The following is a 144,179-nucleotide window of genomic DNA, read 5'->3' on the forward strand; positions in this document are numbered from 1 at the left end:
TCTGCGTGAGTGCTTCACGAGTAGAATAAAATTCCATTACAAGGTCAATGAAAAAATTAACACCTATGAGTGTTCCCAGACTTTACTAGGTGTTATGCTTCGAGGGGAAAATTGAGTCATGGCATATTTGAGGAGATGCAATGATGAATAGGTCTGACTGTTCTCTTTAAATCTCTATGATTCTCCCAGTACCTCAAAAGAGACTCCCATTCCCCAGACACTGTCACTTTTCTGCAAGACCACCCAAGAATGGCGATGTGGCATGCCAGTCTGCCAGTCTACGGCTGGGGATTACAGACCCTACAATCCATTCCGGCCAGTCAGTCTCCCTATGAACCTGTCCCCAGAATTCTTAGGCAGCCCATAAATGAGGTGAGTTTGATTGCCATTCAGTTGGTAAAGAGGATATTTTCAACTATCCTTTTCATTCCTGCTAAAAAAATTTTTTGTAAATTAGAAAATAAAACATAAAACTACAAAGAAAAAGCATCATAACGATTAGATTTCCTTTTAGCCAGCTAATTAACCCCTATTAGTATGCATGCTGGCTTCTAATTTAGGGGGCTTTTAAAATAAAACTACCATTTTAAATATAAAAAATGGTACAAACCTACTAACAAAAAGTAAAGAATGGAGAAAATCACAAAGCCAAGACAAAATCCCACATTTTGGAGCCCGGGCTATAGCTAAGTGGTTAGACCACTTGTTTTGCAAGTGTGAGGCCCTGGGTCAATCCCCACAGTCTGGAAATACTCTTCATATAAAGTTAACATAATCATAATATTCTGTGCACTGAAACAAAAATACAGAATGAGAGATAGATGGAGAAAGAGAGAGGGCAAAATGCAATTATTCAAATTTTATATTTTTCTTTTAAAAGTGTTTGCTTCAGGTTTGCATTGATTTCATGAAAATAAAATTTATTTCACTTTTGATTTAATAAAAATAAAAGAAACTACAGTGAAGTCAAAGGAACTGTGGAACATCAAGTGCTTTTTCACTCTATAAAGCTGTATTTTGAAGCTATCACTGAGGTTAAGAAATGAGCTTATGAGAGACATCAGAGGACTACAAAATTTTAAAGCTTCTTATTTAGTATAGATGGTTCTCCTCAATCTGCTATTTTCTGTGAGATGAAGGTTTTCACATTCCCACCTTCTTTCTTTTTCTCTCCCCCATCTATCAGATATTAGATATATTCTCATTTTTGCATTGCCCATGTTTATAATATTCAGAGTTCTTTACCAATAATTCTCTAGTTGTTTAATATTTAATCTTCATTTCTATGAGTTAGTATTCACCACCAGTATTTACTTACCAAGACTTCTTTCTACATACCATAGTCTGCATTTTGAATCATTTGTCTTAAATTTACACATTATTTCTTTTTCTAGTTCTTCCAGGTGCTGCATTGCTGAAGATCTCTTGTGTTTCAAAATTCCTTTGTGCCTGAATGTTACTTGACATAAAAAGAGTCCAAATCACTATATAATTGCTCGAAGGCCACAAATTTGATCCCTGGCACCACATGGCACTCCAGCACAGCCAAGTTCAGTGTAGGTGGTACCTACACTTCTTGGCCTCAGCTGCACCACACCACCAGCCCAACCACTAAATCATCAGACCCAGCAGTATTGCCAAGTATTGCAAGGAGTGAATGTCCTGGTGCTGCCAGATTGCCCTCCCCCAAAAAGAGCCCTAGGTCAACTACTTCCCCTTGAAGAGTTTAGAATTCTAAATTTTTTTTTTATTGAACCACCGTAAGACAGTTACAAAGCTTTCATGTTTGAGTTTCAGTCCTACAAGGATCAAACACCCATCCCTCCACCAGTGCACATTCTCCACCATCAATGTCCCTAGTATACCCCTCCTTCCAACCCTCCCCCTGCCTCTATGGCAGACCATTTCCCGAATACTCTCTCTCTACTTTGGGGCATTATGGTTTGCAATACAGATACTGAAAGGCTATCACGTTTGGTCCTTTATCAACTTTCAGCTCACATCTCTCATCCCCGAACGATTCCTCCAAACGTCACTGATTTAGTGATCCCCTCTCTTTTCCAGCTGCCTTCTCCCCCAGCTCATGAGACAGGCTTCCAACTATGAAGCAATACTCCTGGTCTTGTTAGAACTCTAGTTTTATTGTCACCTGTCATTAAGCATTGTTATTGCAGGAAATCTAGATATGCTTGCTTTTTTCCCTTCTATATGATTTTTTTTATTGTCTCTAGATACCTAAAGAATTATTTCTAGGGCTGGGAAGAGAATATAAGGATTAGGATGTGTGTTTTGCTTATTCCCTACCCTGGTTCGGTCCCTAGCACCACATGGTATCCCAAGAAGCTCTGAGTATGACCCTGGAACTCCCCAGTCAATGCAGGGCTGTCCCTGGTGGCACCTTATGTGGTAGGGTCTGAGCATCACTACACTCTTAGGCTTCAGCACTGAGTCACCAGCCAACTGGCTGAATATTGCTGAGAGTGGACCCTGGGCCCCTGAGCACCAGTTGGCAAGCCCTCTCTTCCAAAAAAATAATTATTTCTTTATTAATAGTTCTTTATTATAAGGAAAAAATAATTATTCCTTTATTAACATTTCTTAATTAAGTTGTCTTTAACTAAAAGATTTTTTAGTGTTGATTATGCATCTAATCTTGCTAGAACAAAGTACGTTTTTAGATTGAAGACTCGGTTTTGTTTTCAACTCAAGATAATTTCTTTGCAATTTATTTCCTTGAAACTTCTTCTCAGATACCCAATACTTTGTTGAATTATTATCTTTATTTTTATTTTTTATTTTATTTTTTTATATTTTTTAAATTTTATTTTTAAATTGTACACCTTCGAACTTGGTTATTTCTGTTGATTTTTGTCCTTTTAGGTGCATTTATTAAGATTGTCTCAAGACTTCTATGTTAAATAATCCAAATTTCTGAATAATTTTTATTCTGTTTCCAGTATTTAATTCCAAAGTGAAATTCTTTTCTTCTTGTATTTAGTTCTAAAAAACTTCCATAACTCTAATTTTACTCTTTCATTGTGCTATCTTTGAATTCCTGACTTGTGATATTTTTTTCAACTGCAAAGTCACATTGTTCTATAGCATAAAGCAATAGAATAGCAAAGAATTTTTTTTTGCCTCCATTTTTGTGTCCTTCTAAAGCAGTGTCTGTGTAACATACTTCTGGCTCATTTTGGCTGTGGTCACTTTGTTGTTTCTTGTGGCCACTGTGTTGTAGTGGGTTTGCATTTCTGCCATACTATTTAAATTTCGCTCAGGCAGGGGTGCAGGGGAGACATAGCAAAAAAAAAAAAAAAAAAAAAAAAAAAGCACCTGCCTGACAGGTGTGAGACCATGAGTTCAATCCCTGGCGGGCGACACACGTGCAAAGCCCCAGCACAGCAGCTTCGCCATCTGGACCCCTCTGGATCCTCCAGTGCTCAGCCAGCTGTGAGCCAGCAGCCCAGGAAAAGTGCAACCACTGGTGAAGCCCACAGCTCAAGATAAGCAAGCCCTGGAACCAGGAGTGAGAGCCCCTCTGGAAATGGGTGTGAGCACTGCAGTGAACCAATCCCCAGAGAGCACCGTCATGCAAGTGTCAATGAGCACCACAACTTAAAAAGTGAGCGCTTGGGCTAGAGCAATAGCACAGCGGGTGGGGCATTTGCCTTGCACGCTGCCGACCCAGGTTCAATTCCCAGCATCCCATATGGCTCCCCAAGCACCGCCAGGACTAATTCCTGAGTGCGGAGCCAGGAGTAATCCCTGAGCATCGCTGGGTCTGACCCAAAAAGAAAACAAAAAAGTGAGCGCTTGTGCAAACACCACCCCTACCATGTGTGACCTCCTGGGAGCACCATGGACATGTGCGTGAGCACCACACACCACTTGTGTATGATTCCTGGTCATATACAACAGTGATACACGAGGGATAGGGAATGGGAACAATCACAATAACATGAGTCTTTCAAAAGAACAGTTACCCACGCTCATCAGCCCTGACTGACTTCAATCTGGTCTGATACAACAGACTGACTTCCTGTCTCTATTCCCTGGGTGTCTCCACCATATCCTGCTCTCTGGTCCACTCTCTTGATATCTGCACTGTGCAAGTCCCCCTCCTGACCGCAGATGATGACTCAGAAAGCCCCCCCACCCAGTGCGCAATGATCATTGGTAGGTTTCCCTAACTTCATGCCCAACCATAGAGCTATGGCCACTCACCTCTTGCTCAAAATATCCATCCCTACTATTCCTCACTCAACTCAAGTGAAGAAAAAAACATATTAGCTTCCCTTGTTTATTTGAAATCTTGGTGTTGTGAGTGAGAATTCTCAGAATTCAATTACCTCTCCATTCTGGCTTCTGTAAAGCCCAGGCCAGACTAAAAGTCCACTTTGTTCCAGAATCTTCTGAGCCTTTCCATAATGGAGAGGTTGGATGGTTAGTATGTGGTCTTTAAGACTCAAACCCAGGTCCTCTACCAGTAAGTCACAGCTTCAGTCCACGAGTGAGGGTTGTTTTTCCACACTTAATGTACTGCATTGATGTTTCTTTCCTCCTTTAATTACGATTTGGGGAGAACTTTGATTCTTTCCCTATTTCATTAAGTTGGAGGAGGGACAGTTTGAATAGACTCCAATATTGCCAAGTCCTCAATTTTTATAGATGTTGTTAAATTGTACAGCCATAGGCCCATGCTCACCCAGGGTAGGAAACACCGTACCTTTTCCTTTCTTGCCTCCTCTAGAAAGTACACAAGGAAAGCAAGTGAGAGCCACCTATTGATTAAGCAAATACTGGCTGAGTGACACTCTGTGGTCTAAAGACCCTTGCCAAGCACTCTAACACAGCAACAAGGAACACAGGCTCAGTCTGAGTCCTCATGGCACTCGGAGCCCCAAGGAGCAGGCTGACATCAATCCAAGAATCACACAAGTCACATAAAATTAAAATGACCTCAGTTCCATAGAATGAGAAGAATTGCGTGGCTGGAAGGCAGTGGTGGAAATGCAAGGCAGCTAATGCACTGAGAGCCACTGCACGATAGACTTAAAATGTTCTCAAGATGACACATTTTCTGTTGGCCTCAATTTTGTCACATTTTTTTTCAATGAGAGTAAGTACCACGAGAGGGAGATAAATAGTGCAACAAAAGCATAGATGAGTGTAGGTCAAGAAACCCTTCCCTGAGGAAGAAATGATTGAGCTGAAATCCAAAGAAACAGTAGGATGAAAGTTATTACAGGGCTAACCTTGAAACCACTCTAATTTATAAAAGAGATAAATCATTCACACACGTTGGTGCTTTATTACAGGGATGGCAGAATAATGTATTTGAAATATTAGCCATGATTCCCCCCTGTATTTCCTTTCACCTTGTCCCCCTTCCCCTTCTGCTCACCCCCCGAGAAGACAGGTGAATTTGGTGTCTGTTCTAGAGACAGAAGCAGAGGCACCGCAAGGAAAGCGTCACGTAGACTTTCAGGGGCATTCTGAGTTAGGCTTCTGCTGGAGATGAAAAATTTAGGGGACACAAGAAGATTCTTGGGTTTAGGCTCTTGGAGAGCAATCATAAATTAAAGAATAGGGTTCCCTCCTATTCACTAGATTCCAAATAATTGCTCATTCATGAGCTACAGAGTCAAAAGAAAAGCAATGGGATCAAGGTGGAGATAGTACATAGGGTGGAGTATTTGCCTTGCATGTGGCCCACGTGGGTTCAACTCCTGGTACCCCATATAATCCCCTAAGCCCTACAAGGAGAGATCGCACAGAGCCAGTCCTAAGACCTTAGTACCACAGGGTGTGGGAAGGAAAGAAAGAAAGAAAGAAAGAAAGAAAGAAAGAAAGAAAGAAAGAAAGAAAGAAAGAAAGAAAGAAAGAAAGAAAGAAAGAAAGAAGGAAGGAAGGAAGGAAGGAAGGAAGGAAGGAAGGAAGGAAGGAAGGAAGGAAGGAAGGAAGGAAGGAAGGAAGGAAGGAAGGAAGGAAGAAGGGAGGGAGGAGGAAGGAAGGAAGGAAGGAAGGAAGGAAGGAAGGAAGGAAGGAAGGAAGGAAGGAAGGAAGGAAGGAAGGAAGGGAGGGAGGGAGGGAGGAAGGGAGGAAAGAAGGGAGGAAGGAAGGAAGGAAGGAAGGAAGGAAGGAAGGAAGGAAGGAAGGAAGGAAGGAAGGAAGGAAGGAAGGAAGGAAGGAAGGAAGGGAGGGAGGGAGGAAGGGAGGGAGGAAGGGAGGAAGGAAGGGAGGGAAGGAGGGAAGAAGGAAGGAGGGAGGGAGGGAGGGAAGAGTGAGATGAGGTAAGGTGTAAGATGAGGCATCGGAGTCCAGGAGAGGGGCACTTGTTTCTCAGGGAAGAACCCTGGAGAAGCAGCAGATATGGTAAGAAAATGGTTTCCTGAAATTTTGTGACGGGTCCCAGTGGAATTCCCTGAAGCACCGGAGGCAGTACAATGAGGTCATCAATCTGAAATGTGTTTCCCCATCCTTTAGTTGCAGTGATGCTCTCGGGTCACACACCCAGTTAGCTGTGGTGCTCACACGTCTTCGGGTGCAGTGTCCACACACACCTGAGGATGCATGTTCTGTCATGTCACAGGGAGCATCCTAAACAGCACAGTTGTTCCTACCAGGCTGGGCACAGGTGAGTGGCAGAGAAAATCAAACTCTCAGCCTCACACTTGCAAGTCAGTCACTTTCCCCACACAGCCACCCCCAGGCCTCTGAGCACGAAACTTGTAGGGTGGAAGAGGATGTGTCCTGATCAACCTCATGAACCAATCCCCAGAACAGGATGGGGAACGGCCTCCTCCATGGATGCTATGACCCGGATGACACACACGACACACAAGGACACCCATACCCATGCTACCACACCCCCCGCCTGCTGTAGCAGTCCCCACATCCCCCGCCACTCCAGATTTAGAGACATGAGCTGGTGAAAATAAAGTTGGTACCATCCTAGCAGAAGGAGAAAACAAAATAAAACTAGGACAACTCTTAGGAAGATAAAGAGTTCTGTTCCCTGGTTTCCAGGCTCAGATGCTTAGTAACAGCAAGTTTCCCCTCATGCATCTCCTCATGGCTCTGAGTAATACACTTGCGTCATTCAATGATGGTTTAGTCACGGTACAGTAGTCCCTGCTGGGACCTCATGTCAGCCAAGTCCAGGCCATCAGGCCTGGGTAGGGCCCACGTGGGCTACACGAACAAAGGCGGGTACCACCACTGCCGGCCTTGCCTCGCTCTTCCAGCTCACTGGGCTGTTTCTTTTTCTTTCTTTCTTTTTTTTTTCTTAATTTTTATTATATCACCATGTGGAAAGTTACAAAGTTTTCAGGTTTATGTCTCATTTATACAATATTCAAACACCATCCCTTCACCAGTGCCCATATTCCACCACCAAAATCCCCAGTATACCCCCCGCCCCCGCCCCCCACCCCCAACTGTATAACTGATGAATTTCACTTCATTTTCTCTTTACCTTGATTACGTTCCATATTTCAACACAAAACTCACTATTGTTGTGGGAGTTTCCCCCAAAAAAAGACAGCCCTACTAAGGAAGCATTTGATAATTAATTTTCCATTAAAAGATTGTATGTTTTCCGTTTTTAGACAAGGTCGCGCATTAGCGGCCACGCGGTTCGGATGTGTCCCAGTCCCACATCCCGGAGCCGTGTTAGTTGCTGCTCAGTGTCGCCAAGGCTCCATCTGGAGAAGGTGTGGTGGCTGTACCTCCTCCGTCCGGATCCCCGGTGTTGCTGGCCCCGATTCGGGTCCGGAGCATTGTCCGGCTGCGTTGCTCACCAGAATGCCTGGCTGCTTCTCTGTTGAATGTGGCAAGATGGCGCCGAGGGTGGGTCGAGGGCATGACTTCCAGCGGCCGGCACCACTTGGAGGCTGGGCTGGCGCAGCCCCACTCCAGTGCCCCCCCCGAGGCTTGGATGTGTCCCAGTCTCGCATCCCGGAGCCGTGTTAGTTGCTGCTCAGTGTCACCAGGGCTCCATCTGGAGAAGGTGTCTTTCTTTTTTGATTACTTTCCTCTTTGATGAATTTGATGGGAATATAATCCATAGCTTTAGGATGGTGATGATGTACCAAATTTGGCTATTCTTTTTTAAATTCCTGAGTACATTGAGGATCCTCTCTAAGCATTAACCGTGTGAAATATTGCACCTTTATACCACTTCCTTTTATAATGTCTCATACAGTGTAAAGAATTTCTATGGACTCAAAGGCTGCCAGGAAGCCTGCGTTTACCAGCTTGGCCAACCGTCCGAGAAATTCTGAATAGACCCAAAGACAGACTGATGCTTTTTGATAACGTGGCCTAATTTTTAAGACTCAAGAAATCAGATCCAACCGAGTCCTAAATGTATTTTCAACATCTGGAATGTAGAATACTTAATGGAATCACTCCCATCGATACCCCAGTTGAATAAAAGCCTGAAGGTTAGAACTTGCCACTTTTAAAATATTACGCAAAGCTGTTGAGGCCTCTAAATGTTGTTTTAACACTGCTCGGTGCTGAGAGCCATCTGGAGGCGAGAAAGGCAGGTCCCAACAGCGTGGCGATGCTGCTCTCTGGTGGTAAAATGCAACCGCGTCTGAAACATTTCCTCAGAAGAAATGCCTATAGCGCTACCAAAGCACTTCAGGGAATTTCCTACAGAGCTACTAAAATTTCCTGTAGTTTCCTATAATTTTAATTATAATTTTAATTAAAATTCCTATAATTTCCTATAGTGCTACCGAAGTATGTGTGCTGACCACATTCTGTGAGTTTGTACAGTTTGCAGGTGTTATTTACTGAGTATTATTTCCTCAGTATTCATAGCCCTAGCTACGTTCCCAGGATGCTACTGATCACCCGCCATTACAAATGGGAAGAGTAAAACTCAAAGAAATTAACATGCCCAGATCACTCTAGAGACAGTGGAAGAGCCGCCATTCAAAGCCAGGCACGCCTGATTAGAAAGCGCACAGGCTTCCCACTAATAATGACATAAATTATTATTAGCAGTAATTTGTTCCTAGATGTATCACCAGTGTCCTACTGAATGGATACTCACTATTTGTTGAGTAAACAAATGACAATGTTTTTCTAGATGAAGTCATAACTCTGAAAATATGTAAATATGTGGGAATATATGTGTACATATATATACATACTATCATAGGTTACATAAGCATGAATACATAAGCACTGTTAGATAATTCCGTCATGCAAATGTCATCAGTGCAACATACAATCCAAACAATAGAGCCCACCACATACCTAGCCTATATGATAGAACCAGTTGGGACCACCATAGTAGTTGTGATCATTACTAACCAAAACTCATTAAGCTATACATAACGGAATCAAGGGGTGAGTACTTTCCTTGCATGTCAATCATTTGATTACACTCATGCTGAACTAATTTAAGACTTTATCGGAGATTATTTAGCTCCTTGTTTAAAACCATTTAAGCTCACTCTTTTTGTAGACATCATTCAACAAGCATTTATTAGGAACGGACGACAATGCTAAATACTGTTCAAAGTTCTTTGAGGTTTTAATGGTTTGAGTGATACACCTAAAGGCTTATAGCAAGTCAGTGAACTTCTTCACTTCTAAAAGCTGGAACTAGAACACAATCCGGCATCTGCTTGTAGTGTAGTGCTTTGGAGAGCAGTTCTTTTTTATTTTTAATTTATTTTTTTATTAGTGAATCACCCTGAGGGTACAATTACAGATTTACATATTTTCGGCTTGTGTTTCAGTCATACAATGCTCGAGTACCCATCCCTCCACCAGTGCCTGTTCTCTACCACCTATGATCCCAGTATCCCTCCCACCCGCCATTTTATCCCACCCCCACCCCACCCGCCTCTGTGGCAGGTGATTCCCTTTTGTTCTTTCTCTCCTTTTGGGTGTTGTGGTTTGCAATAGAGGTATTGAGTGGCCATCATGTTCAATCTATAGTCTACTTTCAGCACGCATCGCCCATCCCGAGCGGGTCCTCCAAGCACCCTTTACTTGGTGTTCCCTTCTCCATCTGAGCTGCCTTTTCCCCCAGCATGTGAGGCCGGCTTCCAAGCTGTGGAGCAAACCTTCTGGTACTTATTTCTACTATTCTTGGGTGTTAGTCTCCCATTGTGTTATTTTATATTCCACAGATGAGTGCAATCTTTCTATGTCTGTCTCTCTCTCTCTGGCTCATTTCACTTAGCATGATACTTTCCATGTTGATCCACTTATATGCAAAGTTCATGACTTTATTTTTTCTAACAGCTGCATAGTATTCCATTGTGTAGATGTACCAAAGTTTCTTCAACCAGTCATCTGGAGAACAGTTCTTGACCATTACTGTTATCCTGAATTATTTAAATCACTAGTTAGAAACATGAGGCAGAGGGAAAGCTCGGGTTGTGTTTTCGAACTGCATACATTAAAACAGTCCTGACAACAAGCAAAAAATATATATATACCCCAAAGATAAACAAATGGGACTACATCAAGTTTAGAAGTTCCTGCAATGCAAAGGAAATGCTGACCAGAATAAAGACACCCCACAGAGTAGGAGAAAATATTTTCCCACCACTCATCTCACAAAGCAGTAATATCCAATATACACAAAGAACATGTAATGTCTAGCCACAAGACAACAAACAACCCCATCAAAACCGGGGAGAAAAGATGAACATATGTTTTCTTAAAGAAGACATACAGATGGCAAATAGGTCATCATCATCATCATCATCATCATCATCATCATCATCCCGTTGATCATCAATTTTCTTGAGCGGTCTCTGTAACGTCTCCATTCGTCCTAACCCTGAGATTTTAGAAGACTCTCTTTACTCGTCCCTCCCAATGATGCCGCATTGGAGGCTCTTTCAGGGTCAGAGGAATGAGACCCAGCATTGTTACTCGTTTTGGCATATGAATACGTCACAGCGAACTTGCCAGGCTCTCCCATGTGGGCAGGAAACTCTCGGTAGCCTGCTGGTTCTCCCAGAGGGAGAAGTAGGCTATAAAATGTCTTCCAGGAGTTTGCTTTTAAGTCTCTGGATGTTGGCCATTGATGGAATTACAGGGCACCGGGGAAAGTCCCTGGGTATGACCACTTAGCTACTGGAAAATGGGAAAACTGGGCGGAAGAGGCCCAGTCCCAATCCGAGCAGGCTTGGAGGTCTCAGCCCCGGGTCCCACACACCTGGGTTCCTCTGCTGGTACCTTCATACGTGAGGCTCTTCCAAACATGTGGAGAAGGGCCTTGAGCATGGCTGTGGCTAAGGCTCCAGAGGTCTTTGGCTATGGGAGCTCTGCTCGGGGCAGGGAGGGAAGCTGGAGCTCATCCCTCCCGAGCAGCCCTGAGCAGAGCTCCGAAGTCTTAGCCACAGCCATGCTCAAGGCCCCTCTCCACACTTTCGGACAAACCTCACACATGAAGGGACCGGCAGTGGAACCCAGGTGTGTGAGTCCTGGGGCTGAGACCTCCAAGCCTGCTTGGATCGGGACTGGGCCTCTTCTGCCCAGTTTTCCCATTTTCCAGTAGCTAGGCGGTCACACCCAGGGACTGCTCCCTTCCCTTCCCCCCCTCCGCACCCTGTAATCCCATCAATGGCCAACATCCAGAGACTTAAAAGTAAGCTCCTGGAAGAGAACAACGCAGAGAGTCTCTGCCCGCGCCCCTGGCTGTCTTCCCTGGGGCCCCTTGGAGGGGATGGGCTCCAGCTTCCCTCCCCGCTCCAAGCAGAGCTCCTGAGGCCAAAGACCTCCAGAGCCTAGCCACAGCCAATGGCAAATAGGTATGTGAAAAAGTGCTCTCCTGGCTGATCATCAGGGAAATGCAAATTGAAAAAAAAACATGATAGATCTACACAATGGAATATTACGCAACTGTTAGGAAAGATGAAGTCATTAAATTTGCTGATAAGTGGACCATCATGGAGAGTATCATACTAAGTGAAATGAGTCAGAAAGAAAGGGACAGACATAGAATGACTGCACTCATTTGTAGAATACAAAATAACCTAATATGAGACTGATACCCAAGGACAGTAGACACAAGTCCAGGAATATTGCCCCATAGTTGGAAGCCTGGCTCATGAGCTGGGGGAGAAGGCCGCTGGGATAAAGAAGGGATCACTAAGTCAATGATGGTGGGAGAGATCGTTCTGGATGGGAGATGTGTGCTGAAAGTAGATAAAGGGCCAAACATAATAACCTATCAGTATCAATATTTAAAACCATAATGCCCAAAAGTAGAGAAAGAGTATGGGGGAAATTGTCTGCCAGAGAGGTAGGGGGACGGTTGGGATTGGGGACAGGGAAAATATTGGGGACATTGGTGGTGGAAAATGTGCACTGGTAGAGGGGTGAGTGTTTGATCATTGTATGTCTGAAACTCAAACATGAAAGCTTTGGAACTGTATCTCACAGTGATTTAAAAAAAAAAAACCTGAGCTATTTCTACACACCAGTGAAAGCAGCACACATTACAAAGAACAAAAACAGTCAGTAATGGTAGAGATGGATGTAGGTGAAAAGGAGCCTTCATCCACTGCTGATGGGAATGTCGACTGGTCATCCTCTTTGGAAAATAATATGGCACTTCTCAAACACCTAAGAATTGAGCTTCCATATGACCCAGAAATTTCATTTTTCAGCATCTATCCCAATGGCCCCAAAATACTATTTCTAAAAGATATTTATTTCATTTTAGCACTATTTACAATAGCCAAAATCTGGATACAACCAAAGTATCTAACAAAAGGTGACTGGGTAAAGAAATTGTTATATATATATATATACATATATATATATATATATGGGCTGGAGAGATAGCACAGCAGGTAAGGCATTTGCCTTGCATGTGGCCGACCCAGGTTCGATTCCTCTGTCCCTCTTGGAGAGCCCGGCAAGCTACTGAGAGTACCCTGCCCGCATGGCAGAGTCTGGCAAGCTACCCGCGGTGTATTCAATATGCCAAAAACAGTAACAAGTCTCACAATGGAGACGTTACTGGTGCCCACTTAAGCAAATCGATGAGCAACAGGGTAACAGTGACAGTGATACAGTGATATATATATGTATATGTATATATATGTATATATGTGTATACATACACACATAATCTTTTCTCACTCCACTATAAAAAGTGATGAAATCATGCAATTTTCTGTCACCTGGATAGAACTAGTGGATATCATGTTTTGTAAAGCCAGCAAGTCAACAGCTAAATAGGAAACTTGTTCTATAGAACTGAGCTTACCTGGGGGTAAGGATTAGTGTGAAGTTAGTCACAAGACACTGGTAGAGGGAGGGGGCACTCTGATGGTGGGAATGGTGTTTGGAATAATATATGAATGAGACTATCATTGACCGTATGTTTAATCACAGTTCACCAATAAAACTGGGATGGTGGAGGCAGTCCATGAAAAATTATCAGTATTTTTGAATCTTTGGGCATTTTGTGTGAGCCCTTGAAGAGCCCACAGACATCATGAACCCATGGAAGAACGCAGGATTGAAGCAAAAAGACCCCAAAGCCACTGTCTGATCTGCTTACTGAGCCATCCTACCGCCAACACATTAGAAACAAAAACAAGGAAGGGAAATTTTAGGGATGATTCATTTGCATACCTGCCCAAGAGATATTCTATCAATTCAAAAATGAAAATATTTGAGTTGTATTATGGTATACAGATTCAATGAGAAGTACAAGTCATCAATTTCCTATTTGTAAAACAAGCAATATATGGAAAAATCACTGAGAACTCTTTCATCTTCAAAATATGCTGATTGAAATTAGAGAAAACTTGCCTTTATGCATCCTTCTCTTTGAGATCAGAGAACCAATGTTAAATACACCCAATCTGATCTAAAATCTCAATCTTCTTCTGCTACTGCAAATGTATTCATTCGATGAACAAATATATGTTGACTAGAACCAATGTGTACAGTTTTTGCCTAGTTTTGAGGTTGACTTTGAAATGGAAGGAAAACTGACATCGTGACTTATACATTCCTCCCTTCAGCACCTGTCCTTTGCCGACATTTCTGGAGGTTCCTTATCTGAGACACAGGAGGTACCTCGAAGTGGGGAAGAGACACATGGGGCAAGCAAGCACTCAGAATATGGCAGACAGGAAATGAGGAGGTAGCGTGGTATGACATTCCCTTTAAGTTAGACCCTTAAAGGGAATGTCCCTGCCTGAGAAATGGCCATGAAAAGGAGACCAAGGCTAGGCAGACCAAACACTCAGGCAAGCAAGTGCCTCATGTATTGACTTTCCTTATCCAAGCTCACAGTCCCAGCTGATTTGTCCCCTTCCCCTCTTGTCCCTGTGGACAGTGGGAGGTCCAGGAGAAGCACATTCATGCAGGACTCATCCATCACCCCAGGGCTCCTTGAGGTCACCCTTACTGGTGGAAGAGGAGCAGGAAATTCACACAAGACCTAGGAGGAGAAGTGGATGAGGGAGTTGAGGTTTCCAGCTGCCCAGCACGTCGCACAGGCAAGTCTTCTGCCATTTGCACTAGAATAACGATGTCTGAGAAGCCCATCAGAAGCTGAAAATATCCTAAGTCAAAGTGCATTTAATATGCATAACCTTCCAAACACCATAGCTGAGACTCAACCACCTTAAACACGCTCAGAACACTTACATTAGTCCACAATTAGGCAAAATTATCTAACACAGAATATACTTTATAAGAAATAGTTTATAATAGGACTGGAGCGATAGCACAGCGGGTAGGGCCTTGCATGCAGCCAACCTAGGTTTGATTCCTCCGCCTCTCTCAGAGAGCCGGCAAGCTACGGAGAGTATCCTGCCCATATGGCAGAGCCTGGCAGGCTACCTGTGGTGTATTTGATATGCCAAAAACACTAACAACAAGTCTCACAATGGAGACGTTACTGGTGCCTGCTCAAGCTGCCACATTACCAGGGCCCAGTATCACTAAGGACATCACAATGCACATTGGCTGGCAGAAAAACAAAAATCAAAGTTTGAAGTGCAGTTACGTACTATATCCTCAATCATAAATTTCCCATATCCCAAGATTTCTCTGATCAGAACACACCTCTGAGTCGCCAGAAACTAGATTCATTGTTCCTCTTAGAACTTGGACATATCTCTGACCCTCGGCTGGCCTTTCACCTTTTCTTAAAAAGGAAGCGGTAGGGGCTGGAGTGATAGCACAGTGGGTAGGGTGTTTGCCTTGCACATGGCCGAACCGGGTTCGATTCCCAGCATCCCATATGGTCCCCTGAGCACGGCCAGAGGTAATTCCTGAGTGCAGAGCCAGAAGTGACCCCTGAGCATCGCTGGGTGTGACCCAAAAAGCAAAAAAAAAAAAAAAAAAGGAAGCGGTAATATGGCATAGAAGAACCATTCTAACCCTAAACTTCCTTTAACAAAAAAATTAAACGTGATAGAAGGAAAAGGACAGATAAATATAGAATGATATGTCTCATATGTGGCATATAAAGAAACATAGAAATGACCAAAGGCAACTGATCCTAAGAACTGGTCCAGAGAAGGTAATTTCCCAGCTGTTGGGAGTGGTGGTGTTGAGGAGTGAACAATGAGATAATGATGGGGAGACCTGGATGCTCTAGTGGATGGTGTGGTGTAGGAATGCTGTATGCACGAAACCCCACAATTAGAGCAGCATTGCCAATTGTGGTGCTGAATTTTTTTTAATTTAAAAAGTGAACACGAACGTAACTAGGTGAAGGACTTCCCTTCATCTTCAACAGCCAGTATTGCAGGAGCTGCAAGTTTCCAAAAGCATCACCAGCTTCCTTCCTACCTACCTGCCCACAAAGTTGCATGAGACACACACGTTTTGCATGGCTGCTATCTACACCTTTAAGATCTTTAGGGCAGGTTTCTAATGCATCACCTACTTATGGAAATGAAGATTGAAGTAAAGCTTGGAAAGTAAATCAGGATTGGCTGGGTGCCCAGTGTGGACAAAGCAGCCCTTAGTTACTGTCTGGGCCTCCCGTTCCTGCTTTGTATGCCTTTTGGTTTGTGTTCAGTAGCATCTTCTTTTTTTTTTTTTTTTTTTTTTTTTTTTTTTTTTTTGCAGTGCACACCGTTTATTCAGCAACTGTAACAGCATGAGACACGGGGCGGGCTCGGGGTAACAAGCAGTCAGAGGGGCCACGGCCCGGGACAGGCGTGAGTGGACCGACACACCAGCCAGTGGCTCCCGCGCCTCTGTGCCCCCCACCCCCCACCTCTGCCGGGTCACCCAGCTTCCTCCCTGCATCGGAACTTTCTAACAAGACGCTGGAAGCGATCGGAGCAGCATCTTCTTATGAAGTAAATCTGACTGGGCATTCATTCAAAATAACACAAACCCTGGGATTCAGGTTTCTTAAGACTCAAACAAATGAAACACAGTTCTGCAGGTGGTTATCTCCGGACCTCGCCACTGAAGTCTTGCTTCTCTAGTCTTTCTGGTGGCAGCTTTTTTCACTCCACTCCTGCTGGAATTCCAGCTGTGACTTTTCCACTACAAAAGCCTTCAGGTGCATTGCAGGATCCCGAGTTTCCCTAATAGAGGTAAGAGGGCAGATTTATGTTTTTTGCCTCTCTCCCTGGATCTTCCTCCACCTCATCCATCTAATTTATCTCCCACTAACAAGACAGGCAGGCAGGGACAGATCCACCCCGATGCCTCCTGGGCCCAGTGAGGTACAATCCTTCTGCGCCCACAGGCTCTCTATAAGCCTTGTTCAGACTTTGCTTATTTCCCTTCAATGAATATATAATGTCTCCACCCCATCTGATGGAGGTAGTCTCATTTACTTCAAATCCACTCCCTTCTTTGTTCCCTATTCCAGTTCAATGCCACTGGCAATCTCACGCAACTCGCTCAATCTCCAGCTACCCTTTTAAAAATGAAAATGAGGATGGATCTCTCCTATGAGCCAGACTCAAGATTTCTGGAACCCTAAACAAGTTCTTACCAACAAGCTGAGAACAATATGATGTTATTTTTCACCCAGGCTGCACAGGGCACAAACTATGGGCACCGCCTGAACTGTTTGTACAGCACTTCAAATCTACTCCCAACCTGGGGCTGGAGTGATAGCACAGTGGGTAGGGCGTTTGCCTTGCACGTGGCTGATGCGGGTTCAATTCCCAGCATCCCATATGATCCCCTGAGCATGGCCAGGGGTAATTCCTGAGAGCAGAGCCAGGAGTGACCCCTGAGCATTGCTGGTACAAAAATAAAAACAAGAATACATTGCAATTTTTTTTCCCAATCTCTAGAAGTGTTCTCAGTATCTCCTGAAAGAAATAGGACATGTGGAATTGGTTTCACTTTGTTTTTGTTTGTTTGTTTGGGTTTGGGCTTTTGGGCCACCTGGCAGTGCTCAGAGCTTAGTCCTGGCTCTGCGCTCAGGTTTCACTCTTGGCGGTGCTAGGAGAACTGTACAGGTGTACGGGGTGCCAGAGATTGAAATCAGGGCAGCCATTTGTGGGGCACGTCCTGAGATAGTACACCTCCTGTATTATCTCAGGACATGAGTGATTAGGAGTATTCCTTGTATGCTGCAGTGATATGACTGAACTTGGTAACAAGAAGTTCATAAATGAGTCATAAACACCAGTATAATTGTCAGAGCGGCATCATGGGTAATAATGTTGATGTTTTTATCTCTGACTCCTGTGTCTTACATCTTAATCGATTCTGATGCACAGAAAAAAAAGAAGGTGGAACTTATCTTCCTCCCTCAAACCCCAGAAAAGAAAGCAATTGCTAAGCAGACAATACATAAAACAAAAACTAACTACAAACTGGGGTCAGTGGCATAGAGTATATAAAGAAGAAAAGTACCTATTGGTTTTATGTATACACTCTTTTTCATTTGTGAATAAATTTTAAGGGAATGCTACCTGTGCATCTTGGTTATAAAATACATTGAATGGCCTGGGGAAAAAATGTATATATGATTAGTTCTCCTCTGCAAAAAAAATCACATAATGTTTCAGAAGCTAGTATTTCCTGGAGATTTTTTTTTAACTTACTTCATTTTGATCGTTAGTTTGATTAATACCTTTAAAAAATTAAAACTAGGCTAACAATGGTTTTTTAAAAAGAGAAAAAATGAAGTCTTACTTCAGATTCCTTCTATCCTGGTAACACCACATTACCCTGGTGTCAGGTGACACCTGGTGACAAAACTCTTTTGATCTGAGTCAAAGATTAGCCCTGGTTGCTCTTGGAGTAGGCCAGGCTACCTCCCTCCCAAAGAAAGCCCTGACAGCTGTTTCCACACCCCAAAGCCTCCTCCATGCCTCGGGCCAGACTCCATCACCTCAGGATTGAGCCTCACAGAGAACCGAATCTTCAGAAAACTTCAGGTACCCAGATCCTTGTGGCTAAAAACTCCAGGCCTCCTCAGAGTGGGGATAGGCAACCTACCCCCAACTCGCTCTACTTCCGGACGTCCCAACAGCCATGCCACACCCCATTCTGCTTCCATGTAAGCTCATCTATCAGCCTTGTACTAGAGACTCATCTAAATTTCAAAAACGATCACCTAACTGCAGAAATTTCTCAGACACCATTCCTGCTTAGACCTGGGGGTGCTCTCTGAGGTGGACAGGCCACTCCCACACAAACAAAGCCCGAGCAGCCAGTCCCACACCCCAAGGCCACTGTCCAGTTAAAAATTTAACTCTAGCTGAACTGACCTGTTAAGAACTCTAAATTTTCTGGAGTGTGTGGCCGTATTCACAACCATGTGGCATCTCCAATATCTACCACACTAACAACCCAGCAGTAGTAGATGGACGGGATAGAACGTAGAGACCAACCCATCTCTGCTAACAGAAACATCAGCACAGAAGCTTTAACTTGCAACAACCGCTTAGTAAACCCTCAGAAAAGGACTTAGTGTCCCCATGGTGAAATGGTGAAAGGCAACAATTTTCACAAATTTTCTACCACTGAAATATTTTTCCATCATTCTTGTAAAGAACTACCCCGTGCATGAGGGATGTGTATTCACGGACTCCCCGGGGAGCGCTCTCTCACTGCCCGTGTTTGGTGCTCTCAAGCCACTGTGAATGGACAGGATCAGGACAGCTGTAGGCGATGGGCAGGCGAAGGAAGGAGGACCAGGCTGGTTGCTGATTCGTTACCTTTTATTCAATCTCTCCTCTCTCCCATCTCACGCCTTCTTCCTTCCTTGCCCCTCATTCCTCGATCCCAGCTCTCTGGATTCAGCCTCTCTGGATTCAGCCTCTTACTACTTCTCTTGGATTCTGCCTCCCCTGGCTGCTTCTCTTGGATTCTGACTGGATCCCCTGACAGCTCTCTTCACCCCTATTTATATCTCTCCACTTGCCCTCCATGCCCAAGCTCCACCTGGTCTGGAAGCAAAAGCAACATAAGAAAGCCCTTCCTGACGGCCCACTGGCAAAATACCACTTACGTGTTTTTCTCTTTAGTTATTTTTGCATGGACACAGTAAGAGATACATTGCGACTTGTATAGGACAGCTCTCCTGGGAACATCTTGCCACAGACTCAGACTACAGGGCTCAAGCCAGATTAATTATTCCTAACCCTAGCAGGGTCCAAATCTTATTACTTAAGACTTATTATTACTTTTTGGATCATGATAGCATTTGTCCATGACCAAGTTCTTAACTTATAGTTAAGCATGGCACTTTGGCCAGGCTCGTCTCGATGCCAGGGTAGCACATAACTCACCGCTTGCCCTGAGTCCACCCCATCCCTCGTCGGGATTCTGCTTTTGGGGGTGCTAGGTAGTAAGGGCAGCTGAGGCTTAAGTCAAAGAGAACAGATGCTCAGGAGGAAAGTATCATTTAGAGTCAAATGAATCCCACATACTACTGTCTTCCTGTGCCCATACAAAAGGGACATTGCTCTGAATATACTACACAAAGAATTTAAGAAGAGAAAAACAATATTTACAAATCAACCGAGCACAAAGAAAAAAGTTACAAATAAGCACAGAGAAAAGGGAGCACAACCCTATAAACCTAAACTACCTGAGGCTATGTTATCCGACACATTCTACTAGCCATTTAGAGGTAACGAGCAACATAAAATAAATTACTGTTGGCCTCCTATGGCGGGTGGGGGCAGGCTTGAGGGAAGGAGGAGCTGGAGCAACAGCACATTGGGTAGGGTGTTTGCCTTGCACACGGCCGACCAGGGTTCAATTCCCAGCATCCCATATAGTCCCCTGAGCACCGCCAGAAGTAATTCCTGAGTGCAGAGCCAGGAGTAACCCCTGTGCATCGCCGGGTGTGACCCCCCAAAAAAAAGAAAGAAAGAAAAGAAAGACAATGGTGGAGGGAAGGTGATGGTGGTGGTGGGATTAGGATTGGAACATTGAATGCATGTAACAAATTACCATGAACAACTTTGTAACCATGGTATTTAAATAAAGGGGTGGGGGGAGTTGCTTGCCTTGCATGCAACCAAACTCAGTTCAACCCCAAGCACTGCACACAGTCCCCTGAGCACTGCCAGACTTGCCGCCCATTACCTGCAAATGGTTTTATTTAAGCACTGTGATTTGAACACTGTTAATATTAACACTGTTAACGTATTCATATTAATTCACCACACTCACCACTGATGTACTATATCAGCATCCCTCTACCACTGTTTCTAGTCTTCCTTCCTGGCCTTCCCCCACTGCTTAGCAAACAGTGCCCTAGGCAAACTTTTAGAGTGTATTCTCACTGAATGTAGAATGTCCCATGGCCAGACTGGACAGATGGCCACCAGCCATCTTAACCCCCTGCCTGCCTCTGTCTCAAACATCAAGGTTAGTGACACCCTAAGATAGGAGAACAGCTGCGTCTAGGCCTCAGGAGAAAATTTAAATGTGCTGGTTCAGCTCTCTAGGTACAGAAAAATAAAAAGAAGAATAAAAAGAATAAAAAAGAATGACTATTGTTTATTGCCTTAGTCTATTGTCATATTCCCTCTTCCCCTTAAAAAAAAATATTAGGGGCTGGAGCAATAGCACAGCGGGTAGGGCGTTTGCCTTGCACGCGGCCAACCCGGGTTCGATTTCCAGCATCCCATATGGTCCCCTGAGCACCGCCAGGAGTAACTCCCGAGTGCAAAGCCAGGAGGTAACCCCTGTGCATTGCCAGGTGTGACCCAAAAAGCAATATATATATATTATATATTATATATATATATAATATATATAATAATAATATATATATATATATATATATATATATATATATAATAATATATATATATATTAGCCCTGGACCCTCTATCTCAGAGTGTATATGCATGTACTGAGGTCATGGTCGCGATGAGACACAGGAAGGTGGAGCTCCAATAGGAAATAAGTCGGGGTCAATGAGAGAGTGCAAAGGATGGAGCACAGGTCTTGCACTCAGAGGCCCCAGGGTCTATCCCCGGAGTCATGTTTACTGAAGAATCAATGGGGTAACCCCGGGCCCCCACACCACTAGGCCAACCAGCGCTACATCACCCGCAGAGCGTCAAACCCCCAAGATTGCACAGCCTCCGAAGAGAAAATAAACAGTTCTAAAAAGGTACCTTGCTTAAGTGTGCTTAAACTGAAAACAAAGAGAGTGAACGCATTCTGGTCAAGCATAGCACTGCACTGTCGTCCCATTCTTCTTCAATTTGCTCGAGCGGGCGCCAGTAACGTCTCCACTGTCAGATTTGTTCTTAGTGTTTTTGGCATATCAAATATGCCATGGGTAGCTTGCCAGGCTCTGCCATGCGGGTGAGATACTCTCCGTAGCTTGCTGGGCTCTCTGAGAAGGACGGAGGAATCGAACCTGGGTTGGCCTCGTGCAAGGCAAATGCCCTACTGCTGTGCTATTGCTCCAGTCCGTGGTCAACTGGTCAAGCATAACACACATATTCCTGACCAAGACAGCATATATTTTCTTTTTGGGGGGTGGGGAGGTCACACCCAGCGATGCACAGGGGTTACTCCTGACTCTGCACTCGGGAATTACTCCTGGCGGTGCTCGGGGGACCATATGGGATGCTGAGAATCGAACTCGGGTCAGCCACATGCAAGGCAAACACTCTACTCGCCGTACTATTGCCCCAGCCCCGACAGTATATATTTTCTATTGTGTGATTTCAAAGCTATGTAAAACTTAAAAACTATTCTCACGATCCACCATCTGGCTAGGCTAGATGAAAGCCTACAATCTCATCTTCCGCACCACATGAAAATAGAATTTCACATTGCCAGACCTAATTTGTGCACGGGGAAAAAACACAAATGCCATTACCAGCACTGAAAAACAGGATTAACAGAGAGCAATCAATAATAGTCAATAAAGAAAGATAAGTAAACGCAAACTGAAAACCTAACTGTGACTTATCTCATTTTGGAGCAGAGCTTAGGGGACCTGGATCCAGCAGTATTTAGGGCCACCAGGGCCACCCCACTGGTGCTCAGGGTATCCAGGGCTATCCCAAAAAGTGCTCAGGATGTCAGGTAAGAACAGAAATTGAACCTGAGGCCCCATGTGTCTAAGTCATATGATCCAGTCCTTTGAGCCACCTCCTTGGTCCTACCTGTGACATTCTTAAGAGGCTAATCTGTCACTGTCACTGTCACTGTCATCCCGTTGCTTTGTTCAAGCGTTCAAGCGTTGATTTGTTCAAGCGGGCACCAGTAATGTCTCTCATTGAGAGACTTACTGTTACTGTTTTTGGCATATCCAATACGCCACGGGTAGCTTGCCAGGCTCTGCCGTGCGGGCGGGATACTCTCGGTAGCTTGCCGGGCTCTCCGAGGGGGCGGAGGAATCGAACTCGGGTCTGCGGCGTGAAAGGCAAACACACAACCGCTGTGCTATCGCTCCTCAAAATAGACAAACACAAGGTAGCTCAACAGGCTGGAACATAAGTTTTGCACATGGGAGCTCTGGGCCCAATCCCTTACATTTTGGTCATCAAACACCCCCAGGACATGGCCCAAATGTCAGACAAAAAAAGATACAATAATATTTACTTTTGTAGCACTGAAAGTATTTTCAAAGAACAATGACAAACAATGTCTAGCTTTAGCACATGTAGTTTCAACTTTTGATACTGAAAAGAACAAAAACTTAATGAAGATTAAAAAAATGAAGCAAATAAGCACTCTAGACATTAGAAAAGTCTGTGTAGCCACTAATTTGATGAATAATAAGATGAAGAAAGAAGACACAAAAATTTATTATTACTCCATTCAATCAGCTTTACAAAGGTCGAAATTCATGTTGAAAAGTTCAGAGTCATCGTAGCATTGCTGAACTATCAGCACAGAAAAAGCAAAATTCGCAGTATTTCACTGACTTGACATCCTTATGAAAATAGGTTTAAACTTCAGTGAAGCCTCCCCACTTAAGGTTTAGCCTTAAAAGACTGATCAGAAAAAGTTCATGGCTTATTTAATCTCATTAACTGTTGATATATAGATGAATAAGTCATAAAATTTACCACAAATCCAGAATATTACAAGGTCAATATTGCCTGGTATATTGACCTCGTAATATACCAGTATAGGGCAAGGTATCCTTGGCAGTAAATTTCAGGGAGTTATAAAACCAAGGAATGTTGAGAGAGAGAAAAAGCTGTGACATTGCTGCCGGTGATGTAGGAAATCAACTAGGAACAGGAAAAAGAAGAGGCAAAATTAAGAAAAGAAAAAACATTTGCCCTGAAAATAAAAGGAGTAGAATGTACCATGGCCAGACTGGGCAGATGGCCACCAGCCATCTTAACCTCCTGCCTGCCTCTGTCTCAACATCCAGGTTAGTGACACCCTAAGATAGACCAGCTACATCTAGGTCTAAGGGAAAAATTTAAACGTGCTGGTTCAATTCTCTAGGGACAGAAGAAAAAAAAGAAGCAAGTAGTGGCCCCTGCTCCCCTCATGCTGCTATCTACCTCTTGGAACCCATTCCCATGCTGTGGGAGCTCCCCTCCCGCTCCCCTCCCTTCACCCCTCCCCTCTCCCCACCTTTCTTCCTCCCCTCTCCTCCCCTCTCCCTTCCCTTCCTCCTTCCTTCTCCCTTCCCAAATCTGCTTGTTTAATCATTTTCATTTTTTCTCTTCCTTCCTTTCTTGTTTCCTTTCTTCCTTCTTCCTTCTGTCCTTCCTTCCTCCCTCCTTCCCCCCCTTTCCTTCCTCCCTCCCTCACCCCCTTTCCTCCCTCCCTCCCTTCCTTCCTTCTTTTATCAAAAAATATATATATAGGCTTAGGTTCAAGACCTTTCATTCTGTCTCTGTTTCCAACCTTTAGTAGCCAGACACAAGAAATGAAGTACCAGTAACCATAACCAAGAGTGCTGCCCTGTGGAAGGTAAGCGTGTGTGTGTGTGTGTGTGTGTGTGTGTGTGTGTGTGTGTGTGTGTGTGTGAAGGGGGGTGGGACGGGGGAGCGTCCCATGGGTGGAGGGAAATGATGGGTGGAAGGAAATGGACACCGGTGAAGATATCTGTGTTGAAACATTATGTGCCTGAAACCCAATCACAAACAACTTTGTAACTTCACAGTGACTAAATTAAAAATATTTTTAAGAGTGCTGCCTTGATGGTGCTGGGCCCACCAGGATGGTGCTGGGGAAGTGAGTGTTTCCAGAGAAGAGTCTGTGGAAGCAACAGCACAGCATAGACACAGGGGTCCTGCCAGCCTCACAGGCAGCTGTCAAGCTGCACCTGAGACCCACCTGATCTGTGTGGTGTGGGAGCTGGTCCACACAGAGAGGAGGGCTAGGTCGTGTTCCTCACAGAGAGGAGGGCTAGGTCGTGTTCCTCACAGAGAGGAGGGCTAGGTCGTGTTCCTCACAGAGAGGAGGGCTAGGTCGTGTTCCTCACAGAGAGGAGGGCTAGGTCGTGTACCTCACAGAGAGGAGGGCTAGGTCGTGTTCCTCACAGAGAGGAGGGCTAGGTCGTGTTCCTCACAGAGAGGAGGGCTAGGTCGTGTTCCTCACAGAGAGGAGGGCTAGGTCGTGTTCCTCACAGAGAGGAGGGCTAGGTCGTGTTCCTCACAGAGAGGAGGGCCAGGTCAAGCTCCTCACAGAGATGAGTGTCAGGTCATGTTCCTCAGAGAGGAAGACTACCATGAAGAAGAAAGCTAGGTTATGTTCCTCACAGAGAGAAAAGCTAGGTCCTGTTCCTCAGAGAAGGCTAGGCTGTGCTCCTCACAAAGAGGAAGACTATCCTGGAAAGGAAGGTTAGGTCATGTTCCTCAGACAGGAATTTCCTCACAAAGAGGAGGATAGGTTGTGTTCCTCACAGAGACGACAGGTAGGTCACATTCCTCAGAAAAGATGGCTAGGTTGTGTTCCTCCATGAAGAGAAAGGCTAGGTTGTGTTTCTTACAGGAAGAGAAAGTCCCCACTCTACATCCAGATTTTCAAGGCTCATCTCTCTTGCAGAAAGGAATTTCAGGGAAAGACAAAGAGGAACTAGAAATCTTTTACTAAAGAAAGGGAAGGAAAAACGAATCCAATGGAGAAGACAAGTTTCTCTGGAGAGAAGAGAAAGCTCCACAGAAGACATTAATTGCTACACCAGCAGAAATAGGGAATGTGAAAGGGAGTGCTGACCGGGAAAGTGAACTTTCCAGGCCTCATCCCAGCTGCTGTCGCTGGAGCCTTTCTGTGAAGTTGAAAGTCATTGTTCAGAAAATCTCCTTCCTTGATGCTTCATTCGAGTTCCATGCAGTTTTCTCTTTACAAGGCAATATCCTTCAAGGAGTATTTATAACAGATGCAAATATTCATGAAATATTCGTGTACATAAAAATAGGATCCCTGGGGCTGGAGCAATAGCACAGGGGCTAGGATGTTTGCCTTGCACGCGGCCGAACCAACCCGGGTTCTATTCTCAGCATCCCACATGGTCCCCTGAGCACTGCCAGGGGTAATTCCTGAGTGCTGAGCCAGGAGTAACCCCTGTGCATTGCTGGGTGTAACCCAAAAAACAAAAAATAATAATAATAATAATAGGATCCCCAAATTTGGGGGTTTTATTAAATAATGATTCATGAATCGGGAAACATCCACCTAGCGAATAGAAAGGTGTTGTTGCAAGGTGGTGTTAAAAAAAAAAAGTGGAAGGTTTTTCTAGCCAAAAAAGAGGGTGGAGTAAGAAAGATTATTTCAGACAAAGCCACCTTCCATTAGAAGAAGTCATGCATATCAGCTCACTAATGACTGGAAGCTCCAGTTCGATTAACTTGAAATTCCACTTTGAGAGAGGTTTAATTAGCTGCAGTGAGGTTAAGTACTAAGCCTTAGCAAGGCCTGGCATGAATGAGGCCATTTGGGGCCTATTGTTCATTTTTAACACACTTGCCTGTTTTTAAACACATACTTGGCTCAACTAAGAGAGTGGCTCAAGCAAACATTAGTTTTTAAAGAGCTTTGTGCCACAAATTAAAAAAAAAAAAATAAAACACTTATGGAATGACTGAGAAAACAAACTTTTTTTCACTTTGATTCTTAAGAGATCGAACTGGGTTTCAGACAGAGAACTAATTCCTTCCTGAGAGTAACAACTCAGAATGGGGGAGAAAGAGAACTTTTGAGAGGAAAACCTTGGAAAACATTATCTCTGCCAGACAACCAAAAGCAACTCATAGTGGTATGCCAGATAGATGTACGTGACCTGGATACGGTGGAATGAAATCAGCCTTCCACCTCTATAGTCTTCCTCACGGAACCCACAACCCCAGCCTCATCGTGAGAAAAATGCCACACAAGCTCCACATGTGGGACAGTCCTTCCATTGTCTTGCCAGCACGCCTCAGGCTGCCCGTGTCATTAACAATAAGGAGCGTCTAAAAAACTGTCGGAGCCCAGAGGAGCCTGTGGAGGTCTAATGAAACATAGTGTGGTAGGTACCCCAGATGAGATGCCGAGACAGGAAAGGGACATCAGGTAAAATAAGGGGACGCTGTATAAAGAGTGGACTTGAATTCATCCTAATGCATCACTTGCGGTCCACTCATCGTGACACATGCACTATGCTGCTAGAAGGATGACAGCCACAGGAAAAAGCTTGGGTGGAAAATAGGGGAATGAAGGACAATCTTTGCAACGTCTTTATAAATCTAAAACAATTGTGTGATAAAAGTTTACTTTTTAGGGACTGAAGCAATAGCACAGCAGGTAGGGCGTTTGCCTTGCACTCGGCCGACCGGGGTTTGATTCCCAGCGTCCCATATGGTCCCCTGAGCACCACCAGGAGTAATTCCTGAGTGCAGAGCCAGGAGTAACCCCTGTGCATTGCCTGGTGTGACCCAAAAGGGAAAAAAAAGTTTGCTTTTTAAATGATAGAAAACATAACTCTTACACACACACACACACACACACACACACACACACACACACACACAAAGAATGAGACCTCCTAGCAGAAAGGAAGAAGCTCAGAAGACACTCAGCCCAGAGAGAGAGGGTGACACAGAACATAGACAAACCTCACAGTTCAGAGAGTCCTAGAAGAGGCCCGGTATCGGCTCAGCAGGACACTGATTCTGGAACCTTCTTACTTGCACCATCCTGACACCATGGATATGCTTTCTAGGAAACTGTCCTGCGTTTGTCGCCAAGAGGCATGACTCAGCCTCAGAATCCTTGCCCTAAGATGGTACCAGTTGCTGAGAGATTTTCCTCTCGCAACCTGTACGGGGCCATACCAAGTGAGGGCCACCAGGGGGCGCGCGGCGCCAACCTGAACAGCTGTAGAACCATTTGCAGTTTTTGCTACTATAACGGCAGTATTTCTGAGTTTCTGTTCCTCGAGAAGGCAGCCGGCATCAGGAAAAACGTAAGTCTGATTTTTAAGGTCACGGTAAGTATCTGTCCATGATTGAGGATATACTAGTTGTGTGCTTTCATAGTCAAGGTAGTGAATCAAGTGCAATACAAAACTTTTAATTTCTGAACTTCATACCATCTCACTGATGGAAGACACCTGAATTTAGTCTAGCAGAAGTGTCAATTTTCTTTGGTTTAGAAAAGAATATTTTTGCTATTATCATTGCTTGGGTTTTGTTTTTGTCATCTCTGATTTAAAATAACTAATTTAGGGGCTGGAGCAATAGCACAGTGGGTAGGGCGTTTGCCTTGCACGCTGCCAACCAGGGTTCGATTCCCAGCATCCCATATGGTCCCCTGAGCACCGCCAGGGGTAATCCTGAGTGCAGAACCAGGAGTAAACCCTGTGCATAGCTGGGTGTGACCTAAAAAGCAAAACAAAACGAAACAAATATAGTTCCCCTAAGTCTTTAAAATAAAAAAAGAAAAAGAACTAATTTAAAAACGGACTGGAACAATAGCACAGAGCATAGGGAGATTGCCTTGCATGTGGCCAACCCGGGTTCGATTCCTCCGTTTCTCTCGGAGAGCCTGGCAAGCTATTGAGAGTTTCCCGCCCGCACGGCAGAGCCTGGCAAGCTCCCCGTGGCGTATTCGATATGCCAAAAACAGTAACAACAAGTCTCACCATGGAGACGTTACTGGTGCAAATCGATGAGCAACGAGAAGACAGTGCTACAGTGCTAATTTTAAAACAGTTGGTTCCTGGATTGGTTCGAGATCAATTAACCCCCTCCATCCAGTGGGGCAACTTACAGTCAGAGACAGTTTAAAACACAAAAGTGGCCTCCGGAGCAATGTAGAAGAAAACTTTGTGACATCAGTCATAGACTTCATGACTGTCCACCCTCCCTGTTCCCAGCAATCAGCCTGAATGTCCTCCTACCCGCTTTCTCCCGCCACAGATACAGAATGTTCCCGTTCACAGCCCAGCTCCCACTCTGGAATCACTGTGAGTAGATACATCAGGCTTCCCATTTCACATCTGCCCCATGCTTGATGATAAGGAGAACAAATGGGAGCTAATGTTTATCATAGACAATCCCCCAAATCACATGTTTTATCCATATCCCCCTCCAGGTAAAAGTATTAGAAAGTGGAGGCACTGGCATTTATCTGAAGGATTTGAAAACAGAAATTCTGTAAAACTTTGTGTTCATAGCGCAGTACCCAAGACACAGTATTAACTTAAGCACCCATCAACAGGTGATAAGATAAAGCGACTGTAGTACATATACTCAATGAAATACTCATTGTACATACTCGATGTCAACTACTCGGACATTTTAGAGATAAAGTGTGGTCTTTGGGGTGGAATGGATGGATCTGGAAGAGATTATGCTAAGTGAAAGAGTGAAGAATTGGAAGACAATTTCAGTTGGCTTTACTTACATGGAATATGAATAACTAAAGCACATGAATTGGCTTTATTTGAAACACCAGAACTAAGTCCTAGATGCAGTGAATATGATGGTGGTTAGCAGAGAGAAATGGGGATGGGGAGTGGGAAGAAAGAAGAGAAGAGTTTTTTGACAGTAGGACTGCACTTTGGTGGTGAGAGTAAAACTTCGGTAGTGAGAGTGAGAACAGTTACACATGTATAAAGAGAGAGAGGGAACATGAAGGGCACTCTATACCTCTATTGCAAACCACAACATCGAAAAGGAGAGAGAGAAAAAGGGAATGCCCTGCCACAGAGGTGGGACCGGGAGGGGAGGTGGAGGGGAGGGATACTGGGAGCATTGGTGGTGGAGAATGGGCATTGTTGGAGGGATAGGTACTCAATCATTGTATGACTGAAACGTAAGCACATAAGTTTGCAAGTCTGTAACTGCACCCCACAGTGATTCGATTAAAAAAAATTTTTTTTAAATAATAGAATGAGGGTGGAGTCTCTAGCCTCCAGAATCATAAAAAAAAAAAAAAGTTGTGTGGTTAGTAAGCAGCCTAGTTTATGCTATTTTGTACACAGCAACCTTAACAGATTAAAACAATGTCTTAAGAGGCCTAGGCAAAAAATGAGCCCCCTAATTTCTATATTCTCAACCCCTCCGATTCAAAGAGTTTTCCTTGCTTAAGACATCTGCCATAAGCATCTGGCAAGAGAGTCTCTTGCCCGCACGCCTGGCTGTCTTCCCCGGGGCCCCTCGGAGGGATTGGGCTTCAGCTTCCCTCCGCACCCCAAGAAGAGCTCCCGGTGGCTGAAGACCACTGGAACCTAGCCACAGCCATGCTCGAGGCCCCTCTCCACACATTCGGACAGGCCTCACACATGAAGGTACCAGCAGAGGAACCCAGGTGTGTGTAATCCCATCAACGGCCAACATCCAGAGACTTAAAAGCGAGCTCCCAAAAGCGATATCTTGTAGCCTACTTCTCCCTCTGGGAGAAACTGGCAATCTTCTGAGAGTTTCCTGCCCACATGGGACAGCCTTGCAAGCTTCCCATGGTGTATTCATATGCTAAATCCAGTAACAAGCTGGATCTCATTCCCCTGACCTGAAGAGCTTCCAGTGCGACATTCTTGGGAGGGCCGAGTCAAGAGAGACTTCCAAGATCTCAGGGAAAGGACGAATGGACAGGTTACTCAGCCCACTTGAGAAATCAACGATTAACGGGATTTCGTGATTCGTGATTCATGATGACATCTGCAACACACACACACACACACATATGCATGCACGCACACACACATGCACGCACACATGCACGCATGCCGCATTTGGGAAAAGGGGAGCAGGGCCATGCAAATTACTCTTCTCTACACTCCCCACTCCTCCACTCACGTCACCAACTCTGCTCCCAGTGAGACTCCTTTTGCACATCTCTCCCTTCCTGTTCCCGGAATAGGAAAGCCTTTTTTTCCTTTGTACCACAATCAGACTCTACCCTGCCCCACATGACAGCGATGTAAATTAAGAACCTAGTGCCTTTGTTTCACGCAGTAAATTGTTCCCATGGCTACAGTGGCTCTTTCCTTTTGCTGTGGGGTGAGGGTGAATAACAGCTGTTTGAGTCTATAAACAATCACCGCACCACCTTGATTTGGAAGAGTACTAGAAGAAGAAAGTGACCTTATGTATTGAGGCAGGTAAGAGCTTAGAGTCTCTGTACCTTAAACATTTAAGCAAATGCCCTTATTTTCTATTCAAGGGGTTGAAGTCAGACTCCCTGGCTTTATGCAGAAGTGATAGGGTTGGGGGCTACTCTGCCACCCAGGAGGTCGACCTGTACCTGTGCATCAGCGAGTGCATCAGCAGCCTGATGGTGACTTCAGGCTTCCTGAGACACCAAAACTGCCGCTGTGCGTCTGGCTGGAGACCCCAACAACTTGGAACCAAGTTTCCCGGGAAATTAAAGGGCCGAAAGTGGAGTAAAATGTGGGACTAACACCCACACACCATCTCCGGCTCAGCTATACAAGCTCATTTGTTGGCCTTGTTTCAGAAACCCATGAATAAGTCCTTTTTTTTTTCTTTTTGGGTCACACCTGGCGATGCACAGGGGTTACTCCTGGCTCTGCACTCAGGAATTACCCCTGGCGCTGCTCAGGGGACCATATGGGATGCTGGGAATCGAACCCGGGTCGGCCACGTGCAAGGCGAACACCCTACCCGCAGTGCTATCTCTCCAGCCCCATGTCTTGAAAGAGGTCAAAATTGGGCCACATAAGTGCATTAATGGCCAAGATTCAGGGACTCAAAAATGAATCTCGGAGGAGTGCAGCACGCTGTGGTTATGTCTCCCCACCCCATGCAACGTAAATTTCACTGGGGCACCTCAGAGGGAGGCGGGAGTGTTCCTCTGCCTACCCCAAACGAACCCCAGCAGCCACAAACCTCCAGAACTCAATCTCCGCCACCCTCACAGCCGACCTTCACAGGCTCGTCCTGAGCTCCCTGCACATGAGAATGAATTTGCTGAAAAACCCAGGTATGCAGGACTAGTGACTGAAAACTCCAGGCTTCTATGGCATTGGGGATGGGCGACCTCCCCCAATCTCTCCGCCCTTCTGGTTTCCTGGCAGTCACGCCCAAGAACTGCCTGTGGGCATCATTTAGACGCATTAATGCTCATGATGCCAGAGACCCACAAATGAATCTCAAAGGAGAGCAGCACACCATAGATACGCCTCTGGACCCCAAATATTTAAAAATTTTTGAATTCCATTTTCATGGCTGCGTGACACCTCATACTATTCATGGCAAGCAATACAAAATAAATTATTTAGCATCTGCTTAAGGATCAGGGTGGAGTGGTGGTGGGAAGATTCAAAGTAATGATGGTGGGACGGTACAATGGCGGTGGGATTGGTGTTGAAGTATTGAATGTAAACAATTATTGTGAACACATTTATGAAAAATTTAAAAGGTTTTTTTAGCTTTAAAAAAAGTAATGCTGAGTTCACGACTGCCTCAATCAGCTTAACAGTGGCTGAATAAAAAGCAGGAGCATTGCAGTAGTGATGTTGGTTGACCCCACAAGTGACTTATGTGAAGCAGGGAGGAGAAAGACAGTCACTTTCTCCCCAACCGCCTCTGCCCCCCGGGACCCAGGGTTACTGGGTTCTTGTCTCAGCTCGCAGAAAGGAATTTCAGGAGTATATAAGCGGTGAAGTAAATAGATTTTATTTGGAGGTTTTTTTAAGGTGTGGAGAGAGAGAGAATAAGAGAGAGAGAGAAATGCACTCAAGAGAGAATGCGGATTTCTCCAGGGCTGGAGAGAGCCCCTACACACATCCTAGCACTAGACGTGAAAACATGAAAGCACACATCTCAAGAGGGGAGATGCGGCCGACACGTGCTCAGGCGACACATGTGTTTGGCAACGTGGGCACAAGCACATGGGCTCAGGCAGCATATGCGTGCCCTTCCTTTGTTCAAGGGGGCCTTTATAGGGTTTTTCCAACCTGCCCCCACGTGGGGCTTCTTCCCAGGTAAAACTCCGTTGCTAAGGAGGTTACCAGGGAGGTTGGGAGTGGTGATGGACTTCTTTGGGCTGAATTACTCAGATTGAGGGAGAGGTCCGAGGGAATTCGAGGAATTTCCTTCATGGGGAGGATTCAATCTCCTCAGGGTCCAGTGCTCAAGCTCTTATCTGTATCCACAAAGTGGATCAGCCTTGGAATTTTCCTCCCAGAACATTTGGTGACCTGTTTCATTGTCCAGGGCCTTTCCCTATCTACTGCCTACATCAGTAGCACAGCTGTCCTGTTGTTCATCAATTTGCTTGAGCGGGCACCAGTAACATCTCCAGTGTGAGACTTGTTGCTACTGTTTTGGGCATATTGAATACACCATGGGTAGCTTGCCACGCTCTGCTGTGTGACGGGATCCTCTCGGTAGCTTGCCGGGCTCTCTGAGAGGGACAGAGGAATCGAACCCAGGTAGGCCATGTGCAAGGCAAACACCCTACCCACTGTGCTAAAAGAAAATGACAGGGCTGCACTGTATTTTGTCCAATCTGGGTCTGGTACCCTGACTGTCATGAATTGTGAGTCGCAGAGTAGGTAGGGCTCAGAGCATGAAGTAGAACAAGGTGAGCCCCTGCAGCAAATGGTGCTGGGGAAACTGGATAGCCACATGCCAAAAAGTATTATGAAATAGACCCCGAACTCACAGTGTTCACAAAGAGTCCCTCACCACGTGTTAAAGACCTTGATATCCAACAGTTTCTGTCAACTACATTGAGGGACATAAGTAGTACTCAAAGGGCTCCTGACCTCAGCGGAGTCTCCAATGATACAACCCCACTGACAAGAAAACAAAAGCAGAAATAAATAAATGGGACTACTCAAATCAAACGAAGAATGTGCCTGTACTGTGGAAGGAATGAGGCAGAACATTGAAAAAAGAAAAAAGAGCCACCTCAGGGGGCTGGAGAGAAAAATAGAGTGGGAAGGTACTTACCTTGCCCATGGCCAACTGGGGTTCAATTGCTGGCACAGAATTTGGTTACTTGAGCACTGTTTGTATGATCCCTGAGCACTGCCAAATGTGGGCCAAAAAATAACCCAACACCCACTTCCAGCCAAAAAAAAAAACCTCCACTGGTTGGGAGAAAATAATCATACATTAAACAAAGACCTAATATTCAAAATAGGTAAATAACTCTCTCAAATTCAACATAATAACAGCAACAACCACCAACATCAAAAATTGGGGAGTAAGAGGCTGGAGTAATAGCACAGCAGGTAGGGCGTTTGCCTTGCACACGACCGACCCGGATTCGAATCCCAGCATCCGATATGGTCCCCTGAGCATTGCCAGGGGTAATTCCTGAGTATATGAGCCAGGAGTGACCGCTGTGCATCACCGGGTGTGACCCAAAAAAAGCAAAAATAAAAAATAAAAAATTGGGGAGTGAAATGAATAGACAGCTCCTCAAAGATAACTTTAAGACAGCCAACAAGCATACGGAAAGACCTGTAACATTGCTGATCATCAGGGAAAGGCAAATAAAACAGACAATGAGGCGTCACCTCACACCCGCACGAATGTCTATAATAAAAAGTCTAGACACAGTCAGTGCTGGCTGTGATGGGTTTCAATGGGAAGTGCTCTTCCCTGCTAGTGAAGACTTTGGTCCAGCCTCTATAAAAACTGCTTTGCGACTTCCTCAAAAATTAAGAATAGAGCTTCCTTTGACTCTACAACTCTAGAACTGGGTATACACACTCACAAATACAAAAAAAATAAAAACATTCATCTGAAAAGACATGTGCATGTGATGCTCATCACATGACGCAGGATACATGATACAATATCCAAGATGTGATAACCAGTGTCAATGAGCAGATAAGGTGTAGCATATATACACAATTGGAATTCCACTCAGTTATGAGAAAATATAAAATCATGTCATTTGCTGCGATTTAAATAGAATTGGACGGTATCATGCAGAGCAATGGGAGTAAGAGAGAAAAAGATAAACACTAATTTTTGAAGAGTAAGGAAACAAGGAATTAGACAATTCCCATGGAAACAACCCTGAGGTATAAGCAGTGAACAGTGACCTGAGGGGGTTGCAGAAGGGGAGGGGGAGATACCTAGGGAGAAGGGTGGAGAGATCAAGCACTCTGAGAGTGGGCATGGTTACAAATAAAACCATAGTGATTCTATTGTTAAAAATAAATCCTAAAAAGACTTCAATTTTTTTAAAGATTATATAACAGAATTCAGAGAAAAGTAAAATATTAGCATGATATAATATTCTAAACAAACCCATCTATACCTAAGGGACAAAGTCAAAATATACCTAGAACTATTTCATCTTAAATAATTTTAAGGGGGGGCTGGAGCGATAGCACAGTGGGTAGGGCGTCTGCCTTGCACGCAGCCGACCTGGGTTCGATTCCCAGCATCCCATATGGTCCCCCGAGCACCGCCAGGAGTAATTCCTGAGTGCATGAGCCAGGAGTAACCCCTGTGCATCACCGAGTGTGACCCAAACACCAAAAAAAAAATTTTTTTAAGGACTATATTTCCACTCCTGTATAATAAAATGAATGCTATGTTTTTCTTAAAAAAAATAATAATAAAATTAGGTCATTAGTGTAAACAGTCATCTAACAAATCTAACAAGTCTAATATCCTCATAGGAAGAAGAAATTAGAATACCTTCTCTCTCTCTCTCTCTCTCTCTCTCTCTCACACACACACACACACACACACACACAAACACACACACGAATATATAGCGAGAAGATGCCATCTTCACGCTAAAAAAGGGAAGCCTCAGAAGAAGGCTGCCAAGCCCTTGAGCTCAGAACTCTGAACTTTCGAACTGTAAGAATGTTCGCATTGTTTCAGGCCCCCAGTCTGTGTGATTTCCTAATGGCAGCCTGAGAAGATGCACAAAATGAAAGTAGTGTGCATAATCTCGGGAGGGGGGGGGGCACGGGGCTAAGGGAAGAGCCCCAACAGCTCTCCCCCTCGCCGCCCGAGTTCTGTGGTCTCATGCTGCTCCCCCAGCCGTCTCCCATGTCACGGGCAGACGGAGGAGGAAACGAGGGCCAAGCTGGTTGGTGGTCAGTTGCCGTTTTTTCCGTTCTCCCCATACGCCTGTTCCAGTCTCTCTGAGCCCCCTGTTCTAGTCTCACACTGCCCCTCATTCCCGTCTCCTCCTGTCTCTCCTGCTCATCTCTCGGCCGGGGCTCTCTCTCTCCACGTGCCTGCTCCTGTATTCTTCTACATTCTTCTCCCTCTGTCCCCCTTGCTAGACTCTCCGCGCTCCATCTTGGCTGCCTTGGTCTCTCTCTCTCTCTCTCTCTCTCTCTCTCTCTCTCTCTCTCTCTCTCTCTCTCTCTCTCTCTCTCTCTCTCTCTCTCTCATCTTTCCAACTCCCTCACACTGGGAGTAGATGCTACACCCAGTCTGGCAGCAAAATCAACATAAGAAAGTCCTTCCTGGGTGCCCATCAGGCTCAAGGCTGGAAACACCACCTAAGGGTGTTCCTCTTCTCCTTAGTCCAATAACTTAATTAACATCTTGATTAACATCTTAATTCTACTTCTTAATATTAGTTCTTTTGTATGGACACAATAAAAGATAGATTGAGCTTGCAGGGTAGCTCTCCTGGGAACATCTCACCACAAACTCAGACTACAGTGCTCAGGCCGCATTAATCATTCCTAACCCTAGCAGGGTCCGAATCTAGTTATTGCTTTTTTGGATTATGACAGCATTTGTCTATGATCAAGCTCTTAACTTATAGTTAAGCATGATGGCACTTTGGCCAGGCTCATTGCAATGCCAGGGTAGCACATAGCTCACAGCTTGCCCTGGGTCCATCCAGTCCCTCGTTGGACCCCTGCTTTAGGAGTGCTAGGAAGTAAGGACAACTGAAGCTTAAGTCGAGAGAACAGATGTCCAGGAGGTAAATATCATTCAGAGTCAATTAACTCCCAAGTTACATAAACATACATAAGCGTAACTGCCTTCTTGTGGCCGTACAAAAAGGACATTCTTCTGAATTAACTATGCAAAGGATTTAACTATGCAAAGAGAAGAAAAAACAATATTTACAAGTCAACAGAGCAAAAAAAAAGAAGTTAGGAGTAAACACAGAGAAAATGGGAGCACTGTGATGGGAGTAACCCAATAAAACTAAGCTCCCTGCAGCAAGGCAGAAAGGACAAACCAATGTTATCCCACAGTAATGTTCTACAGAAACCCGAAGCCCTTCCCCATCACTCTACATGCTCCGAGCTGGAGATGGTGAAGGAGGACTCAGGAAGGTAGAGCAGTTGTACAGCTGCTGCTTCATACCAGTGGGGTGAATCCGGAAGATTGTATGTGGGCCACAACAGGTATGTGTTTGCTCCTTCCCCTCCATCCTCCCAAAATTATCATTATCATTATCATCATTATCATCATTATCATCATCATCATCATCATCATCATCATCATCATCCCGTTGATTGTCAAATTTCTAGAGCGGTCTCAGTAATGTCTCCATTCATCCTAACCCTGAGATTTTAGAAGCTTCTCTCTACTCATCCTTCCCAACGATGCTGCATTGGAGGCTCTGCTAGTGTCAGGGGAATGAGACCCAGCTTGTTACTGGTTTTGGCATATGAATACACCATGGGGAGTTTGCGAGGCTCTTCCATGTGGGCAGGAAACTCTCTGTAGCTAGCCAGTTTCTCACAGAGGGAAAACTAAGCTATAAGTTGTTGCACTTCCAGGAGCTTGCTTTTAAGTCTCTGGATGTTGGCCATTGATGGGATTGCACAGCATAGGGGGCAGTCCCTGGGTGTGACTGCCTAGCTACTGGAAAATGGGAAATCTGGACAGAAGAGGCCCAGTCCCTATCTGAGCAGGCTTGGAGGTCTCAGCCCTGGGTCCCACACACCTGGGTTCCTCTACCACTTCCTCCCAAAATCACCCTCAAATATTTCATTACCTACCTTAGTTAGATCTGGAATCTGCACCAGGTTGATTTTACTTGGGGCACCCCACCCTCCCCGGCCCAAGGGACCCAGCCCCGGCAGCCGACCTCCACTACCCAACTGCCACCATACTCCAGGCCACTCTCCGGACACTTGATAAGGTACATATAAGACATTTCCTACCCATTTTCCATAATTATCACACCATATTTGATGGAGTTTAGGCAGTAGGCAACAAAATATATATATATACATATATATATACATATATATATATATACATATATATAAAGGCTGGAGCAATAGCACAGCTGTAGGGCATTCACCTTTCACAGGTGGCCGACTGGTGTTCGCCTCTCGGAAAGCCGGCAAGCTACATAGAGTATCTCGTCTGCATGACAGAGCCTGGCAAGCTACCCGTGGCGTATTGGATATGCCAAAAACAGTAACAACGTCTCACAATGAGAGACATTACTGGTGCCCGCTCAAACAAATCAATGAGCAATGGGATATGTATAAATATATAAGATTATATATATACATACCTCTGGGAGAGCCCAGCAAACTACTGAGAGTATGCTGCCCGCACAAGCAGAGCCTAGCAAGCTACCCATGGAATAATTGATATGCCAAAAACAGTAATGATAGGTCTCATTCCCCTGACCCTGGAAGAGCCTCCAATCGTTGGGAAAGATGAGTAAGGAGAGGCTGCTAAAACCTCAGGGCTGGGAGGAATAGAGACGTTACTGGTGCCCACTTGAGCAAATCGACAAACAATGGGATGACAGTGATACAGTGATATCCTAGTCAGATAAAAATCAGAAAAGAGAATTTTAAGGAAGTGTGAGAAAGTTGGCATCATACAGAGATGGCATAATTACCCAACAGAAAACTATATCCTTTCTACCCATTCCCATTACAACAGCAGTCATTAACTAGAGCCAAGTTTGTCCCTTGTGAGATATTTTGACACATCTTGAGAGTCTTGTCATTGTCACCCTCTAGAAGGAATAGAAGAAATCATTGTCATATAGGGGGTAGAGGTCAAGAATGCCACTAAACACTCTTCAGTGCAACAAGAACTGTCTAGCAACCCCGAATGTCCATAGTCCCAAGTGTTAGAAACCCTGTGATACAGCCACAAATCCCTTCACAAAAAAAGATTCGAAATGTTAGCAGCTGCGCCAGAAACCTAGTAAAGGTAGCACAGACTGAACAACACGGAAAGCATGAGATCCAAACTACAACCACCAAACATTTTTTGTTAATTTTCAACTTTTATTTCCATAAAGTTGTTCACAGTAATTGATGACATTCAATATTTCCACTCAAATCCCACCCACCAAACTTTAAAATGTGTCTGTCCAGGTGGTAAGGCAGCTGTGGGGGTGCGGAAGGGAACATGGGAACGAACACTGGTGGAGGGAAGTTGAGACTGGTGATGAGATTGGTGCTAGCCCATTAGCCTAAAACCCATCGATCAATAACTTCGTAAATAGTGGTTCTTTAATTTTTTTAAATAAAACTGTTGCTGTTTTCCTCATTTTCATAAATTATCACAATGTACATTGCCCGGAATACTCCCTTGGCCCATAGGATGGGAATAATGACCCAATAGGATAGATGCCATGCCCGTGGTTAGGTTATGTTGCAAATGAATATGAAGAGATTTTTACAAATCTAAAGTCTATAAATAAGAAAGCCTTGAAGTCATCAGGAGGAAGTTTATTCTGGGTAATCTATATTAGCCAGACTAGTCCTTTAAAAGAAGGTTTAAAGAATATATCCCAAGGGTGCAAAAAAAGCACAGTAGAAATGACATCTGCACCTATATGTTCATTGCAGCACTGTTCACAACAGCCAGAATCTGGAAACAATCTGAGTGCCCAAGAACAGACGACTGCTTAAAGAAACTTTTGTACATCTATACAATGGAATAGCATGCAGCTGATAGGGATGAAGTTATGAAATTTGCTTAATAAGTGGATGGTCATGGAGAGTATCATGCTAAGTGAAATGAGTTAGAAAGAGAGGGTCAGACATAGAATGACGGCATTCATTTGTGGAATATAAAATAACATAATATGTGACTGATACCAAAGGACAGTAGATATAAGGGCCAGGAATGTTTCTCCATAGTTGGAAGCCTGCATCATGAGCTGGGAGAGAAGGCAGCTGGAATAGAGAAGGGATCACTAGGCCAATGATGGTTGGAGGGATCGTTCGGGATGGGAGATGTGAGCTGAAAGTTGATAAAGGACCAAACGTGATAGCCTCTCAGTATCTATATTGCAAACCATAGTGCCCCAAAGTAGAGAGAGAGTATGGGGGAAATTGTCTGCCGTAGAGGCAAGGGAAGGTTGTAAAGGGGAGGGAAGGGGGTATACTGGGGACTTTGATGGTGGAGAATGTGCCCTGGTGGAGGAATGGGCGTTCGATTATTGTATGACTGAAATTCAAACATGATAGTTTTGTCACTCTATCTCAGGTAGTTCAATAAAAAAAAAAAAGTTTATGGTCCAAAGATTTGAAACAAGTGAATCTCTCTACTGCTGGGCTCCTGTAAGTAAGTGAGTTCTGGCAATATTCATGTATGTACACAAATGGACATTTTGATTGCAGCCCGTGAGAACGTGAGTAGAAGACCAAACCCAGCCCTGTCAGGATTCCTGAAGCATGAAAACTAGAGAAGCAAATGTTTCTGAAGCTGATACAGTTGTAATAATTTGTTTAGCAGCAATAGAAAATAAATACTGTTTACTAGATTTCTAACAAATAGTGCATTTTAATAAATGCCAGCTTCTCTAAGAGACCTGGATCCATATTGTCCCATTTAATGAACTTTATGGGATGGAGCGATAGCACAGTGGTTAGGCGTTTGACTTTCATGTGGCCAACCCAAGTTCAATTCCTCCGCCCTTCTTGGATAGCCCAGCAAGCTACCGAGAGTATCGAGCCCGCACGGCAGAGCCTGGCAAGCTACCCATGCGTATTGGATATGCCAAAAACAGTAACAATAAGTCTCTCAATGAGAGACATTACTGGTGCCCGCTCGAACAAATCGATGAGCAACGGGATGACAGTGACAATGAACTTTATGAGTTTGGACAAGTCATTTCTTGGAGGTGGAGAGATAGTTTTGCAGGTAAGTCTCTTGTCTTGCCCACAGTCAACTGGGGTGACCCTGAGCCTCAAGGAAGAAGTCAGCCCTGAGCATAATCAGGTGTTCATAGACTCTCCAAAAGGGAATTAACTTACTACAATATATAAGAAAAGATTGAAACTTCACCAATTCTAAATCTTGCCACAGTAAGTTCTTGGTTATTGTGCTTTCCCCACCTCTCCTTTTTTTTAATGGGGTTTTTAATGTTAAAGATAAATAGCACAATAGTTAGGTTGTCAATTTTTTTATAATAGATTTTCTTTATAGCAGTATTTATCCCTCAAGACATGACACTTGCCTCACTACAATCCAATTTTAATTATGAAATAAAACATGTAGCAAAATGCCTAAGATCAAGTACATACAAATTAAGACAGCACAGGGGAATATTTTATGAAAAGGGAAAAAGTCCAATAGGAAAAGGATTAAGCTGGTGTCTGCTTCTTAGAATTTAGAATTGGGTTTTAAAAAGAAAGTAACAGGAAATACAGGCAAGCAGTCCAGCTGGAGAAAAGACCTAGGAAAGTGCATGAACATGTGCAGAAATAATTTCTTCTGAAGTAGAAGGTATGGATCTGCATTGGATTGTGACCCTCCCCCCTCCCCAAATTCATATGCTGAAGCCTCACCCCCCAACGTGTTTAGAGAAGAAATTACCAGAAGGTGATCAGGTTTAGATGAGATCACAAACGTGGGGCCTGATGTTGGTCTGAGAATCAGAGAGCCTGTTCATGTGCTCCCCCTGTCACGTGAGGCAGTTGTCTGCCAGGGAACCCCCTCGACCCCCGCCATGCTGGTCCCCTGATCTGTCTGACTTCCGCCTTCTTAACTGTTGAAAGTGAAGTTCTGGGGGCTGGAGCAATAGCACAGCGGGTAGGGCATTTGCCTTGCACGCGGCCGACCCGGGTTCAAATCCCAGCATCCCATATGGTCCCCTGAGCACTGCCAGGAGTAATTCCTGAGTGCAGAGCCAGGAGTAACCCCTGTGCATCGCCGGGTGTGACCCAAAAACCAAAAAAAAAAAAAAAAAAGAAAGTGAAGTAGTTCTGTTGCTTCTGCCATCTGGGCTCTAGTATCTTGTCATGGCAGCCTGAGCTGACTAACAGATATATGGATTAAAGGAAAAGGAAAAATAGGATTAGAGTTGTTTAGGGGGAAAGGAGATGTTTGGTGTGTATGCAAAAATATTTGAATTCTTCACATAGGGTCCTGTCTTCCTGCTCTCTTCAAGCCTTCAAGGTTTTCTGGAGAATTCATAAAAAAAACTAAGTAGTTTTTGGTAACTTTAGAAAGATTGCTCATAGACAGAATATGCAGACTGGACACTTCCTTAGTCACCAACTAATCAGCACTTACAAATTTCTAAAAATACTTAGCTTCCATATTGTTCCAGCTTCTCTCTTCACGTTTCCCCCTATTTGTCATTCTCTCTCTCTCTCTCTTTTTTTTTTTGTCACTAAGTCATGCTCCATTAAAGTAATATACCACAATTCTTTCTTCATTCATTTGAAAATGGACACCGGAAGTTGTCCCAAAATCTTCACTACTAATATTTTTGTACAGGATATTGTGAGAGTACTATATTTCATGTTGTTACTGTTTTTGGCATACCGAATATGCCACAGGAAGCTTGCTAGGCTCTGCCATGGGGGCGGATACTCTTGGTAGCTTGCCGGTCTCTCTGAGAAGGAAGAAAGAATCGAACCCAGGTTGGCTGCATGCAAGGCAAATGCCCTACCCGCTGTGCTATCGCTCCAGTGCTACAGTGCTATATTTCATAGCACAGAGGGTAGGGCATTTGCCTTGCACACGGCCAGCCTGGGTTCGGTTCTTCTGCCCCTCTTGGAGAGCCCGGCAAGCTACCAAGAGTATCCCGCCCGCACAGCAGAGCCTGGCAAGCTACCTGTGGTGTATTGGATATGCCAAAAACAGTAACAACAAGTCTCACAATGGAGACATTACTGGTGCCTGTTCAAGGAAATCGATGAGCAACGGGATGACAGTGACAGTGATATTTCATGATTGTATATATTTAAGTGTTGGCATATAAGGTAAAATAAATAATTAAATATGTAAAATTAGTTTCAAATAATTTTAGTCATTGATTCCTATCAGTTGTAGATGAGTTTTAGATGTACCGGATCTTTATCAACATTTGATACTAATATGTTTTTATATTTTATCCATTCCTGTAAAACTAAATGATATTTTTCTATAATTTCCATTTATGTTTTATCATTAGTAATGTTAAAAACTTTTCACAGACTTTTTCCCTACCCACATATTTCATTTGTGAAATCTATATTAAATCTTTTTAATGCTATTTTTTGGTATATTATTGATTTATTGTAGATCTGTAATATATTAAGCCACTGTTACAATAATTATGTTATTTACAGCTAATTAGAGAGAGAGAACAGAAGGGAATACCCTGCCACAGTGGCAGGGTGGGGTTGGGGGGAGATGGGATTGGGGAGGGTGGGAGGGACGCTGGGTTTACGGGTGGTGGAGAATGGGCACTGGTGAAGGGATGGGTTCCCGAACTTTGTATGAGGGAAGTATAAGCACAAAAGTGTATAAATCTGTAACTGTACCCTCACGGTGATTCTCTAATTAAAAATAAATAAATTATTTAAAAATATATATATAAAAATAATAATTATGTTATTTAATTAATATTTATCTTACCTTTGTTATGATATGGGCTAGAGTTATGGCACAGCAAGTAGGGTGTTTGCCTTGCACATGGCTGACCCGAGTCCAATTCCTCCGCTTCTCTCAGAAAGCACGGCAAGCTACTGGGAGTATCTCACCCGAACAGCAGAGCCTGGCAAGCTACCCGTGGCGTATTCATATGCCAAAAACAGTAACAACAAGTCTCACAATGGAGATGTTACTGGTGTCCACTCAAGCAAATCAATGAGCAACGGGATGACAGTGATACAGAGATGTTATGATACAGTTTACATCAAACTAAAATATGTTTTTACTGTGAAAGAAACTATCACTAAAATAAGAAGACATACTACTGAGCAGGAGAAAATATTGACACATCATAGGCCAATAAGTGGTTATTAGCCAAGATATATAAAGCACTCACAAATCTCACCAAAAAATAAATAAATAACTCCATAAAAAAATAGGAGAAGTGCTGAACAGGCATTACTCCAAAGGATAAACACAGATGGCAAACAAGCCCATAAAAAGTGTGTATCAACTTTATAAGAAAATAACATCCAACTACATCAAAAAACGGGGAGAAGAAATGAACAGAAAGTGGGGGTTGGAGCAATAGCACAGCAGGTAGGGTACTTGCCTTGCGTGCGGCCGACCCAGGTTCGATTCCCAGCATCACCTATGGTCCCCTGAGCACCTCTAAGGGTAATTCCTGAGTACATGAGCCAGGAGCAACCCCTGTGCATCGCCAGGTGTGACCCAAAGAGCAAAAAAAGAAAAAAGAGAAAAGAAAAAGGAAATGAATAGAAACTTCCTCAAAGATGAAATACAAATGGCCAAGAGGCAAATTTTAAAATGCTCTACATCACCAATCATCAGAGAGATGAAAATCAAAACAGTGAAATATACCATGCCACAGAGACTGGAACACATTAAAAAGAACAAGAAGGCAGAGATTCTTCCAGAACCTGCACCTGGCTGAGTCTCATATCCCGGGGACCCCGGAAGGTGCCCACCACCAACCCAAAAAGAACCCTGGCAGCTGAAAACCTCCACACTCCAATCACCATCATGCTCATGGCTGAACTCGACAAGCTTAGGACGAGCCTCATCCAGGAATAAATCTGCTGAAAAACTCAGGTGTTCGGGTTTTGTGACCAAATTATTGAAGCCTTCAAGTAATCAGGGATGAGCTACACTCCCAACCGCCAACCCACCATCTCCCTGTTATTCCAGGAGCATGGCAGTCATGCCCATGAACTGCCTCTAGCTCTAGCACCATATAAGCTCATTAAAGTGCCATGATCCAAAGACTCATAAATAAATCCTGAAAGAGATCAACAAGCTTCAGAGATGCTTCCAGACCCCAAAGTTACCATTCTGTTCAAATGTTAATTCCAGCTTTATTACTCCACTCAAAATTTTAGAATTCCTGGAGCACGCGACCTCTCGAACTCTGCAGCACTGATATACTAGGAGTGGCACAACACATTGATGGGATATAAAGTAGATGGCAACCAATTTCAATTAAGAAAATATTAACACACAAGGCTTAACTTAATCTATAACAACAAATCAGTAATCTCTTATGCAAGAGTTAATAGCTCCAGGGTGAGATACAACAATCTTCTTGCACTTCCTGGAGTGAAAGCACAGTGGGTAGGGCATTTGCCTTGCACAAGGTCGACCCGGGTTCAATTCCTCCATCCCTCTCAGAGAGGCCGGCAAGCTACCAAGAGTATCCTGCCCGCACAGCAGAGCCTGGCAAGCTACCCATGGCATAATCGATATACCAAAAACAGTAACAACAAGTCTCACAATGGAGAGTGGTGCCTGCTCGAGCAAATCAATGAACAACGAGATGATAGTGCTACAGTGCTACATTCATAAAGAGTAATGTAAAATAAGTTAGTTAAGGTCTGCTATCAAGGAAGGCTTGGGTGGTGGTTGGGAAAACTGGAAATAATGGTGGTGGGAAGGTGAAATGGTGGTGGGATTGGTGTTGGAATAGTGAATGCACAACTTTATAAAATCATGAATAGTCAGGAAATCATGAACAACTTTATAAATTTTTTTTAGATTTTTAAAAGAACAAGAAAAATCAATGCTGTCACAGAAGCAGGGAGAAAGGGACTCTCCTTTAGTGTTGGTAGGAGAGCTGACTGTTCCAGCCTTTTTGGAAAACAATATGAACATTCCTCAGAAAAACTAAGAAATTGAGCTAGCAATATCACTCCTGGGAATAAACCCTAAGGATCCAAAAACACAGAAGAGTCTTCTGCACTCCTTTGTCCATTGCAGCACTACTCACAATTGCCAGAGTCTAGAAACAACCCCAGTGCCGAGAATAGATGACTGAATAAAGAAACTATGGTCCGGGGCTGGAGAGATAGCACAGCGGGTAGGGCGTTTGCCTTGCACGCGGCCGACCCGAGTTCGATTCCCAGCATCCCATATGGTCACCCAGCACCGCCAGGAGTAATTCCTGAGTGCATGAGCCAGGAGTAACCCCTGTGCATCGCCGGGTGTGACCCAAAAAGCAAAAGAAAAAGAAACTATGGTCCATCTACACAATGGAAAAAACACTACTTAGCCACCGGGAAAAATGAATTCATGAAATTCGCTCTTACACGAATGGACATGGAGAGTATCATGTTGAGTGAAATATGTCAGAAGGATAGACATAGAATGACTGCACTCATTTGCAGCATATATATATATGTATATATATATATATACATATATATACTGCATGAGACTAATATCCAAAGACAGTATAAACAAGGGCTGAGTGAACTGGTCCATAGTTGGGAGCTGGCCTCAAGGATGGGGTGCAGGAGAGAGCAGTTAGGACAGAGAAGGGACCACTATGACAATGAGAGTTGGAAATGATCACCCGGGACAATAACTGAGTGCTGAAAAGAGGTTAAGTGATATACGTGGTAACTTTTCAGTACCTGTATTGCAAATCACAATGCCTAAAAGGAAAAAGAGAGAAGTTTGTGCCATAGAGGTGGGCTAGGGGGTAATGGGGAGGCCTGACCTGGAGGGAAACTGAGGACATTAATGGTAGAAAATGTACACTGGTAAAGGGTTGGGCATTGGAACATTGTATGATTGAAACCCAATCACGAACAGCTTCTGTAACTGTGCATCTCACAGTAATTCAATTAAAAAAGAGGGAAAAGTGTTCATCATAACTGATTTTCAAGAAAATTCAAATCAAAACAATAAAATATCACCTCACACTGGTGAGAATGGTCTATATATATAAAACAAACAAAACCAGAATGTGTTGGAAAGGATGTGAAAGAAAAATAGGAACCTTATTAAATATTGGTGTGAATGTGAACTGGTTCAGCCTCTATAGCACAGAGTATGGATATTTAAAAAAAATACCTAAAAACAGAATTACCATAGAGTCCAACAACTCCATTCCTAAGTAGCTATTAAAAGAACAAAACCTGTAACTTGAAAAGATGTAAGTGCACCCATGTTCATTACAGTGCTGTGTTCAACAATCTAGATCCAGAGACAACCCAGGTGTATAAGGACAGGTCATGGATGAAGCAATTGTGGTATAGATAAACACAATGGAATACGATAGCTATTAGGAAAGATTAACTCTTGCCTTTTTATGCAACATGGATGAAACCGTACAGGGGTTGTGCCAAGCAAAATAAGTCAAAAGAGAAAGGACAAATGCCAGATGAAATCAGTCATATGTGGTATATAGAGAAACCAGGCACAGGAATAGAAAATGTCGAAAAAAAATCTTTATACCAGGACCACAGAACTGAGGTTACTAATTGCAGGGATTGTGGGAAGCTAAAAAGCTAAAACTGGTGGTAGCCATCATGTGGTAACATTGAATACCTAAGATATATAAACATTAACATATATATAAACTGGTGAAAACATTTTTATGTATAAACTGGTGAGCAGCATCGAGCACCATGGTACTGAAGTCAAGCATTGAACTGTCAGGTTCAGTGGCCCTTGCTCCCCACCCAGCACCACTGGAAGTGGCCCCAATTTCAAAAAGGTCAATGTGATATAACTCAGAAACACACACACACAAATGGGCACACACACACACACACACACACACACACACAGAGACACTCACTCGAAAATGAATCCAAGATAAAGAAGGACACGAATGAGACATGACAAACTAGATACACTTTATGCCCTTGTGGTTTCTATTGCCAGAAATGACATCACTGTGGCAAATCTTTGCAATCTGATGAAGTCTGGTGAAGATGATGTACGGAATGAATACTACCAGGTTTGTAATGTCGACTACAGTTCTGCTGGTCGTGAAAGAAAATGCTTCATTTTCAAGGGTTAGCTGTATGTTAGTACAATTAGGGAAAAAAACAAGTCTTTTGTTTAAAATTTTTTCTCAGGGGTGAAGAGATAGAACAGGGGATAAGGTGCTTGCCTTGCATGTGGCTGACCCTGGTTTGATCCCGAACACCATTATACGATCCCTGAATGCTGCCAGGAGTAATCCCTGAGCACGGAGCCAGAAGAAGTCTCTAAGGACAGTTGGATGTGCCCTACCCCTTATAAAAACCCAAAAATCAAAATAACAACAGCAAATTGTTCTCATTTATTTTAATTGAATGTGCCTCAATATGAGCATTCCTGTATCTACAGATATTTTTCATGTAAATATAAAATATATATTCATTAATATATATTTTAATACAGATAAAACACTTTTTTTCTTCTTCTTTTTTTTTTTTTTTTTTGCCAAAGCAGCCCTTTGAGTTGGATTTACATAAAGCCAGCAAGACATAGTTTAGTTAGGTGCCTGGTTAAGAACAGAAAATTATTTAAAACCTTAATCTGCATCATAAAAGCTTCCTAAATTTACTGCAAAGTCACTTACATTTACAGAAATATATGTAATCTGAATATTTTAAGAATCTTATTTGAAAGCACTCATGTTGAAAATAAATATTTTTACTTACCTTTCTCAATGTCACACCATTTATAAATTTCCATGAATCAAACATTTGAAGGTAGGGGCTAGGGACAGAGCTGAAAGGACCAGCCTGTGTGCTGTATGCAGAAGGCCTCGGTTCATTCCCCTGGACCACACGCTCCTCTGAGTATGGCCAGGAGTGGTGCCTAAACACTGGGCCAGAGGTAGCCTCCAAGCACTGCTTGGTTGTGGCCAAAATTCTTTTTAGTATGATTGTTTCCATTGATGATTTTACCATTATAGTCAAATAATTGATAAAAGTTTAATCAATTTAATCATTCCTAGGCAGGAAAAAAGAATCTCTAAAGGAATTATTCAAAAAGAAATTATTCAAACCATCATCCAAGATAGCCAGTCTCAGAGTTGTAAAAATAGCATCATGGTGGTTCACTACTAATGGCCTAGAGACCTTACAGCCTCTGGCCCCATCTATGACCTCATCTCCTGCTAACCCCCCACACCCACCCACTTTGCAGCCACAGGCTCCTTGCTGTTCTTGGAGAATAAGTGCTATGCTGTTGCTATGTTGGTGGAAGTTTTACTAGGGCCCTTCCCTGTTTCTGGAAGGATCTTGACTCTCACATCTTGATGACTTGGTCAATCCACTTTACATTTACAAACTTGGGTTTCACAGGGAAACCTTTCCTGACTTCCTTACTTTACATTTACATGTCCCCAGATTCCCCTAGTATCTTAACTTCCCTGCCCTCCTTTGTGTTTTTCCCCTCTGTAGCACTGTAGCACTGTTGTCCCCTTGCTCATGGATTTGCCAGAGTGGGCACCAGTAATGTCTCCATTGTGAGACTTGTTACTGTTTTTGGCATATCGAATACACCCTGGGTAGCTTGCCAGGCTCTGCCATGCAGGCAGAATACTCTCAGATTATTGTGATCTGATAATTTGTATTCTTTCTCTCATCCTGTCTAGAACATAAACTCCTTAGTGCCAGCATCAAAATCCAGGCATACCTGATGAGCCATGCCCAGGCAGACAAGCAAAGCAAATCACTGACATCTGAAGCAAGCCTGTGCGCTCTCTACGCATTTTCTCTTCTCCTAACATAATCCCACAGAAAAGCAACCAAAAACAGGTTGACTCGGATCAAGGGGGAAAAAAATGAGAAAACAGGGTTATTTCATCATTTTATACAAGACAAGATAAAAGCAACTTTCCTAAAAATTGTCGAAGCTTCTTGCAACTTCCCCAACAGTTTAGAAGAACCTCTGGGGTTATGAAAAGCTAAAACAGACAGACCTGAGCCTTGCGATTTGACCCGTGTGACAACTTCTCATTGCAAGCACTGTTACATTCTCTTGGCTGTGATTGGACCAACACAGAACTTTAAGAACACTTTTGTACTGATAAATATACCAGGCCTCTGGTCGGACAGTAGTGGCCAGTGGAGACCAAGAAGTGGAGCCCTTCCACTGACTTCCCCTTTGTTGCCATATTATAAAACACAAACCCAGTTATGGTTCTCTGCCATTTTCTTCGCATGTGATTCATGTTTGTTGTCTGTTCCACAATTCTCCTTCCTCCCTCATATACCTGTAAAGAGTTTCTTAGAAAACTATGCCAATACATAGAAGTTGTTGCATTATATCCCCTCTCTGCTGGACATTAATTAAACCAGACTCCTATTCCCTCCCTTCATGGTTGTCCTTCAGCTCACACAAGTGGACATCCTTTCCAATTTCCGTTGTTTTCATGCCAATAGAGCACCTCTTTTCTATTCAATTGTTCCTGTGCTTTTTCAGAAGACACCAGCCATAAGATCACACACACTCTTTTTTCTTGGCCAAAATGAGTAACTGCTACTTCTCAATGACAAATGTGGTCTCCTAATCTTTCCCGCCTTAAAATAAGGATTATTGATAGAATCCTACGAAGTAATATCAATCAGGTATTGTATCTAACAGTTTACAACCAACAACAAATCCAGATTCCACAGAACTTTCCCACAAATCAGCAAAAGCCCATATCCTACAGTGGAAGTTTTTCTGAGGCCTTATTACAGAGTCAACCCAATGTGCATGTTCTTCCTCACTGCAGTGCGTCCAAGTGCAGGCTGATCTCTGACCAGGGAGGGCAGTCACAGAGCTAAAACATTTCTTAAGATACTTGGTATCATGTTAGTAGGTAGAGTGCCTGACTGAAGGGCATTTTGTAAGAAGTCTAATCTCACACACACACACACACACACACACACACACACGCACACGCACACGCACACACACAAAATGTAGGTCCATCCACACCATCCTTTTGGATCCCCGAAGTCACAAAAGGCATGTTATCTCTGCTGCACTGCAACTAAACGTGTTTGAGTAAGTAATGCACCAACATATGCTTCCTGTCTGGTCCCAGAAGCAAAAAAGGGAGTCCCAAAGATACATGTTCAGGCTGTAAAGGTATCCTGGCTTTTCTTCGGAGTCAAAATTCCTCAGAAAAAAATTACATGCTTGAAAAACAGAGCCTTACTTTTCCTTTTTGGGACTGCACTCAGTGGCACACAGGGTCTACTACAAGCTCTGTGCGTGTGAGGTTGCTCCTGGTGGTGATCAGAGAACCACGTAGAGCATGTGCTCACTCCATTCACTCACATAAACACACACACACACACACACACACACACAATCTCATACCCCCATTTTATTCATCCACCAGCCTTCAAACTTAAGGTTAGAAAATGATACAACCATGATCTGGAAGGTGCACTTTGATCTTCGTGACAGTGATTATAATCATAGAAAGTGACATGAACATACAAAGTTTATCTTGATTTCTTGTTTATGTATCACCAGATACAATCCTGGAATCATGTGGGGCTTCAGTGATATATAAAGCCATTGTCCATTTGCTCAAAGAATTTAGAATTGTATGAGTTCATATCAGGTTTTAATTGACAATATCATACAAAGATTATATTTTCATTTAACCCCGAAAAACAATCACAAGAATAATGACTTTATTATTACTTCATCTGCACCAGAGAAAGTATATTCTTCTCCAAACTTGGTGGGGAAATATCCTCCTCTTTGCCACCTGCTCCATAATCCTGCCCTGGCAGATATGTTGATAGAAGTGTTGGCACCTGTGCTCACTGCCAACTAACAATAAGTCCCTAAGAATAGAACAAGATATACTAGAGTTAGTAACAACCACTTCCTTCTCAGAAAAAGGGCCTGGGGTTTCTTTCACCCTGTGTAAGCAAAAGCAGGCAGCATGTATATCATGAACATTTACAGGAGCTTCTCAATAATTGATCAATATTTTATTCAGTGAAATAAGGTCGCATCAACGTCATTTAAAAAGATACTTATTCAAAAAGAAAAAAAAAAGGGTTGGATGATAGCACAGCGGGTAAGGCGTTTGCCTTGCACGCGGCCGACCCGGGTTTGATTCCCAGCATCCCATATGGTCCCCTGAGCACCGCCAGGGGTAATTCCTGAGTGCAGAGCCAGGAATAACCCTTGTGCATCGCCGGGTGTGACCCAAAAAGGAAAAAAAAAAGATACTTATTACCTACTCCATGGTGTTCTATGCAGAGCAAACAGGTTTTCTGCAACTTTGAAGTCTATGACACTGACTAGAATACTTATGTGGACAAAAGGAACAGAGTAAAGACAGCTGAGCAAATACTAAATTAATATTAATGCCTTCAAAGATAGAGTGAGTACATAGTATTAACTGGGAATGTTGGCAGGAAAACTTGTGGAACATGTGCTTGGGCTAGATAAAACCAGGTCTTTGGAGAATTCACAAAGTTCTCACCAATTAATCATCATGCAATGTGGCTGGTTGATAAAACTAATTTGGCTTTTTTAAGCTGTAGTCTAGACCTATTTTGGAGAAAGTCAAAATCCTACGAACATTCTCAAAACATGTAAGTTCTTCATTGCTTGCTAATGATGGCTTCAAAACCTTTTAAAATTAGGAAGAAAGCAAATGGAGGAATGAACCATTTTATTAGTTTGAATAAAACTAAATCTGCTTTTTTGCTTTACTTTGCTTCTTTGCTTAAACTAAGCAATTGGTAAAAATAATATTTTGGGTAACTCTAAAATAAAGAATTTTTTCCCTGCATGTATTTTGAACTCCCCAAAAGACTTAGTGAAGAAGGCATTAATAATAGACCCATTTGGGGGTATGATGCCACAAACACGTCAACCTGTACCTGTGGAGTGACTGCATCAGTAGCCTTCAAGCTACATGACACCCCAAAATTGCCACTGCGCCTTTGGTCAGACCCCAACAGCTTGAGACCTGAAAGTAAATGGTCAAAAGTTAGGTATATGGGAGCCATGCCCACAAACCACCTCCAGCTCAGCTGTACAAGCTCTTTTATAGGCCTTATTTCAGAGACCCATAGATAAATCTCGAAAGAGATCAAAAGCCACAGGTAATCTTGGACCCATGTACAGTGGAAGAGACTGGGGTAAGTCTGAGGGGGGGCAGGTTGGCCTGTGCCTGCCCAAGTAGAGCCCCCAGCAGGAGCTTGCTTCCACAATCCAAAATCGCTGCCATCCCCCTGGCCTGACTCCACTGTCTCAGGACGGACCTGACCAAGCTATAATCTGCTGAAAATTCGGGTATGCGGGTTTTGTGACTGAAATCTCCAGGCTTTCAGAGAGTTGGGGTGGGCTACCTCCCCCCACTTCCCAATACACATGGAAGCACTGGCAGTCATCCCCACAAACCAACTCCAGTGCCACCCTGTAAACTCTATTACTGGCCTTGCTTCAGAGACCCATAAACAAGTCTCAAAAGAGATCAAAAGCCAGAGACACAGCAGTGAGTCCCAGAAGACACCACAGAGCCAGAGATCTCTCTGGGCCCCATACCGAGCCAGTTTCACCAGAGCACCACAGATGGAGCAGATGCAGTCTCCCCAATTACTCCAGATGGAATCCCAGCAACCAAGAGCTTCCACAAGCAAGGCCTAGGTATGCGGGTTCCAGGACTAAGTCTTCATGCCACATGGCAGCACAGGTGCCAGGCTGTCCCTCCCAGGCTCCCCACCCACTCATCAACCTGGCTGTCACCCCCACAATGTGCCTCCAGGTGCCATCTTAGAGCACCAACAGCCCTGGTCCAGAGATGCCCAATTGAATCCCAAAATGGATTAGTGGCCTACAGAAATGTCTCTGGAACCCAACCATCTACAATCTAGGATTCCAGAACCACAGGGCCATGGCACCCAAGATATTCAAAATGAGCAATAGACAATAAGTGATCTAGCATCTGCCCCTGGCAGGCAGGCTTGAATGGTGGTGTGAAAAATCGAGCAAAACATAATTCCCCAAAGTAGAGAGACAGTATTGGGTAAATTGACTACCACAGAGGCAGGATGAAAACTAGGATGGGGGAGGGGGAATATATCAGGGACACTGGTGGTGGAAAGTGTGCACTATTGGAGGGATGGGTGTTCGATTGTTGTATGGCTGAATCTCGAACATGAAAGCTTTGTAACTGTATCTCACAATGATTCACTAAAAAAAAAGTAATGTGGAGTTCATAACCCTATTCAATCAGCTTAATCAGTGGTTGAATAAATAGCAGTACTACATTAAAAATTTTTTTAAATATGCCCATTTTACAGATGAGATACAGAAGAGTGAAGTAAATTGCTTGTGTCATAAAAAAATACAAATGATTTTTAATATTTAAGATGCCTTGAGGTAAAATTTATCATAGGTAGCAAGTACGTTGAAAATCTTATAAAGGCATTTCATAAGGTACTTAATAATAAAGGCTTTTAATAATGAATTACTAAACTCTATGCATTAATCAAAATATATCTAGTACCAGCAGGTGGCAAATTCAGTGCAATATACCTATTGTTGAACTATGTCATTGGTCCTGGCCTCAGCAAGCTCATAATTAATTCAAAAGGCCAGGTTGTGACTATTCTGTAGACATTCAAAGAGATGAAGACCAAGAAGAACTTATTCTTTGGGGCTCATTATAAAAGACTCAGACAAGATGAGGTGCATACAAACTCAGATGCATACAAAGAGAAAAACAGCATACCCCCTCAAGAATGCAGCTGTCAGAACAATTTCCTCCTTGTTGAATAGGGAGAATAAAGAAGTGTTTAAGAAAAATTAATCTGGATGTCATGCGGTTTAGGTTCAAATGAAAGGAAAATGACACAGGCTTATTCTAGCAATCGTGTCACTATTGCTAGAACTCAGGTGCATACAGAGAAGGAAAAAAATGAAGTCACACATGGAAATTTTCAGTTAGAGGAGAAATTAACATTAAAAAGCAATTAGTTCCCATTGTTAGGGCTTAATGATTGAAAGGAGAAAAATACAAAGGAAAATACACATTTAAGTCTATAATTTAAAAATCAGAGAAATTCTGAAATATCATCATTAGCCGACCTGTGTTCGATTGCTCTGGCCCTCCTGGAGAGCCCAGCAAGCTACCAAGAGTATCGTGCCCGCACGGCAGAGCCTGGCAAGCTACCCGTGGCTTATTGGATATGCCCAAAACAGTAACAATTTAAGTCTCACAATGAGAGACATTACCGATGCCTGCTCAAGCAAATTGATGAGCAATGGGATGACAGTGACAGTGACAGTGACAGAACCAGAGATAAGTGTCAAAGAGTTAGTAGTAAAAGAGAAGTATCTTTCTTTGTTTTTTTAAAGAGACGTGTCTTTTATAGGGCAGTATTTTTCTTTTTTTTTTGCCACAGAAAGTTTTCATTGAAAAATTTAATTTACCATTTTTATTTTATTTTTTAAAGAAATATTTTACTGAATCACCATGAAAAAAAAGAAAGAAAAGAAAATTACAAAGCTTTCAGGTTTAAGTCACAGTCAAATACTGATTAAACCCCCATCCCTTCACCAGTGCATATGTTCCACCACCAAGAACCCCAATACACCCCCCTCCCACCCCACCCCCCCATCTAAGTAGCTAATGATATTCCCTTTATTCTCTATATACTTTAAGTATATTCCATATTTCCATACAGAACTCACTATTATTGATTGGAAATTTTCCCCAACAATCAGGTCTGCTGAATAGGCATCATCTAATAATTTCTCTTCATTGCTGAGAGTGAAGACTTAGACGCGGCCGCGCGGTTTTGAGTCTCACAATAGAGACGTTCCTGGTGCCCGCTCGAGCAAATCAATGAGCAACAGGATGACAGTGACAGTGACATTGCAGTCACTGTCATCATCAATCTTGCCTCCTAGACCAGTGGTTCTCAACCAGGTACCATATTGCCCCTAGGAGCCCCAGAATATTCCCAGGGGGCACAAGTGAAAACTGTGAAAGCAGGGGACCATGAAGGAGACTCGAGGCCAACAGGTACTGGCGTCGGTGGACCCCACGGGCGGCTCAAGTGGAGTGGAGAAGAGAAAGACAGTCACTTTCTCCCAATCTGCCTCTGCCACCCAGGACCCAGGGTTACTGGGTTCTTGTCTCCCCTCGCAGAAAAGAATTTTAGGAGTAGACAAGCAGTAAGGTGAAACAGATTTTATTTGGAGGTTTTAAGGGAAGAAGGGAGAAAAAGTGGGAGTGAGTCGAGAGAATGAGAGCGTGTAATGCACTCAAGGGAAAATGCAAGGGTGGAGAGAGTCCCTAGACACATTCCAGCATTAGGCACGAAAACGTGAAAATGCACATATCAAGAGGGGAGATGTGGGCCAAATGAGCAGCAGATGCCACGCCCTTCCTGTGTTCAAGGTGGCTTTTATAGGGTTATTCCAACCTGCCCCCACTTGGGGCTTTTACTTAGGTCAAAGTCGGTTGCTAAGGAGGTTACCAAGGGGGGGCTGGAAATGGTGTGGTGACTTCTTCTTTGAAACTTCTTTCCTGACCTTTTGTTCCTGCAGGAACTTCTCTGGTTCTGTTGCTGTAGATAGGTAAGGATCTTATCAGCACTTAGTTCCTATTTTTTTCCTGTTTTCTGGTAGGTTGGTTTTTGCCACTGCCTTGGGAGGGGGCCTTCCCTGTCTACCTGTCTACATGAGTAGGACAGATAGGCCTACTAGTAAGAAGAGGGCCACAGTGGGGACCGGATTGAGAAACACTGATCTAGACAATGAAGAAAAGAATCATGGAAATTACCAAAAAAGAGAGATGAACACAAATACTCAAAATTGTTTTTGCAAACAGCTGTTGGCACGTTTTCCAGTGGAGTATCCCATGGGCCTGAAAAAACTTGAAGCTAGCTAGCAGTGAAAGTATCTGGATGGAGATAGTGTCTTTTCATTTGGTCCATTAAGGAAGGATGGTAGTGAGTTACATCCTGGTTTCCATATATATGGTAGTTTTTTTGTTTTGTTTTTGTTCTGCTTTGTTTTGTATTTTTAGTTTCAAGCCACCTGGTGGTACTCAGGGCTTACTCCAGGCTCTGTGTTCAGGGTTCACTCCTGGCAGTGCCCTGGGGACCAAACCCAGGTCACCCACTTGCAGAGCAAGTGCCCTCCCCGCTGTACTATTTCTCCAGCCCAGTGTAAATGGCAGTATTTTATCTCAGTTAAAATTGTGGGGCTGGAGCAATAGCACAGCGGGTAAGGCATTTGCCTTGCACGCAACCGACCCAGGTTCGATTCCCAGCATCCCATATGGTCCCCTGAGCACTGCCAGGAGTAATTCCTGAGTGAAAAAGCCAGGAGTAACCCCTGTGTATTGCCAGGTGTGACCCAAAAAGTAAAACTGTTTTCAAATTCAGCCTAGCAGTTGTATTGGCCCTCAATGTTCCCATCACGGTGTCCAACTAAAAAAAAAAAAAAAAAAAAAAAGTCTAAATAAAACAAAGAGAAACAGGAACTTCCACATGACAAGCGCTTAAACTTAAAGTGTGAGCGTCTTGATATTTAGTCTTAAAAGACAAACAAAAAAAGCATGCGCTACATGGCCTTGAGTCCAGATGCTAGCCGAGTTCCAAACTTCCACACACCGCCCGCACTTGGAAAGCTCCCCCAGAACGTAACTACATTTCCCAAGAGCGCACGCGGCAGGAGGAGCGCGAAGTGCATTGTAGGAAATGTAGTCCGGCTTGGCTCGCGCCCCTCGCCAGTCCTGCACTCACGCTCTAATTGCGGAGTGGTTGAACCCAGCGGCGCCCAATTACCTGGGGCCATGTCGGTGAGGCCGTGGCCCAACCGGGAGAGGCGGTGTGGGAGGCTCGAATCCTCATTGGCCGGTGCGTGACCCGGGGGGCGGGGCTAGAATGCGGGCGCGCAGACGGCGGGGATTGGACGGGCGGCCCACGACGGCGGCCGCGGATTGGTCCGGCGCTGGGGCAGGGAGGCCTGGGAAGGGGCGGAGGAAGGAGAGCCGAGCAGGAAGAGCAACGGCGAGGCGGTGGCGGTGGCTGAGTTGGTGGCGGTGGCAGCGGCGACAGCGGCAGCTCCAGGGGGTGGCAGCGGCCCCGAGAGCAGGATGCGGGTGTGGCTCGGACTGACGCTGCTGCTCTGTGCTGTGTTGCTGGGTTCGGCCTCGGCGTCCTCGGGTCAGTATCCGCCCCCTCGGGCCGGAGGCCCGGAACCAACGCCCCCCCCCACCCCGCACCCCGCACCCCGCCCCGGCACCCCCGCCCCCCACCCCATGGCCTCTGTCCCAGAGCTGGGCCGTGGGGGCTCCAACTGTGGGGGGGCTCCCTCTGCGGACACACCACGCACGCACGCACCTGTCACTCGCGGGGCTTCTTTGGACTTGGCTTGACTTGGGTCCGAGGGGGTGGTTGCAGGGAGCCGGGGAGGGGAGGGGCAGGAGGGGCGGTCACCCTGCGCACCCCTCGCCGCCCCACCAACTTTCCAGGACAGGTGAGGGACCCGGGCACGGACCCGGGCTGCCGGCTGAGACGCGCGGTGACAGCTGCGCCCTGGGGGGAGCGGAGCCTCGACTCCCCTTCTCTGCCGCACGGGGCTCGGGGATGGAGCAATCCGGCGGGCGGCGTGTCCGCGCTGTCACCGGGCAGGGACGGGGCCGGCCGCACCAGGATGTGGACAGTGGTTTGGGCCGTTTGTCCAGCAGCCCGGCGGATCTCCGGGTCTCTCTCCGGCCAAGTGCACATCTGGTGTGGTCAGCCCCGCCGCCGCCCACCTTTGACTAGTTCCCGAGAAAGGTGCCTCGACTTGCTGCATGTCTGTTGACACTTGGGTATTTTTTACATTTTTTAAATTTTATTTTTTTTTAGGGACTTTGGGTCTCTGTCGATTTTAAATTAATCGCACCTAGTTTTAATTTTAAGTCTTTCTATGTGCAGGAGACGTATGTGGTTTTTGAATCGATTTTTCTAAGCTGTTGATTAATACTCTGCTGCTTCTGAAGATAGCTGCTGCTGCTGCTTTTTTTTTTTTAAGTGTTTGCTTAGGTCTGAAAGCGTCTATTTTGAGTGTGTTGGTAAAGAAACATAAAGCTTTTGCATTTTAGTCGGTTTCAGTTAGCAAGGCAGCTGCCTGTGGCTTTAAATTTTGTAGAACAAGGCAGAGTATAAATGTCAACTTTTTTTTTTTCCCCAACAGAATATTTCCCAGATGGTTATTTGAGTCCCCAGATTATCTGTCCTAGTTGTAAGTCAATGCCGTAGCGTCATTCTGCTGCTAAAATAGGCCTAAACCTAAAATTCTATCCATAATGTGGTTTGAGATATTATTTCGGAAGCAACAAGCAAGCATATGTTTGTAGCTTTACTGTTAACATTATGCTTTGTAACACCCCCCCCCTTTTTTATTGATGGTCTGCCTCCATGCTCGAAGGCTGAAAACTTCACCTAACTCTTAAGCACAGCTAGTAGTTATTTCTCAGCAGAAGCAGGAACTGCAACTATTGCGTATGTAATGCAGGGTAGGGAATTTGGTGAACCTTGGACCACCTGCCTCAGAAATCCTCTAAAGATTTGTTTCAAAATGCAGTTTTAGATCTGAAACAGTAGGGCTAATCTGTAGCTTAACAAACTCAATAAGTGATTCTTCATTTTCAACTTTGGAATCTGGTGTCAAGACTGTAGCATGTATCCCTTTGATTTCAGTTTGTAGATGTAAAGAAAATTCCGGCATGCAGACACTTTCCTCTATCATTCTTTGCCTAGATTTCATGGTTGTTTTGTTTTGTTTTGCTTTTTTTTGGGGGGGTCACCCCAGCGATGCTCAGGAGTTACTCCTGGCTTTGCATTCAGGGATCATTCCTGGCGGTGTTCAGGGGACCATGTGGGATGCCGGGATTTGAACCCGAGTCAGCCGCGTGCAAGGCAAACGCCCTACCCGCTGTGCTATTGCTCTCCATACCCATGATGGTGATACTTGGGGAAGTCATTTAATCAACAGTTGAGGTTCTCAGGACTCTAGAATAGGAAGCTGTTGTTACTGACGCTGAAGTCTTAATCCTTGGGTCATATTAATGCGGGAAACGAGTACTGGGTTCAAGAACAGTCTGCTCTGATTCCCATCATAGTTACACTGGGCCAAAGCATGTTTTGGGAGGGGCCTTGAAGCCACAACTGGCATTGCTCTTGAGCTACTCAGCTCTGCTCAGCTACTGAACTCAGATCACTTGCAGGCAAGGAAGCACCTTAACCCAGTGTTTGTCTGACTTCCCCATAGCCCCCTCTCCCCCCACCAACATTTCTTTGGCAGAGACAATCTACAATAAAACAGTTTAAATGTTTGTATGTTGCAGGTAGTAAAGGCAGTATGTGACTTACATGAAGTTAAAATATGGGAAAACTTCATGTGAGTTTTCTATATTGAGTACATATTTTGTTTTGTTTTGTTTTGTTTTCAGCAGATACTTTTTGTGTTTTCGGGCTATACCCAGCAAGGCTCAAGGCTTATTCTTGGCTCTGTGCTTGGGGTCACTCCTGGTGGTGCTCGGGGGACGATATGGGGTGCTGGGGTGCTCCAGCCCAACAGTTGGCTCTCATATTGATGATATAAGTTGCTAGCTTCTATAGTTTTTTAAGTTTAAATTTGAAGATTTGCTCCTATTGAAAAAAATGTGGTTTTTTTTATCATGATATCATGTTGGCCTGGAGTGATAGCACAGTGGTTGGGCGTTCGCCTTTCACGCGGCCGACCCGAGTTCGGTTCCTCTGCCCCTCTCGGAGAGCCCGGCAAGCTATCGAGAGTATCGAGCCTGAACGGCAGAGCCTGGCAAGCTACCCCTTGCGTATTGGATATGCCAAAAACAGTAACAATAAGCCTCTCAATGAGAGACGTTACTGGTGCCCACTCGAACACATCAATGAGCAACGGGATGACAGTGACAGTGACAGTGATATCATGTTGACTTGGAGCTTAAATGTTAGTGGCTTGGGGGTCAAGTTGCATTTCTTTCAGGGCCTGGGGACGTCCCATAGCACAGGGGACCACCTGATTATGTTCGGCCACTGGGCCACACAGTGCACGGACCCAAGGATGTGGTGCCGTTTGGACCCTGTAGTGCCAGGGGCCAAAAGAGCCACCCCGGTGTCTGGGGGTGTCCAGGGCTACATCCCGTGATGTAGAGCATGCAGTACCGGGGCCCGGCCAGGGTTGCTGCGTGGGAAAATCAACCCTTCATCCCCGTACACATCGGGGTCAAGTTGCATTATTTTTGTTTGTTTGGGTTTCGGGGTGGGCTGCTTCCAGCAGCGTCCAGATCCGTGCTCGAGGTCACTCCTGGCCCTGCTCGGGGACTTGGCGGTGCCAGCTTTGGGACCCGGGCCTCCTGCTTGCCACTCCGGTTCTCCCGCTCAGCGACCTCGCTCTCCAGACCTCAAGTTACGTTTCTTACTGGGTAGAGTATCATTGCTCATCAGAGCTACCTTGGTTTGATCACTATTGGCAGCTGTTATTCAACATCTTGCTAGTTTTAGAGGCGTGCAGAAATTCACTTCTAGTAGAGTTTTTTTTCCCCTAAAGGCAGAGATTTAAGATTTAGGGCTCTGGTGGCTTAGGGGCAGCAAGGTAGTACAGTGGGTAGGGCCCTGGCCTTGCACACACGCAGCCAGCCCAGCCACTGAGCTGCCGCAGGCGTGATCCCGAAGCACCAAGTTAGAAGTAAGTCACGCACGGTGAGAGCTGAACCCTGTGGGAGCTTCCTCAGCTCTCCCGGACACTCCATAGGACGTGACTGTTCTTTCGTGCCGTAAATTTTAGTTCCTGCAACTGGGCTGTGACCTATGTCATACAACTTTTCAATATTTTGTTGTAAAATAAACTTGTGGTTTGCTGTCAGTAAATACTTGATTTTGTACATCTGGTTTCTATATTTACAGACAGGCTCACGTAAGATTGCCCTAGTGGAGAGAGGCAGGGCCAGTAGAGTGAAAATACTAAGGAGGCCTGCCTTCAGACACTAGGGCAGCTGACAGCCAGCGTTCCCTTAACGCCCTTGGGCCAGTTGAGGAAATACTGACCGTGTGAGCTTGTATCAGCCATCCCCTTGGCCACGTGCTCTCCATTTTCTTTCTGTTCATGTTTTGGGCCACAGCTGACAGTGCTCGGGGACTGCTTTGGCCTCTGTGTTCGGGAGCTGCTCTGGCTGCGCTCTGGGACCACGCAGGGCCAGGGGTTGGAGGGACAGTGCATGTCCTCGGGCCTGCTTAAACCTCTTTGGAATAATTGAGTGTATAGGAGGAATGAGAAGTGGTCTGGGAGTCACCCAGACTTTCCCTGGCAAAGCAGAAGACAGAATGTCTGGTCTCTTGGTTCGGGGTCCATGCCCAGTGGTGATGCGTAGCAGGACCGTGCACAGTTAATCCCAAACTGGTGCTCCGGGGGACCAAGTACCCTTGAACGTCCCAGGTTCTCCAGCCCTATGTCTGTGGCCCCTAGAATGTCTTGGCCGCTTCCTGCCAAACTGCTTGGCTTTCGAGGGGGGTTAGCAGTGTGTGGCGTGAGGCTCGGAGCCACTGGTGTTGGGTTTCTCCTGGGGAGTCCTGGGGCTGCCAGCACCTGCACTGCAAGCCTGTGCTCCCTGTCTCAGCCCTCAGCCCTCCAGATGGGTTGGAAGGCTCATCCGTCTTGGGGATTTGCATCACAAGTGGGGAAATGATTGTGTAATGATCACTTAGCCCAGAGGAGTGTGTCTGACACCTTGCCCTTTTCTTCACTGATATAATAAAGACGAAAATTGGTCTCTTTTTCCACAGAAAGGCACACAATTACCAAAGTCAAAGAAAGCCAGTTGTATTATGGAGGTGATACTGTTGAGGGAGAAATTCCTAACTTTATGGAAGAATTTTGCTATTTTTTTTTTGGTTGCTTCATACCTGTGTTGTGATAAAAGTGTTATGCTTTGCTTTTTATCATGCATAGTTGTAGCATCTTACCTGACTGCTGCATATCAGAAGTCACTAGGCAACCTCTCCAACAGTGTTTCATGTAGAGTGGTACCTGTAAAAGTGTGGTGTATTCACGTAAATGGATTTATCAGCTTGATAAAGAAGCTCGCTTATGCTGTAAGACTGCCATCTGGATTAGGCTTTCCCAGTTTAGTAAAGGAGAGTGAATTCCTATTTGTCAGTACCCCCTTGTATGTGATTCTAGTTCATGAGGCAAGGAGAGAGAAGCATGATGCAATTCAGGTGAAATAAGCCTGATGTCACAAGCGTCCACATCTCTTGGAATTCAAAAACACTGACACCTAGCTGCTTGTAGTGTCTCAAACATACATATTTCTTTCTTCACAGGTATCCACGTTACTAACTAAAGTTCAAAAGTTGGGCATATACAATGTGCGTGTACACATTTCATGTTTACTCTTGATAAGTTTGTTAGTATCTGTGACGACGTAGCTTTCCTATTTAAAAGAGATACATGTGTCCCTTGGTGCAGAGATTTGTGGAGAGTGAAATCTGAACTATTATATTAGAAAATGGCAGGGGGCGGGGCCACACCTGTGAAGAAGGTCGCAGGGAAATGAGTTTTGTTTGGCACCTGCCTAAACGCTACAGACGCTGTGAAATTGGTACTGCAATACTCTTCTCTCCACCGATTAGACATAAAATGTGTTTTGGCTAGCAAGAAATAGAAATGGAAGAGGCCAGGGATGGCGAGATAGTACAGTCAGTAGGGCGCTTGCCTTGCACACCGCCTCCCCGGTTTGATCCCCCAGCTCTCCGTGGTGAACCTCGAGCCTGGCCAAAAGTAAACTCTGATGACAGAGCCAGGAGTGAGCCCTAAGCACCACCAGTTTGACCCAGAAAATCTAAAAACAAAACGAGCTAAGGAATTTCCAGAGGCCAGGAAGAAGTAGTAATAGGAAAAGATAGAAAGATTGATTAACATAGGGGCCAAAGTGATAGTACAGCAGGCTGGGGGCTTGCCAGGCACTCGGCCCACCCAGGTTTGCTCCCCGGCGTCCCATATGGTCCCCTAAGCGCCACCCGGAGTAATTCCTGAGTGCAGAGCCCGGAGGAAGCCTGAGCACCACTGGGTGTGGCCCCCAAAAAGAAACAGAAAAAACACATGAATTAACACAACAGATCTAAGTCAAAGTAACATGAATATGGAAAAAAATGTATAACTAAAAACTCCATTTATTTCTATGCTTGAATTCTTTTATCTACTTAATCAGATCTCATGAGTACCTGAGCATGTGATAACACTTCTCACCTGTATCCCATATCTGGTTATCTTTTCGATAAAATGAAACACAAACTCTAAAAATCTTAACCAGTGACTTTTCGGGCAAATAATCCTTAGTTCCCTTTTTTTTTTTTTGTTCCCCCCCCCCCTTTGTTCCCTTCTTTAGTCATCTTAGTGCATTGTAAAGTAGTCACAACCACTAGGTCTAAATTCTGAGTAGGGGAGGAGAACAGGTGAAATCCTACATCAGAAGATTATATTTACAAAGTGGAAAGCTCACTGACCGCCGTGGACCAGTTGCGTACCCAGGGATGAGATGTTTCCTTAAGAGGTGTCCCGTTTTGGGGCCATGGGGCCCGTGCCTGTGTAGCAGATGAAGCTCGTCTTTTCCTGGTGAAAGAAAACAACTGGTTCTAAACTTCTCTTAATTTTTCTAAGTAGTTGCTGAAATCAATTTGTGGGTCGTTTTAGATTTAATATTCAGTGTGTGTTGTTTGTTGTGCTTATCAAGTGTTTTCTTTCAGTAATACCTGTAACTGGGGAGCGAGTCCAGCAGTAGGTTCGTTGCACGCCACTGACCTGGGTTTAATCCCAGCACTCTTGGTGTTTCCTCAAGCCCTGCCAGGAGTGAGCCCTGAGCACTGCCAGGTGGAGTCCCAAACACAAGAATAATACAAGAAAGATGACTAAATTATTTCACATTTCTTTGCAGATGAAGAAGGTGGCCAGGATGAATCCTTAGATTCCAAGGTATGTAGTAAATTTTGCGTTGAACTAATATTTCATGACCAATGTTATGCTTATTAGAAAGGATATAAGATCTCTTTTTAGCAATAGAATTGAGATTTAAAAAAATAGATTGCTAGTGCCCACATTAATTCTAGTTCTTCTAGGGAAAGACTATTACGGACCTAAGGAAAATGAATAATTTTTTTCAAGTATTAATTTTAAATCTAATATCAGCTAACATATGTGCTGTGTGTATGCATTCAAGAGCTTTAATATAGTAAGATTTTTATTGCTTTTGAAAGATGATTTTATTTCCCCCTTTTTATTTTTTTTAAAAATTTTTGAAGTATCATTCATTTCCACTAGGTTTCCCCTCACCACCAAAAGAATTACAAGTTAATACACTTAAATTGTTTGAGCAGGTGAATAAAGCTTATTATTTAGCTATCCAAGTCCCAGATCAGTTATGATCCCCCCGATTCCTGGATTAGCGGGAATGTAGACAAGAAGCAGGAAGGGATAGTGCAGGACCGTGATAGGCAAAGTATAAACACCCATTGTGAGAACGAAAGGAAAAACCCCAATCCGGGCTTTGGAAATTAAGAAAGGCTTCTTGATGACCACAACATCTAAGTTCAAATGGAAAGTCTAGGAATGTAAAAGAAAATAAAATAGTCGAGTGCTTTGCCTTCCATGTACAAGACCCCAGGTTAATCCCTGGTACAGAAAAAAATTTTTTTCAAAAGCCCTGGTTGCTGATGAAAGCCTGTGACAGGCATGTACCAAAGCCATAGAACTGAGTTCCCAGGGCCGTGTTCCATGCTGAGTCAGCCACTGCCCAGCTCCAGAGTATAATTTCACCTACTTTGTGGGACTCTCTTTTTTTTTTCTCTCTCTCTCTCTAAATAACCCCATCTTCTCCTTAGCATGGACATGCCTCTTCAATAGAAATATTTTTCTTCACTAGAAAGAAAAAAATATGTTTGGATGGCGCATTCAAGGAGCCGAAATACAGCGAGATTAGTAGAAGTTAGGGTCGAGTTAGGTGGGAGTGAGCCCTGGTACTATTGAGTATAAAATGCTTTATATTCTCAGACTTCTTTGCCATCAGATGAGTCCGTAAAAGACCACAGCGCAGCAGGCAGAGTAGTGGCTGGGCAGCTGTTTCTTGACTCAGAAGAATCCGATTTGGAGTCGTCTCTTCCGGAAGAGGACACCCTCCGGATCCCAGACGAGGAAGCTGTCTCCGAAGAACTCAGCTTTCTGGACTCTGCAAATCCAGACAACAAGGACTATGAAGAAGTAACGGAAGTACAGAAGCCAGGTAGTTTGGACAGTTTCTTTGCTTCGGTTTGCTTTGGGATTGAAGTCACTGACATCTTAAAATGAGTGTAGAATGACGTTGCTGAAGAAGTCTTGGTTCTACTGATTAACTGCGTATAATTGATAGAGTAGTTGCACAGGATTTTCTAGACTGTAATATAGACTGTAATAGCCTTTTCAGTCATCCTAGGTAATTTGACTCAGGTGCTTATCCCTCGCCTCTTGAAACTTACGTAAATTTTAATCCTCTTTTGAATTTTTACTTTCTTAACATCCTGTGCTTTTCCATTTAAAAGTTGATTTTTATCACAACCAAGTGTGCAAAATACCCATCCCTTAAAAACTGTCTTTTCTCTCTTCTTTTTCATCAATTTTCCCACCTTTATTTCTTTCAAAGATAACTCTGTTGCCACTTACTTAACTACCTTGGGAATTTATCCACATTCAGAATGCGTGCGCGCATGTGTGTGTGTGTGTGTGTGTGTGTGTGTGTGTGTGTGTGTGCGCGCGAGTGTGTGTGTGTACGTGTGTGCATGCGCACCTGTGTAAATGTGTGTGGTGGTTGGGATCAAACCCAGGGCCTTACACGTGCAAAGCAAGTGCTCTTAGCACCACATTTAATCCTTGGCCCTCAGATTTGAGCTTCTAAAAAATTTTTTATTTCAAGTATTTTGTATTTATGAGTAAGCTTTTGTGGACTGGAGCGATAGCACAGCGGGTAGGGCGTTTGCCTTGCATGCAGCCAACCCAGGTTCGATTCCCAGCATCCCATATGGTCCCCTGAGCACCGCCAGGGGTAATTCCTGAGTGCAGAGCCAGGAGTGACCCCTGTGCATTGCCTGGTGTGACCCAAAAAGAAAAAAAAAAAAGAGGTTGTTTTAGTTGTCTCAGAGGGCTTGGATGCATGCTTTACATGCAGAAGCCTCAGAATTCATTTTGAAATTCCTAACACTACATGGTTCCCCCAAGCCCTACAGAGTCTCCCGCCCTCCTCCCCACCTTGCAAAGGTAAATTTCTCAGGTGTAACCCCCAAACCAGACAAAACCAAGAAATCGCATTTAGGTCCTCTGGGCGTCAGGGGATGCAGTGTGACTGAGTTGTCATTTCTGACAGACCTTCTTGGCTGACAGGACTGGGAGGTGTCTCCCTCTTACTGAGCCTTTCAGGCCAGACTCAGTACTATAGGTGAGGTGGAGCAAAGAGCGGAATTGACAAATGGAAATCATGAGAATCAGCGCTCTTCCCCAATATGGAGCCCGGTGAATTTTTTCCAGAGATGCAATTTTCACAAGATTCGGGGCAAGTGCAGAAAACACCATGAGTGAGCGGTTCCCAGTTCCTGCCCAGCCTCTGCTGGGGTGTGCTGGCGCCCGTATGTTAACATACGAGGGCTCTGCGTGCACATGGAGTGTGACTTCCACGAAACGAGCTATTTTGGTTGTGGGAAATTTCTAGTTTGTTCTCTAGGAACTGCAGAGAGAGAGAGAGACAGACAGACAGACAGAGAAAGAGAGAGACAGAGAGAGAGAGACAGAGAGAGAGAGTGTGTGTGTGTGTGTGTGTGTGTGTTCCCTCCCTCTAGTATGTCATGCTTTGTGAAATACATAAATCTCTTCATAGTGCATATACTCTAACCCAGGTTTTTTTTTAAACTTTTTCCACTCGTGACCCCCTTTTTTTGTTGTTTTGGGGAGGTGGACCACACCTAGCGGTGCTCAGAGTTTATTCCCGCATTCAGAAATCACTCTTAGAAGGGCTTGGGGAATCCTATAGGATGCTGGGTGTTGAACGAGGTGTGCTGTATATAAAGCGAATTCCCTAACCTCTGTAAAATTGTTCTAACCCCTCCTGGCCCTTTTTCACCAGAAAAATGCAACATGAATGAGCATTGCCACAAACTCTTCAGATGTATTATGCATCTGGTTTTGAATAGCACACTCAGAAATCTTTAACTGTTGACCAGATTTTTCGAGAACCCCCACCCTCCATATGGGATTGCAACCAGTAGTTTAAGATGTCTTAGTAAGTCTAGACAGATTGAGTCGATCCTGCTCAAGCATTCCATGAGTAAGGGCTCTCCCAGGAGAAAATAGGATTAGTTTGTTTGCCAGGTGACCTATTGTTTCTAAGGTAATTTGATGACATTGCCACTGTTTCTTGGTAAGAGAGCGAATTGCAGGCCTGCTGCCAGCCCTGGTGTCACCCCCTTAGGAAAGGGGGTGATTTCTTTCACCTTTGTCTTCTTTTCCTGAGACTGAAAATCTCAATACCTAACAACTTTATTCTGACACACGCATATATCACATGTGTTTACTGTCACTCCGTTGCTCATCCATTTGCTCGAGCGGGCATCAGTAACATCTCCATCGTGAGGCTTGTTGTTGCTGTTTTTGGCATATCAAATACACCACAGTTTCAAATTGACACTCACAGCTTTACTGCTTATGTTTTACTATGTTTTATAAGCAGTAAAGCTGTGAGTGTCTTACTATAAGCAAATATATGCAAAGATATTGTATGTCTTTCAGTTCTTAGCATATACTTTGACAGGACTTGTAACACAGTGTTTTAAAATCACTTGAATGATTAGATGGCTGCTCCAGTGATAGCCATTCAGATTCACTTTGTTTTAGGTTTTGGGGTCCGGGGGTGGGAGGTTCGAGCCACACCCAGTAGTGCTCAGGCTCTTCCTTCCTGGCTCTTGGCTCAGGAGTGACCCCTCCCAGTGCCTGGGGGCCTGTCTGTGGTGGGGTCTCTCCAGACCCCCATTGTAGTTTTTTGTCTGGGGACCACACCCAGCAGTGCTCCTGCTTCAGTGCTCCAGTGTCACTCCGGGCAGTGTTCAGTGAACCGTAGACAGATGCCAGGGTTAGCTTGGAGCTCCTGCATGCAGCCCCTGCGCTCTAGCCCATCGTGATTTCTCCCTCACCTAGTTTGAGTCTTTAATAATTTTTATTTTCCTTTCACGTAGACGTTTTTAACGTAGTGGGGCCTGGGAGATGCCCCGGGATATAACACCAGCTGCACGGGGGCTGTGTAGTGTGTGGGTTTGCAGCTACAGACTGGGGCGTGTATCAGTTGCTCCTGGCCTTGCTCCCTCTCCCAGCCTCCCAGCCACGGCGCCGTCATACGGATCTCGATAGAACCCACACTCGGTCCTGTCGCTTCCCTGCCTACAGCCCTGCCACCTCTCCCCACAGGGCTGCGAGATGAAATGTGCCCTTGTCACAGGCTGACCACACCCGCCTGTGTCTGGCGGGCCTGCCGGCCTCTTGGCTGCATCTCCCGGCTCTGCCCCGCGTCCTTTCAACATGACGGACCCCCTTTCTTCTAGGTGGGATGCAGAGGAAGGAGGGGTTGGAGTGAGGCGGGTGGGGGTGGGGGGTCAGGGAAGAAAAAACATTGGCAAGTCCCCACCCTTCTTTTCTCTGACTTGTCTGAAACTTGGCTCTGGCCTTGGGACTTGATTCATGACTCCTGTTCGCTTGAAGGACAGATACAGTGCAAACTCTCTCACATTTTGGTCCATTTGCCTTTAGAGACATGGGACTCCTCCTCCTCCCGTCTGGAGAGAAAAACAAAACCCAGAGGCCTTGACCCAGCATGGCCTAGGGCGTCTGAGGGAGCCGGGCACTGCCTCTCTCCTGGTGTTGGATTGGTCGTTTCCAGATCCCATGGGCGGTTTTGACCGCTCACAGCAGTGGAACCGCACTTCTGATGCCAGCTGATGCCGGGGAGTCCCCAAGAACATTCCCCTGGTTGGCGATGTGTCAGGAGAACTGTGTGCACAGTTGTCCTCCCCACTGTGACTTCTTAGAGCCAAGGGATGCCAAACAAAACCCCCGCAGGGCACAGTGCAAAGGAAGCAAGGCGCAACTTTCTTCATTCTTCCAGCAACAAGTGGTGACAGCATATCACCTACTTGCTCATTAGAGTCCCAGTTTGGGGGGAGGGGAGTTAGTGGATGCTCGTCATGTAATCACCCTCTGCCAAATGTACCAGAATCCTGCACCTCCACAAGGAAAACAAATTTTGAGCATTGCCACAGTGTTTGTGCAGAACTAAAGCGCAGTGAGTCACTTTGATCAGCTGGGGTGATGGGAACCGTCCCAGAAGCTTCATTTCCCAGATTTTTGGCCCAAGACACACCTCCCAAAGGATGACAGCCATGCCTTCTGTCTTAACTATGTCCTCCATGGCATCTATATTAAAGTTTTGTTGAGAATTAGTAGCTAAAAGGTCCTGAGGACGGAAATGAGTACATTGCGGTACCCTCCCATCTAATGCTCAGAGTCTGTTTGAAAGGCAGAGACTTTGTTGCACAGAAAATCCACCCAGTAGTGGGAGAAGCTGATGCTTATTGGACTCGAATGATCCGAATTTCAGGGCTGGAGCCATCGAGGGCTCAGCAGCCTGAGTCAGTCGGCTTCTCCCCCCTGTTTATCTCCTGTGGTCACGCCTGCGGGGCTGCTCTTGGTTGGTTTCTCTCTCTCTATCTCTCTCTCTCTCTCTCTCTCTCTCTCTCTCTCTCTCTCTCATGGTTCCAATAGTGTTCGTGTTTATGCTTTCGGTATAAAAAGTCAGCTGCACCTTCACTACCCCCAAAGCCTTTGCATTACTTCTTGTCCAGCCACTTTCTTACTCCTTAGTAACCAGAGTCAAAGGGTTTGGCATCGTTTGATACTGTCTGTTGCACTGTTTTGTTACTCTGCAGACCACGAGCGAGGTGCTGTCTGATACTTGTCTATCTCCTTTTGCCTTAATCCATTTCTTGTGATACCCTCGGACTCCATCTACAGTAGCACCTTTCTTTACAGCTGCACAGTATTCCCGTGTGTGTGTGTGTGTGTGTGTGTGTGTGTGTGTGTGTGTGTGTGTGTATTTATATACCGCCTCCTTTCTCTCTGTTTCTAGATCTTGGCCATTGTACTTTGTGCTGCCCTGGTTGTAGGTGGTGTGCATCACCCTCCTGAGTTAATTTTTTTGTTTTGGGACCAGATGGCCGAATGAAATTGCTGGATACTGTGATAGTTCTGTGATACGTACCTTCTTAATCTCTTGAGAACCCCCCTACTGTTTTCCATAGAGTTTGAGCCCGGCATTCCCACGAGCAGAGCGTGAGGGTTCTCCTTCACCACATCCCCATCAGTACCGGCTGTTTGTACTCTTGCTCTAGGCCATTCTGACTGGTGCGCAGGTAGCATCTCCTGTCGCTCCTTGTCGTTTTGATTTGCGTTTCCCTGATAAGTGATGAGACACACTTCTCATATACCTGCCGGTCATCTGTAGGACTTCCTTAGGGGAATGGATGCTCATCTCCTCACTCCATTTTTACAGTGACATCTGCCTTACTCGCAGTCCTCGGATCGGAATTTCCCTGTGTTTCCCTGTGAAACACCAGTTGACAGAAATGTCCAGAATAGTATTTGGCACATTTTCTGGGGATTGTGGGTTCAGCCAGAATGACATACAAATTTTTTTTTTAATTAATGAATCACCGTGGAGGTACAGATACAGGTTTACATATTCTCGTGCTTGTGTTTCAGTCATATACAGCTTGAGTATCTATCCCTCCACCAGTGCCCGTCCTCCGCTGATGACCCCATCATCCCTCCCACCCACTCCCACCCCATCTCCCTCCTCACCCCACCTCTTTGGCAGGGCATTCCCCTCTGTTCCCTCTCTCCCTCTGGGCATTATGGTTAGCAATGGAGGTCTTGGGTGGCCAGTGTGTTCGGTCTATAGTCTGCTCCATGCATGCCTCTCCCATCCCACACGAGTCCTCCCACCACATTTTTGCTTGGTGTTCCCTTCTCTATCTGAGCTGCCCTTTCCCCCAGCATGTGAGGCTGGTCTCCAAGCCATGGAGCAAATCTGGTACTTATTTCTGTTATTCTTGGGTGTTAGTCCTCCATTCTGTTGTTTTATATTCCACAGATGAGTGCAGTTCTTCTATGTCTGTCTCTCTTTCTAACTCATTTCACTTAGCATGACACTTTCAATGTTGATCCACTTGTATGCAAAATTCATGACTTCGTCTTTTCTGACAGCTGCATAGTATTCCGTTGTGTAGATGTACCAAAGTTTCTTTAGCCAGTCATCTGTTCTTGGGCATTCGGGTTTTTTCCAGATTTTGAATTAAACACAAAATTAAGTAGCTCTAGACCCTTATGTGAAAAGTTTATGTGGGTTTTTTGTTTTGTTTTGTTTTGGTTTTGGTTTTTAAATGTTGGCAAGTGGAATCAGAAAGGAAGGAATTTTTAATCTATTATATTCATTTTCTTAGGGGGGAAAAGTTTGTAGTAGTGGTACAGATGACCGATTTTTTCTTAAAATTTTATACTTTTATTGCTTCAGTGTTTTTTTCTACAATAATGTTATTCTTAAGAGTCTTAACAAAAAAAAAATAATAAAATTAGCATCTTTTTTCTCTTTCAAGTGGCACCCAGAAAACGGAATGTACACTTACTGTGTGCTTAAAATTAAATTCCAAATTAAGCAAGTTATTTCAGTAATAGAATGGCATTTCTACCTCAGGGACAAAACAACCCTTAATTAGTAATTCTATGAAACACAATGAATAAGGATGAGAGACTATTGCCGAAAATAGAATCTGACTTTTTGGGGAAAGTCTCTTATTGGGGGAATTGGGCCACACCCATTGGTGCTCAGAACTTACTCCTGGCTCTGCACTCAGGAACTGCACCTAGTAGCCTTAGAGGACCCTGTGGGATGCTGGGGATAGAACCCTGGTTGGACACATGCAAGGCAAGCACCCTACCTGCTGTACTGTTACTCCTGCCCGAACAGATTCTGACTTTAATGAAAACATTTTTTGTTTCTCTCTTTATTGTAATTTATTTATATTTTTTAATTTGCTCGAGCGGGCACCAGTAATGTCTCCATTGTAATTCTTGTTCTTACTGTTTTTGGCATATCGAATATGCCACGGGTAGCTTGCCAGGCTCTGCCATGGGGGCGAGATACTCTTGGTAGGGGTGGAGGCATCGAACCCATGTCAGCCACATGCAAGGCGAACACCCTACCAAATGCCCTACCCGCTGTGCTATCACTCCAGCCCATCAAGGAAATAGAAATGGTAATCTAAAGTCTTCCTCTAAACAAAAGTCCAGGCCCAGATGGATTCACTAGTGAGTTCTTGCCAACCTTTAAAGGGGATCTATTGCCAAAACAGGCTCTTCAAAACAATTGAAGAAACAGAAACACTCTCAAACAGTTTCTATGAGAATCGTTCCCAAGTACCACTTGTGAGGCCACCAAATAATACATAACGTTAAATAATTATGTAAATATGTTCCTGTTTTTCCCAATTATGCCTACTTACTGGTCTAGAATATATGTGTGTGTATATGTGTATGTATGTATATACACCCATTGCATCACAACTCAAAATAGCCAACATTTAGAAACAACCAAAGTGCCCAGTGACAGATCAGTGGATAAAAAAGACATGGCATATATTCACAGTGGGACACAACCCAGACACAAAAAGAGATGAAATCTTGCACTTAGCGACAACATGGATGGAACTGCTAAATGGAATAAATTAGGAGACAGACAAGTATTGAATAAACTTACCGCTCGAGCAAATCGATGAGCAGCGGATGACAGTGACAGTATATTTTTGAATATGCAAGAAATTATTTCTACAAGGAAACTTGTTTAGGGACCATCCTTGGAAGGAAAGCACTCTGCCAGGACTTTAAAGCCATGATGTTCTCACACTTCATAGCTCACGATTTTTCTCGTGAGTTTTCTTTTTTCTTTTTTTTTGGGGGGGAGGTGGTGGTGGGGTGGGGTGTGGGTCACACTGGGTGATGCACAGAGGTTACTGCTGGCTTTACACTCAGGAATTACTCCTGGTGGTGCTCGGGGGACCATATGGGATGCTGAGAATTGAACCCGGGTTGGCTGCGTGCAAGGCAAACTGTACTATCGCTCCAGCGGCGGGGAGTTTTCAATGTAATAATTCCTATGTAATAATCTGGTGCTTATCACCAGATTGCTGGGAAGCTCGTCACTCTCCTGGGCACAAGGATCAGCGCTCTCTTTTTCGATTCTAAAATGATGAGTTACTTCACAGAAAGAGAAGTGATCTCTGTGTGAATTCTGACCTCAAGGTTTCGTTCGTTCTGCAATCAACTTTCATTTCTGTGAAAAATATATTTTACAGTCAGGGGCGGCACCCATCCAGCCCTGAGGAGGTGCAGACGGCCCTGTGGCTCTAGGGGGTCAAACGTACCCTAACCCCTGGGCCCCTGAAGAGGATGTTGTCATCCCTAAAGCAATGCCTGCCTTAGGAAGTTAGTGGCAGTTCTTCTCACCATGGGTTAGAGTGGGCTGCATGCAGCAAATCTCATTTCGTGGCTATTTTCCTTAAAAGATAACTGTCGCATTTTTCCTAGCCAGCAGTCAAGACATCTTTATTTGCCCACACCGTTTGCTCTGTCCCAACTGCTAACCGGTCTCCTCTTGGTAGACCTTTGCGTTTTGTTGGTTTCTTATTTTCAGTATGGTCATGCATAGATACTTTGCTATACATAGCATATCTCCTTGACTACAGCTTTGTTCTCAGTACGGTGGGCATTTGGGATCATGATTGTTTGACTGGTTTCTTTTATCTCAGTGTTTACTAAACTTCCTGAACACTGCACGATGACTGTCCTGAGACAGCTCTTTGAGAAGTCTACTTGTTTCTTTTGATTTTATGGTTTGTTTTTGGTTTGGGGACCACACCCAACCGTATTGAGGTCTGACTCCTGGCTCTGTGCTTAGGGATCACTCCTGGAGAACTCGGGGTTTCAGGAAGGAATCTGGGTTCGCCGCATGCGAGGCAAGCACCTTCTGCATCATACTGTCTCTCTGTCCTTCCTTGATTTTTCCCAAGGTTGAACCTAGTCTGTCACAAGCAAGACAAGCACTCTTCCCGCTGTACTGCCTCTTCGACCCTTCCGTCACTTTCTTACTGCTGAATGCCCGCCTTTGGGTCTTGACCTTGATCTCAGTTACCCTCATCAGTATGTTTTCCTTTCCTGAAAAGCATATTCATCACTTGAGTGCTGGTTCCTTGGAGTTTTCCTCATCTTGAAACAAATTTGCCCTAGGACTTGGCTCCCATGCTTCCTAGTAACCTTTAATTCTATGTTGGTGCCCAGGTTCCTATGTAATAAACTGCACCAGAGTTGATTTAACCGGTCTCCTCTTGGTAGACCTTTGCGTTTTGTTGGTTTCTTATTTTCAGTATGGTCATGCATAGATACTTTGCTATACATAGCATATCTCCTTCTATCTCCTATCGTGTCTTCTGAGAGCACTTCTGTAAGTAAAAATACAAGAAATGCAAAATTGGGATCCAAATATCACTGTCTCACTGTCTCACTGTCATCCCGTTGTTCATCGATTTACTCGAGCGGACACCAGTAATGTCTCCATTTGTTCCAGCCCTGAGATTTTTAGCAGCCTCTCCTTACTCGTCTTTCCCAATGGTTGGAGGCTCTTTCAGGGTCAAGGGAATGAGACCTGTTTACTGTTTTTGGCACATCGAATACGCCACGGGGAGCTTGCCAGGCTCTGCCGTGCGGGTGGGATACTCTTGGTAGCTTGCCAGGCTCTCTGAGAGGCATATATATATTTCCCTCTATGATTTGTTGCCTAATGCCCCATCACATATGGTGTGGTAATTATGGAAAATGGGTAGGGAGTATCTAGGACCTTTTAATTTCTGGTTTTGGGGAAAATGCCCATCTGTGCTCAGGGCTCACTTCAGGCTCAGAGATCAGTCCTGGGGTCTTGGGGAACCTTGTAGAGTGTTAGGGAATGAACCTAGGACAGCTGCATATAACATAAGCACCCTACAGACTGCACTATCTCTCTGATTCTAGGCCTTTCAGTTTCTAATAGATACTACTGAATGTCCCTCAATACGAGATTATGCTTATTTATTTATTTATTTATTTATTTATTTATTTGCTTTTTGGGTCACACCCAGTGATGCTCAGGGATTACTCCTGGCTTTGCACTCAGGAATTATTCCTGGCAGTGCTTGAGGGACCATATGGGATGCTGGGGATCGAACCCGGGTCGGCCTCGTGCAAGGCAAAGGCCCTACCCACTGTGCTATCGCTCCAGCCCCAAGATTATGCTAATTTATATTGTTGTGCTCCTGCCAACAGTATGAGTAGTCATTTACCCACACTCTGGACAACAGTAAAGATTGCAGATTTGGGTGCTTTAAAAATACATATTTTCTAGTTTTCTTAACTTTTTAAGAGAAGATTTCTGTTGACTCAGTTATAAAGCAGTCTATTCATTATTAAGTCCTCGTATACCCGAAGTTAAAGCTTGTGATATTTTGTCATTATTGATTTTTGTCATGATTGTCAGATATAATTCTTTATTTAGGAAAAAATGTGACTATATGAAGATGCAAAATTGACATACTGACATCCCTGTCTTATCACTGTCAATAACTTCAATTGCATGCTCCGCTTTATTTTTGCCATAGCCAGAATTACCATTATATCTTAAACTGATCATTGTTTTTATGTCCTAAATTTCTTAATTTCTTGCAGAATAAGTTGAAAATTTTGCAAAATTTCTCTATAAAAAGAATGAGACACTGTAGTGAGTAGTCTTTATTGGAGAAAATTAAAGCTAGGAAGTACCACAGTGTCTTTTGGAAGACTTTGAAACAGCTTAACAGATAGTAACAGTTTCCCTGTTGTGATTTTGCATGGAGGGGACAATTGAAAGATACAGATTTTTTTTTGCCTGTAATTTACTGATAAACATCCAGATGGGATCAACATTCACTTTTAGTTAAGTTGAAGTAGGTGCCCCCTGGGAGTTTATTTCCTCCCAAAGTTAGTGCTGAATCAGCAGTTAATTAAAACTTGTTGCCAGCAGCACCTTGAATCTTTCCAGTTTCTCTTCTGCGGTATGGTCCCATTACATGACAGAGAGTTCACTCGTATGTTTGAACCACTTACAGAGTGTAAGTTTCCGCAAACTAAATACTATTAAGCTGTTTTTTCTTTACACAGCTAATAAGTAGTAGGTTTCGGATCAAGTATTTTGATTCCAGAACCTATACTCATTTTGGGAGGCGCGGTGGAGGGACACCCACATCAGCAGTGCTCGGCGCTCTTGGCTCTGTGCTCGGGACTCACTGTGGTGGGCTTGCAGGGAGGACTACGTGGGGTGCCAGGCATCGACCCGGGGTTGGCTGTGTGCAAGGCAAGTGCCGTGTCTGCCATACGATCACTTTAGCCCCTGAACCTACACCCTTAATCACTGAGCTCTGATGCCTAATTAAATTTTCCATGTTAAAGTAGCCAGTAGAAGTGAACAGTGCTTATGCCATATATGTTTCTAGTTTGAACGCTGCTCACCTGGTCTCCTGGGTAGCTCTTATTCAGTGTTTGGAGCCAAGCCGACTCTTGGCTTCAGATTTAGCTGTATGCTGGAGAACTTTCTCTCGGGCTACGACCAAAAAGATGTAGAAAACGTCTTCCTCTATTTTGCTTGTTTGAATAGCCACCTTGTCTATGACAGGGTCACGTCTTAATTTGTCTCTCTCATGCGCCACTTCATCCCTACCCATTAACCTGCTCCTTTCATGTTCTCTGTCTTGGTAAGGGCAACCATCTACTTCCTTCCTGAAGCCTAATTCCTGGGAACCTTGCTTGACTCCTCTCATGTGCACCTCTGGTCAGTAAGTAGCCCTCTCTATGCTTTCCTGGGGCCCCTGAGTGCTCTGCTTTTTCACCCCATCATCCTCTTCAGACCCCCATTGCCTCTTGATTCCACCCTTACCACCACCGTGAAACCGGTCACCTTGCATAAAGCTTTGCTTCCCTCCATGCCGCTGTCCTCTCTCTTCATAAAATGTCTATCTGGCCATGTCACGCCGACTTAAAACTCTTAGGTGAGTTTTCTTTGTTCTCAGGCTAACGTCCAGACTCCTTACCAAGACTCAGGTTCCGAATCTCCCGTCTGTCATCTCACGCTTCTTCCGTCCCTCCTCTTGTCTGAGTCACTCTGGCACTCATCCTGCCTGTTCTGAGCTCCGACCTCTGATGCGCTGTGCTCTCCTTCATCCGACTGTCAGCATGCACAGTTCCCTTGGCCTCCAGCACTTCTTCCCGCAACCCTCCATCTCCCCCTCCTCCTGATCATATTTGTGGTTCATGGCAACCCTCAGTTCCTTTCCTTCCCGCAACATCGACTGCACTTTCATTTCACTTCCTTGCCAAGCAGTCAGTTTTATACAGCAGAGACCTCTGCTTTACCTCATGTCGGACATTTGTCATAATCTCGAGAACCAAGGAGATACTTTGAAATGACCTAGAGAACCAGTTGCAGATAGAGTCTCCGTCGGCTGTGTCTGGTGGGAACTGCAGTCTGGCAAAGAAGGAAGCTTAGGGGCCGGGAAGAGAGCTCGGTGCTCTGGAGCGTGTGTTTTGCACACGAGATCCTCAAGTTTGACCCTCAGCACCTCAGGGTCCCCCAGGATTCCACTAAATAAACCCCTGAACACTGCTCCAGGGAAGTATTTACTGAGCATTTTTAGGTGTGGACAAAAAAAGCAACCATAAGTACCTAATACAATGCTGGGAGATCCCCAAGGTTCAGGTGAACTTGACCTCGGGAGCGTTTTTTCTGTCTAACTTTTTATGGTTGTAGAAATTGATATGCAGAGTTCAGATTAGAAAACAGAGTTGCACAGAGCAGTGAAGGTGACTCATTCCATTTGCCCGATTTTTTTCACTCTCTAATTGGGCAGGAATTTTGCCGTAGACTTGATATTATGTGGATATTGTTCCTTAAGACCTTTAGAAGTTCAATGCTAATTATAGATGTTAATCTTACTAGGTTGATGCATCCTCAAGTCACCCTTAAAAGAAAACCATTGCTAACTCATTTATATCCCTCGCTACAAATTCTCTATCTTCACTTTCAAAATCTAATTACTGAAATTGACAGCGCCGGCTCCTTAAGTGCCAGAGGTGTGGTTCATATTTAGATGTTTCTCTTTCCTTGTCTTTCCAGTTCTGACTGCCATTGAAGGCACAGCACATGGGGAACCCTGCCACTTCCCTTTTCTTTTCCTGAATAAGGAATATGACGAGTGTACCTCAGACGGCCGGGACGACGGAAGGCTGTGGTGTGCTACCACCTACGACTACAAGGCAGATAAAAAGTGGGGCTTTTGTGAAAGTGAGTACTGTTCCGTAAAAGGCATGTCGGGGGACGGTGAACATCAGGGTTAAGGTCTTTCTCTAGCCATCCTTTCTTTTCTGCCGTGGTCAAAAATAGTGTTGATGACATGTTTATGACATGTCTTTCTTAGGAGCAGAGGGCATGTAACACGTTTCATCTAAGTTGTCCCTTGAGCAGTTTCTTACACTGATGTTTTTCTTAAGGTTTGGTGTTGGTATTCACTGTCATTTCTGTAAACACTGGACAGACTGCTCAATCAATGACGTGTTTTGGCACTACAGGAAGCAGTGTTATGTTGGGGGTTGATAATTGTTAGAAGAAAAACAGATAATGCCTTTTTAAAATTCTTGAGGCAGGGACATAGTGATAGTACGGCAGGTGGGACTCTTGCCTTGCACGCAACAACCAGCTTCCATCTCCTTCACCCTGTAGGGTCCCCCAAGCACTGCCAGGGGTGACCTCTGAGCACAGAGCCAGGAATAAACCCCTGAGTACTGTCCAGTGTGGCCTAAAAAAAAAATTCTGGAGCAAAATATACGATATACCATTAGACCAGTGGTAGAGCATGTGCCCTGCATGTATGAGGCACTCAGTTGGACCCTTGGTACACCTTCTCCAAAAGACGTTAACATTTGACAACTATATTTGATCATTATAAGCCTGTACGTGCATCTGAAAGACCCACCTCTAATGGAAAGCTGTTTTCAGGTAACCTTTTCTCACTAGAAAGGAAACATAAAATCTGAAACATTTTTTCCTTAATGCCAAATAACATTCTCAGAATAATGACTCTGACAGGTATTCAGCCCTTCTGGGAACTTGCCTTGGTAGTATAGCACTGAGCTTTAGTGTGCTGGGTTATATACCGGTATTAAACCATCCTCTGGAATTCTCTTAGGTTCCAAATAATGGTCAGTAAAAATGGGAAAGAAAATATTTAGGCATTCCTAGAAGATAATACCAAGTATAGTTCACCTGGGATGTAAAGATATAAACCATTGTGAATAGTATTCAGTTTAATGTCAAATTTTGTTTTTGTAAGAACTCACTTTTTCTAAAAATTTTATTGAAGAGCCATGATTTACAAAGTTACTTTTGTTACAAAGTCTTAAGCATACAGCAATCCAACACCAATCCTCCACTAGTGTTCCCAGATTCCCTCCCCATCCCAACCCCCACCCCACCCTTGCCTGTCACCTTGACAGGGACTTCACAAAGTTCCCGTGGTTGCCACTTAGATCTCATGCTTTCGGTTCGGTTGAATCTGTGTTTTGAGCACAAACCCTCACCAAGATCACTGGTATAACAGAAGCCCTGATGCTTGTTAAGACGTTACTTCTCATTCTCCTCTTCCCCCCATGATTTCTTTCCTTTTCTGTCTCCTCTAAACACTGGGTCTGGGGCAAGCTAAGTGTCCCCTTTTACCACATCACATTTCCTCATCCAGTGGTCAGTATTCCGCAGATAAGAGAACTCACATACATGTATTTCTGTAAGCATTGGTCCTGACAAAACATTCAGATGTCTCCATAGTTCTAGATTTCTGTTAAAATGCGTTATTAGGATGGGAACATAATTATTTCTGTTACTGAGGTGACATGGTTTACAATAGTATTGACCGTCATGCTTTAGGTGTGCCAAGGTACAATGCCTCTGTCTGTACCGAAGTGTTGCAGACCCTCCACCGCTCTTCTGATGTCACTTCTACTCCACCCCAGTTCCTGCTCTCTGCCTTGGTTACTCAAACCCTTGAGTCCAAGGGTTTGTTTTCAGTGGACACTGTCCATTCCCTTTCTTTGTCTCATTTTGAATGGCAGAATAATTTTTGAGTTTATTGCGATTAGTTGTTTTCAAAGTTGTATCAGTTATTGGGGGCAAAATAGAAAATTTTAAATATTTAAAATATTTAAATATTTTTAAAATTTTTAAAATTTAAAATAGCACTGTAGCACTGTCATCCCATTGTTCATCGATTTGCTCGAGCAGGCATCAGTAACGTCTCCTTTGTGAGACTTGTTACTGTTTTTGGCATATCGAATACGCCACAGGGAGCTTGCCAGGCTCTGCTGTGCAGACGGGATACTCTTGGTAGCTTGCCGGGCTCTCCGAGAGGGACAAAGGAATCAAAGTCGGCCCCGTGCAAGGCAAACACCTTACCCACTGTGCTATCGCTTCAGTCCAAAAAATATATATATATATATGATAGCACAGCGGTTGGGCATTTGCCTTTCACGTGGCTGACCCGAGTTCGATTCCTCTGCCCCTCTCGGAGAGCCCGGCAAGCTACTGAGAGTATTGAGCCCGCACGGCAGAGCTACCCGTGCATATTGGATATGCCAAAAACAGTAACAATAAGTCTCACAGTGAGAGACGTTACTGGTGCCTGCTCGAACAATATATATATATTTAAAATATTAAAATAGACTTTAAAATATTTAATTTTTAAAATTTAAAATATTTTAAATATAAAATAAAATGTTTTTCTACAAAGCTAAAGTGTCCCTTGCCTAAAGCAGTATTTTTTTTTTTTTTTGCTAGTAGTTTTTATAGGGGCCACAGTGGGCATTGTTGGGCACCAGGATTCTCCGGGCAGAGTACTATTTGGTGCCAGCCAGTAGTGGTACTTGGGCTCTCACAGACCGCCCAGGGTCCAGTGGGGGCCTTGCAGGTGCCCGTCATACACTCCCCCACCTGCGTCACCCCGCCAGCTCTTTCTGTTGTTCTTAATGTTCTTTCTGTCCTGATTACAGCAGATGTTAGCCCCTAGTCAAAGGTCTCCCCACATTTTTAAATAAATTATATACATTTTAAGATCTTAAATATGCCTTTTGTAAAATAAAATTATTTTATAGACAAGGGAACAACAAATAGTCAATGTCATCATAAAAGAATTTTCTATAGAACTGAGGTTACATGGGGTGGCAGAAGGTCAGGGGTGGGGATCAGCAGAGGTCCTTGGGACACAGGTGTAAGGAAAGTATGCTTTCCGGTGATGGCTTTGATGGTGGAATTAATTAATCATGAAAATTTAATCAACAGTGATGAAAATCCTGGGATTTTAATTAAAATGATTAAAAAAATGATAAGGAAAAAGGTATATCTTCCCCCCCCATTAAAATAATTTTGCGAGTCATGCCTTTTAAAATTTGGGTTTGTCTTCTATGGTGGTTTTTTTTTTTTTGGTCAAGTAGATACAGATATAACATAGATAAAATGCAGATAAATATTTTGTCGAAATAGAAAAAGTATAAATCATGTGTCTCTGATAAGGAAATGGGGAAATTTCTTTAACTGTGTTTATATGAATTCCCCAAAAAAAGAATGCATACTGATGTTTGATAATTAGTATACAATTTAAATCCATTTAAATGCATCTGACATTTATTTTCAGCTGAAGAAGAGGCTGCTAAAAGAAGACAAATGCAGGAAGCAGAGATGATGTTCCAAACTGGGATGAAAATCCTCAATGGAAGCAATAAGAAAAGCCACAAAAGAGAGTAGGTAGCACCACCAAATCCAAATAAGTGATATAATTTTTTCCCGGGGTATAAAAAAGGCTTTCTGAAGTCACATTATAAGAAAAGCATAATACATAACATATATCCACATGGACATTGGTGGCGTTTTATTTTCTAAGTCAGAGTTTAGCTTACAGGGGAAAAAAAAAAGATTGTAAATCAGTGAATCAAGATTGAACAGTGAGCAAAGTGTAAATAGACTAAAGAAGAGAATCCAGAATACCTATCCTGTTTAGAATTTAAAATGACTTAAAGCAAAAGGAATTGGTTATGGTTTTGGTTTTGGTTTTAATAGGGGCCTCTGCAGGGGCCACTCCGAGTGACACTCTGCCCAGTGCTGCCAGCCCAAAGGCTCCGAGCTGCCCGAGGTGTCCTTGGCGCTCACCGGGCCTGAGTGGCAATGGTAGTGCCAGAGGGGAGACCTGCTTTGGGGTCCCACAGGTGCAAGGCACGTGCCCCTCTCCTTGAGCCATATCCCATTTTTTTCTTTGTTGTTTGTGGTTTTTCATTTTGCTTTGTCATTTTCCTGGTCTATAAAAAAATTACATATTTTCAAAGTGCTTTGGGGGCAGAGTCGAAAATTTAAAATATTCAATACAAATTTTTTTTTTTTTTAATGAAGCTGAGGCGATTTAAAAAGAAAACAGCAATGCTTAACATTGGGTTATTTACTGATACCATATTTCTAAAATTCATTGTAAAACTAGTATTTTGGGGAAGGAGAGTTAGTCCAGCCTTGCATTACCCTACCTGGGTTCAATCCCCAGCACCACGATTCGTCTCCGAACCTTCTCAGGAGGAATCCCGGAGCACAGAGCTGGGAGTAATCCCTGAGCCCTGTCAGGTGTGGCCACAAAGCCAAACCAAACAAAAGGAAGAAGGAAGTGTAACTTTTTTTAATTACCACTACTGTAATGAGACTGTTCTAAGGTATTATAGTCCACAGAGCAGCTGGCACCTCTGTAAAACCAAGAAGGAAAATGGTTTTTAAGGCTAAAAGTCAACAACGTGGTAGAAATAGCTACCAGAATATCAGAGGGATTCTGTGGGATAAGGAAATGATTTATGTTGCATTTTAGAAGGCTTTGAAAGTATGTAATGGCCGTACAAAATATTGCTTCCTTTTTATTGTTTTGCTTTTAAAGAGCTTACCGGTATCTTCAGAAAGCGGCAGGCTTGAACCATACCAAGGCCCAGGAGAGAGTGTCCTATGCACTTCTGTTTGGTGATCACTTGACCCAGAATGTCCAGGCAGCTAAAGAGATGTTTGAGAAACTGACCGAGGAAGGCTCTCCCAAGGGACAGACTGTAAGTTTACGTTCAGTGGAGAATCTCTCCAGACACAGCTCCTGTTCTTTAAGCCCTTTAGTCTCTGTGTTTTGAAATATCAGATCACAAGGTAAATATCTCTAAATACTAATTTTGTTGCCCGTCAGTTTACCAGTCTTGGACAGTTTTTCCCTTTGGTCTGAGAGCGTTGAGCATCACTTATGGTGCATGTGCAATTCTGTCGCTACACTCGCCAAACCCCAGGGATTTAGAGTTATTATTCACAAGTTTTCAAATTAGAGCTATGGAAAATAAAATATAAAGCTTGCTCCTTATTGAATACTTTACAGATTTCAGGTGTTCCATTCTTGTTAATCTAGTTAATGTTTTGCTTTACATATACATACTTGACCATTATAACATGTTAGAGGGGCTGGAGCGATAGCACAGTGGGTAGGGCGTTTGCCTTGCATGCAGCCGACCCCGGTTCGATTCCCAGCATCCCATATGGTCCCCCGAGCACCGCCAGGGGTGATTTCTGAGTGCAGAGCCAGGAGTAACCCCTGAGTTGGGTCGGGTGTGACCCAAAAAGCAAAAAAAAAAAAAAAAAAAAAATGTTAGAAATACAAACTAGCAAAATCAGAAAAGTAAACATGTATATAACCCCCAGATAGCCAAGCTGCTGCCATACTAGTGCACACATAGACCTTGCTCTCTGTATTTTGAACACATAAATTCCGTACTAAAGTGAGGTACCATGGTCTACTATTCTGTAAACTATTCTCAAATCAGTAGTCTTCATCTTTCTATTCTAATAAATATTTATATTATGTATCCACACCCTATTCACATACGGTACTGAACCAGAATATTTACTTTATACCCATGATTTTAAGAATATCCATTCAGGGATATACCACTTAATTTTTTTTCTTCTAGAACAGTTTCTGCCTATTTTTTTCTGAGAATTTTTCTGCAGAAGCGTCTACCTTCCATTTGTCACTTTGCTCCTTTGTGGTGATTTTATTTGCTTATTTGTGATAAATGCCACATCCAGCAGTGCCAGGATTGAACTGACGGCTACAGTTTTAACTATTTCTCCAGCCTTTTCTTCAGATCCATCATTCTCCATCTGTATTTCATGGATATGTCAGAGATCAAGTGAAATATGTTTGATTAAGCTGCATTATAAGAGATGTTCTGTTCCCTGCTGTGTCATACCATTTGATACATAATATCTGCCTGAGTCCCTGTTAATATTGCTGGACTATAGTGGACACCTAGACTTAGCCATCACCTTTATTTAGTAAAATGCCTTCAGTAATTTGGTTTTATTGGAGGAGGTGGCATTTGCTTAAAGTTTAAACACATTTCAAATAAGCAATAGCAGGAGTGACCATTGGTTTCTGTAAAAGTGTGCAATTCTAACATAATCTCATCTCTAGTTTACAGATAGGTCTATCTTAATTGATCCTTTTTTTCCAGAGCTTGTTTCCATTTGTATAAATCCATTTGTATAAAACTCTTTTGGATATATTCAGGTTACATTCTGTTCTGAGGAACTTTATTTTATTCTATTTTTATAAAGTTGATCACAATAGTTTATTACATTTAATATTCGAACACCAAGCTCATCACCATTATTACACCTTCCCACTACCTTATTACAGATATCCACCCTGAACCCCAGCCACTGCCCCCAAAGCAGAGCCAAAATAATTTATTTTTGTATTGCTTGTTATGAATAATCTGCTAAAAATGATCCCAAAAATTTTCCTTAGAGGAAAGTGTGTGAAGATTGTTGTATTTCACCCTGGAGCCATTAAGCCCTTCTATAAGAGATTAGTAACATGTTGTTACAGGTTGAGCCGTGTGTGTGTGTGTGTGTGTGTGTGTTTTCCCCCTGAGATTGATTGCCTTCTACTTTAAACCCCATCAAATGTAGTGTGCTGCTCTTGGTACATCAGTGGTGTAAACTATGAGATATCTTGGTTATACAGCAGAGTTCTGGAAATTTTGGCTGCTGGGGCTCTGTTGGGGTGGGGAGGGGAACTCACCCATCCCCCCTCCGGGTTGCCCTTGATGAGACAGCCTGGCTCAAGGTCTGGAGGCATCTCTGTGGCATGTCATTGAGGAACCTTTAAGGCATTCTTTCCAGTAATATTGCAGCCTTGCGTGCTAATGTTTTATACATTGCCAAGCACTCACCACTGTAATTCCAGTGATAAAGTAAGCAAAAGCCCCAAATTACAGTGGCTTAACACTAAAGTTCACTTTAGAGTAGTAGGCGAAGTGGGGGGTGCATAGTTTTTTGTACCCAGGGCTTCCTCCTGACTCAGCTCAGAGCTCAGGTATCACTGCTGACAGTGCTCAGGGAACCACATGTGCTGTGCCAGGGATCGGACATGGGTGAGCTCCTGCAAGGCACGTGCCTTACCCCAAATTATCTCTCCAGTCCCTACAGTTTACTTCGTGTTCCATCCATGTTCAGTAGAGAAGGAAACCGTGGGCAGGAGAGCTGTTTCTCCTGCCCGTGACTCTCTTCCTAGGGTTGAGTCACGGCATGTTTCTGTCATGGAACTGCCTCACCTGGGACACAGCTCTGCAGGCCCTGTGAAGGGAGGAAAAGCTCTGAAGGATTCTCGGGAATGTTTATTAGGGCGTGGCCTGCAATTGGCTCCCATTCCTTCCAGCTCCATCCCCGCACATGCCCTACCTAACTTTACAAGGGAAGCTGAAAATGTAAACGAAGGAGCTTATGGAATTTGATTGCAATAGCTCCTGTAACACCTGCTTTTTTTTTTTTTAATAACATTTCTACTTTTTTAAAAAACATTTTTATTTTTTATTTAATTTATGGTCTTTTTGGGTTATACCAGCGATGCTCAGGGGTTACTCCTGGCTCTGCACTCAGGAATTACTTCCAGAGGTCCTGGGGGGACCATATGGGTTGCCAGGGAACTAACATTACTAATGCAGGCCATGTACATACAAGGAAAATGCTCTATCCATTGTACTATTATTCTGGCCCCACGCCTGCCTTTTTAACTAGTTTGTGCCTTCATGCCTGCGGGAATGATTCTTCGAAGGCAAAATAAAGAACCTTACCACTGCATTGCTATTTGGGTTTGAGTGTTTCACTTTAGTTTTCTCTTAAGAAAATTGTGTGTGCTCTGAATTATAAAGTGACTTTCTTCCGTTGATCCTTTCAACTAGAGTTCCTTGCTGCCTCTTTCCATCTTGGTATAATTTATCTTGTCCATTTTCATTATGTATCCCCCTTTCCACAGATAGTAATATAATGACGGAGTGATTCGGGAGTTGTTTTGTTCTCTAAACTGCTCATCAGAATAAAAGCCATTTGTGTATTCAGCTTTCTTTCTAAGGTTAACAGTTGATTAAATTCTCTTTGATGTTTGAGCTAAACTTTTCAGCATGTTTAAATTATATTTTCATGGTGTAATTTGAAAATATATGTAAATTTGAAAATTTAAAAACTTGATACAGCTTGTAATCTGCATTTTACAAATTTCCACAGTCCAAATCTGGTACCATGTAAAGACTATTGCATCTCTTCATTGTTAATAGGATTATGTCTGGCTTAGAAGAATCTCCAGTAAAGAAAGAATTCTTTTCTCTTGTTTTATTGCAGGCTCTTGGCTTTCTTTATGCCTCCGGACTTGGTGTTAATTCAAGTCAGGCAAAGGTAATACTACTAAAACCATTGAATAGCACAAATTGTGTTGGGAAAACTTATGCATAAATTTAGTTAAGCATCTCTGATTCTTTTGCAGGCCCTCGTATATTATACTTTTGGAGCTCTTGGAGGCAATCTAATAGCCCATATGATTTTGGTAAGTAAGGCTTAGATTGAAGACGCACAATGTAGCAGAAAATAACTGTTGATTTATTAGTAGTCAGGACTTTTTCTTTTTAACTTTTTTATTGAATCACTGTGGGATAGACCCTTAGACAGCTGTTCGTGATTGGATTTCAGTCACACAGTACCCGGCACCAGTGCTCGTTTCCCAGCACCAGTGTCTCAGGTCCCCTCCCGCCCCCGCCTCCCGCTTGCCTCTGTCGCAGGTGCTTGTTTTCCTCTCTCTCTTCTCTCTCTCTCATCAGGACTTTTTTAGTCTTCATGACTGGGATCTGATAAATAATTTAAATTTTTCTCTTTTTTTTAATTGACTCATAGTAAGATAGCACATTACAAAGCTGTTGATGATTGGGTTTCGTTCTGCAGTGCTGTTTGGACAGCATGGCTCCATCCCGCACATTTTCTTTTTGAGTTTTGAGAACCTTCAGATATTTCCCCAAAGGAACAATTTCCTCCAGTTATTATTTTTTTTTTTGCAGTTGATGAGACACGGTTACAGTTGTGTTACGTTTATGGTTTTGATGTATAAAGTCACTGTCCCTTCCCCGTCACCAGAGTGCCCCAGATCCCCCTCCATGGTACTTGTGTCACTTTGAGTCCACATCTTTCCTTACCCAACTGCCTGGTCTCTGGCTTTATTATCCAAGACCAAAACTTTGTCATCATCCAATACTGTCTTTTCTCTTGTTTTGTGTCTCTTTGCATCATAAATGAGTGAGCTCATCCAGATTTGTCTCTTTCGTGTCATTTATTTTATTTAACATGACATCCTCCGAATTAAAAATTGCGGGGAAATACGAGGTCTTAACTTTTCTTACAGCTTCATAGTGTACCATAGTTAGTATGTACCACAACTACTTTACTCACTCGTAGATTCTTGAACCTTTGAGTTGTTTTCATATAGTGGGAGTTACTTAGCACTGTAGTAAACAGAGGTGTGCATATATCCTTTTTAAGTAATGGGTTTGTGCTTTGAGGACTAGATGTCAAGAAGTCAGTCGTATGGAAACACTGTTCTTTTTTCAGAAGCCTCCATCCTGTTTTCCGTGGAGACTGAACCTATAGCTTGCCCACCAACAGTCAGTGAGGTTCACTTTTCACTACGTCCCCCACTGACACTGTTTCCAGTCTTTCAAGAATACATCTACAAAAGCCTCTGCTTCTGTCATTTAATGCAGCTTCCTTCATTTTTTTTTTAACCCATTATTCTGGGTGCTTTCTGGGAGCTCAGGCTGAAGCTCTGAGTTCAAGCAGGCTGAGCAGTGATCCATTGCCCCAGTCTGCAATCTCAAGCCTGTGCCTCTATGGATTTCTGGCAGTCAGCGATGCAGTATGATCAAACAATCAAACTTGTGCAAGTTGTGTTACTTGTGTGACAATAGAGGATTTGAGACAACTGTGCTCGGTAGTTTGTTGCATCCAGGTGAGCTCGCCTAGGTTTCTAGTATCTGACAGTTGTTGTAGGGTCCTAGTCTGGACTGACCTGGGAAGTCACTGGAGGTCATGATCGTCTGCACCCAAGAAGAGCTGCTCAGCAAACTGATCTTTGTTTTTGTTTTGTTTTGTTTTTAATTTATTTATTGTTTAATTAGTGAGTCACAGTGTGGGTACAGTTACAGATTCACACATTTTCGTGCTTGTTTTTTCCCTCATGCAATGTTCGAGAGCCCATCCCTCCACCAGTGTCCATTCTCCACTACCATTGAACCCAGTATCCCTCCCACCCCCCCAACCCCATCCTTCCCACCCCACCCTGCCTCTGTGGCGGGGCATTCCAGTTTGTTCTCTCTCTCTCCTTTTGGGTGTTGTGGTTTGCAGTAGGGGTATTGAGTGGCATTATGTTCAGTCTCTAGTCTCCTTTCAGCACGCATCTCCCTCCCCTCGCGGGATCTCCAATCACATTTTACTTGGTGTTCCCTTCTCTTTCTGGAATGACTTTCCCCCAGCGTGTGAGGCCAGCCTCCAAGCTATGGAGCCAGCCTCCTGGTATTATATACTACCATTCTTGGGTCTTAGCCACAGGAATGTTTGCGTTTATTTATCCAGTTTGAACATGGCTGTTCTGACCGTGGCCATGCCCTCTCCAGTATGTGTGGTTCCTGCCATGGCCTCTAGGACTGCATTAAATTTTTCTTCTAAGTTGGATTTGTCAGAACCATTTTGGGCAATTGAAGATTATACATTTAAACTGATGAAGGATTTCAGTATATAAGCCAGGCCCATTTGAAGTTGAGTGTAAAGCGTCTTTTACATGATAGCCTTGGTTACTTTTTTTAAAATTTATTTTTATTAAAACACCGTGATTTACAAAGTTGTTTATAATACATTTGCTTCAATCATTTACTGTTCCAACATCACCAGTGTGACCTTCCCTCCACCAGTGTCCTCAGTTTCCCTCCCAACCCCAACCTGCCCCCTTAGGCACATAACAAGTTTACCTTATATTGCTTGTGCCAACAAACCTTAAAGAAATGGCAAATAAAATGATCAGAAGGTAAATCTGTAAGAGCCAATTTGTGATTGCTATATTATTTTAACTTATGTAAATACAGAAATGAAAACTATTTAATACTATATTACAAAATGTCTATTTTCATTTATAAAAGTAAGTTATCAGCTCTGGAATCTAAAGTATACTGCATTAAATTTTATTTTATACTTGGATTTCATTATGGTAATGATCATCCTATCTTACCTGTCATAAATAAAACTTTTACAAAATTCTGTGCTAATATATTTTGGAGTTTACATAAAGTAGGTAAGATTTACATATAAATTTTTTTTAATTCCCCTACAATTTATATAAACAAAGTTCTTCATGATGATTTGTTACAGGCATTCAGTATTCCAGCACCAGTCCCACCATTGTCTCCAATTTTCCCAGCCACCCCTCAAACCAGCCCCCATAGTAGACCCAATATTATTTCTTTTATATTGCTTGTTATCAATAAATTACAGCACTGTAGGACTGTCATCCCGTTGTTCATCAATTTGCTCAAGCGGGCACCAGTAACTTCTTCATTGTGAGACTCGTGTTACTAGTTTTGGCATATCAAATATGCCATGGGGAGCTTGCCAGGCTCTGCCGTGTGGGCGGGATACTCTGTAGCTTGCCAGGCTCTTAGACGGGGATAGAGGAATCGAATTCAGGTCGGCTACATGCAAAGCAGACTCCCTACCCGCTGGGCTATCACTTCAGTCCCAATATATTATAAGCACAGTGGTGACAGTAAATTACAGAATGATCAAAAAACATTTCCTTAAAAGAAAATTAATGTGAATTATTATATCTCACCATGGATACTTTAAGTCCTCGTATGAGGAATTACTAAGATGTTGTTACAGGTTAAGCCTTCTGTGTTTATATTTTGTTAGTCAAGCTTTGTTGCCTTCGACCTTACATTCCATCCAATTACTGTACTACTACTGGATCATCAATATTGTAGAATTTGGAGATGTCATAGCCATGTGCTCTTAGGAAATCAGAATTTTTCATTGGGCAGTACAGTTGGAGTTAAATTTTTAACTGGGTGGGGGGCTTTGGGGTGTGGATGTTACTGCCACAGCTTCCGGAAGTACAGGGAGATAAGGGGAGGTAACCCATTCCAACTCTGAGGGAACCTGGAGATTTCATTCACAGGGACCCAAATATGTGAATTTTCATCAGTAAGGCTTGGTCCTGAGATGATGGAGTTTGGCAAAAGCATGGTGGCGACCTTGGAATTGTGGGAGCAAGTGGTACCAGAGTTCTATTTGGGCAGGGGCCTGGAGTGCCCCAAATGTCTCAGCCATGAGCGGGTGTCTTTTGTACTAGTTGATCTCTTTCAGGATTTATTTGACTCTCTGGAAAAAGGCCAATAGATGACATTACCTGGCACTGGGGGTAGTTTGTGAAATCTTGGTTAGGCTTTAACGTCTCAGTGGTAAAACATAGAATCTTCCCACTAAACTACATTTTGTGTGTGTGTGTGTGTGTGTGTGTGTGTGTGTGTTGGGGGGGGGGTGTTTTGTTTTGTAAAGTGAAATAGTTTCTATTGAGTAAAACTTAGAAAAATGTGAGGGGAGAGAAAGAGGAAGTACACGTTCCAGAGAGAACACAGGCTTCTCCAGAGTGGAAAGAGCAACAGAGACAGAGAGACAAGGAAGATACATGTTCAGAGGAGAGCACTGGCTTTAAGAGAAAGCCTCTAGCAAACTGTTTCTGCTGAGATGTTTAATCTGCCTTCTCTTTATAAATTGACTTTGATTAAGTTATTTGACCCTTGACCCATGTTATTATGTTCCAAGTGAGTAAGTGCCTTCTTGAAGAAATGTAAAAATAGAAGAGCAGATAAGGGACTGAAAGAGAAGCCAGTCCAAAAGTGTGGGAAGGACCTACAGGCTTGGTCATTAATAGGATATGAGACAGAACAAGGAAGGTCTAGATTTCTTGCCAGCTGCATGAATCCTAGATAACTTTGCCTATAGGTGTTCAAGAGATATTTATTGAATACTTAGCACTGGAATTTATCCAAAAACTAACAAGATGCAGTACCAGTGTTGAGCAGGTTTTTTATTCTACAAAAGGAAACACAGATACGGAGACTATGACAGTAGCACCGTAGCACTGTGGCACTATTGTCCCATTGTTCATCGATATGCTCGAGCGGGCACCAGTTACATCTCCGTTGTGAGACTTCTTGTTATTGTTTTTGGCATATCAAATACACAACGGGTAGCTTGTCAGGCTCTGCCATGCAGGCAGGATACTCTCGGTCGCTTGCTGGGCTGTGACAGTATGGATGAGAATTTAAGGAAGCATCTGGAAAGACACCTAATCCACACTGGCATTGGAAAGAAGAGGAGTTAAGATTAGTTTGAGTAATGATGCCACCAAAATGGTTTCTGAGGATAAAATATTAGAGAGTGAGAGGAACGGTGATGTGTGTTCAGACTTCAAGGGACAGTAGCAAGAGGGAATGTGGTGTTTGTAAGACAGTGCCAGTCCTGATGGTAGCTGGAGAGTAGATTGTCAAGTAATTCATCCACCAAGAGGTAGACAGATCAGGGTGGTGGGCTATATATTGTGCTAATAAGCTTGGCCTTCACGCTGTAATCAGGTAAACAAAGGAACTTAAACCAATGGTGATATTTCTGAAACATGCCTAATTCTGAAGGCAGATTTTATTTACACCAACTTTTTTTTTTTTTTTTTTTTGCTTTTTGGGTCACACCTGGTGATGCACAGGGGTTACTCCTAGCTCTGCATTCAGGAATTACTCCTGGCGGTGCTCAGGGAACCATTTGGGATGCTGGGAATCGAACTCGGGTCAGCCGCGTGCAAGGCAAACGCCCTACCCGCTGTGCTATTGTTCCAGCCCCTACACCAACTTTTTCTTTAAAATATGTAGGAGTGCTGCTATTTACTTAGCCACTAATTAAGCTGACTGAAGCAGGCATAACAAACTCTACATTTATTTTATTTTATTTTTTTTTAATATCCATGAGATTGACCATTACAAAGCTGTTCATGATCGGATTTCAGTCATACAATGATCCAGCACCCATTCCTCCCCAAGTGCACGTTTCCCACCACCCGTGTTCCCCATTTCCCTCCCACCATCCCACAATACCCTGCCCCCTACCCCCAGTGTTCCTCTGTGGCCTGCACTTTTCTTCTTCCTCTCTCTCTCCTTTTCCTTTTGTGCATTTTGGTTTGCAATACAAGTACTAAAAGGACATCATGCTTGTTCAGGGCATTCAGTATTTTTATTGGGGGTAGGTTTTTAATTAGGTGTCAGCTTTGGGGTGTGGACGTGACAACCAAGGCTTCCAGAAGTACAGGGAGGTTGGGGGTGGTAGCCCATCCCGACCCTGAGAAAGCCTGGAGATTTCAGTCACAAAACCTACATACCCGATTTTTCAGCAGATTATATCTCAGTGAGGTTCGTCCTGAGACAATGGAGTGAGGCTGTGGGCATGCACCCATTTTGGATTATGGAAACAGCCAGCTGCCCGGGGCTCTGCTTGGGCGGGTACCAGCCTAACCCACCCCCCTATGATTTACCCGGTTCTGTTTAGCCTTGCGTGGGTCCAAGATTAACTGCAGCTTTTGATCTCTCTCGAGATTTATTTATGGGTCTCTGAAATAAGACCAGTAAATGAGCTTGTATAGCTGATCCAGAGCTGGTTTGGGGACATGGCTCCCACATACCTAACTTTTGGCCGTTTAATTTCTCAGGAAACTTGGTCCTGAGCTGTTGGGGTCTGGCCAAAAGCACAGCGGCAATTTTTAGATATCAGGAAGCCAGTGCTCTTGCCCTTCGGGTACAGGTTGACCTACTGGCGGCGCCACACCCTCTATTTACACTAACATTTATTCCTCAAGTTATAATGAGAACATTCATTTGAGGTGGATTTTGAAGAAATACGAAACATACTTTTGTAGGGTGAAACCTGTTATATAGTACTCTACAGTAATGGCCTGTGTATAAAATTTAAAAATTAATTGGGTTATGTTAAATGACTCCAGAGAGCTCCAGTTTCAATTCACTGCTCTTTACAACTTAGTTTAGAAGTGAAGTGTGTACATTTTGTACATGATGTCTCAAAGGTTTATTTTGAAACTATTATTTACACTTCCTGTTTTTAAACCCTTGTCTAGTCATTGAAGGTGCTGAATAAATTACCTCAGAACCTCCAAGTCTGAGGTAAATGACATCATGGTATACTCGAATCTAAAGATGGTAGAATGGCATTCTAAATATAATCGGCTTGCTTAGAGTGCCCCCGAAGCATGTGAAACTACTGTCTCCTCACCTGAAGCTTGTCTTACAGGGTTACCGATACTGGGCCGGCATCGGAGTCCTTCAGAGCTGTGAATCTGCACTCACCCATTATCGTCTTGTTGCCAATCACGGTATCTATTTTTTTACGTTTCACCTTACAGAACATAAATATCTATGAGATTAATTCTAACTGTATCAGTTATTATACAACTTGAAATAGCATGAGCAACTTGAGTAGAAATATCTTTCTTTGTACTAGTTGTCCAAGAAGTACCTTTTAAAAAATTTTGCTTTGGTTTTTAATTTTTTTTTTTTTTTTTTTGCTTTTTGGGTCACACCCGGCAATGCACAGGAGTTACTCCTGGCTCTGCACTCAGGAATTACTCCTGGCGGTGCTCAGGGGACCATATGGGATGCTGGGACTCGAACCCGGGTTGGCTGTGTGCAAGGCAAATGCCCTACCCACTGTGCTATCACTCCAGCCCCTGGATTTTAATTCTTAAATGTTTTATGGAAAATAATATCCACTACTATTGTGTAGGCCATAACTCTGCAGGATCTTTTTTTTTTTTTTAAACATGGTGTCTTACCCTCATTGACAGCGGAACTTCTGCATCTGTGTGGGGCATTCCTTCTGACATTCTTCATCGTATTGCTTTCTTCCCACTTTTTAGTTGCTAGTGACATCTCTCTGACTGGAGGCTCGGTAGTCCAGAGAATACGACTGCCTGATGAGGTAGAAAATCCAGGAATGAACAGTGGAATGCTGGAAGAAGATTTGATCCAGTATTACCAGTTCCTAGCTGAAAAAGGTGATGTACAAGCGCAGGTATGTGTTTCAGCATTTCATGGGGTACCTTGAATTTCAGTTTGTTGTTTATGTTGTAGGCTCAAGAGGAAACACACTTTTAAGTAATATTTTCATTGCTCTGACCAAATATCAGCTATATGTTAGAACACCTGACAACTTTTTAAAAATCACCAAGTCTCACACTCAAGACATTCATTTAAATTTTTTTGGAATATCCTAGTATTTTTCTTAGAATAGGTTTATTGGTGACAAATTCAGTTTTAGTTCATCTGGAGATGCTTTAATTTTATCTTCATTGCAGAAGGAGCCCTTTTCATTTAAAATGAACATTTTTCAGTTTTGTAAAAAAGATTGGTGAATAGTAGTGTAGTAGTATCTTCAGGAATTAAAGTAAAACTGCTATCGTGAAGAGAAACCTTTTTATCACCAAACAGTTCGCTCCCCGTCGAATTTAGTCGGATGCCCACTACTATTGTTGACCCTGACCTCAGCTTTGTTCACACGCAGGTGGGCCTGGGCCAGCTGCACCTGCACGGAGGCCGAGGAGTGGAGCAGAACCACCAGGTAACGTTCCTGTTCCCAGGCCTTGCACTGCCTGTTGCAGTACCAGCGAGAGGGGATGCACTAGGTGGTGACCATCATCACAACGAAAATGACCACTAGGAACTCCCAAGATCAGATAAATTGAGCCCTGGACATAGCTGAAGAAAACAAAAAGTGATTTTACCTCATGTGGAGGGAAAGGTGTTTTAATTTCAAGCAGTTCTCAAAACTGCCAAGTAGGGAGATGCAGCCTCTCAATTTTCTATAGATTTTTCTTAACAGTGTCTTAAAAGTTCTATTGGGAAATACGCAGTAGAGCTGAGGAGAATCATGAAAGGGTGAAGAATGAGGACTCTGCAGCCACAGCAGTCGGCCCTGGCCCTGCCCTGTCTCCTGAGTGCCCCTCTGCTCCTCCTCCTTTCGTAACTGCAGCTGTCACCTGTGTGACGTGTGACTCATCTGCAGCTTGTACTTTCTCAGCAGGAGCCTTATGATCCCTGGCTTTAAACTTTTTGAATGGTCTACGATAGCCAGTAGCTCAGAATCAAAATCTCTGCCATGGTCCCTCAGGCCCTGTCCCAACCTTTACTTGACCAGCTCAGTGTCACAGACACACGGTCCTTTCCTGAGGCCTTTGGTAATGTCGAGAGCTGTGCCTCAGGACTCCTGGGCACAGGACTCTCTTAAGTGAACATTACCCCTCACCCCCCCTTCCTTCTTAAGGCCGATTCCTAATAATCCTGCAGGACTCAACCTGGAGTTCTTTGCATACAAAAGAAAACAAAAGAATCTGTGTGTTGTCACAGGGGAAGTCTTGGACTCTTGATGCTTTTGTATTCTCATCATGGCTTTAGACTCTCCTGTAGCTTCTTTTCTGAGAGAGCGCACCCTTTCTACATGGTGCCTCAAGATAATGCATTTGGTTATACGGCCCAGTTTCATGCACCCATCTGGCTTGTGCTTCAGTTTTTCCAACTCCAAAGAGTTTGTTATTTGCACCTCAAAAGGGATGTTGGTCCGCCTGCCTTTAACTAAATACCATATTTTAAAAACAGAGGTATTGGTGTAGTTTTAGTGATAAGTGTATTTTGTTATGATCCAACTCTTAAAACTGCAGAAATAGGGTAGATGAAATCACTAATTAAAATACTTAACTAGCTTTGTAGAAAAAGTTTAGGTGGTCTCCAGTATTGTTGAGCATGTGTGTGCCAGGCACTATCATGCATAAGGACTAAAGTAGCAAGCCAGGCAGATGCTGTTTATGTTCTAGCAGAAAATGCAACTTTTACATAATTAACTAACTGATGAGCGCTTCAAGAAATACCAACTTTCAAAAATCACTTATATGGTACATGACATATTCCTAGAGCGTGTTTGGGGCTCTGGGAAGACGTGCTAGAGGAAGATTCCAGTCCAAGACCATTTGGAAAAATTGTATGCAGCCTTCTCCCAAAAGCCATTCTTTTCATTATCTGCTCTAAGGAGCAGATAATGTTATCTGCTTATCTGTTCTCTTCTAAAGAATGCTTCTCTTCTAAAGAATGCTTCTTGTCCTAGCTCCTAACACTTCCCTAAGTATATTTCTTTCAGTAAAACTATTTTGCTTCACCAAAAATTAAAACAATTTAATTCACATAGCAATTTTACAGCTTTTATTGTTCCCATGTCATTAAAAATTGTCATTAGGCCAGTGAAGTACCAGATGAACTGGTTAATGAACTGGTAGGGGATAGAACTCTGGGGAAGCGTTTGCTTCATACGTTTCATACAAGTTTTGGCTTATCCTTGGTGGAACACGCTGGAACGTATAGAGCAACAACAGAGGGAAGGTTTCACCCGCTTCAGAGAAGAATGAAAAGGAGCTTCCAATATGTCATTACAGTCATTCAGCTTATATTTGAGTACCTACTGTGTGTCATATCAGCGTTCAGGCTACAATGCAAGAAAAAGTCACTTTGAGCTTTCCCTTGTGGGGTTTCAAGTTTACTAGAAGCATTGAGTATTTTTTAAATGGTCACATCGAAAATTGGTATTTGTTACTAAAGCGAATTACCGAATCCAGTATAGTTAACAAGTGGGAAGTGGAAGTTGTCAGGGGTAATGTCTCTGAAATGGATGATGCGTCAGGTGAGCCTGGAGGCGGAATCATTTGAAGCCAAGGGAATAGTAGGTGTCAGTCCTTGAGCAGAAAGGAGCAAATCTTAGGACCCCAAAGTGCCCAGGGCAAAATGCAGCTGAGATTATCAGTGTCTGATGATGTCAGTTGATTCCCCGCAACAGCCCCCAGAGTGACAAAAGAGCAGCATGTTGTGATTTATCAGCAGTTGCTTTGGATAGACCCAAGAAGAACAGGTCAGTAAGGGGAGTGTAGTCTGAGTCTGGGTGAGAGATAGTGTCGCTCAGGGTAGGATTGTGGCCGTAGAGAATATTGAATGGATTCGGGGCGGTTTGGTGGTAAAGCAAGCAGGACCTGGATCAGATCTGAGAGTGACGGGAAACAGCTCCTTGGGGTGACCGATTCATGATATCACTGTCCTAAAGTCAAGCTATGGTAATATAACGAGTGTTTAATTGTTCCTGAAATCGTTATTTTGAATACAATTCAGAGATAAGAGTCTGTTAGGAGCTGATTGTTTTTAATACTTTGTTTTCTCATAGAGAGCGTTTGATTACTTCAATTTAGCAGCGAATGCTGGCAATTCGCACGCGATGGCCTTCTTGGGAAAGGTACTGTCCCTCCTGTGACTGCTACTAGTACAAGATGTGTTGGCGTGATAAGCGCGTGCTGTCCTCAGGGTCTGCAGCTGGCAAAACAAGCTGGAAATAACATTTCTAACATGAGGATACTCTGTCTTAAGTGTTATGACACTTTTTTTTTTTTAATAAATATCATTTGCTCATCTGTAGGTTAATTCCCCATTAAAATGAACTATCACTGTCTGAGCTACTTTTTGTGAATTCTGTGCAATAATAAGGAATTTATACCTTACGTTGCACATTCTTTTTATCAGGTCTTTCACATTTGTTTCTTCCCATACTGAGTAGAGGCGATTAGAATTGGTTGGAGCTTGATTTAAGGTCTGTTTAGCTTCATTTGAGGTGGAAGCACCTCCCAGGTTTATGGGAATTAGCCCACCCCCCTCTCTCCCCCCCATAATCCTCAGACAACCAGGCCAGTGGTTTAGTGCTCGGGCCCAAGGATCAGGTACTGCTCACGCCCTTTGCTGGGTGCTCCAGGCAGTTGGCTGTGCTCCAGGGTCTTCCCGGCCAGATCTGGTGATGCTCAGAGACTTCCAGGACTGTGTCCAGCAATGCTTGCGAAGCCGCGTGGTACCATGGATTACCCTGGGGAATGTGTCTTCCACATGTCTTCCTGGGCCTCAAGCCACGCTTTTAATTGTCATAAATACTCTAGCCAATCAAACACCCCTCAATACAGTGCTCTTCTCATGTAAGAGAATACATCTAGGGATGTAGTGGACATAGGCCATATGTCATGGCACAATCTCAGAACTTCCTTTTGCATTATTATGAAAACAGAACAAAATGTAAACCAATGACTTTTTGTTTTGTTTTAATAACTGAATTCTAAGGTTTGGAGGCCCAAAATAGTATGGGATTCAGTTTCCCCAAAGAGAAAAAGCTAAATAACTACAACTAGCTAATTAGGACTGGAGAATTTTTACATGTAGACATTTCTACCGTTACAGCATAGAAATTGGTATGCCTCGTTCAGTTTTCTTAAAAACTCATTCTGGTCCCGTGATTTTTGCTTCTTTAACCGTGGATCAGGACCCTGTAATCAAACGTGGGGGTCAGAAAAAAATTTAAAATTCATTGTTTATTAGCAGCAGATGTTTGATTTGTGTATATAACCGGGATCACATAAAACTATCAGGAACAAAGGATTTCCAGGTGAAAATAGTTTTAGAAGCCCTGCTCTTAGTCACTAATTACCCTTATCTCAAAAAAAAACCCCACTTTTCTCAATATTGTCTTTCCTTTATATGTAAAGAATTCTGATAGTTTCATTTTTCTTTCTCTTATTAGCATATTCCATGCCTACTTGCCTGCCTCAAGTTTGAAATCTTTCAAAATAGCTTTTAGTTTTTTACTTTTCCTAATACCAACCCTTGGGCTGGAGCAATAGTATAGAGGGTGGGGCAGCCTCTACGATTAGAGTGAGTGAATTAAGTGTAAATTGATCTTGCATGTGACAGACCAGGCTTGATCACTGGCATCCCATCTGGTTCCCCAAGCCTGTCAGTAGATAATCGTACGCACAGAGTCTAGAATAGTCCCTGAGCACCTCCGTTGTGGCCCAAAAACAAAAGCAAAAAGAACTTTTTTTTAAAAAAATTAAATAAAGACCTGCCCTTTATCTGATCCTGAGTGAGTAGAGATAGAGGAAACGGTGAGCATTGCTCGTCGTTCTTCCTCCTCACTTTAATCACTGATCCCAAGCAATGTGTCAGGTCTGTCCTGGAGTGAGAAAGCAAATTTTCTTCAGAGATTGACCTATGCGCTGATTTTATGTACTCCTGTTTATGATAGTTAAGTGATTCATAGATATTATGACTCAGAAATCATAAATGTGATGTTGACAGACAATAATCCTATAAAATGGTTTACTTTCAAAGCTTTGCCTTTGATTTCAAAATAGCCTGTAGGTAATTTTAAACTATACTGCAGTTATTTCAGCACATCAGAAAGCAGAATGAGATGTGCGGTGAAAAATGTAAGTGGAGAGACCTTCTACTTTCAGTGACACTGAGGTCTGTTTTCCAGATGTACTCAGAGGGAAGCGACATTGTCCCACAGAGCAATGAGACAGCCCTTCTCTACTTTAAGAAAGCTGCGGACATGGTAAGACTATAGCTCAGGTGTATTATAGACCAATTGATCAGTGTTTGGTACAGTCAGGTGTGCCATGTTAACGTTCTCTCAATAAATACATTCGTTTTATTGAAGGACTAATGCCATATATCATTTAAAGCACTTTGATTCAAGTGAGTGAATTTCTTTCTGATGAAAAAAGATTAAAATATTCTGAAGAACCAGATTATTGTTTCTGTTCCGTTTGAGAAGTTTCCTGATCAGGGAAATAATGATTTAGTGGTGAAGTTGGAATTATATAATACATTGGGTATTTTTCACAACCAGTCATATAATTTAGGCTTTTTTGGGCCTGGAGAAAATTACAGAGGAGTGTTTAAGACCCTCTATGCATCTCTAGTGCACACATTTCATCTCATTGCCAGCCAACTGCATGTTACTGTAATTCCAAATGTCACCTGAGTGTTTTCCGAAGGAGACTGTCAAATTGTTTTCAAGTTACCTTCTGTTCCTCCAGGTTTAGATAAATTCTAGGTGGTTTTTCTTTTTAGGTTTTAAAACAGTGATTATCTTTGCTCTACAAGGTTCCCGTAATCTGAAACATATCTCCGTGCGTGTATGAAGCTTGGATTTTTTTTTAAAATTTTATGATAACACCGTGATTTCCCAAGTTGTTCATAATACAGTTTGTTTCAGGTATTGAGTATTCCAGCACCAGTCCCACCACCGATATGACCGTCCTTCCACCAGTGTTCCCAGTTTTTCACCCACCACTCCAGCCTGCCCCCCTCACAGGCTCAAACAGATTCACTTCATATTGTGGCAAGCTACCTGTGGCGTATTGGATATGCCAAAACCAGTAACAACAAGTCTCACAATGGAGACGTTACTGGTGCCCACCGGAGCAGATCGATGGACAGCTGAACTACAGCGCTACAGTGTTACAACACCAAGGCAAATGGAATCATCAAAACTTAGATCTGTGAAAGTCCATCTCTGATCACTGTTCTGTCTCACAGTGCTGTTTTTAGAGTCATTATCTGGGGATCTGCTCTGCCGGTCAGTGCTCGCTGAGCCTCCTGTGTTAGTGTTCAGGCTCACCGAGCTTGGTGATTTTCTCTGCAACTTTCCCATCAGATTTGGTGTGATCCTAGCAGGCTGACGGTACTGCAAAATTCATGCGCGGCTGTGCAGGCTCGTAGCTATGGTTCTGGAACAGTTTGGTAGCTTGGCGGTTTGATGGGGTTCAGTTATGGAGCGGGGCTGTTTCTGTGGCAGAGACTGTCGGGTGTAACTGGGGGTGCTGTACCTTCAGAAGGGAGAATCTGCCTCCTCCCATTCTGAGAAGACCCCGGTGTTCTCAGCCGGGGAAAACTCAGTGGTGTCGTGCTCTTTTGGAGATGGGCGCCGACAAGATGCCCTCTCAAACGTATCTTCGCCATCTGAGCCCACTGTGGCTTTTATTTTGTGGTTGCCGACTCCGCACCGTGGTATCTTCTTTATTGGCAAGGACGGTCACTAATGGCAAAACTACAATTTAAAAAAATGAGATGAAATGTGTTATTCTAAAGAGATGAAATGTATTAGTCATTTTGTATCATAAATTATGGAACAGATGTTCCTAAGGCTAGTCACCAATATGTAATTCTAAATAAATGTACTATTTACTTTTTTTTTTTTTCAGCAGAGCCTTGAAAGCCTCCAAATGTCTCAGAGTCAATACTGTGTTAGTCTGGTTGTTCATGAGTTGAGAAATACTGGGGCATATTTTGAATATGTTTGTAAAATACTTCTTTTGCAGTCACTGACTCATTCCCGTTTTGTAATGAATCCTTTTGTGCTTTTATTTCTGGTGTTCAGGGCAACCCCGTTGGACAGAGTGGGCTTGGAATGGCTTACCTCTACGGAAGAGGGGTTCAAGTGGTACGTGACCAATCCGACATTCTGACTTTAGCGAGCAGTGAGCCGGTGAGGTAGGGATGTATTCCGTAATCAGCCCCCAGGCAGCCCAGGTGACGCTGTTTGGTTAGGACCGAAGCTGAGCCTGTTTCTGTGTCAAGTTTGGATCCCTACCACCAGACCGGTGGCTTTCCTAAGGAAGTGGCTCTTCCTGGTAGCTCGTACTCAAGTAGGAAGTTGCTTCCCGCTATTCGGTCCCTGCTCTCTCCCCTACTGAGTCTTCCAGATGACCAGGGTTTAAACTCCTCCCTGGCTACTCAAGCCTAAGAAAATGCTTAAGTCCCTCCCATTTGGGAGGCAACAAGCTTTCTGTTTGCCCTTTGCCCTTCTAGCCACCTCCTCTCTCCAGCCCTTCCTTGCAAAGCCAACCTTCTCCAAAGAATGGACTCTGGTAGCTGCTCTTTAGCTCTTAGCAGTCATGACGGCTGTCTTAGGTCACTTCTCTGTACAGCTCACCAGTGACTTAAGTATCAGCTCCAGTCGCCCATTTTTCGCTTCTGCTTCATTTGACCTCTCTCTTCCCTGGAGTTCTGGTGACTGCCAGTTCTCTTGGTTGTCCTGGGCCCTTGCTTCCCTTTCTCCTCTGCCACTTTCTCATGTGGGATGCCTCTGGGTTCTCATTGGCAGTCCTCTGCTCTGTATGATTTCTGCAGAAAGTAGGGTTCTTTTAATTTGGACCCAAAACCAGGTTTAGGATTTTAATCCCTAGGTATTTTCTAAAACAAAAGACATTTGCTTCTAAGCATTTTAGAATATTGAAGTCCAGTCGTGATCTTTGTTTTAATTTTTCTCGTGGATATGTGTGATATTTGAAATCTAACCATCATTTAATATGTGGTAATCTGCCCAAGGAAGGAACAGATAAAGATGAATTTCCCTTTTTTTTTTTTTTTTTTTTTTGCTTTTTGGGTCACACCTGGCGATGCACAAGGGTCACTCCTGGCTCTGCACTCAGGAATTACCCCTGGCGGTGCTCAGGGGACCATATGGGATGCTGGGAATCGAACCCGGGTCGGCCGCGTGCAAGGCAAACGCCCTACCCGCTGTGCTATCACTCCAGCCCCTGAATTTCCCTTTTTTAAGCCAGGGCGGGAATCGAAGTTTTAAAAGGATTCATTCCCTGCTTAATAGAAAAGATAATGATTATTTCAGAATTTCTCGTGTTTTACTGTTTGTTTGTTTGTTTTAATACTTTCTGAGGATCAGTTTAGTTATTTCATAAGATAAAAAGGATAGTTGTTTCATAAGAGTTATTTGCTTTCCCTCATGTTACTGTTAATCCCCTCTGACTGAAAATATATTATCATTTGTGTATCATTTAAAAAACTTAAAAATAGTTAATTTATTGGTTCTTCTAAGAATAGCTTTTTGGGGAGCTTCGTTCCTTTCAATGAGTAAATCATGAAATCAGCCTTTGAGTTTTCTCATGATGTGCTCTCTTCCTACAGAACTACGACCTGGCGCTGAAGTATTTCCAGAAGGCGGCTGAGCAAGGCTGGGTGGACGGGCAGCTCCAGCTGGGCTCCATGTACTACAGTAAGCAGCGCCGGAATCCGGGCAGATTCCTTTCCTTTCTTGACTAGGCGCCCCCATGAGACGAAATTGCTAGCTCTTGAATTCTGACTAATGTCCTCTCGGTGTGCTGATTCTTGCATCTTGTTTCTTGGTAAATTAGATTCATCTGTTCATGAATCGCTACTAGCTTCACATCTTACAACTCCAAATCTCTCTTCGTTTCATTCCTCCTCTAGAAAACTAAGGCTTCGGCTCAATCTTCAAACTGCTCCTGACCTTCGGTGTAATTTGTTGTTTTTTTTTTCTCCCCTCACAGATGGCATTGGAGTCAAGAGAGATTACAAACAGGCCCTGAAGTATTTTAACTTAGCTTCTCAGGGAGGCCACATCTTGGCTTTCTACAACCTGGCGCAGATGCACGCCAGCGGCACCGGAGTCATGCGGTCGTGCCACACGGCGGTGGAGGTGGGGATTTTCCTGCCGGCTGGGACGATAGGAAATTGATTTGCCCAGTAGGAAAAGCTCTGCTCTTTACTTCTGCTTTCCTTTGCATGATTCCTTCCGAGTAGAAGTAGACTCGGGCTGGGGCTGGAAAAATAGTGGAGCGGAGCGGGCTGAACCCCTGGCACCTTCTGTGGTCCCCCCAGCACCGCCAGGAGTAATTCCTGAGTGCAGGGCCAGGAGTAAGCCCAAGCGCTGCGGGTGTGACACCTCTCCCCTCTCCCCAGAAAAGAAATAGACTAAGCCTGCTAACACTCGGGGAAGGCCATGAGACTCTGTTGCAGTTTTGCGTATTTATTCCTTTTGTCTTTCCTTATTAGAACTTATTATCATCTGTACATTTGCATAGATATTGTTGTCTAAGTCTCTTCGACTTAGACATTAGTGTCCCTAACTTTTTCAACTGTCTTTAACTTCTTATTGTTTAAATCTCTCTAAATACCGAGGACGGTGTTGAGACATAGCTTTTAGAAAAACGTATGTTGGGGATAGCACAGCAGGTAGGGCACTTGCCTGGCATGTCCCCAAACCCAGGTTCGAGTCCTGGTACCATATGTGTCCCCCAAGCTCTGCCAGGTGTGATCCCTGAACACAGAGCCAGGAGTAAGCCCTGAGCACCTCCAAGTATGGCACAAAAATAAAAGTGTGTATCTTAACTGAATGTTGCAAATGAAAATGGTAATCTTCCCTACTTGAAACTATTTTTCTGTAGCTCTCTCATAGCTGGCAAAATTTGAGTAACATGGTATAGCTTAGCAAAGTTTATGAATCTGTGCTTGAGTTTCCTCACTTGTAGAGTGCAGTCTGAATAGAGGTACTCATACAGTCGTCCCTCTGTTCAGTTCACAAACATGCCCGTGAAACATGGAACAGTGCCCAAGCAGGAAAATGATGCCTAATTAATTGCTACTATTTTTACAAACCTGTGCTAAACACTAAGTGAACACTTAAATACCCCAAACTTTCATGCAGATTTCATAAACTCGCCAGAGATTCAAAAAGCAAACTTAGTAATCCTTAGGGAAAAAAGTTTTCTGGCATGTATTTTTTTTATTTTTGAACTGAAATATGTTTTTCTTTCCCGTTCTCGCAGCTGTTTAAGAATGTGTGTGAGCGAGGCCGCTGGTCTGAAAGGCTCATGAGTGCCTACAACAGCTACAAAGACGGGGACTACAACGGCGCGGTGATCCAATACCTCCTGCTGGCAGAACAGGGCTACGAAGTGGCACAGAGCAACGCAGCCTTCATCCTCGATCAGAGTAAGGCGATTGCAGTCCTGTCTCTGGCTCAGAGTACAAAGATTCACGTTAGGCTGACTTGTCTGAAAGGTCACATAGAAATTTCTGTATTACTGCAAACAGATGAATAACACTCAACATGCGTTTTATTTCCAGTATTGACATTTATCATAAAATTCAGTGCATTCATTAAGTACATTTTTTTTTTTTCAAAATTCAGCAGATGGGAAAACATTGTTTTTCCAGCAATATGTAAATCCCTAGGGGTGGCTCCATCCGGAATTGATTTCATTATCGGTTCCTCAGATGAAACGCGTTTCAGGAAGTAGTGTTGTCCTGACTATAGGACTTCATAGAACTCGGCATTTTATCCTGATCATCATGCAACACCTATTATACCCAGGTCTTGTTTTAATTGTACTGCACATACGCAGTGCAATTAAATACTCAAATAAAATAAAACCTCAAATAAAAGCAAATAAAATAAATATTTGCAAATAGATGTTAGCCAGTAAAACCTCAAAATGGAGTGCCTTTCCTTGAATGCCTTGTCGGTGTTTGACCTTTTCCGCAGGGGAAGCGACCATTGTGGGCGAGAATGAAACTTACCCCCGAGCTCTGCTGCACTGGAACAGGGCCGCCTCGCAAGGTGAGTGTTAACTCTGACTTTCCCAGAGAGCTTTTCTTACAGTTGTTGTTGTTGTTGTTGTTTTTTCACTCTCCCATATGGTGTTTCACCTTAAACTTAGAGTTCTTAACTAGTGATTTAGCTTATTTGCATCATGAATGTTATTTACTCTTGAAATAGATTTTGGTTCTAGACCCAGGGTTTATCAGTTGAATTCGAGTGTCTTTTCATGGACATATACAGTATGATTCATTTTTTTAGTTTAAATCCAGTATGCTGGGAGGGAGCGGAAGGAGAATCGAATAGGTCGTATGCTAAAATATCAACCTAAAGCCCAGAGATATTTTAACCTTTCTGCATTCTTTTTCATTTGAATTTCAGTCTCTCAGACTTGCTACTCTCATAGTTGTCCACCCACCCCCAACCCCTTCGAGGTAGAAACAGTGGTCAAGTTGAACCATTTCTTTTCTTTTTTTTTTTTTTTTTTTTGCTTTTTAGGTCACACCTGGCGATGCACAGGGGTTACTCCAGGCTCTGCACTCAGGAATTACTCCTGGCGGTGCTCAGGGGTCCATATGGGATGCTGGGAATCGAACCTGGGTCGGCCGCGTGCAAGGCAAATGCCCTACCCGCTGTGCTATTGCTCCAGCCTCTGAACCATTTCATTTTATCCTGGGTTTTAGTTTCTTTTTTTGTGGCACTACAGTGTTAAATTTAGCTATTTTAAAATGTAACTGACATGGTAGAATAGGTAGGTAGGGAGTTTGCCTTGCACGCGGCTGACCCGGGTTCTATTCCCCCATCCCTCTCGTTGAGGCCGGCAAGCTACCAAGAGTATCCTGCCTGCATGGCAGGGCCTGGCAAGCTACCCATGACGTATTCGATATGCCAAAAACAGTAACAAGTCTCACAGTGGAGACGTTACCAGTGCCCGCTTGAGCAAATTGATGAACAGGACAACAGTGCTACGGTGCTATGGTAGAATAGAGCACGATCATTTGAAAAGTATTACTAGTGAATTGCATATCTCGTTTTATCTCTGTTAGAAAGCCTTTAGGAGAGCCATGGTTCTAGCTTAATTTCATACTAAATTTGTAATTTAGCTGAAGGGTTTGATACCGTGTGTACTATAAGCCAGAAGTTCTTGATTTTATGGGTAACTATTTTAACAAGCAAAAAAAATAGCCATTTCTTTCTGTTTTAAACATGTTCTTTAGGCAAGTTTATATTTACTCCTAGGCTACACTGTGGCGAGGATTAAGCTGGGAGACTACCATTTCTATGGATTTGGCACCGATGTAGATTACGAGACCGCGTTCATTCATTACCGTCTGGCGTCTGAGCAGCAGCACAGCGCACAGGCCATGTTTAACCTGGGCTACATGCACGAGAAGGGGCTCGGCATCAAGCAGGTGAGGGGCCGCAAGATAAATATTGCAATGATGGAACTCTGATTTGGTGAGAACGTAAGCATTTTTATAGAAATAGCCTTTCTTTGAAATGTGAGCAAACCGTAGGCAGTGTTGTCATTCCAGTTGGCAGTCCTTGTTTCACTCCCCTCTGAGCGCACACACTTCCTGGTCAGCACACTGGTGTCTTCAGGGAATTTCACCACAGCTAGGAGCACGAAGACTGACCTGGAGTGCTGCGTCTGTTGATACCTCCTTTTGGAAAAACCTGTCTCCAGCCAGTTATTCTTTCTAAATTTATTTTCAGATTAAATAAGTTATTTGCTCCTGATACATTATTTCTACTGATACATTATTTTTTACTTCCTGTAGCTTCCTAATGAAATCTAACATTATTAAGACTCATGATATTTCTTTTCCCAACACACCCTTAAAATGAGAACTTAAAGCACTGTTTCCTTTAAGTTTACATTAAAATGTTCTCTCATAATATGTTCTCTCATAATGGTCAGAGCAATGTTAAAGAAGGCAAAGCGCTCGCCTTGCAGGCGGCCAACCCCTGTTTGATTCCCGGAATCCCATATGGTCCCCCAAGCTCAGGAATGATCCCTGAGCACAGAGCCAGGAGTAGCACACTGCCCAGGGTGGCCCAAAAAGCAAATAATAATAATAATAATTAAAAATAAAATATTTATTTTAAGAATCTTAAGTTCTAGATTGTACTTACTGATAATTTCTAAGAAAATGATTACTCAGAGTCCCAGAATCTTGATATTTCTATTATTGGTTTCTTAAAAATACACAGCATATTCTTTAATTGAAAATTGTGTCTTTTCCTTTCTCCCTGTTTTCGGTCCACTGTTCCCATAGAATTTATTATACATCATAATATGTTAATATATAATTTGATTTTTTAAGGCTTATGATGCATATCTCTCTTATTGATGACCCTACTTGAAATAAAAGTATATGAATTGGGGGCTGGAGCAATAGCACAGCGGGTAGGGCATTTGCCTTGCATGTGGCCAACCGGGTTCAATTCCCAGCATCCCATATGGTCCCCTGAGCACCGCCAGGAGTAATTCCTGAGTGCAGAGCCAGGAGGGACCCCTGTGTATCTCTGGGTGTGACCCAAAAACCAAAAAATAAAGTATATGAATTAAAATTTTTTATTTGGTTATCTATCATGAGACTAAATATTATAAATATTCTTGAAATTATTCTGAGTAGCCATTATTGATCAGTTAATATACTATTGACCACATCCACATAAAATCAGAAATAAAATTTTACTTTTTGTGAATTATTAAAAATGTATCTCAGTGAGGTTAATGGATCATTTTTTCAGCATGAAGTGTCACTGAGTGCATTTACTTTTATTTTTACTTTTATAAATGTATGGCTGGAACCTTATTCACATAAATAAGTATATGTGAGTGGGAAGAGTTTTATTATAACTAGGTCACTTAATTCTTTAAATTGCCTTGAGCTGATAGGCACTCTTAGTCCATTGAGACTGATTAACACAATGCCATAGATTAGGAGTCTTAAACAACATAAATGTATTTCTTACAGTTGCAGTGACCGGGAAGTGTAAGGTCAGGGTGGGACAGGCTAGTTTCTGAGGGCTTACTTACTGAGAACTCTGTGCCCATGACCTCATCTTACCCAGATTACCTCCACCAGAACCTCCCCTCCTAATAGCATTACACTGGAGCCTTTAGCTTCCACATTTAGTCTATAGAGTACATGCCAAAAATCAGAGTGACCTGTCCTTAAAAAATTCTTTTTCAGTCGTCTGTCTGTCACCTGACAGTTGGTTTGAACCCACTTTCGTATTGTTGAAAGCAAAGACTTAGGACAAGGTGACTCACACAGGGAGTGTGTGGCTGGCCCTGGAGTGCTTCACTCTCGATTTCTGGGAAGACTCCCTAAAGGGCTTTACCATGGCCTTATCAAGTAACTGTTAGACCCTCAAGCACTTAGAGCCGCTTGATGTAACCTAATCTGCTCAAGGGTTTAAGGGAAATTGGTCATTTCATTTTGTTGACATGCAATTTCTGTTTTTCAAATTATATTTGGTATTTGCTAAGTTCCAAGATATAAATTTTGATGGCTCGTATTTGTATTGGTACTAGATACTTGAATACGGTTCTGTGAAGACTTGGAGCTTACAGGCTAAGTGTGTTGAGTTTATGGAAGATCACTGATGTGTAGCATGGTTATTGAGAGCTGGTTGTCAAATCTACCTGAATTTCTATCTTAAAAGTCTGCATTTTATAACTAAAATAAAATTGAGTAATAGAATGATCACTTTTGTTAGCTATAGTTTTGTAATATTTTTTAAAATATACTTAGTAGTAGTTTACTAAAAGCAATCTAGATTAAAATTATATAATTGAACAACTTCATTATTATAAAATAAAGATATGAGTGTGTCCTATTCTGTTTTTATTTTGGATTTATGCCCAGAAGTGTTCAGATGTTAGTCTCAATTCAGTGCTCGGGGGTCAGTTCGGTGCCAGAAACTGAACTTAATTTTTCTGGGTTCATGCAAAGCCTGTGTATGTTCCAGCTTATTGAGCTGTTCCTCCAGCACCAGGCCCTTCTCGTTTTATAATTTTTAGTGTCTTGCAGTGTTTAGCTATATGAATTGTGTAGAAAGATCATGATAAAAGACATGTTAGGGCCCTAGAACGATAGCACAGGGGGTAGGGCATTTGTCTTGTAGGGCATTTGTTCAATTCCCAGCATCCCATGTGGTCCTCTGAGCACCACCAGGGGTAATTCTTGAGTGCAGAGCCAGGAGTGACCCCTGTGCATCTCTGGGTGTGACCCAAAAAGGAAAAAAAAAAAGACATGATAGAACTTTGATAGGAGTAGTAGAAGATAACTCTGGGGACTTAGCTTTTAAGAATAAGTAATCAGGGGCTGGTGCAATAGCACAGCGAGTAGGGCATTTGCCTTGCACAAGGCCGACCCGGGTTCGATTCCCAGCATCCCATATGGTCCCCTGAGCACTGCCAGGAGTAATTCCTGAGTGCATGAGCCAGGAATAACCCCTGTGCATCACTGGGTGTGACCCAAAAAGCAAAAAAAAAAAGTAATCATTTATAAAAATCAGAATAACTCTGTTTACATAAGAATCATGACCATCTTTTCCTATTCTGGTTTTAAATGAAAGAAATGTTCATAATCTTACCTAAAACGAATTGGCCCAGGGGCCAGAGCCATAGGACAGCAGGGAAGGTGTTTGGCTTGTGTGAGGCCAGGCTAGGTTCAATCCCCAGCAGCCCATGTGATCTGCAAGCCTGGCCAGGTGTGATTCCTGATTGAGAAGCCAGGAGTAAGCCCTGAGCGCTACCTGGTGTGGCCAAAAAGAAGGGGGAAAAAATAATCCAACATAGCTAGAAAGATACTAAGTATAAAAGAAAATTAATTACAAATAAAATTGATTACACATAATTGAATTAGGTGATTCAGATTATGAATTGTTCCACACAACCAAGTGTGCCTCCCTCGCCTCGCAAAAAAAAAAGTGCAAACTATTATTCAAATTTAAACGAGTGTCATACATAGATAGATAGCATTATCTACCGTATCTGCACAAATAAACGGATGTCAGGGAGGGGAACCTGACATCTTAAATTTTTCATTTCACATTTCTGAAAATTAAGCTTCAACCGTGAAAAAATTGAACCCATTTAAGATGCGGGGTTTTCCCTTAAGGGAAATTTTTAAATGACAGCTTGAAAAGGTAAACTAAAGTGTTCCTGTTATATAAGCTAAGTAATAATTACTGTCCTAACAAGAAGTGAATTTTGATTTATTACCTATATTGTAGGATATTCATCTTGCCAAACGTTTTTATGACATGGCAGCTGAAGCCAGCCCAGACGCACAAGTACCAGTCTTCCTAGCACTCTGCAAATTAGGCGTTGTGTATTTCGTGCAGTACATACGGGAAACAAATGTAAGTGGTCGGAGCCTCTTTTCATTTAAACACAAGTGTTGAGCCTTCTCAGCCTGGAGGTTTGTATTTGGGAAGTTGGAGAGAGGGTGCTGTCCTGAGGGTCAGCTCTCTCCTCTTCTTCCCCCAACCCCGGTGCAGTTCCAGCGGACTCATCAGGTGAGAGGTGAATGTAGGCACAGAGCGATTGCAGTTTCCGTGTCGCCTTTAACCATGGCTCCCGTGCAGTTTTCACGGCTGCCTATGTTTCCCGGGCTAAGGAAAACTTGGAACAGTTTGAAGCATTAAACTTGAAATCCTGGGCCTGTCCACGTCCAGGGACTCAAACCTGTCTGTCCCCTAGAAGGAGAGTGGGGTAGGGGACGAGAAGTAAAACCCAAGAATGGCCCAGATTGTTGTACTCGATTTTTCTGATAACGAAACGTAAGTTAAAAACCACCAGAATTTTGTTCTCTAAAACTACCAAGAATTATTTAAATAAGCTCTCAGTAGAATCTCGACAGGAGATGGGTTTCCCATTCTCTTCAGAAAGGCCACCCCGTTTGACCAAAACTTACACGCTGTGATTCTTGGGTTCTCCAGTGTTACATTTCATCTGTAAAAGTTGTAGCTCCTCGTCACAGGTTACCCAGTGCGGCACTGAACTCTGAAGTCCGCAGATGTATGCAGGAGCAAAGGCTGTTTAATTCACTCAGTATTGGCAAAAGGTGGTAGTTCACATTTTGTTAACATCTTTAAGAACACTGCCTCAGCTTTAGGACTGGGAATGGGTGTTCCTTTGTAAAGTGGAGTAAAACGGAGTCCGCTCTCCTCCAACAGCTGTGAAGAGAATTGCTGTGACTTCTTTTGCAGCCTCCCCTTGCTCCAAAGCCCCAGGGGTGTGGAGAGGCTGTGTTCTGCCCTCTGCTTGCTCCTACTTCTGTAATACCAAGCTTACAGTCTCTTGTTGCCATGGGCTCGCATACCCTGTGTCCTCTGCTAATTGAAGGTGTCTTGAGTCCTTTCAAAGAAACAAAAAAAAACTTGGGCCGAAGCAATAGTACAGTGGGTGGGGCATTTGCTTTGCACACAGCCGACCCAGGTTCAATCCCCAGCACCCATATGGACCCCCAAGCACTGCCAGGAGTAATTCCTGAGTGCAGAGCCAGGAGTAACCCCTGTGCATCGCTAGGTGTGACTCCCCCCCCCCCAAAAAAAAAAAAAACAGAAAAACTAATATTGTAATGTACAGCCTGCTCTTTCTCTCTCACAACTAATTCAGACCCTTGTTTCTTACAATTTTGAGCACTAATAAATTGTAGGTTGTGTTCAAGAATATAGTCATGCAGCTATAAAAAGCAGATTATTTTAAATACGGAAGTAATGATTGATTTTTTTGCCATTGAGTTGCTGTGATATACACAGTTGTGCAGTTGTTCATGGTTGAGTTTCAGTCGTACAGTGTTTCAACACTCATCCCTTCAGCAGCATTTTTCCCACCTCTGATGTCCCCAATTTCCCTCCCGCCTCCTCCACCCCCACTCCTGCCTGCCTCTCTCTCTCTTTCCTTTTAGCACTGTGGTCCGCAGTACTCTTACCAAAAGGGTATACATGTCACTTCACCTCCATCGGCACTCAGTTCTTGTTCAGAGTCTCCGTTTCCCACCATAATTGTCTTATGGGTCTCCTCCCTGTCCTAACTGCACTCTTCTCTGTGTCTCTCTCTCACTCAGTCACTCAGCATGGTACTCTCCATGTCCATCCACATATAAGCAAATTGCATGTAAAGTCAATTTTTAATTTTTTTTATTATTGAATCACCATGAGCTACAGTTTCAAAACTTTCATGTTTGAGTTTTAGTCATACAATGATCAAACGCCCGTCCCTCCACCAGTGTACCTTTTCCACCACCAATGTCCCCAGTACGCCTACCCCCCGCCTCAGCCCTCCCCCTAACTCTATGGCAGACAACTTCCCTCTTACTCTCTCTCTCTACTTATGGGTATTGTGGTATGCAGTAAGATATTGAGAGGTTATCATGGTTGGTCTTTTATAGAGTCAGTTTTTTAATACCACATAATCCTACCACTTGATATTCCTATTAAAATAACAACAATAGTATTAACTATTGGTGGAAAAAAAAGAAAATTCAGAATGCCCCATAATGAGTCTCTCACAGGGTTTACAGTTAATAGTTTCTTATGTTTTTTTAGAAAAATGTACTACCTCTTCTTATAAATATATTTATGGGGGCTGTTTGCAAGTTGCTTAAAAATTAAGGATAGAGGGGCTGGAGCAATAGCATAGCGGGTAGGGCGTTTGCCTTGCACGCGGCCGCCCTGGGTTTGATTCCCAAGATCCCATATGGTCCCCTGAGCACCGCCAGGAGTAATTCCTGAGTGCAGAGCCAGGAGTAACCCCTGAGCAACGCTGGGTGTGACCCAAAAAGAAAAAAAAAATGAAGGATAGTAATCATGTTTACTTTCTTTGTGGGTAAGTAGCAATCAGACCATTTAAGATACAGGGATGATTTCTCTTAAAATATACTTAAGTGGGGCCAGAGCAAGTGCATTTTCCCTTGCATGGGGCTGACCTGGGTTCGATCCCCATCATCCCGTACGGTCCCCTGAGCATCACCAGGAGTAAATCCTGAGCGCAGTGCCAGGAGTAACTCTTGAGAATTGCTGGGTGTGGCCCCAAAACAAAATAAAATATTCAAGCAATTAAAATGCCATAGACAACACAATTATTAAGCTTAAATTCAGGGGTTGACTATTTTGGGTTTTTTTAGTTAAATCATTCCTGCGACACGTTATTTTGAGCCTTAGTGGAAGTCTTTTAAGGTCTTTGCAAAAAACAGAAAACATTGCAAGATACAGTCCTCCTAATCCGGTGCTTAAAACCTCCTTTAAAAAAAAAAAAACACACACACACGTTGCAAAATGTTTCCGAAAGCAGTTATTTTAGTTAAGTTCTCCACTCTGATTTTAAGGTTGCTAGCCTTCCTTCTCTGACACTTTTGTGATCTGATGCTTCCTTTCGTCTCTCCCAAGATCCGAGACGTGTTTACCCAGCTAGACATGGACCAGCTCCTGGGGCCCGAGTGGGACCTTTACCTCATGACCATCATCGCGTTGCTCCTGGGAACTGTGATAGCGTATCGGCAGCGGCAACACCAGGACATGCCCCTGCCCAGGCCCCCGGGGCCACGGCCAGTGCCACCCCAGCAGGAGGGGCCGCCCGAGCAGCGGCCACCGCAGTAAGAGCCGCCAGGTCCAGCCTTGATCACTGACCACCACGGGACTTGCTTGCTGGGAACACTGCGTCGGTCGGGGACTCGGGATCAGCGGCCACCTCCTGGAAGAGGCACGAGGAATCGCCGGATTCCTGAAGCTGCTTAGAATCTGATGCCTTTATTTTCAGGGATAAGTAACTCTTACCTAAACTGGGTTGAATGTTTGTTTCAATGCTGTATGAATAACAACTCTCAGTGGCTTTGCCTTTCCCTTCCTTTCTTCTGGAAACAGGAGACAAAGTAATGTCTCTGTATCCGGTTCTCTGTCTCTCTGTCTCTCTGTTTGTCTCTGTCTGTCTGTCTGTCTGTCTGTCTCTCTCTCTCTCTCTCTCTCTCTCTCTCTCTCTCTCTCTCTCTCTCTCTCTCTCTCCTCTCTCCTTTCTCCTCTCTCCTCTCTCCTCTCCCTCTCTTCCTCTCTCCTCCCCCCACCCCACTCTCTCTCAGGCTCTCTGTTCATTCTCTTGACATGAATACATTCTTCTGTCAACCATCTTTAAGGTGTTGTTCATTGACACTAAAAACTGATCAATGTAAAAAAAAAAGGAAAACCCAGTTGGTTGCAAGTTTCAACATGTTTGAAAGTCTGAAAACTAGAACTTGCCTTTGAAGTGGGGGGAGGGGGAAAGTGTTCCAGAACTGCAATAACTGAGAAACTTTACCAACCCACACCCAAGTATACCTGTTCAGCATATTTGTTATTTTAAAAGGGAAGGTTGGGAGGTTCCGTCTTACTGGCGGTTGCCACAGTTGATAACACGCTTCTCTCCTTCAGAGACCGGAAGGTTTTCAGGGGTTCGGTGTGAACTTCACTTCTTTGGAATGGAACATCTATAGCTACGGTGTGAATATATAAATTCACTCCCTGAGCTAACATGTGAATCTGCCCCACCTACTCACTGTTATTTGCCTGTTGGTGTGTATGCAGCCCTGAGCCAGAATCCAGAGGACGGGCTGAGTAGGAGACACTAGAAAGCAATATTAAGGGCTTGGGGCGGGGTACGGAGACCACAGACGTACTCTCCCAAAAGTTGAAGCGTTTATTCCCAGGGTATTTTTATTTTTATTTTGCATTTCTTATTGCAAAAGAACAGATAACCCTTCTGAATTGGTTCACTCTGAAGTATCCTTGCCAGAATACGGCACATAGAGGCTCTACCATTGCAATACTGTGTCTCAACAACTGAAATACACATTCAACTCGGGGGCTGAGGAAAGCCAAGGCCGTTGAAACTGTCCCTTGCCGTTTGATAGATGTTTATTTTTCCTGCAGTTTTGTATTGATAAGAAAGAGTCAGCTGCTTGCTTAGCACTCGGAGTCACCATCCCCCATCGGGTACCATCGGGAAGATCGGGGCTATCCTCCTCGCAGAATTTCCTGATTAAATAGATGGGAAGCAAGAGCCACAACAAAGAAAAGTGGAGAATTCTGCATATCTTTCAAGTGAAAGAAATGAAAGCTGCAGTGGAACACCTGTTTCTCTTTATTGCAGTGGTGTTCCACAGCCTGTGTCTCGTCTGAGAGCACGGCAGTCTCTGAGCCTGAGCGGGCTCCCCTGCCCACTCTCTGCCCAGTCTGTTTCTATTGCCCGTGACACCCTTTCCCCACAATCCCTCATCTGCCCGGAAACACCTGAAGAGTTTACTCTCTGTAGAGTGACAGGATCTTGGTTTCTCAAACCGAGATTGTATTTAGACCTATATTTAATTTGTTCATAATGACCAGGAAGGCTTTAAATGTGAAGTTGTATGTTTTTTTTTTTCTTTAATTTTAAAGTATTATGAGAAATCCAGGTAAGCCTGACTTTCCTCCCAGATAATTGCTTCCAGTTTGAAGAGCTGGTCACAGAAAGGACCATATAAGTCAAAGCACATCTATAACCTAGAAGATTTTACCCTCAAAAGTTGAATGTCACCGTAGGCAGCTCTTGTGCGTGTTATGCCGTGCTTGATCTCCTGGAGATCTGAGGACAGGTGGGAGAGTGTGTTGCTACCTTCACCACTGCCTCTTCTCCCCAACATTCAAAATAAGTACCACACTTCATTTAACAAGAACCATTTTCATTTACTTTAGCAGTTTTGTGTGTGTGTGTGTGTGTGTGTGTGTGTGAGTGTGTGTTTTTAAATGACTAGCCTTCCTTTGCCCCCCTCTCCCATCCACCTAATTTCCACTTCAGTGACCTTTTTTTTTTAAATCTCTACTTCCCTCCACTAGAACCTTGAAAAGCATTTCTTAGAACATCGTGCACTACCCAAAGCTCCGTGGGAAGGCACAGCTTTGTTCTTCATGCAATAACAAACTTCTGCAAGTGAGCACTTGCCATGTCCTTTCTAGGGCTGAGTTTTCCAGAAATCTTTGCTTTGACTTTTTTTTTTCCCACCTCCTGTTTTATCCTGGGTCATTTGCTCTTAGGCCCTTGCACCATACATAGTTTCTTTGACTTTGCATAAAGACTCTCTCCAAATATTTGTTTCCCATCTTTCTTTTTGTTCATGGGCCATGAGACCTACGCAAATAGGAACTGGGTTCGGTGTTTCTCCTAAAATAATGCTCAATACTTAACCTAATCAAATGGCATCCATTTGAATAAAATGACAGTAACTAAAGCTAGTTAATGTCAGTGACATTAAACTAACTCCAGGACTCAGGAGTTTTAATGTTAGAATTTAGAATTAGCAGATAGAGTGTGGCTTCATTTCTCCATGGTCACCCAAATCTCTTGATCCCTTTTAAACTCTCTACCTTGATGGTGATGACAGTAGAAATCTCAACCTAGCTTGTGTTCAAGTGTGTATCTGCCGTGTTGGGTCATCGACTGAGTCTTGAGATTGTCTGTTTTGCTTCTATATCACAAAGGTATTGTTGTTGCTTGGATTTTTCTCTTTCTCCTTCCTTTCTTTTCTTTTTTTTTTTGAATGTGAAGACGTTATCTTCCAAATAAGATTTCCCTAATTTTTAATTAATATACAATGATAGAGAAAATTTTATTTTCAAAATTCATTGTTTTGCACTTAATTGAGTTTACCGAGGACTGGAGAGATCGTACGGCAGGGAGGTTGCTTGCTTTGCAGGCAGCCAATCTGGGTTCGATCCCTGGCATCCCATTTGGTCCCCTGAGCATTGCTGGGTGTGGCCAAATAAATAAATAATAAATAAATAAATAAATGAGTTAATCCTGTGAATCAGTAGTTTTAATACTCGTGAAGATTTATTGCCCTTCATATCAAATTAATTTGTGAGGATGTTACTGCCAACCTATTTTATTCTGTGCCATTAGAAAGTTTAGAAACTTTTACATGTGATCTGGCAATAATCTGGTGGTTTATTCAATTAAGAAGCTGCTCTTGCTCCAGGAAACTTAAATACTTTATACCTATATATATCTTTTTTTTCCCCTTATGTTCCCCTTCTCCCTTCTTTCTTTGTTCTCATGTTTGTTCTTGAAACCAGTGTTTTGAAGTATGCATGCAAGCCTATAAATGAAGACCACAACTATTCATGTGTTGTAGCATGTGTATTACTGTCTAGCTACATCTGCCCAAAAAAACCAAAAACAAACAAAAAAAAAACCCACAGAAACCTTCCTTTACAGAGGTTTGGACTAACATTTCACATGCTCATTTCAAAACAAAGTGCTTCAGATACATCACCCTTTACCTGCCAAGGGAGGCGCGGTGTGGTCTACATTTGCCCTATATGACAGTTGGTATTTGTTTTGAGGGTGAATGTACATTATCTAATATTATGACTGGAAGGGTGCAAGAAATAAAGCAGAAGATTTTCATAAAAATATTTTTTAGCAGTCATTGTTCTCCAATATAAGCGAAAACATAAAATTTCTGAATGCCATGTTGTCTGAGGCCCTACCTGATTTTTAAATGTGTAAGTAGTCATTGGAAACATCTAAATTTCTCCTTCCACTTGTTATTTCAGGAAAATTTGAAACAGTTCTAAGCGAACCACCTTGTATTCAAAAGTGACTATTTGCACAAGTAAAAATCCCATTTTTGTATGCCTGAGAAGGATGTCTTGGTTACGTGCAAGGAGTCTTAGATGAACTGCTTTTCCTATTTGAAACGATAAGTGAGCTGACACTATTCTTTTTAATTAAGAAAAAAGAAAACTCATAATGTTGCTACGAGCAAGGTATAACCACTATCTATATTTAGGAGAAGTTTTAAAAGACCATAAGTAGGCATTGGAAGGAACACCATGGTAGACATTTTTGTAAATTTATTTTGTATTTAATTAAATGCAGTATAAAGGCTGGTGAAGTGTAATATAATTGTGTAAACAAATCCTGTTAATAGAGAGATGTACAGATTCGTTTTGTACTGTATCTTGAAACTTGTGAAATAAAGATTCCACCTCTGATTAACCTGTATGCCATAATGTACCAAGATGAAGCCCCTCTCCAGTCAGATTCTGTTTTAAACCTGAGTGATTCCATTTGTTTAATGAGCCTTATTGGAATTTCAGAGGTTCCCAGAAAACCATTCACTGGGACCAGTTTGAACCCATCTTTCATTTACTTTTAACTTCTGAAATTTGGGTTCTGTAAGCCTAATTTTGCACGAGAGAATAGGTGAGTTTGCTTGGTGTGTGTGTGTGTCTGTGTGTGTGTCTGTGTCTGTGTGTGTGTAATGCCAAAAACAGTAACAATAACAGTCCTCATTCCCCTGACCCTGAAAGAACCCCTGATACGCCATACATCATCGGGCTACACTAGCATGCGACAGGGACTGATGGAGACGTTACTGGTGCCCGCTCGAGCAAATCAACGAACAATGGGATGACAGTGATATAGTGAGATTTATATATATACATATATACATATACATATATATATAGTTTTTTTTTTTACTTCTTCGGTCACACGCGGCGATGCTCAGGGGTTACTCCTGGTTTTGCACTCAGGAATCACTCCTGGTAGTGCTCAGGGGACCATATGGGATGCTGGGAATTGAACCCTGGACAGTTGTGTGCAAGGCAAGCACCCTACTCACTGTGTTATCGCTCCGGCCCCTAGAGATATTTATAAATCTCTCATCTTTGACCTGATTTGGCCCTGCTGCCAAATGATGGCATGATTCACTTTAATCTTGGTTATAGTTAAAATTTGTTTGTGTGTTGCCTTGCCATGGTAAGTTTTCAGAGGGGTTACAGAGCCATATACAAACGTAGCATGATCAAATCTGTATGAAGTAAAAAAAAAAAAAAAAAAAAAAAGTCAAGGGGAAAGGAAAAAGAAAGCAACGTTAAGCCAGGAATGAACTTTGTTTTACAAAAGCACCTGTTGGAAGTGGGCAGAAAATTTGGCCCTAACTTGTTAGTAGCCGACTTAGAGCGGAAATTGAGCCCATGTTCCAGCTTTGAATCACCAGATTCTTGTAGAAACTGTCAGATGCTACAGGTGGCGGTAAGTCATTGGTTCTTTAGTGGCTGGAGAGTTAGTACTTTAGTCTGGCAGATAGGGTGCTTTACCTGCGGCCGACTTGGGTTTGATCCCCAGCAGCTTAGATGGTCGCAGACTGCCAGGGACCTGGTCCCTGAGTTCAGAGAGCCAGGAGTAAGCCCTGAGCACCCCACCCCCACAAATTAAATAAACCTGGACTTTTTAGGGTCTTTTTCTAGGAGCTCAAGTTAGTTACCCAGAAGACCTTGACTCAAAGTGGCTCAAAGTTGTGTCAAAGTCAGATGTCAGATTTGCAATTTCAACAGTTCCACCCTTCAACGCTGAGTCGGTTGTGAGGGTTTTTTTTTTTTTAACCACTTGACCCCTTTTGGTCCAGTAATTATGGGTCATCAGTTTTTATTGTGTACAACTTGGCGAGAAATATTCTATTTGAACTTGGTTTATGACACAAATTTGGAGACTGTATGTTCTCTTTGAAATGTTCTTGTACTGTATGGTAGCATATGCGTGAGTATTTATGCAGGTCAAGCAAAAATTAGAAATAATTTTAGAAATGTCGGGGGATAGGGGAAGGGATGGGAGTAGGAGAAGGAAGATAATTTTACTTTTGGAGTATTTTCCAAATACTGTAATAGCCAGGTACCCAGCAGATAAGTGGTAGAATCTTCCAGTGAAGATAGTAGGTACTGCTATGCAATTTTGTCTTTGTCTTCCTATATTATTTCTTTTTTTCTTTGTTTTTCTTTTGGGGGGGCCATACCTGGTGGTGCTCAGGGGTTGCTTCTGGCCCTGCACTCAGGGATCTCTCCTGGGAGTGCTTGGGGGGTTCATAAGGGGTGCCAGGGATGGAATCCATGTTAGCTGCATGCAAGGCCAACACCCTACTTGCTCCCCTTGCTCCAGCCCCTGCCTGTCTCATTTCTACCACTGCCTAGAATGGCATCCAGTGGCGAAAGTCTCCTTGTGATTAGAGCCTGAAACTTTTGCAGCCTTGTCATTTGTTGTTAGCATTAAATTTTGGCCAAAAATGAATTTTTCAACTGCCTGTGTATTTTCAATCTGGTTTCATTTCTTTTCAAGATGACCTAGTGTTAATGCAGCACTGTGTTATTAGATCCCACTTCTAAACGCCCACATAATTTTTTCTCATGAGGTGCATGAAATGTGGTCAGATAATTGGCTTCAGAACCTTTTCTATAAATATTTCTTGGTATTCAATCTAATTTCGATTTGCCTTCTTTCTACCTCCCAGTAGAACTGTTTATTAACCTCAGGATTTAAAAAAAAAAAAATTAAAGTCTTGTACCAGATTTGAGATTCAAATATGCTAAGGCAGGATTCTCACTTTGAAAAGAAACCTCTTGTTGAGTTTTACATGTTTCTGAATTTAAATGTGGACAGCAGAAACCCCCCCATTCTTGGAAACATTTATTTTCAGGTGTGAGAGCACAGCTGTGGGTTTCGGAGTCTGCACATCTGGGGTTCCCCACCCCTGTGCTCTGCCTGTAATTTTTTTACTTAGGGAAATTTGATTAATTGCATTTTTGTTGTTGTTGCTCTAAGTGAAATCTTTTGAATCAAATATAAACTAACCCTGGTGTGTGAGGGGACAGAGGCAGCTCCCCAGCTGGCCTTTTTGAAAAGAAAACATGTACAGCTTGGAAAAACTCCACTCCACTTGGAGTTGAATTTTTCCAAGCTGTACATGTTTTCTTTTCCACACTACTTAGACACCATTCTTTGGTAATACACAGCCAGGATGGAGCTGGCACATCACAACTTTCTCTAGTCCTGTAGTCCCCGATTTGATTGCAATTTAAAAAAAAAAAAAAAGTCCCCCAGCTGTTCGAATAGGCAACAGACTAATTATTTTGAAAGCAAGGAAACAGGTCACTCAAGAAGGCTTAAGTTTGCTTCATCGGTATCTATATTTCATCACTCATTTAAGACTTAAAAATGACCAAAATTGCGTAATAGATATTTTGTGTACTTGGGATTCCTAATCCAAGGAAGAATCTATCAGATCTCACCGAAAACAAGTCAGGAACAGATTTATTAGGCCTCCGAGCATTAGTGAAATACAGGACAGGCCTATAAACTAGAACGGAGCTCCAACTTTACAGGAAGATGAAATTGCATCTCATTAGGTCCATCACCCATTAACGAACGGGATTTTTTTTTAAATTGTGAGTCACCCACCAGTACCAAAGTCACAATGACAAATGGGGCATCAGGAAAGGATGCACATACAGCACCCGTGGCCTACAGTGGCGTGTTAACGTTCCCAGCTGATTGTTCCTCTCACCATCTTCCTCCTGAGTTGCCTCTTCTCTTCATAAAGGAGGACAGTGCTCAGGCCTAACCACGATCACTGGCCGTGACAGACAGAGGGAGAAGGGGTGGCCCCCTAATGAGGGGAAAGCATTCGGACAGGGTTCTAATCCTCTTGGTAGAGTTTTGGAGAAACTGTTTCGTGTAGGGATCATAATACCAATTTCACTGGGTAGTGTTGTTTTTGTTTTTGTTTTTTGAGAATTTAGCTTAATCTCGTTTTTCATTATTGTGTTTGTTTCTCAAACTTTTGATTGAGATTCTGTGATTTACAATACTGTTAATCATGGTTTCCCACTCACATCCCAGCACCACACCAGTCATCCCTGGTGGTCAGAAGGTTCTCTCCAGCTCTTGGATCTCCCGAGTGCCAAAAGGTGAATATTTTTTTACTGATGCCCAGTTCTTATAGGACCCCATGGTATGAATGCCACATCTCACCTTCATCATATTCTTGGCTCCAAATTCCTAAAGGTTGTCCTTGAAGTTAAGAAGGTTGGTTGTTATGGGGCTGGAGTGATAGCACAGCAGGGAGGGCATTTGCCTTGCATGAGGCCGACCCGGGTTCAATTCCCAGCATCCCATATGGTCCCCTGAGCACCGCCAGGGGTAATTCCTGAGTGTAGAGCCAGGAGTGACCCCTGAGCGTTGCTGGGTGTGACCCAAAAAGCAAAAAAAAAAAAAAAGAAGAAGAAGGTTGGTTGTTATTGGGGCTGGTGTGATAGCACAGCGGGTAGGGCTTTGCTTGCACGCAGCCGACCCGGGTTCGATTCCCAGCATCCCATATGGTCCCCGAGCACTGCCAGGAGTAATTCCTGAGTGCAGAGCCAGGAGTAACCCCTGAGCAATGCTTGGTGTGACCCCAAAAAAGAAAAAAAAATAGAAGGTTGGTCATTAACAGAGTTTCATTTTCTTGTTTATTCAATAGCACTGTCATCCCGTTGTTCATCGATCTGCTCGAGCAGGCACCAGTGACGGCTCTGTTGTGAGACTTGTTGTGACTGTTTTTGGCATATCGAATATGCCACGGGGAGCTTGCTTGCCAGGCTCTGCCCTGCGGGCGGGATAGTCTCAGTAACTTACCGAGCTCTCTGAGAAGGATGGAGGAATTGAACCCGGGTCAGCCTCGTGCAAGGCAAACGCCCTACCCGCTGTGCTATCGCTCCAGTCCTGTCGTTTATTCAATAGCCATTATTAATTACCTACTATATACTTTGCACTGAAAGACTCACAAAGAATTGCCCCTCGCCTTATTTCCACCTCCCTTGACTGCTCAATAAGCCACTTAAGTCCAGCCTGGATTTAAGGTGCAAGAACTACAGGCTTCTGTCAGGGGAAGATTGTCATAAAGGACAAAGGAGGAAGATGATGGTGACGGCCTTGAGGCAAGGCTGCGGCAGTGACAGATCTGCCTGCCTTCGTGGTGCCAGCAACCTCTGAAGTCAGTAAGAGCTGCGGAAGTAATCTGTCTGCCGGCCCTCTGTAGCACTGTTAACTGTGTGAAGACAAGGGTGATGCAATCAAGGCACCAACCCCTGCAGGCGCTTCTCACCACCCCAGCTGTCTTCCTGATTTCAGTTTCAGGTTTCAGTAAAGCCCTTCCACAGAAGCCCGACTCGAACAAACAAATTTGTCTATAAATTTAGAACAAGGCCTCCCACACCCAATCTCCTGAAGCAGTGAGTGACGAGATGAGTCGAGCTGATGGGGGACAGGGACATGCCCGGCATTAGTGACCCCTAACTCTGCTGCTCAGTCTACCTCGCTGACCACTCTCTGCCCTTGGACCCTGGTTTACGTCTCCCACCTCTGCTGGACTCGCGTACCCCCTCCCCACACACACACACAGAGTAAATCAGGTCCAACCCCTGGGGCTGGAGCGATGGCACAGCGGGTAGGGCATTTGCCTTGCATGCAGCCGACCTGGGTTGATTCCCAGCATCCCATATGGTCCCCTGAGCACCACCAGGAGTAATTCCTGAGTGCAAAGCCAGGAGTAATCCCTGTGCATCACTGGGTGTGACCCAAAAAGCCAGGAAAAAAAAAATCAGGTCCATCTATAATTCACCCCTTCTGTGTTGGTGTTTTTATAGCACCCCGAAGCATTAATTACTTCACCTCGGTCCCCTCGTAGATCCCAAGGGGACAAGCACCATTTCTCTTACAATTGCCCCAAACACAATCCGATGGATGTTGGCAAGAGTGGATGGACTTAGAAACAAGGTTCTAAAAGATGACTAAGCTCTTTAGAAAAGCGACCTTAGCGCACATATGGGCTGGAGCGATAGCACAGCGGTTGGGCTTTCACCTTTCACGAGGCTGACCCGTGTTTGATTCCTCCACCACTCTCGGAGACCCCGGCAAGCTATCAAGAGTATGGAGCCCGCACGGCAGAGCCTGGCAAGCTACCCGTGCATATTGGATATGCCAAAAACAGTAACAATAAGTCTCTCAATGAGAGACGTTACTGGTGCCCGCTCGAACAAATTGATGAGCAACGGGATGACAGTATCAGTGCAGATATACTTGGAGGGTTTATTCACGTGTGAGTGAGCCCAGGTCTAGGGTTTCCCCCAATCACCCATCACCGCGCCCTGTTCCCACACAGAAAGGAGAAATCCCTGCTGGGAAACCGCACTGGCGGGAGGGAGAGGGGAGTGGGGGCGCTGGCAGTGGATTTCGTGGCCTTGGGGAGGTCCAGGGAGGACAGCTGTACGCCAAGAGGAGTGGCTGTCCTCCAGAAACAAGAGCAGAAGAGCTCTTCATGGAAGGCGCTGGCCGCAGCGGAGCTCGGCAAGTTACAAAGCATCTGTGCCTCAGTGGCTGCAAGGGAACCAGAGCAACCGTCAAGTGGCCATTCTCTGTCCGGCCTGGGAGCTAATTATACTCAGAACCTTGTTCCAGGGAAGAAAGCGCTGATGGCGCTGGGGGCTGGCGGCTGGCCTGGCTGCTCGGGATGTTCTTTCTCTGGGCCCCTGTGTTTCTGGTCCCTGGGAAACAGACCTTTCCGTAAGAGCCCGTCTTTCTTCATGCAGTGAATTGCTGCCATGGGAACAGAACCATGAAAGCGAGCGAGGAATATACTTGGGGATTCACTTAGGCTTTTGTCGAGAATCTCCAAGGAATGATATCACTATCAAAACTCAATACCAAGCTTTCCTATCTCTCTATTTATTACAACACCCGTTTCTGGGAAGTTTGGTTCTCAAGTGGATACATGGCTGTTGTCATTCTATTTCCCAGCCCCATGCAGTTCCCCTGTTTGGGGAAAGGAGAGAGAATCCGGTTCGCAGCGCTATTCCACCTAGTGTCACTTCTTTCTTAAGCTTTCTTTTTTTTTTTTTTTTTGGTTTTTGGGTCACACCTCGCAATGCACAGGGGTTACTCCTGGCTCTGCACTCAGGAATCACCCCCAGCGGTGCTCAGGGGACCATATGGGATGCTGGGATTTGAACCCAGGTCGGCCGTGTGCAAGGCAAACGCCCTACCCGCTATGCTATCACTCCAGCCCCTCTTAAGCTTTCTAAACTTCCTTTTTCTATTGTCTAATCTTTTTTTTTAAAAAAAATACATTTCATTAAAGAACGTGATTTACAAAGTTATAGAAAGCTGAGTTTTAGACATATAATTTTTTTTTCTTTTTGAGTCACACCCAGCGATGCTCAGGGGTTAGTTACTCCTGGCTCTGCACTCAGGAATTGCTCCTGGCAATGCTCAAGGGACCCTATGGGATGCTGGGGATTGAACCCGAGTCATCCGCACGCAAGGCAAATGCCCTACCCGCTGTACTATCGCTCCGGCCCCGATAGGCATATAATATTTCAGCATCAATCCCTCCACCCGTGTCAACTTCCACCAGCATTCCCATACTCTATTCCCACCCCTGAGCCCTACCCCACCCCCCTCCTGTCAGTTTGACAGGCACATTGCAGGGTGCCCGGGGTTGTAGGTTACTACAACCTTTTATTTTATTACTTTGTAATACCCATTAACTTCCACTAGAGGGTACCAATGGGCTGCATGTGAGGGAAGAATGAAGTCAAAAGACTTCCGCATAGGAGAGAGCCCTGGGGCATTGCTCGCTGGACTCCCACAATAAATCTTTGTTATTGCTAGAGACAGACAGTCACTTTGTTAGGCGCGCTAGGTCAGCTGTGTGACTATTGAAACGGAACAAAGCTTTCTTGGTGTCACTGAAGAATCAGAGGGGAGGTGTGCACCTCCCCACCCCTCACCCCAAAGTTTAGGTTACTGTAGTGGGTGCACAGTGTTAGCACCCAAAGAAAATATCTTCATGCCTTCCCCTCTGAAATCTGTGACAGGGACCTTGTTCGGGGGACGCTAAGATCTAGAGATTAAATGTTCTGTGCTGTTGGTCCAAACAAGAACCAGTGACATCTTAGACGATGTCCCGAGGGACAGAGGGATGGAGCTTGGACCAGGCAGTCGGCAGCCCAGTATGAAAACAGGCAGAGACGGGAGTGAATGGATTTCTGTGGTCTCAGGCCACCAAGTTTGAGTAACACGTTACAGGAATCCTAGTCACAGACACTGTGTGTCCTCAGTGGGGGTTATCGGAGCACTAAAGGGAGAGCATTGGTTCTTGAGGTGGAGATAGATGGTAGGAAAGTGTGGAGAAGCCTTAGATATTCACTGTATCACTGTCATCCCATTGCTCATCGATTTGTTCAAGCGGGCACCAGTAACGTCGCCTTTGTGAGACTTGTTTTTACTGGTTTTGGCATATCAAATATGATTCAATATCGAATATCGCCACGGGTACCTTACCAGGCTCTGACATGCAGGTGAGATACTTTCCGAGAGGGGTGGAGGAATCGAATCCAGGTCGGCCTCGTGCAGGGCAAACACCCTACCTGCTGTGCTATTGCTCCAACCCATAAATATTATGACAAGGAAAAAAAAATCTTAAAAAAAAAAGACTCTTTCAAACCCACCCGCCCTAATATCAGCACTGCTTTCCATTATTCAAATGACAGGAAGGGCCCGGAGAGAGAGCACAGAGGTAGGGTGTTTGCCTTGCACACAATTGATCAGGGTTCAATCCTGGCATCACATAAGGTCCTCTGAGCACTGCCAGGACTGATCCCTGAGGCAGAGAAGGGGTAAGCCCTAAGCACCGCTGGGTGTGGGCCCAAAGCAAAAAGTTTGAGATGTAATATAACATGAAAACTTAGGATGTAACAAAAAATAGAGCTAAAAGCATGTGGAACCTACCTTTTATTTTTCCCTCAGACATTTTAGACTCCTCCCTCTTTTCTCACTCGTCAGTGCCAATAACGTGTCAATGCAATATGTGATGGAAATTCAAGCTCTCAAAGGAACTCTCTTTCATTGTTGGTGGGAATGTTGACAGGGTCCAGCCCTTTTGGAAGACGATATGGACATTTCTCAAAAAAACTAGAAATTAGTTTTGACTCAGCTATTTGACTCAGCTAACCACAGGAATATACCCTCGGGGGCCCAAAAATACGCAGCAGAAACATCCTCTGCACTTTGATGTTCATTGCAGCACTATTCACAATAGCCAGAATCTGGAAACAACCCAAATGCCCAAGAGCAGATGACTGGCTAAAGAAACAGTGGTACATCTGCACAATGGAATACTATGCAGTTACTAGAAAGAATGAAGTCATGAAATTTGCTTACAAATGGATGGACAGGGAAAGTATCATATCGAATGAAATGAATCAGAAGGAGAGCAACAGGTATAGAATGGCTGCATTAATTTGTGGGACATAAAATATATATGTGTATGTATATATGTGTGTGTATATATATATATATATATATATAATGAGACTAATATCCAAAATAAGGGTAAACGGGGGCCAGGAGGAGAGGTCAATGGTTGAAAGTTTGCCACAAGAGTGTGGGGAAGGTGAAGGGCACAGGTAAAAGGATACACCTGATAACCTTTCGTTACTGGGACCATTAGTGGTGGGAAAAGTACACTGGTGAAGGGATGGGTGTTGGAACATTATATGACTGAAAACAATTCATGAACAACTTTATAAAAGTGTATACCACTGTGATTCAACTGAACATAAATAAATGGAAAAAAGAAAAATCAAGCTCTTGCCCTGAGTGTCTCCAGCGGGGAGACAGATGAGGCCCACTTTCAACCCAATAGTCAGGCTACGATGAGGCAAGGCAAAGGTTACAGAGATGAACCACGCCCCTCCTAGTTGGTGAAGGAATGTGGAAGTCAAAACAACATCCTGGGGGCTGGAGCAATAGTGCAGTGGGTAGGGCGTTTGCCTTGCATGCGGCCAACCCGGGTTTGATTCCCAGGATATGGTCCCCAAGCCCCGCCAGGAGTAATTCCTGAGTACAAAGCCAGAAGTAACCCCTATGCATCGCCGGGTGTGACCCAAAAAGCCAAAATTAAAAAAAAAAAAATCCAAAGAGGGAGCTGGAGGATAGAAGATGAGTTGGAGTGATATCGGAAAAGGGGGAGCGGCCACAGAAGGCTGAGGGGACACCCCCACCTGAAAATAGCTGTTTCCTCCATGCTGCCTCAGTTCCCACATCCCAGCCTTTCCTGCCGCTCAAACCTCAGTTAAATCAACCATCCACTGACCTCTCTGCCCACTCAGCTCCCCCCGTGGCCCAGACCATTCAGAGACAACACACACCTCCTCTGCTCTCGAACCCTCCAGCACTCACCAGTGTAGGCCTAGACGCGTTCCCAAGCTGGCTGTCGGGGATTCCAATGAACGGCCCCGCGTTTCCCAGCCTCCCCCTTCTCACCCCTCCCCATCTTCCCAGGCGCTGCAGCTCTGCCGATGATCTGCTTCCAGACCAGGCTCTGAGAACTCTGGCTCAATTTCAAATTCCCTTTTTAAAAAAAAAAAAATTTTATAAAGTAGTTCACAATGGGCTGGAGTGATAGCACAGCAGTAGGGCATTTGCCTTGCACGCAGCCAACCCAGGTTCGATTCCTCCACTCCTCTCAGAGAGCCTGGCAAGCTACCGAGAGTATCTCGCCTTCACAGCAGAGCCTGGCAAGCTCCCTATGGCATATTTGATATGCCAAAAACAGTAACAACAAGTCTCAAGATGAAGATGTTACTGGTGCCCACTCAAGCAAATCGATGAGAAATGGGATGACAGTGACAATTCACAATATTTGATGACATTTAATATTTAAACACCAATCCCGCCACCATGACGCCTTCCCACCACCATATTTCAGATGTTTCCATCTCAAACCCCAACCAGAAACCCCAAAGCAGAACCAAAATAATTTATTTTATATTGTTAGTTAAGAAAAACCGCCCTGGGGCTGGAGAGATAGCACAGCGGGTAGGGCATTTGCCTTGCACACAGTCGACCTGGGTTCGATTCCCAGCATCCCATAGGGTCCCCTGAGCACCGCCAGCGGTGATTCCTGAGTGCATGAGCCAGGAGTAACCCCTGCGCATTGCCGGGTGTGACCCAAAAAGCAAAAATAAATAAATAAAGGTTGAGCCTTGTGTGCTTGTGTGTATGTGTGTGTGTGTGTGTGTGTGTGTGTGTGTGTGTCTGTAAAAAAAATATTTCTCTCTAAGATTGGTTGCCTCCTACTTTAAACCCCATCCAGTCCCCTGACAGGCTCAGACCCGGAGGTTTTTTTTTTTTTTGCTTTTTGGGTCACACCCAGCATTGCTCAGGGGTTATGCCTGGCTCTGCACTCAGGAATTAGTCCTAGTGGTGCTTGGGAGACCATATGGGATGCCGGGGATTGAACCCAGGTCAGCCGCGTGCAAGGCAAACGCCCTACCTGCTGTGCTGTCCCTCAGGCCCCGGGTTTCTTGCTCACTAGAGTCAGGTCTGTCCCCTCCCTGGCTCCAGGGTGCCCCGTAGGAAATGTGCCCTTCAGAGCAGCATTGCCACGGCTGGCTCCCCTTGGCAGGACTTGCAGGAAGCCATCCGAGAGGGACAGAGACAGCACCACACCCCAAACTGCGCTGTAGCACTCCCCTTGTCCTGGGAACGTAGTGCTTGGCCCGCTCACTCGGGGTGTGGGGGTGGGGGAGCTTATTTCCACTGCAGTCCCGCTTCCTTGGCAGAGACGGTGCCAGCCCACCACCCAGCTTCCCCAACCTAGCGTGGGGCTGGGTCTCACGGCTCCTTTCAGGATACAGCAGTGCCCATCTCCAAGGTTCTGCGAGCACTGCACCCCCAAAGTGAAGAAGGCTTTAGGGTATGCATGGATGATGCTCACGGAGGCGTGGCTGCCAGGCGTCCCGAGAGAGCTTCCTACTATGTGCCGGCAGCCGAGGGAAGGGCCCAACTTCAGAGGTCTGGCTGGACGTCCAGGGAACACATATCGTCTGGGCACCACTATAAGGGGTCATCCTTATCTGGCTCTTCAGGACCCACTGCCGTGGCCCCCAGCCCACCAAACGGTGCTCATTTCTCACCCTCCAAACTCATTGCATTTGGCGTCTGATGCCCATTGGGGTGTCTCTTGCTCTGTGGTTCTATTTGTGAGCACAGGGATGGGGCGGGGGCAGGGGGGAGCAGAGATAGGTCTGAGTGCAACTCGGTGGTCACCCCTCTGCGGGGTTGACACGGACAGTGACAGGAAGGAGAGACCAGCTCCCACACCCTCCCGCTCTCCCCCTCACCCCACAGGCCGCTGCTCTGGGCCATCTCGTCTCCCGTCTTCAAATGAGATTCTGCCAGACTCAGGAGATGCTGAGAAGCAGAGAGAGAAGCTGGGAATGTGTGGTGGGTGCAGGAAGCATCTCCAGCTGTGGAACAGGGCAGAGGAGGGTGCCTGCTGGGCCCGGCCAGAGCACTTTCCCAAGCACTGTCTCCCCCATGTGCTCGGTTTTTTGTTTTGTTTTGTTTGCTTTTTGGGTCACACCCAGCAATGCACAGGGGTGACTCCTGGCTCTGCACTCAGGAATTACCCCTGGCGGTGCTCAGGGATTATATGGGATGCCGGGTATCGAACCCGGGTCGGCCACGTGCAAGGCAAACACCCTACCGCTGTGCTATCACTCCAGCCATGCTTTGGTTTTTAATGGCATCTCTGATGAGGGGTGAAGCATCTTCCAATTCGATTCTTTATCCGTAGGCAGTTCATTCTCCTGTCTACTTGCTTTTCTCTGGTAGATCGCTGATCCTGGGTTCTACAAGACTTGGTGTCCTGAGGAAATTAACCTCTGGCTGTGAAACGGATGGGGCAGATTCCTCCACTTGGATGTTTGGTTTTTGGCAGACAAATCACAGTGGGACATGTATGTATATAGTTTTGGTATGAGTCAAATCTATCGATATTTTCCTTCCTGGCTTCTGGGCCTTCCTTCTTCTAAAGGATATTCATTTCCACCGCCACCCCTTCTCTCCCTCTTGTTGATGTGGAAAGGCCCTGTGGTCACATACTTGGTTCTTTCTATTGTTGGGGTTCACCACCGCAGTGCTGCCCTTGCAACCACTGAGAGTTGTGGGGCGGGGGAGGAAGGTGCTGGGGACGGAACTTGAGACCCAACATTTGCAGGGCAGGCACTCAAGCTTTAAGTCATCTCTGGCCCCCAATTTTTTTTTCTGTCAGTGCATGTTTCCAGCCCACAAAGGAAGTTGGTTAGGGTTGGACCAAGATGTGGGCGACCTGGACAGTAGGTGAGCAGCTGAGACGTTTCAAAAGACCAGTCCTTGGGGGACTGGAATGATAGCACAGCGGGTAGGGTGTTTGCCTCGCACGCGGCCGACCCGGGTTCGAATCCCAGCATCCCATATGGTCCCCTGAGCACCGCCAGGGGTAATTCCTGAGTGCAGAGCCAAGAGTGACCCCTGTGCATCGCCGGGTGTGACCCAAAATGCAAAAAAAAAAAAAAAAAAGACCAGTCCTTGGACAATTATTCACGTTCATTTCGGGCACAGGGGAAGAAGGCAGAGGAGGAGGCATGGTGCCCGGATCAGGCCCTCGCCTGAGAAGCTCAGCTCCGGCCCAGAGATGGAGGTTCCAGCGGGAAGGAACCAGGCGACCCCCCGCACCTGACAGGGCTGGGGTCTCAGGAGCAGCCCCCCAGAGCCCCTCCCCTCACCCCAAAGACACCTGAAGCAGCCTGAAAGCGTTTCTTGTCAAGGTACTTTTCTTCATCTGTTTGTATGTGAAGAGTTTGGGGGTTTTATTGCTGTTTTTGTTTTCAGCATTTTGGAGACCGTTTCCCTCCTGCCCTACGAGACCCACCCACTGCCACCCCTCTCCACCCCCCAAAGCTGGCTCTGTTCCCTCCCAGTGAACAATAGAAACAGAAACTGTCTTTCTGAGTCGGACACAGGAAGCCACCTCAGCTCCAGGCCGGCCCGGGGAGGGCAGGCCCTCTCTGGGAAGAAAACAAGCCTGATGGGCAGTGACCGGAAGTCATTTGGGTGTGGTGAGGGAAGCGGCTTCTCGTCTCTGAGGGAGCCACCACAGAAGGCTGACAGGGCGCTGGCCTGAGCAACATGTGACTCCCATGCCCAGTAGATAAACATCTGTGGCCACCAGTCCTGAATCCTGGGTAAGAACACACGCTTGTGGGGTTTGTTTTGGTCCACCTCTCTCCCTCAATTGGAGATCTTGAGAAACAAACTGTTTTGTTTCTTGTTATAATGGATATCAAAGTTTGTCAGATGTTGAAGGTCTTCGCCTGGGGATTTGATATTTGCTTCCATTGAGGAAGGGCCCCTCCCCCATCCCGTAAATGAACAAACACTTCATCATCCTTTTTTTTTTTTTTTTTTTTGCTTTTTGGGTCACACCTGGCAATGCACAGGGGTTACTCCTCGCTCTGCACTCAGGAATCACCCCTGGCACTGCTCAGAGGACCATATGGAATGCTGGGAATTGAACCCGGATCGGCCGCTTGCAAAGCAAACGCCCTACCTGCTGTACTATTGCTCCAGCCCCACACTTCGTCATCTTTTGGATTTATCTTTGGAAATTCTACTCTCGGCAAGTCCGGACCCCTTTCCTCCAAGTCAGCTACAGCTCCCAGGGAGGTTAAGAGGGATTCTAAGTTTATAAATAAGTTAGGCCGGGAGAGAGCAGAAAGACTGCTCAATAGTTGGGAGCTTTCGTAAAATAAGGGGGGGGGGGAGGTGAAGGGACAGAGAAGGGACCAGTATGACAATAATAGAAATGACCACTTGCACAAATGCAGAATATTGAAAGTAGGTAGAGGAATACACATGGTAGCCTTTTTAGTATCTGTATTGCAAAGTATAATGCCCAAAAGAAAAAAGTGAAAGAGAGAGGGGAAGAAGAGGCAGGCAGGGCGTGGTGGGGTTCTGGGGATATTGTTGTTGGGACAGGTACACTGGTGAGTGGATGGGTGTTGAAACATTATATGACTGCAACCCAATCATGAGCAACCTTATAACTCTGCATCTCACTGTGATTCAATAAAAATTTAATAAAATGTTTAAATTGGTCCATGTGCCAAGTAAGTAAGTCAGGGGGAGGGAGGGAGGGAGGGATAGGTTTTTGCTTAGTGGCAGCATTTGTGAGGATTTTTAAAATCTAGATACTGACAAATGGTTAATATCCGGCCATCTTCCCACCTTCAACAGAGAAGAGGCCAGGCAGTCTGGTGAGCAACGCGGCCGGAGAAATGCTCCGGACCCGAATCCGGGCCAACAACACCAGGGATCCAGACGGAGGAGGTACAGCTGGCACACCTTCTCCGGATGGAGCCCTGGCGACACTGAGAAGCAACTAACACGGCTCCGGGTTGCGGGACTGGAACACATCCAAGCCGCGCGGCCTTTTCTAAAAACTGAAAACGTACAATCTTTTAATGACAAACCAATTACCAAATGCTTCCTTAGTAGGGCTGTCTTCATTGGGGGGAAACTCCAACAACAATAGTGAGTTTTGTTTTGCAATATGGAATGTAAGCAAGGTAGAGAGAAAATGAAGTGAAATTCATCAGTTATACAGTTGGGGGGGCTGTGGCGGGGGGTATACTGGGGATTTTGGTGGTGGAATATGGGCACTGGTGAAGGGATGGTGTTTGAATATTGTATAACTGAGACATAAACCTGAAAACTTTGTAACTTTCCACATGGTGATATAATAAAAATTAAAAGAAAAAAAATGGTTAATACCCAAAATATATAGCCAACAACAGCAGACCAGCAACTCCATCCAAACAGCATAACCGAAAGACCTGAGCAGCTGCATCTTCCAGGAAGATGGTGCATGGCTGACAGAAATGGCAATCCTGAGTCCCGGGCAGTAAGGAAATGTCCATCAAAACTACAAGGATATATTCCCTTGTCGGGCAAGAACCGCCTAGAAAAAAAAGAGTTTGACAATCAAATATGGATGAGGAAGTGGTGAGACCGGAACCCAGCACACTGGGGGGGGAGAGGGTAATTGAATCGGTCTCTGTGGAAAGTGGTACGAAGATTCCCTTAAAAAAAAAAATGGAGATTCCGTTAAAAAAAAAAAACTGGAGGGGACTCAGCAGTGAAGAAACCCAGCGGGCACCACAACACTGGAGAATTCTCCGGGCCCCATACTGAGCCAGTATCTCCAGGACACCCCAGATGGAGCAGGTGCAGTCTCCCCACCTTCTCCAAATGGAATTCTGGCAACCAGGAGCTTCTACAAGCATGGCTCCGGCATGTGGCTATCAGGACTGTTCCTCCAAAGCCATGTAAGCGGCCGCGTGACCTTTTCTGATATGCACAGTGAATAATGGAAAATAAATGATCTAGCGTCTGCCCCTGCCCAAAACGAGAGAGAGAGAGAGAGAGAGAGAGAGAGAGAGAGAGAGAGAGAGAGCAGCGACATGCGGGGCCTCATGGCATGGGGAGTGGAACCAGCCCCTCTCTCTGCCCCGACGAGGCCCCAGGTTGCTGCCCACAAATGGCTCCTGGCTCCTGAATGGCCTGATCTCAGAGGCACACGGACCAATCTCAGAACCCAGCGGCTATACATCTGGACTGAGCATTAAACTATGGTTCCGTGCCCCCCCAGGTGGGGAAAGGTGTTTGTCCCTTCTGCCTTTTCTCCCCGGTGGTGCAGTGGCCACCACCTTTTCAGAGCCTATTGGACATCCAGGTATGAGACTGCAGTGACGTGACATGTGGGGCCTCACAGGATGGGGGGTGGAACCGGCCCCTCTCCCCGCCCCAACGATGCCCCAAGTTGCTGCCCATGAAGGGCTCCTGGCTGCTGAACAGTCATGATCCCAGAGGCACACAAAACCAATCTCGGAACCCAGAGTCTTTTGGCAAAAATCCCTCCAGGCTTACTACTAAAATATCGGAAATCCAAAATTGCATGTCTGCTTTGCGGCCACATGACATCATATGCTCTTCATAATCAGCATTATAGAAAACAAATGATCTAATGATGCCTTTTCGGCAGGTCTGATTGTTGGGGAAATTTTTAAATAATAATGATGGGTCTTTTGTCAAAGTATTGAATGTGATCAAAGTGGGGAGAGAGTAAAGTGGAAATCATCTGCCACACAGGCAGGGGGAGGGGTGGGATGGGGGTATACTGGGGTTCTTAGTGGTGGAAAATGTGCACTGGGAAGGGATGAGTGTTTGATCATTGTGTGACTGAGACTTAAACTGGAAAGCTTTGTAACTGTTCTCACAGTGATTAAAAATAATAATAATAATAATAATAATTTTTAAAATGGAGGGGTGATACCCTTCCTGGCAGTGCTCAGGGCTTATTCGTGGCTCTGCACTCAAGGATCCTGGAGGGGCTGCACTCCTGGAGGGGCTAACTGGAAAGCTGAGGCTTGAACCCAGGATGGCCAAGTGCCCAACCCACCGTATTCTCTCCAGCTCCTGCAGATTCTTTTTTTAACAAGTAAAATAGTGGGTACCGGGGAAGGCTCAGTGGTTGAGGGCCAGCCTCAGGCATGAAGTCAATTTGGGTCCTCCGTGCCATCCCACATGCTCAGTGTGGTAGTGGGCAGTGCCATTTGGGATTCCTGGCCACTGCTGGGAAACTATGGTGTTATTTGAAAAGATGAAATTGTGGCCTCTGGGACCCAAAAGATGCATCATGAAGTGATATCATGCTAAGTGAAGTAACAGGAAAGTAAAAACCAAACGAACAACAACAAAAAAATAAAAACCAATTACTGGATGGTTTCCCTCATATGTGGAACATAAATAACTGAAGAAAACAAAGTGGCAAAATACCAACATAAGCAACTCCTATATTCATTGGAAGCTCTGACAGGTATTTCTCTGAGGGCAAAGGGTGAGGTGGAAAGGACTGGTAGACTCTTCTGTTGTGGCCTTTTGGTGTGGAATCGCATTTGGATTTGGTGGCTTGGTGTGGGTATGGTGAAGTCTGTCCACAAAGAGGTTGAAACTGTAGCCCTGTTGTCCCTTTGTTCATCGATTTGCTCGAATGGGCACCAGTAACATCTCCATTGTGAGACTTGTTGTTACTGTTTTTGGCATATCAAATACTCAACGGGTAGCTTGCCAGGTTCTGCCGTGTGGGCAGGATACTCTCAGTAGCTTGCCGGGCTCTCCAAGAGGGACAGAGGAATTGAACCCAGGTTGGCCGCATGCAAGGTAAATGCCCTACCCTCTGTATATTGTAAACACTTGATAAATAAAAGAAAAAATTCTAGAAACTAAAAGCAAGAGAAAACTTGTCTTAGTATTTCACATTTCTGCATACCCGGAAATAAGAGGTGATATTGTCAATGGAGAGGTAGCACAGCGGGTAGCGCTTTCGCCTTGCACATGGCCGACCCAGGTTTGATTCCTCCCTCCCTCTCAGAGAGCCCGGCAAGCTACCGAGAGTATCCCACCCACACGGCAGAGCCTGGCAAGCTCCCCCTGGCGTATTCGATATGCCAAAAACAGTGACAACAAGTCTCACAATGGAGACGTTAATGGTGTCTGCTCGAGCAAATCGATGAACAACGGGACGACAGTGCTGCAGTGCTACAGTGCTATAGTCGACAGGAAGTTGTATTCAGGCACCCTGTGTTCACACACATTCTAGTTGTAATGCTCTGCAGGGGGTGCTGAGGTGCTCACTCATGGTCACAGTATTTGCACATCTTGACTTATGCTCTCCAGTGGTTGCACACTTTTAGTCCTGGTGCTTGCACACATCCAGCTGTATACAAGCAAGTGTACACTCTTGTTCCAATACAGAGGTTCCAAGTATCAAAACCACCTTTACTGTGCTCTGCATGTGCAGGAGGCAGCAGGGGTCAAAGTCAGGGCCTCACACTAGCAAGGCAGTAGCTCAACACGGACCCATACCTGGGGTGTTTGGAAGACACACTTCATCTGCAGACCTAGAACCCAGTTGTTATGCTTGAGACTCAAACACTGACATCTTAGCGAAAACTGTGAGGGGGGACTTAGCGCTATTTGTGCATTTTGGGGCGCATCTTCTTGAAACATTTGTGCTGGCAAATTCTGGAACACTCCACTTTTGTGTCACTAAAGGACAGCGTCTCCATTGCTAGATATAAGGACCTGAGAGAATCATAAGAGACTTTTGCTCCGTTTTTGTTGTTGTTGTTTTTCTTTTTCCCCTCACTGGAGTCGGTTTTCTCTGGGCAGGGACTTTGTTCTGGAAGAGAACAGTGGGGAGCTCAGACACGGAACTCCCTGGCGCATCTGTCCCCGTCCATCTGCCCGGCACCCAGAGCCAATCCCACACGGCCACAGGGTGCTTATGCAACTCTGTGGGTTATGTGGCTCTTCACATGGGCCACAGTGACTTGGCCCTGGGCAGAGTGCCCGGCCTCATTTGGAAAAGAGCCCGTGGTCAAGATTACCCACAGTCTGGCCCTGTAACGGCCCAGTTGACCATGGTTCCCTAGTCAACGGAGAATTTGTTCCCTTTCGATCTGTTGGATCTCTCCCCTGTGATTGTCATAATTCCGGCCATCACAGGTGGGATCCTGGGGGCTGAAGTCAGTTGTCCCCATTGACTCATCAGGATGCTGTCTGCAAGTGCTCAGTGACCCAAACTATGGGCACAGGGACTCAGTGTCAGGTGGTCTCTGCTTTTGGTGGGGGCCTCCCAATTATTGCTCAGGGGGTGCAGGGGTCACTCCCAGGAACGCTAAACTGACCTGCCTCAGTGCTCACTGGGATTTGCAGGTGCTACTCACCAGGGCGTTCCGAGGCCTCTGGGACCACACTGGGTCCTGCTGGGTGGCAAAGGCGGGGCACCCCTGGGTCTTTGCACGTGTGACGCTTGCTCCCCAGATCCCTGAGCTGCCTCCGCAGCCCTTCCTTTATAGGACGGAGGCACTATAGGGCATTTATAGGGCATCAGGGGTTGTTTTGTTTGACAGCCACACCCCACTGTGTTCAGGGTTCACTCCTGACTGTTTGGACCATGCGGGGTGCTGGGGATCGAACTTGCACATGGCTCACCCATGTGCAAGTCCAGCTCCTTATCCACTCTACTAGCTCCCTGGCCTCCACTAGATCATTTTGGAGATGATTGATCTATGTAGAACCTGGACACAATCCAAGGCAACATTGAAGATCACGGCCATGAGTGGTGTGGTAGCGTGTCCCCAGCTGTTCGCTGTCAACAACAGTGATGTCTTTGCAATGCTATCGTTATTTCTACTTGAATTCAAGAATGTAAATATTTTGGGGGCTGGAGCAATAGCACAGCGGGTAGGGTGTTTGCCTTGCACGCGGTCGACCCGGGTTTGATTTCCAGCATCCCATATGGTCCCCTGAGCACCGCCAGGAGTAATTCCTGAGTACAGAGCCAGGAGTAACCCCTGTGCATGACCGGGTGTGACCCAAAAAGCAAAAAAATAAATAAATAAATAAAAAGAATGTAAATATTTTTGGTTTAGGGGCTACGGCTGGAGTGCCAGGGGTTCCTCCTCGCTTAGTGTTCTCGGTCACTCCAGTTCGGCAGTATTTAATTTTTAATGTCTTCCACTATGATCAATCAACAACCCAGGCCAAGGATATGACATAAGCGGTAAAGCATAGGCCTTGCACGTAGGAAGCCCTGACTTCAATCTCCAGCAACTCGTGCTCTCCCTGAGCACTGCTTGGAGGACCCCTGACTCCCGAGCACCACTGACCTTGAGCCCGCAACAACCTGCAGAAACGCACGCAATGATTTCCTGATCATGACATTGGCTTTGGTGGAAGGACCCGCATGGAGCCTGGCCACGAGGGAAGATGTGATCTGGAGTCTATGGGCGGAGAGCAAAGCATAGTGCCTTTCCCACTGAGATGGGGGTCAGAGGGTTTGCTGGGGGTCAGGAGGATGGAGGAGCAGGGAGGAAGTGATCCTTGGGGGTGTGAAGGGATCACGGGATTCAGTAGCAGCTGACCTCTAAAAAGGATGAGGGGAGACCCCATTTTGCAAGTCAGGTCGGCGGCTGAGGCAGCTGCCCTGTGCAGTTCTGTCAGGAGATTGAAGCCATTTCCGTTTCTTTGAAAGGGTCCCTCAGTCCTCACCTCCCAGCTTCTGTCAGTGCCCAATGCTCTAGAGATGACCAAATGGTCACATTCTTTAAAGACAACTATTCATTGCCATTTTACCCATTAGAGAAAAATAACTAGTTTCTACACTTAGCAACTGGACGTCTTCCATGCCTTTGATGCTGATGAGAATTTGTTCAAATTTTCCAGACTAAGCACAATGAGATTAAAATCTCCCAGATCATAACTTAGATTTAGGAAAAAGGCATTTATCATTTGGAGGAGCCGCTAGCTCTGAAGGTCTTGTCCATTGGCTTCATCCGTACAGAGAGCAATGATAAAGAAGTTCCTGCCACAAAGATTTGGAGCACAAAGTCACGCTCTCAGCCGAGCCAGGACCTGGCAGCTCACAACCCTGGCAAAATGTGTCTGAGGTGCGTGGGAGAGAAAGAAAGAAAGTCTATGACAGACATCATCTTTATTTTGACAACTTTAACTTTTTGTCTCCTGGCAGATGTGTGCCAAATATACACAATATTAAATGAAGGATTCAAGTATTTCCTCTTGAGCCGACAACCCAACAGGACACACTGACACATCTTAGTGAACTTAGAAACTGACATTTAACCAGTTACACTGATTCACATTTCAAACAAAAGCAACCTTAGACAAACGTGAAGCGGAATCGGCTAGCAGGCTCTGTTCGTAATTGTTTCTGGGCAGGAAGAGTACACTGAAATGATTCTCAGCCTTTCCCAGTATGGGAGTACTTTTATTGTTTTCAACTTTCAGGACCTTCACGGACAGTTGACATGTTTTTGTATATTCAGTTAAACGGACTGAGGAAAGCCAGCGGATGCGGCTCCCAGTGTCTTCCACTAGGGGGCACCATCGTACACAGTTTTCTTCACTCCGCTCAGGCACGACGCGATGCCTGATGAACCATTTAACTTGTTGACAGCTTTCCCTGCACCACTAATTAATTGTAAGGGTGTGTTTTGAGCAACTGTCTCATAGATCTGTAATAAAAGAGAATGGACCTTCAGCGTACTGCCACTGTGTTGGCTGCGTGGCCTTCACATGTCAACCTCAGGGAATCATCGTAAGGCATCTTCCTCGCGGAGTTGTTCTAAAGGAAAAATATTTCTGTAATCTAAAATATACCATGACACTTAATCTGCAAAATTCTTCCCTTCCCTTCTCTGTCACCTCCCTCCCCCTCTCCCTGTCTCTCTGTCTCCCTCTGTCTCTCTGTCTGTCTGTCTGTCTGTCTGTCTGTCTCTCTCTCTCTCTCTCTCTCTCTCTCTCTCTCTCTCTCTCTCTTTCTCTCTCACACACACAGACACACACACACACCCCTCCCTAGCTTTTTTTGAGCAGTTGACAACAGTCAATATTTTTTTGTTGTTGTTTTCTGATTTTTTTTAATTTAAAGTATTTTTTGTAGTAATAAGGGTTTGGAACCTTTTTCCCTTGGGAATAATTTACATGAATTAAAGATTTTAGAAATACACCGTTCTGTGTTTTTTTTTTAATTTTTATTAGTTTATTTTTAATTAGAGAGTCATCGTGAGGGTACAGTTACAGATCCATACATCTTTATGCTCATGCTTCCCCCATACAAAGTTCAATAACCCATCCCTTCACCAGTGCCCATTCTCCACCACCTGTAAACCCAACATCCCTCCCCCCCCCCCCAGACCCATCTCTCCCCACCCCACCCTGCCACTATGGCAGGGAATTCCCTTTTGTTCTCTCTCTCTGATTAGGTGGACAACAGTCAATATTAAGTGACCTTTTGGAAACAGACAGACTGTAGCTGATGCAGGCTGTTCTGTGTCTCCAACAAACACCTCTCCAAATAAAATAATAGTCATTCACATGATATCGCTACTGTTTACTTCCTTTTGGGGTAGGAGGGGGGGAGAGGCAGGAGGGGTCACAGTCAGCTGTACTCAGGGCTTCCTCCTGGCTCTGTGCTCAGGTCCACTCCTGGTGGTTCTCAGGGAAACATGTGGTTTGAAGATGGGCCCCGTGTACAAAGCTGATGCCTCCCCGCTTACCACACCCCCTCTCCAGCCTCTGCACAGTTAAATACAATCCATTCAAGTCAAGCTGAGCTATATGGCGCAAAATTCACACTGCTTTCCAAAGACTTCACGTGGAAAAATAGATATTTCGGTTGGTCACTGCTATTTGACTGTTTGTTGAGAAAATAGTTTTGATATGTCAGGTTCAGTAAGATGTATTGCTACAAGTGACTGTGGCTCAGGAATATGTTAAATGATCTCTATGACTCTGTATATTTCTGTGAGCAATCCTTATCTTGACTCTCCAAGTTTTCTGCTTCTGTCTTGCTACGTGCTTCCTGACTCCCGGAGCTTCGTGATTCCTCACCTGGAGGAATTTCCAGGTAAGAACTGAGCTGTACTTGAAAACATGGGTGTGTATCTGTGGAATGCTTTGTAGTATTAAAAAAAAAAAAATCTGGAAACCTAAATGCTTAACAATTAGGGGCGGCTCATAAATGAGGGCAATAAGAAAGCAAACACTTTCCTTAAGAACCACCTGAGTTATTTGACTCCTGAAGCAAACAGTGCTAGAGCTCGATCCTATCTCTACCTAAACATTAATTTTTTAAAAACACCTGGGTCACTTATTAAAAATGCAAAATCCTTATTCGACCTCATCAGAAGTTCTGATTTTGCAGGTCTGGGAGGAAAGAGGTCAATTTTCATATTTTAAATGTGCCACCAAGGTGCTATAGCACTGTAGCTCTGTCCTCCCATTGTTCATCGGTTTGTTCCAGCGGGCACCAGTAACGTCTCCATTGTGAGACTTGATGTTACTGTTTTTGGCATATCGAATACACCACAGGTAGCTTGCCAGGCTCTGCGGTGCGGGTGGGATACTCTCGGTAGCTTGCCGGGCTCTCTGAGAGGAACAGAGGAATCGAACCCGGGTCAACCGAGTGCAAGGCAAACACCCTACCGGCTGTGCTATCGCTCAAGCACTGCAAAAAACAAATAAACCAAGGCCGGGCTGGAGAGCTAGTCCCCGGGGTAATGTGCTTGCCTTGCCCGCTCCCGACCTGGGTTCCAACACTGGCATCCCATATGGTCCCTTGAACACCGCCAAGGGTAATTCCTGAGTGCAAAGCCAGGAGTAAGCCAGGAGTTTTTGGTGTGATCCAAAAAAAAAAAAAGCAAAAACAAAAAAATAAACAACCCCCCCCCCCCCCCCATAACGGTGCCCCTAGAGATTTGAACTTCCAGATAAGTCTGAGACAAACCAAGTAATTTAAAAGGAACTCCCGGGGGAAACTCTCCCGGAGAGCGTTCACACGCATGCCACGGGGCCGGCTGGCGCTCTGAAGCTGGGCTAAGCCAGTGGGTGTATGAAGGCACATGTTTACCCACAGCCAAACATTCGGAAGGTTCTGGAGCCGCCTACT

General features: G+C 44.2%; 1 protein-coding gene across 1 annotated transcript; it reads left to right on the forward strand.

Annotated features, from left to right (window-relative positions):
• Positions 1 to 57,915: 57,915 nt before the first annotated feature.
• SEL1L (SEL1L adaptor subunit of ERAD E3 ubiquitin ligase) lies at positions 57,916 to 119,940 on the forward strand. Its single transcript, XM_055130927.1, has 21 exons — positions 57,916 to 58,093; positions 64,867 to 64,904; positions 65,979 to 66,207; positions 79,279 to 79,446; positions 82,841 to 82,946; positions 84,113 to 84,275; positions 87,889 to 87,942; positions 88,031 to 88,090; positions 94,933 to 95,014; positions 95,558 to 95,712; positions 96,202 to 96,258; positions 98,896 to 98,964; positions 101,026 to 101,103; positions 102,934 to 102,996; positions 104,481 to 104,568; positions 104,864 to 105,012; positions 106,142 to 106,307; positions 106,861 to 106,935; positions 108,154 to 108,326; positions 112,168 to 112,296; positions 115,327 to 119,940. Exons 1-21 carry the CDS (start codon positions 58,024 to 58,026, stop codon positions 115,534 to 115,536), a joined length of 2,382 nt encoding a protein of 793 aa, XP_054986902.1. The 5' UTR covers positions 57,916 to 58,023; the 3' UTR covers positions 115,537 to 119,940.
• The last annotated feature ends 24,239 nt before the right edge of the window (positions 119,941 to 144,179 follow it).

The sequence above is a fragment of the Sorex araneus genome, chromosome 3 (assembly GCF_027595985.1).
Source record: "Sorex araneus isolate mSorAra2 chromosome 3, mSorAra2.pri, whole genome shotgun sequence".
Lineage (NCBI taxonomy): Eukaryota > Metazoa > Chordata > Mammalia > Eulipotyphla > Soricidae > Sorex > Sorex araneus.

Bases quoted from the DNA above. Each gene is read 5' to 3' on its own strand.
- SEL1L (XM_055130927.1), top strand. From the start codon at position 58,024: ATGCGGGTGTGGCTCGGACTGACGCTGCTGCTCTGTGCTGTGTTGCTG. The intron at 88,091-94,932 runs GTAAGTAAGGCT...CTTGTCTTACAG, and splicing joins TAATAGCCCATATGATTTTG to GGTTACCGATACTGGGCCGG. The intron at 112,297-115,326 runs GTAAGTGGTCGG...GTCTCTCCCAAG, and splicing joins AGTACATACGGGAAACAAAT to ATCCGAGACGTGTTTACCCA.